General features: G+C 38.2%; 2 protein-coding genes across 15 annotated transcripts; both read right to left on the bottom strand.

The window, feature by feature from the left end:
* Positions 1–657: 657 nt before the first annotated feature.
* On the bottom strand, positions 658–13,660 carry SERTAD4 (SERTA domain containing 4). Of its 8 annotated transcripts, none has more exons than XM_083829434.1 (5): positions 13,528–13,660; positions 11,584–13,050; positions 7,188–7,389; positions 6,759–6,874; positions 658–3,678 (listed from the first exon to the last, which is right to left on the bottom strand). In XM_083829434.1, exons 3-5 carry the CDS (start codon positions 7,372–7,374, stop codon positions 2,938–2,940), a joined length of 1,044 nt encoding a protein of 347 aa, XP_083685560.1. In that variant the 5' UTR covers positions 7,375–7,389; positions 11,584–13,050; positions 13,528–13,660; the 3' UTR covers positions 658–2,937. The 8 variants fall into 8 exon arrangements, with proteins under 8 accessions (XP_083685560.1, XP_083685562.1, XP_083685565.1 ...); XM_083829436.1 differs by having other exon boundaries at positions 11,584–13,047; positions 13,528–13,599; XM_083829439.1 differs by lacking the exons at positions 11,584–13,050; positions 13,528–13,660 and adding exons at positions 4,992–5,145; positions 7,746–8,084.
* Positions 13,661–23,133: 9,473 nt separating this feature from the next.
* Positions 23,134–111,598, bottom strand: SYT14 (synaptotagmin 14). Of its 7 annotated transcripts, none has more exons than XM_083829410.1 (8): positions 111,443–111,598; positions 99,150–99,197; positions 85,602–85,766; positions 79,107–79,325; positions 53,208–53,476; positions 50,933–51,382; positions 36,484–36,673; positions 23,134–32,345 (listed from the first exon to the last, which is right to left on the bottom strand). In XM_083829410.1, exons 1-8 carry the CDS (start codon positions 111,453–111,455, stop codon positions 32,032–32,034), a joined length of 1,668 nt encoding a protein of 555 aa, XP_083685536.1. In that variant the 5' UTR covers positions 111,456–111,598; the 3' UTR covers positions 23,134–32,031. The 7 variants fall into 7 exon arrangements, with proteins under 7 accessions (XP_083685536.1, XP_083685537.1, XP_083685539.1 ...); XM_083829411.1 differs by lacking the exon at positions 111,443–111,598 and adding an exon at positions 110,658–111,255; XM_083829413.1 differs by lacking the exon at positions 79,107–79,325.
* Between the last annotated feature and the right edge of the window lie 1,603 nt (positions 111,599–113,201).

Raw genomic sequence — 113,201 nt, 5'->3', positions numbered from 1 at the left:
TATTTTCTGGTAGAAAGCAATCCTTGATAATAAAATGACATTTTGTCCATAGTGACTTTAAAATAGACCTGACAACAGAAACATCTTTTTTTGTTTGTTTGTTTTCCATATATTAGGGATGTACCATTATAAGCGGGGATTAGCCTGCTGAACAGCACAGTGCTCTGTAGTGTTACACTCTAGCAGCAAAGTGTCTCCTGCAGGGGGTAAAACATTCACCGTGGAGATAAGCTCTTCTGTCCAGTTCTTCAGGCAGATAGACCAGCAACATGCTCAGGAGCATTCATTTAGTAGTTACGCATGGGAGACGCGGATGAAAGGCATTAATACAATCTTGGAAAAGAACTGTTTCTTGTAAATTTGTGGTAGTAGCAAAATACTCCTAGGACTGGCGCGTGCAATGGGGAAAAGGCCTATCTATCTGGTTTGCGCTCTCTACATGCCACAGATCAAAATAAAACTGAACAAGGAAACCCACTAGACTGGCCTGAAGGTCCCTGAAACCCTGGTGAGGCTGAGCTCCATCCTGGCCTCAACCTGAGGTGCAGGAGTTGACCGCTGTGTAACCTCTTCAGCACCAGAGCAGCTGGATTGAATGGTATTTCCTTGGGTGAGGGAGGGAAACATGAGGAAAGGATCCAGTAGCCATTGGAGATGTAAAATTAAAATGAATTTTGGTCATTTTAATAAATATATATCAAGGAAATCTCACTTTACTACAACAACACATTAGTATACAAGCATCTAATATTTAAGCTTAAAACATCAAGTGTTTATCAAATATTGGAAAAGAGCAGACATTACTAGACTATCTGGGTATAACACAAGAAAAATCATTTTTTTTTTAATTGGTCCTTGTGGACAAATGTCTAAATGATGATCCTACTCATACACTGTATGAATGAGATCTATATTTAATATTATTATTATTAATAAAAAAGCTTCTGTCTTGGAGAAATCAGGTGGGATTTGCACTTTCTTTATCTGTCATTCTTCACAGCGATAACCCTTACACACCTGCCAGTTCCCACTCACACGACGGCGCAAAGGTTATCACTGAGTTACATCCTAGATGTTCTCCTGGGGTCACCTTGGCTGGGAGGGGGGACCACTTTCCTGCGACCACTGCACTTAACTCATAAAAGCTGCCTGGGCTGCAAACCTGACCGTGGGGTGTGCATGCTGCCCAACCTAACCATGGCCCACTAGGACCAAGGCTGAGCTGTGAAGCCCTGGTGCTCTGCGAGGCGCCCAGCTTGGCCACAACCCACAGACCTGCCAATGCTTTGGTGCCACTGGCTCCGGCACCACACCAGGGACAGCCTGGGGACAGGACCCCTGGGTGCCTACGTGGAAGTGAATGTCCCCACTGGACATGAACTGAGGTGGGAAGGTGTCACTTGGATCTGTGATTCTGTGGGAACAGGCAGCTATTATGAGTCCACTGTGGCTTGGATGTGGCTACTTTGCCGAGCACATCCTGCAGGTTGTTATGGGGACTGTGGGAACTAATTAATTTGGTAGATCTAAGACCCACAATACTCTCTGTCCAACCCCAACAAATGCCTTCTGGGCATTTTAAACAGCACACTTTTGGAATCAATCTACCTACGGATGACTAAACGTTGTCCTTAGCCACTGAAATCTCAGCTCATTTCTCCAAAATGTTCTTTTTTAAAATTAAAACCCTTACATTCATTCAGATAAAATCATGTTTATCGCCACATTATTGATTAACTAACATTGTGCTTTTTGTTTCCTGTTGTTGTCTTTTTTAAATCAACAGCAAAAGTAATATAAAAACTCCCGCATGCTTTTGCAATCTAAAAGAGAGGAATTATGCGAAACAGAATAAAGTATAAAACATGCCACTGGTTCATGAACTTCATTATACGAAGAAGGAAATAAAAGAGCCCCAGCAACAGACAGTTGCCATAGAAACACTCAAGCATCGAATGCTTGTTTACAAGAGACATCTCTCTATTGTTTCTTAAATCCCTTCCTAAGGATGGCAAATCAAAAAGCAATTGAGCATCAAAAAGGAAGAACAGAGATGTTTGAATAGGAAGTTGAACTCAGTACTTCAAAGGTTAAAGGTTTCTAATAATATTGATCCACCCTGTGTTGTTGTGTTGTTTGTTTTTTTTGTGGTTTTTTTTTTTTTCCTCTGCTTAGGTTAAATCCCTGCTGTATCACTGATTTATACTTAATTTTCACGCTGGCAAAAATTAAGACAAAAAGTAAGGCACCAAAAAAAAAACCTGCCCTGTATAACAACAAGCCTCATTAGTTACTACAGCCGAGGTGAAAACGTGCAAGTACTTGAGCTGCATGTTGTGTTTCTGATTAAGATCCCATAAACAGGTTATTTCCTTATGCTATGTCCCATTTTGTCAGTTGAACGAGACGCTGAATCCAGGAATTCAGAAGTATCAATACAAAATGTAAGGATGGTTTATTCCCAGTCCACATAGCCAGTCCTTTGTCAGAACAAACACCGAGTTACAAGGAGCACATCACCCTTGCTGGTAGCATCAATTTGTTTACCAGACTTCTAATTCCTTAGTAAACAGAATGGAGGTTCTTCTTAATTAATGGCAGACTTCTTGGGGGCGGGGATGTATAAAACGATATGTTTTCCCCATCTGGCTGATTGGTATTTTCAGTAACAAAAGCTGCACCATAGCCACACAGACTACAGTGCTAAGCGGTAACGCAACTGCGTTCTTTATGATAGTCTCCATACTTATAAATAGCCCGCTGATGCAGATCATAGCGACGCTCTCTGCAATCTGCTCTCCAGTCATTTAAAACTACGTGTAATGTTTGTGGCATGATTGTATCATTTGTAGAAAACTATAAAAAATCCATTCAAAATAAAAATCTGATAGACAAACGAACATGCTGCGCATGCTTCAATGGAGCAAGAAAGATGCCTCATATTTTACTTCCTTTGCTGCAGCACATTTTATTACTTGGTAAAGATTCCTTTTTCCTTAAGCATTTTTTCCAAGATTCACTTCCGTTGCTCTTGTCATTACATCCAGTCTCAAAATAGTCATAAAATTTGCCTTTACATTCGGGAGCATGGGTGCCTCTTACAGGTTCACAGTTTAGGGGGGCACTGTCTCGCTCAGGTTCGTTACTGCCTTTCTCGTCAGCAAATTTTGCCTTTTCCTGATTACCGTGAGGCCTGCCATTGGTGACGAATATTTCGTTAGCGGGTATCTGGTCGTCGCTCCTGTAAGAAGGGGCACTGCCAATGTCATAATCCACCTGCTGGGAACAGCTGGGCAAAGAAATGGGGGAAGAGGAGGAGGAAGAGGAGGAAGTATTTTCTGTACTGGCACTGACCGAGTAGGGTAGGTTTAAATAGTGACTGCCACACTCTTGATAGAAGCAGCACGTGTGGATCTTCTCGTACTCCTCCTTGGCCATGCGGAGACGTTTTCTGTACGGACAGTCCTGAGGCACGAACCACTCCTGTGGTGAGGTGCCACCAAAGGAGCAAGCAGAGAAGCACCAGTTGTTCTGCATGATGATTTCTCCGTGGATTCGCTTCATTAAGTTGTTGATGAGGACGGATCTCCGCAGGTAGACTTCAGGGTCGTCAATGAACTTCAGCTTTTCCAAAGACATGTAAAGAATATGGGCCCGCTCCTCAAACACTGAGATTGTCTGAAAATGCAAAAGACAGAAGATACAGAACTGAAGTCAACCAGTTTTGCTCCAGGCAAGAGAAAGAAAATGAAGCATAGTATTCACTCCATGTCACTGCTTTTCTCATCCTCTTTCTCAAGCACCTAGAAGTGGCTTCCCATTTTGCACACCCGCATGACTGGGGACCTGCTTTTTCTTGTCCACAGAACACCCCGGGCTGAGGTGTAACCCCGTTATACACCCAGAGGCACAAACCCAGGGTGGGAGAGTGAAATCCCAATCTGGCTCTTTACTTGCATCTGGGGCTTAATCATAAATTTGTAGTGCAGTTTTGCTCCAGTCATGGGGGGGCTCTTTGATGTAAGCGGACCCGATCCCATCCCCTGTGGGGCTTTACAGAGCCCTGAAGCCAGGTGAAGGTCCCTCCGTGTGGCCTCTCTGCAGCACGGACCGCCAGAGGTTTGTGAGACGTGGCCGGCAGCAAGTGCCGGAGCAGCTAATCCACCGCCAGCGGGAGAGGCCCTCCAACCAGGAGGCCTCCACATGCCATGCTCTCGACCACTGCTCTTGTGTACAAAAACGCAAGCAGGGAGGGAGGCAGGGAAAAACCCATCTCAAAGCATTGCAGCATCTGGAGAGCAGCTGCTGGCCCGCACACTACACCCTGCGCTCCATGGGACCGATGGGAATGCGGGTAGGCAGGGACAAGGTCAGGAAACGAAGAGGGGATGGGGATTTGCAGAAATCCTGGCCAGGAGCCTGCAGATTCGTTCCCCCTGCCACGGTCCTTCCAGGACTCCCTTTCTCGGCACTGGCAGCGGGAGCAGGTTACTGCCCCCGGGAGGCCCTGGGATCTGCACTGTAATCGCTACCCTGGGAATCAAAATAGAGAGGGGGTAATGCACGCTACTGTAAGCAGCATTAACTAATTTTCATTTTTAGTAAGAATTTGGTTTGCGTAGGAGGAGAGAAGCACATCACAAAGAGAGGCTGCTCTAAATCCCCCCCATCTGTGGCTTGATCATTCTTCCCTTTCCCACATGGTTACAGCATTTTTGCAGAGTGGAAGTCGTAGCTATGAGGACTGAAAGCGCTTAAAGCACAGCTGCTTTTCACATCCATTCAGCTCTCCTCAGCCCTCCAGCTCTTTCCACAGCCTGGGCCTGGCTGCAGGGCTCAGAAGCAGCACAGCGCCTCGTAAAAACAAAAATTGGCCATGTTTCCAAGCAAGTTCACAGCCGAAGCTCTTCTTTGTTAGAGAGAATAATTCTCTATAATAAAAGACCCATTTTGAATTATATTAACCCTACAGGTTAACCTGCGTCCTTTACATGTGCTGTAGTAACTGACAGGGAACCCTTAAAAGCCTTGAGCACGCGAGGATCATCCTGGAGATAGGTCCTGGAGAGCCACCAGCAGGAACCAGTCATCAGAGGCCTTCTACCACGAGTGGTCACCAGCAGCCCTGGAGATGGGCATTGGGGCCTACGGGACAAACCACCGGAGAGTGTAATGCTCTCCTTGCTGGGCAGAGGAGGCACAGAAAGCGTACAAAATTCAAAATAATCTGGGGGGAATCCTCCCTCCCCCACATCTCTGGGTTGCAAAGTAGGGGGGATATCTGTGCTGGACAGCAGGGCCTGGTGGCCCAGGGTTTCTGGCGTGATAGGTGTCTACAACAGCCCAGGAGTCTGAGACAGGCCTCTCTCGCCAACACCTCTACAATGCTTTTAGGTGCTATTAGAAAGGGACAGGCAATGACTCCTCTGCTTTGTGAGGAAAAAAATCACTAATGCAAAAAATCCACCAATCTATCCAAGGAAAAAACTGGCCGAAATCAGAGAAAGGTGTGACACGTGGGAGACACGCTTGCTAAACATAGGCCATTTTTTGCCACCCTCGTTGCTCTCTTCATTGCTCCGGGTGCAGACCGAGCACCTTCTGTAGTTAACGGTGGGGCAGTTTTCCACCTGCCGGTCAATCACTTATTCCCAGCTGAGGCTCTTCGTAGCTGAAAATTCCTTCGGCTGCTCTAAGGTCCAGCTCAACGTTATGGCCGGCTTCTCCTCCAGGACAGCAGTCGGGGCTGACCTCCCCACCCGGCACCATGGCAGGGGAGAGGCACTACACCCTCCACTCGTCCCGGGAGGTTGCCTCCACGGTGTAGGGAAAGGTCATGGAGGAGCCTCAGTGCTCTGCACCTAGTGTCCATCTCCGGGGCTCTGGCGGCACTGCCACCTTCTGCGAGCGGGGCTTCCAGCAGAGCGGGGCGCATCCTGTCCTCTCCACCTGCACCAGTGACGGGGCAGTGCTGGGACCCGGTGGGATGCTGCGAGGCAGGGGGGGTGTCCTGGGGGTGTCCCAGGGGTGTCCCAGGGCACAGGACATCCTCAAGCACGTCAGTCCCGGTGTTGGGCTCCTCACAGGGCTGCACCCCTGGCGAATAAGAGCACCATGTCTCCCAGAAAAAAAGTCAGATTTCAATTTACGTATTCACCGGCCTGGGAAACAGCTGCTCTAATCCCTCCCTTGACGGCTTTCGTTAAAAAAAAAGAAAAATTCTTTCACTTACTAATCTGTTCTTTCAGAGTTATTAGCTTTTTAATAAACAGGATTAAATACCGAAGGAGCTCGTACTCCCTTTTCGAGTCATTCTGCGTCTCCAGAGGCTCTCTAGCCCATCTGGGGCACAGGGAACCTGCTGGTATTTTCTCCCCTGCAAAAAGTTTGGAGTGAATGGGGAATTGTGGGCCCTTCTTATTTACTTTCGTTCTTCATTTCTGGTGTTCAAACCCTACAGAACTGCTTCTGTACGCATGGTATAAACTATCTAAGAACAAAAGAATCTGGAAAAAAAAAAGTTATTCTGAGCATTCACACTTAGAGTTGTTATAAATGCAGAAACGCCTTTGCTTCCTAGGCAGTTTGCTGACAACAAAACAATAAATGTGAGCAAGCGACAACTATTTGTTTCTGGGCAAACAGCTGGATCGCTCCCCTAATTTCAGCAGAGTATTTCAGCCTTCTGGAAACGGGTCAACGACTGGTGCTAAGCCTCTGAAACTCGGGGTGAAAATAACGGCTATGAGAAAACATACTTTATGCGCACAGCTGCCGAGCGGTGGATGGAAATCCTCTTCTTCCACATATTTCCTTTTAAAGTATGTGATCTTGGATGTCGCTACAGGATCTGAAATTCCCCTGTAATGCGATCCTGCGGGCAATAAATCAGACAGGACAAACGACACGCGGTTTGCCGGAGGTCCTCCAACCCAAATCCTTTTTTTCCCGATGAGGGGAGCCCGCTGCCGGGGCTGCGAGTGGGGAGAGGGGACAGGACGGGATGGGGGGCCGTGGGATGGGATGGGGGGCACACGGGACAGGATGGGGCAGGGTGAGGGGCCATAGGATGAGATAGGACAGGATGAGGGGCCACGGGATGGGACGGGGGGCACATGGGATGGGACGGGACGGGATGGGGGGCCACGGGACGGGACGGGATGGGCACGGGACGGGACGGGACCTACCTGAGGAGGGGGTCCCGGTGGCTGGCGGTGCCGGAGCGGTGCCGGGGGCTGCGGTGCCGGTGCCGGTGGCGGTGGCGGTGCGGCCGCAGGCGGGCGGCTCCCAGAGGGCTCGGTAGGCGGCGAGGTCGGCGGCTCCCTCGGCGGCGCTGGGGCGGCCCAGCCGCTGCATGGGCAGCACCAGGGTCATGGCGGGGGCCGGATCCTGCGAGCGAAGCGGCGCCGTGAGACCCCGGCCCCAGGACCCCCGGCACCCCCTCCGGACCCCCGACACTCCGGGCACCCCTCCTGCTGGCCGGCCGCCCTCCTGCCGGGCGCCTGTCTGCAATGTTACCATCGCCGTCATCATCATATTAATATTATCATTATTATTACTATTAGTACTATTATTACACTGTGATTATTTTGCCTTCCCGCGGCCGGAGACGGAGCCGAGCTCTCTGCCACAAAGGGCGCGGGGGCCCCGCTCCCTCCGCCGCCCCCGGCCCCGGCCCCGGCCCCGGCCCCATCCCGGACCCCATCCCCGTCCCGTCCCGTCCCGTCCCGTCCCGCCCCGCTCACTCGCTGCCCGGCTCGGCTCACTCGCTGCCCATTCTCCTCCTCCTCCGCAGCTGGCTCTGCCCGGCTCTGCCCCGCCGGGAGCCGCAGCCCGGCACCGGGAGGAGCGGAGGGGGGGGGTCGGGGCCGGCCGCCCCCCGGCGCCGGAGGGAGCAAAGTTTGAGCGAGGGGCAGGGGACGAGCCCGCAGCCACCCACTTCTTGGCAGAGAGCGCGGAACAATGCGCCCAGAGCCGGCCCCTCCCTCCCTCTCCTCCTCCTCCTCCTCCTCCTTCTCCTCCTCCTCCTCTCCCCGAGGAAGAGGGATGCGGTTCCCCTTCGCGCAGCCCCCCCGGAGGAAGGCCCGCAGGTGGGCAGGTGGGATCCCAGCGCTGGCTTGCGGTACCGGCTAGAGGCAAAAAAAAAATAAAATAAAATGAAAATAAAACAACAAACCGCAGCAGGAGAGGGAGGAAAATAAACCATCCGCATCTGCCGCTTGGCTCCCCAAGTCCGGGAGGGAGGCACGGGGCTGCTGCTGGGCTCGGGTTTTCGGCTCCCGCACCCGCGGGGCTGCCCCCCTGCGCCCCACCGAGGCAGAAAATGGGAGAGGAAGGGAAGCAGGCTGAAATCCCCCAGCCTTCTGCCCCAGTAAAGGCCACCCTGCAGATGTACTGGAAGACGCCCAAGCCCCTTCCTCCTCATCGATGTATTATTTTGTAGCTTAAAACATGCTTACGAGCAAGGAAACCTGCCCTATGTGAGACCCTCTGACATTTTCTCTCACGTTAATGCCCTCTTGCTTTCCCTGGGCAAAGAAAGAACGAGGCAGGGAATGACGAGCCACCAGGGAGGTAACCCGTGGCACAGCCGAGGTCCTGCATTTATTCCCCGCACCTTCTGTTTCCAGCTGAGTCCCGACGCACGGAAAGACTGCTCAAAACCACAAGTGGGTCAGGGCCAAAAGAAACAGCTGAGAAGCAGCTCAAAAGTCATGCATTTTGTGGCTGAAAAGGTTGGGCTGCTGTTAGAAAGCACCCATGGACTCTCCTCGTTAATCTGTGCCGAGGAATCGCTCCCAGGGAGACATCAATCTTCTGATGTTGGCCTGATGTCAACACTCAGTGCTCATCCTTGGAGAATAAGGGCTGGAAGAAACTCACCGCTGCGCTGGGAAAGTCAGGATTTCTTTGCTCCTAATGAGTTCAGCATCCCTTTGTGGAATTCTTTTATGAGAACAAAATTGGACTCGGAGCTGTCGACCATGCATTTTGTTACCATATTTCATCACAAGTAAGTCTTTCTGCGCTTAAGCAGAAACACACAGGAAGGAAGGAAGGAAGGAAGGAAGTGTTGGGATGCCTTCTGCACACTGCTGCTGATTTATCTCGAAAAAACTGACTTCTCTGGACAGCCTGTAAAGTAAATGAACTGCTTCTGCTATTTACAACATGCAAAATTAATAGAGGCAGGCCAGTTAACTTCCATAAACAGCTACTGTCCATGCACATTCGCCGTGTTTCCAAATGGAATAAAACCAAGGCATAAATAATAGAGCTTTCCGAGGAAGAAAAAAGAAAAGGAAAACCAAAACCCCAAACCAAGCTTGTGGGTCTGGGCGTGCTTTACAAAGCTGCAGAGGTGGCACTCAGCTACAAAATAAGCCCCATTTTGTAGCAGAGGAATTGTTTCAGTGCAGGGAAGCAGAGAACCAGCCTTTTTAAGAGGCTCCTGACGCTGGGCATGCTATTTGCTCTTGTTTGATTTTCAGAAGCGCTCACTGCCAGCTGCTGCAAATGAGTGGGAAGGGAGCTGCGGGTACGCAGCACGTCGGCAATCAGCCTCCTGCAAGGTGACGCTGGACACCGCAGAACCGAGAGCCTGAAGCACGAGGGGATGTTTCTGAGGCAGTGTGGCTGCACCCAGCCCAGAAACAGGACCTCTGGCTTTGCTGTGGGAGCTGCCGTGCCGTTTCTCCCCGTTACGGGCAGCAAAATCCCCTCCTGAGCGTTTTGCCAGAAGTCACACAGCAAATCAGTGTCAGAGCCAGAACCACATCATCCCCCAGCCGTAAGCCCAACCCATTTATAATACATTATCGTATGCAATGGAGGGATTTCATCAAAAATCCCATTCATTTCAATGAGACTTTGCAGAACAGCACACGCATTGTTGCATTTCCATTAACACCACTGGAAATAAAGGATGAAAGATGTACGTTTGAGCATACAATACATTTACTATACAAAATCACAGCGAAAGGTTGACACTCGGGGCTGGATTCAATTTTGAAAAAGCCATTTGGGAGCCTTGTGTGGGCTTCAGTGGCATGGAAGCCAGGCAGGGCTTTTTATTGAACCCAGCCCTCCATCCTTAGGCTACCACAATTTTTCCATTTTGCCAGCCAAATGCACGCAGTGCGAGGACACCCTGAGGCACATGCAGCAGCCCGAAGGTTAAAACGTCAAACTTTTTCCGTACGCAGCTTTACACAGCAAGACTACTACGCATTGCTGCTCTACTCCATTTGCTGGGTTTTCTCTCACTATTCCTCCAGAGCCATTATGATGTTAATGAGAGAACTGTAATGATGCCATTCACATTATAACAAGCCTGATGCTATGTCAGTGAAAAGGGCTTTTTATACACTTCCAGAATGCCTCGGAAAAAAAAACAAACTTAAATATAAAATGCTTGTTACCATAATGCTGCAGGTCTTACAAGATCAAGAAAGACAGGGGAATAGACTTAGGATGGCCATTCCTTTCCTAACTCCTGGGTTTGCACCCAAGCGCTGCGGAGTTAGCACATATTCTGGAGCATTCTCAGTGCACAGCAACGTGGCTTAAGGAGAGACTTATGTCTCCTAGCTGTACGATGCCACTCTTAACATCTGGACTGACGTGCTTAGAAAATATAATTGCCATCAGCTTGGTAGCTGTTCCCTTCCTGGCATTATCTGAAATTCACACCACAGAAGCAATGGGAGTCCCCCGTGGATGAGACCCAGGCCCTAACCAAGCAAGTGGCACCCAGAGAGGAGGAGGGAAAGCCACAATCCAGCACCCAGACCAGTGCAGGAGCACGAAAAGTGACAAAACCAGCCATGCCCTGCACGCACTGTTCCAGCCTAACCTTACTGCTAACTCCCTGCTCTCTGCCACGCAGTTTGGGGGCCCCAACTTCCCTGCCGGAGGGCGGGTGCCCCGTGGGCAGCCACGTTGTGGAGAAGGGCACAGAGGCTCCCAGAGGAAAGCAGTGGATGCATGAGGACACCAGCAGGGACAACGGTGGAATGGTGACAGCTTGGGCAGAGCTGTGACAACCTGGAGTGTGAAATTAAAACCCTGCTGCCGGAGAGGTGGGGGGTGGCTGGGGGCTGACCGCAGCGCTGGATGGAGAAGAGGATGTGGGAGCTCGTGGCTGAGCAGATCGAGCTGGCCGATAGGCCTGGAGCTCGAGGAGGAGGAAGTGAGAAACAGAGATGGGAGATTAGGAGGGCCTTGATTGAAACTGGGTGAAATCTTCTGGGTGGGTGAGCACGGAGCTGCGGTAATGTTATGGAGGAAGCAGTGGGCACACTGGGGACACCGACTCACCGTGCACTGGGGAAATCAAGCCACGGTAAACGAAAGTGAAGAGTCAAAGGTGATCCCTGCACCCAGGGCTCTGGTGGCAAGGAGAAGGGTGAGGCCGCAAGCACTGGGTAAAGAGGAACAGCCCCTAGAATTAGCATTCGGCACATCAGTTGTGCTGAAGTTAATCAGAAACTGAAGTCGGAGTTCCAAGGGGCAGCTGGCAGCAGGAGGCCGCGAGGCTGTGCGGCTCCGGGCTGCGATGGCTTTCTGCTGCCTCAGCCTCACCTGGCTTCAGGAGCACATGTAGCACCGCAGGCGCGATGTGAGGGTGCAGCAAGATGGTTACGGCTGGCCGGAGTCCCCGGGCTGGTCGGGCAGCAGGTCTGGGTGCCAACAGGGTCAGTTCCGCTCCTCAGCCTGCTGAGGTACAGATAAACCACAGGCCTGCCAAGCCCACTGCTTTTCCCTGTATTTCTTGGCCTTCACTTCAGGGAAATTCAAGGAATCCACTGTTTTTTTCTTTCTTTCTTTCTTTCTTTTTTTTCTTCTTTTTTCCTTCAAGAAACAGACTTACTGCTCAGTTGAAAGGGAATTGACTCATAGTCTGAAATTGTGTCAAGATATATCCTTTCCATGAAAGTGTTTCAAAGGTATCTTCAGTTCCTTAACTTCTTTCCTAATTTGAATGGTACAAATCCAGATGCTCCAGTGTCTCTTCCGCAGGATGGAATTTCAAGCAAATATTTCTCTGCCTTTCCCAACTCCCACATGCTAAATATTTTTCTTTTAATTATTTTCAACTGAATTCTTCCCATAAAAACCTTCTGGAATTTCTTTGTCCCGGTTTGTCAGAGTTCCCCGGTTTTCTTAGCAAGCACACTTTCAGATTAAAAAAAAAAAAAAATCTTTTGAATTCCTAGCAGTTGTGTTTTCTTCTGCTTCTGGTTTCTATAGGAGGTTTCTATGCTGATAGCAGAGGTTTCCTTTTTTATGTCTTTCTTTGGAGGTACGTCACCTCCCGGTGCTCTTGAGGGCCTGTATGCAATGAGCTCCTAAATGGTGGTTGTAACAGTTACAGTTTGCACCAGAACTTGTGCAAGTATAGAAAATGCAAATAAATGTGCAAATTGTCCCCCCCCCCCCCGCCCCGGGCAGATCTGAAAAAGGTGGCATTAAGTTTAGTGCAGCCACCTCCTGAAGCGTGCGTGTCCTGCCTGCTCCAGGAGAACAATAAAGCTCCGTCGGTATTTATTCCAATAAGCGTAAATATTTTTTTCCAGTGTTCTTCGCCAAAACGTCTCGTACGCTCTCCACCTCCGCCCCGCTGGTGGCTGCGTGGCTCTGCCAGACGAGCAGAGCTCCCCGCAGGATTCAGCTCAGTTTGCCAAGCCAGGTCAGTGTCCCGGTGGTAAGCAGTGCTTCTGTGGCAAGGTGCGAGGGGCCGTGCGCCTCCGGCGGGCTTCCCTCTGCAACAGGTCTCGGCACTGAATAGGGGCCAGGTGTTGTTGCAGTGACCGAAGTCAGAGAGAAGACGGGGTTACACCACTAGGGCTGGTCTGAGGCAGCAAAGCCCTTCTGCTACATACGGAGACTTCCCGAATCCCAAGGCAGTTCTTGTTCTTTAAGAGGTACCAAAGAAAACCGCTTCCCCAGCTCGCTTTCGCTCCCGTGCAGCAGCGTACGCATGTCACCGGCATCATAAATTAGATGTTTTATGGGGTTAATTATATCGCCTTCTTCACTTTCTGTCTGCTGAAGAAAGTAAACAAAGCAAACAGAGAAGTGTTTGGGAACAAAGAGCGAGCTGTCTGCCACTGTGCCCTGTGCTACTTTCCACGAAGAATGACTGCTATTATTATTCTTTTACAAGTTTCCTTCTAAGGGAAATAAACACCAAAGGTAGGATTCCAAGGAAATGACTCACAAATATTGGCAACAGGCTCCGAAAATTGGATCCAGTCTTCGCAAAAGCCTTAAGCAGAATGCTAACCCATCTTATTGCAAAATAAACTTCTCCCATACGAGCCGCGCACTGGCTCTGTGCGTGTGTGCGCGCATGCATGTCAGGAAGCAGGGACCGGAGCGGCACAAACCATTTCACATCCCCCCCCCCTGCCCCTTCCCTCTGGGGCACGGCTCCTGGTGCCATTTTTAGCTGGAAGCTGGAAATTTTTAATAACTGCCTGAGTCATCCCCGAGAGCGTGCGGGAGGAAGGGGCCGTGCCTCACCTTGCCATGCAGCGCCTGCCCTCCCCGCCTGCAGCACCCGGGGGGCCAGCGGCCGATTCACTGCAAGGTGATTTACAAGGGCTGGCAAGCACTTCCACCCTACAGCTGTAAAAACGAGGGGCAGAGCGGGGAACAGATTTTTTTAATTATTTATTTTCCCCAATCCCCTGTCATTGCATTGGATTCAGCGGGGCGGGATCAGCCTGTAATAATCTGTTCCCAGACAGCGAGCTACCCGTTCAGATGTGCAGAAGGTAACCGTGCCCCATGACTCATATTTTATTTCTTAACCGGGAACCCTGGGAACCAGGAATGCAGACATTGGAAAATCAGACAGCTGAGCAAAATCAGTGTGGCAGGATTACCATCTGCAAACAGAATAATCTGCTTTGCATATTTATTTCTCAGCTGTTAAAAATTTTGAGTCACAAATGTATTTTCTGTATCACTTGTAATGCAGACGTCCGAAAGCGCTACTGCTCGCTCATGTTACTTTTGGGGGTTTGTTTGTTTTGGTTTTGAAAATGTAAATTCGGTTAGACAAGAGCAACAAAAACTGCAAATCTTGCACCAAATTCCTTTGCAGCTCGGTTCTTCTTAAATAAGGCTTTCAACTTAGAGAATCTGGTCCCCCTCTTCGTTCCCTTTGCAAAATCCTATTTAACCACTCCAAACCAAGCTGAAGTAAACAGGGACCCCTGTCTGGAGTCAGATTTTTTTTTTAGAAAGTCCCTTTACAGCACGCCTAATACTGACTGGCAGCCAAGTACCTACTTAAGACACTAAAGGCTGCATTAGTGGAAGTTTTGTTCTGGTTCATGGTCTCTGGCACTGCCAGGTTGTTTCTCAAGCCTATAATTCATTGAGTGCCCACCAGACGCTTTTTCCAGCAGGACACTTCAGGTGGGAATGGATTAGCCACTCACTTCTGTGCTCTGGGGACATCTTCCCAAAGACAGGCTTGCTGGGCTAGCGCCACAAATTACAGTTTTAATAGGAAATACCATATTTTGATGTAGAACTTCTTATTGGACTGAATTTTTTTTTTTCATCCCAAGACTTACAGCATTCAGATCAACGCTTACTAACACGGCTTCATCCATTTGTCTCCCAGTCTCCTTGTCTGTGCTCCGGTCTTCAGACTTCAGCATTACTGATCTTTAAAAGCAAGCAAACAAAATCAGATCTATTTCATCAAAATGTACAGGGCTTTATTTATTTTTCAATTAGCAGTGCAGAGTCAAAGTATTATTTAAAAAATAAATAAATAAAACCCTTTTGGTTCAGTGACTCCAACCTATTATTTAACAGTTAAGTGAAAGGCCATCTCTTACAATCAGGGAAAAACAACATAAAATACTCATATGGTATAAGTTAACCTTGCAACCAAGAAAAGTGAGAAAAAAAGAAGTCTGGTGCAAATGAAATTGAGGTGAGAAAACCAATGGAAGTAATGAGAGGGTTAATGTAAGATCAGAGACATTTACAAGAAAAGCACTCCTCTGCACAATTTGTCATTGCAAAAGCAAATGTGGCAGATTTTGACTGTCCTTGGACAGATATTCTGTTAGCATCGACGTTCAATTATTTAGATGGTGCTACAGAAAGTGATTATTCTTTTTACTTGAAAAGTAGCATAAAAAACATGAAGTTATTCTGATTTTCATTTAGCAATCCGTTCTGCAACATGTGTCCTCGTCGGGGCTAGGAGCGGTAGCGCCACTACTCACAGCAGCGGTTCTTCCTCTAGGACTGAAAGGCGCCCTTCATTCATGCTGTGTTTTTTGGGAGCACTCATTACTGCGAGGGTGGTGCAGTCCCAGGTGGATGATGCATGGATGGTCCTGGAATACATCAGAGCCCCAGGGGCTGGGGGGATGCCTGAGCTAAGCCCCGCAGAGCCCAGGGCAGCAGTTTTCTAGCTTGGGTGAGTTGTGGCTGGGGACTTGCGATTGCTGTTGTTTAAACAAAATTGTGCAGCAACACCTGCGATTTCAATGGAGTACACAAGTCCTCAAATTAAAAAAAAAAAAATAGAAAAAGGAAGATATGGGGAAGTGCTTGTGTATTACTCTATATCTCCACTTTACCTACAGTGTTGATACAGTATGGTATTGATACTCAGTACAGTGCCTACATCCACACCTGCCGTCACCTTCAGAAGCAATAATAAAGACACCGTATATGCTGCCCTTCTCAAGCATGCACCCAGGAGCTGAACAGAGACTTTTTTTTTTTTGCTAAAAGGAGAGATTTTTAAACTTCACTATCAGTTCATCCATCAAACCACCAAGAAAAACTGAATAATGATCAGCTTCGGCTCAGTTATTCAGTTGATTTATTTTGTCATTGCAATCAAGCTATAACAGGAACTCTGTAATAAAATTTAGATATCATCTTAAACTTCCAAAGTTTTCTGCTTGTTTGTTTGCTTGTTTGTTTGTTTTTGAGCTCTAACTTGGCTACTGTTCCACGATAATGAGTTAAAGATTCGTTTCCTTCCTACATCTGCTTCTGCTCGACACATTCCCGTTCACCATCGCTCTCTGTCACCCAGGCTCTCTGCTTCTCACAAGGACTTTCCTCGCCCCGCTGCCACACCAGCCCCGTTCCCCAGGCGCACCTCCCTCTGTGAGCAGTGTCACTGAGCACAACGGGACCGCTCAGCCCAAATAAAGCTGGCAAAGCCCAGCCCCGTGAATAAAAACTCAACCAGTCCAGAGACAGAAACGGCCTCAGAGAAACGTAGCAGGGCACCACGCCGAGAGGGACCAGCCCAACTCGAACGCCGCCAGAAGCAGGGGGCCAAGTTTCTGCTGCAGGCCTGGGAGAAGTTTGTGCAAGGTTACCCAAGATCACCCCGAGCTGGATGGGCGGCTTGCTGTCGGTAACGGGCTCGAGCAAGTCATTAGTAAGGGCTAGCGAAATACGCCCTGCTTTTCTTTAACATAAGGACATCTCAGCCTCCGAAGGATATATCATCTTAAAAAATAAATCCCAACAGCTAAAAATCTGGATGCTGAGAAATATAACATTCAATTACAAAGAAAATTATACGAGCCTCCTGTGTGTGGTTCTGCTCTCAAAAAGCATTAGCAGCTTCTTACGACTCCGCAGCAATAAGAGAGCAATTTCTTCACTTAGGGAAGCACAGTAAATCAGAAATAAAAGGTCCTCAACAAAAACATCTAGGCAGCAATTTCTAATCTGAGAGGCAGAAAAGGAGTTAAAAAAAAACAAAAAAACATAAGAGCATAGCCAACGATTGAGAAATAAATTGGTAGGAGAAATTATTCTGGGAGCCAGAGTGGGTCACAGTACGTTAAACTGCAGACAGCGTTTGTTGGTTTGTTGTCTGAAATTATTCCAAAAACAAAATTATTCCAAGAGAGAAGGATAAATATCCTTGAATAATCCAAACCAAAAATCAAATATAAAAGCAAGAGTATTACTTAGTTGGATCTCAGGTCTGTGTCATCTTGAAAGAATTAACCACTTGCCCAGGTTTTGCTCTCTGTTTGCTTTTAAGTACACAGGGAAAGAATTAGGGAACGTAGGGAATCAGGCTGGGCACTACAATTAAGTTTCTTATTCAGTTTATATAGTGTATGTGTTTTTAAACACAGTTGACTTTTTTTCTCCCCAGATCTGATCCTGGTAATACAGAACATACACCATGTTTCAAAGTATACTTGTACAGAGGAAGTGATCACTTCAGTAAAAGCCCAAAGTTAAATATATAAATTTGAACGCAGATTTCGGAACTGGGATTCATTCCTGGGGCCACTACACGCTGCAGCACGGTACCAAGCAGCAGCAGTCGGATTTACCCGGTAGCACCTCAGCAATTCCACATGCAGGTGTCAGCATCAAGGCTTGTGACAGCTCCTGAGCGCTCGCTGATCCTCGGGGTGCCAGGCCCCTCTCGGTCTGTGTGCTAGGAACTACACATCCACCATGAGGTTAAGAACAGAAGTAAATGTGTAATTGAAGAAACAAACTACTATTTCTGCTAAGTGAGCAACAATATAGTTTTATCAGAGAGTTTCACAAAATCTAAATGAATGGATTCACTCTTTATGCATTTTCATCAACGAAAGCGACCAAGCCAGTTACCTGTGGCCTGTGTGTGCTGCTCTGGGGCCCTCCTGGTGCGAAGCAGCGTAACGCATCCGCGCTTTGAATTCCACATTGAAAGATTTAAGCACCCGTATAAAGCTGGACTTTCATAGTTTTTAAATCTGTGAAGTGAACACCTTCATATGCATTTTAGAGGCTGTTGCTTTTAAGGTGACTTCTGTTTCAGTTGATAAAGCATCACGCAGTAAAGGTGGTTTAAAATAACTGAACGTGACCCCCTCTGTACGTACAGTAACTTACATTTGGGGGGTTAGCAGGCTGACACCGTTCTTTTCACACAGAGAGTTTCAAGCTAAGCAATTCCAGTATCCGCAAAGCATTTTCCTTCATTTTTATGCTGCCAAGGACTCTTATGGTCATACTTCTTTTTCTCCAACAATTCGCTATATTTGGAAATAAATTTATTAAAAAATCCTAAAGAACTGATGGATATAGAAAATCCTGTCTATGGGAAGCTGCAGATCTACAGACCTTCATCTTGTCCATGATATCTGAAGAGCTTAAACTTATCAGAAATCTTTCTGCAAATCTGCAATATTTCTGAGATTTAAAAACAAAAACAAACAAAAAAAACCCCACAACGATGTACTTCAATTCAAATCAGTTAAGGATTTCTTCACTTGTTTAGAGGCTATTTCTCAGTATCTGTAGGAGCATTATGGCTAAAATACATGAGCCAGCTACTCCTCCTACAGGTCAACACATTGATATCGTGGCTGTTCAGAAAATGCTTCTGGTGGCAGATTTTTTCAATGCCCCAGCCTGATGATAGGCAGCATGGTATTTCTAGAGGGAAATGAGCATTTTCTGCTCTCTGCTGCAGAAGAGATGAAGCTGTGATCTCATTTGTTTGCTTTCATTAAAGATCCTGTAAAACATTTTATAAGGGTAGGCTCATTAAACTCAAGGCTTTGGCCATATTCCAGCTCCATTACTACCTACCTGAAAATTTTCCTATTAAATTAGGATCAATGTATCTGTCTCCTCCTTTAAACTGGTGTGCAGCAGTGTCCTGAACTGCCAAGCACTTTCTAGGCTTCATCTTCAAACTGGCTCATTTCAGGGTTAGGTTAAGACTATCAATCCACTCACTTGACAGAGGACCATAGGCTACAATAAGTATTTGTAAAATGTTTCAATATACACTTTGAAGTGAAAAGCATAACTCTACATCGTACCCAGAAAAGAAACCAGGTAAGATTATGTGCAGTAACTTGATGAGAAATCTAGTGGATACCAGTGAAGGCTGAAGATCTAAGTACATACCATTACGATGTTGTAACGTTTTTAAAATCCACTCCTCACATAAACGACACCGCTATTTTTTGTGCAAGGCAGAAGCGTTTATCTCACAGTGGTTATATGTGATAAAAATTCATTGAATCGTTTTACGGCTTTTGTTCTTTGGAGTGCAGCATTTACTGGGGATGTTTAATTTGGATTGCCCAGAATGACAATGAACAGGGTAAGTGTATTCTGGTCTTCAGGCTCTTGATATAATAGATGTTATGCGGCATGTCTACCTTTTGAGAAAGCTTTCAGTGAAATGTTATGCATAATTAGAGAGGGTGGGATATGCACTAAGAGAAGAACAATTCCGTGAAATATTTCTGGCAGCGAAACGCTTGCCTAAGGGTGAATCAATCCATTCCACAGAAAAGCCAAAAACGAAGTGGAGGAGCAAATCTGCGTGTGAGATGTGCGGTGGCTTGGGTACCAGCATCCTTTATAAACGGTCTGGAAATGTCTGCTTTTGAATTACCTGCAGCTATTACCATCTCTCAGCTTTCTGGTGCTCCCACATCGGTCATGCACCACCACCCTTTCTCTCAAAGGGCTCTCCCAGGGTCCAAGCGCAGCTATCAGCAATCCTTCTACAGCGACTCCTGTCAGAAAATGCCTCAGGGCCATCTATGTCCTTGAAGCGGGTTGGGACAAGTGGTCTGGGGGTGGAAGGAGGGGGGAAAAAAAACAGAAAAAAAGAGGGATTGTTGTTGGAGGTTTAGGAGAACCCCCAAAATAACATCAAATGTGTTAAATGTATGTCATTTTAGATGGTGACATTCCCATATATCTTCTAATTGATTTTTTGAAAGGCTGAATTATACCAGAACCAAGTAGCAATTTCTATCCCATCAAAAGGACTCTCTGCGGTATTTCAGTGATATTTAGAATCAGTTCTGCCTGCCCCTGTGGATCTCACTTCTCAAGTTTTACAGGATTTTTTTCGAAGATGAGAAATGGTTGGACAAATTCCTTGCAGGCAACAGTCATCAATGCAAAATGCCTCCATATTCATAACAGTTGTGTTTTCTTTTCTTTTTTTTAAGGTGGTAGCTACAGGATGACATTTAGCTAAGTGTGGATTACCAGGGGAAGGACAACTCTGCTCCAGCTGAGCACTTCCACTCCCCTCCTTATGCTGGCACCAGTATTCATTTAAGCTCATATCCAGTCATACTGGTGAAGTGTCCTCACTGAAAACTGTTTTAAAATCTTGTTTGGCTTATTCTGATCCTTCAGTGGTTTGTTGATATTGACAAAAAGACTGCATAGCTGAGGCATTCAGCATACACATTCAGTACGTTGAAGCATAAGCAGAAAAGCATTCTCGTGTCTGCATCAAATGGGGAATTAAAGAGGATCCCCACCTCCCAGTCCCACACTTAGACCAACAAATACAAGTTGCTGGTCTTGCTCTCATCCTGATTTATTAAAGGGTGTGCTCAAGGTGCTGGAAACAGCCTGACTGCTATTTCCCAAGCAATGCTACTACTCTACAATACGCACCAGCTCTGTCGATGACAGAAATACATAGAAGTACTCCATCCCAACTGTCAGCTTGGCTGCATGCGTAACAGATGGGAGAGACTGAACGGTTAATGCTGTTACTTAGCCTGTTGGCCTGGCTTGCGTGCTCCTAAGTGTTTGATATTGTCTCAGAAAATTGCAACAAGCTTGTGTGATGGTTTGCCACTGGGGCTTAGACCTACTTTTTCATGACCTTTAGCCTCGCTGATTGCTTTGGAGCTTTTGTTAAATGGCTGATTAAATACCTCCCCCTCACCCTCCTTTTTTTTTTTTTTTTTCTTTTAATAAATATGAATGATGCCTATGTTCTATATCTCCCTGATTTCCTAAGAACGCCAGACATTTTCTGGTAAAGGCATTAATTAGCAAAGGCTTGTGTGACTGACATTTTAGTCTACTGGCACTTTAGGTCCCGGCATCAGCAGCTGAGAATGCTGTGATGTCAGGGAAATGTGTTCTTGACTCCAAAAAACAAATGGGATACAAATCTTGTCTCCTTTGGCAGATTTGCCCTTTCTTAACTGTTACGCCACTGCAACAGAACTGATATGACAAGATATAATAATTTAAGCTTTGATTACTGACCAATTACAATCTTTTATACCCTTATTATTTGTTGAGATGAATTGGTCTGGTATTCTTAATCCCTCTGTAGAGCTAACATTTACTTGTAAACAGTGGGCTACAGAGGTTGAACCATCTTCATCGTGGTTCTTGAAATAAGGACTTTCGCTAACAGCAATGAAGACAGAGTTTTCTTATTTTGCACCAACAGAATTAAAGGAGAATGTCTTTTTTTTTTTTTTTTGCATAATGAAATGAAATAATACAAAAGGCTATGGGGGGAGATTTTATTCTGCCTCTAAAATATACATATTAGTTCAACATGATTTTACACAAATTGACAAGAGGATTTTCATTATTAATAAGATGAAATGTAAGGCTTCTAATTAAGTGGAAAACAAACCACTGTAAACTACACTCAGAACACACAAACCTATTAGGTTTTGAATTTAATACTAAATCATTTATCTAACCCCCAGATGATTTGTTGCATGATCTTCCTTGATGATAATTTATTTAATTTGAGCATTTTTAGGCTTATTTGCTTCCTTCTATCCTTACTATTCTTAAAGCTGATGCAACAGCCAAAATTTTTAGACCCCTATGCTGAAATGTAGCTACTCAAAACGATTAGCAGGTAACAAAATGCCTTAGTACTGCTCCCATGAATTTTGGGATAGTGGAGTAATTTACAAGTAAAATGAAATGTCTAATATGAAGCAAGCACTAAATTAGACTCACACTGCTGGACTGTAGAAACAAAAACACCAGAGAGAAAATGAAGATTACAAATTTTAGCAGGAAAAATGATAAATAGCCCTTACCCACAGGAGTTTTGGGAAACAAGTAACTAGTGACTTCTAAGTGATTTTAAAATACTATCTAATGTGGAATTTGCCACACGAAGACGACTATTCAGAGAAAACCTTTGACAGGTAAAGGTGCATCTGCATAGAAATGATGCAATTTGGCTCTGTCTGAAGCAATTACTGTTGCACGGAAAGCTATTTAGCAACGAGGAGCATTACACCTAATTCTGCTCAGCTACGTACATGAAACATAGCAGACTGAAAGGTGCCACACATACAGCTGAAAGCTGAATTTGATTCACAGGGTGTATTAACTCTTCTTCACTGCTATCTTTGAGTAGAAAATGGCTGTTCATAAACAGTGAACAAGTACTACCATACTGACTACACATTTCATTTACTCTACCATGTTTTCACAGCTTCATAAATCCTCAATTTTTAAACAAATATCTGATAGTTCATATATTCAAGTTTTAATAGATCTTGCATCATCTGGAGAAAAACATTTGTGTTGTTTTTTTTTTTTTCGTTACATACAAGGGTACCAAGTGTCTTATGACATCTTCTAAATAATATGGACACAAAACAAATGCTCTTCTTGAAGTTTCTTAAGTACCAAGTATGTACCAGTCTCCATATGGAATGACAAGTTATTTTTAAGTGTATAGTCTTTTGAAAATGCCAGCCTTAACACCAGCAAGTACCACATTATCTTGTTTGTAGAAATCCTAGGATTTGCACAGATGGGTCCAGATGATCAGGATCACACAGCAATAAACATACCACTCTCTCTAGTTTCATCTTGTAAAAGTCACTGGGCTATGCTCGTTTCATCTGCAGAAATGGGAAGAAATGCTAGAAGCTCTTTCTCTTATGCCTTCCTAGCTTTAGGGTAGGAAAATATGCTTTAATTTTGTAACAATTCTTTTTTTTTTTTTTTCTGTGTATGCTAATACCTATTAAAATGTACACATATCCAGGCACATCCTAAAGCAGACCTGCCATGAGGGCCCAGAAAGCTTTTTTCTAGCATGTACTACAAAAATCATTAGAGGACAGTATAGAAGATCTAAGCTGGGTCACAGTGAAATTAGAATTGTTACTTATTTCATGTTTAAATCAACCTTCAATTATTTCACCCTACCTGTTCCTTTGAAAGTGGAAGTTAGGCGCATTAGATGAGATCCCTTCTGAGAAAGGCACGTGGGACAAAGAAGCAGACACAATCAAAGATGACCCCAGAAGAAAACTGCATAAAGCCAATTTCCAAAGTCAATCAGAATTATCACCTGAGTGTGTCTTTATTTGCCAATATACACATCATATTTGTCAGAACATTATCACATTGGTTAATTTAAATTTCTCTAAGTAGAAGATTCATGACATCAACAAAGACTGTGAGAAATGGAGAGGGAATTGGGGAAACTTAGGAAATTTGGAAACAGAGCCAAGAAGTATGTTAGGGAGAGGATTAGTTAGCTTGCCAAAATTATTGGTTTTCTTTTAATGCTGACAGGAGTTCAAACAGTTGTCCAAGCGTTAGTATCTCCTAAACAGTGAAGTCTACTACATTTGTTTAAGATCTAATTAACTCCAAAGGAAAGTGACAACAACCAGTTTTAAAGGTAATTTTTCCTTTTTTTCAAATACTTTCCAACAATTAAGTTCACATGCAAAAAGCTGATTCCACATACAGAAAGTAGTTTGAATTAACCAAAGAATATCCATTCCAGTCCCAAAACTGACAAAAACACGTTTCACAGAGTAATCAATACAAATAGAGAGAGCAAACAAAATAGAAAAACACAGCTGCAAAGCTTCAGGTACGTAAAATGATTATTTTAATGTTGTGACAGATCCATACTTTGAAAATATACTATAGCATGTTTTCATCAAACTAATATGGAATTAAAGTTACCTGTGCTGTACAGGTAAATACAACTACAAATAGCTGGTGGCAGTTTGCCTCTCCCCAAAATAAGAATAGTAATGGAATGCATATGCTGAAAGACCAGCTTTTTATTATTATTTTTTTAAACAGAAAGACAGCTGACAACACTAACTAATCTGATACACTGGAAACCCTCAAGATTAATATATGTTAGCATAAAATGATAAAAGTAGGGTGTTGGGGTGGGTTTTTTTTGCTAGTTAATAACAAAGGAAACAAAACAAGATGTAACTGACATCACACAATTGGAGATGCTGTAGGTACAATGTGACACATAATTATAAATCCCTCTGGGGATTTACAATTTGACACCCAATATGCAGATCTGTACATTCATTGCCAGAACTCTGTCTTCACCTGCTGTGGACTGAAACGCCATGAAAGGTATGTCTTCATCTGGATTATAATGACAGTTTCAAATGAAGTCTTAAGAATTTAATAAGCCACGTAAACAGTTGAAAACAGTCATTCACTCTTTCTTACTGTCAAAACATAAAAATAAATAAATAAATAAATAAATAAATAAATAGAGAATTTTAATTACTGCTTATTCAAATTAAAAGCACAGCAAAACAGAAGAGAAGCTCAAGAAATTCTAAAAGAGGGAAAATTCAGTCACGGGCATTGCTTTATAGGCTCCAAGATTCTGTACAGAAATGAAAGCATGAAAACAAAATCAGCAAATTCAAGAAAGAAAATGAGCAGTGATGTTTCACGTCTAAAAAGTTCCGCCAAAATGCTTTTTATAAATGCATATAATTAGGAGCAGTGTTGGTAACATGACTTTAATATGCCCATTTTCGATGATCTTTGATTGACATATAAAAATAATTCTCTGATTTCTAAACAGGACTTGCAAATATAACCTATTCCCTTTAAAACTGTGCTTAGTGTCTTAAAATGTTTAAGGCTATACATGCACTGAATTTTAAGGAATTTCAAGTTGAAACATTAGTTGAAAACCATGTTATATTCCATAAATTATACAATGAAGAGGATACTAGTAGGAAATGTATGTATAATGCAGCATGAGTCTGTTTCCGTAAGACCAGCATATGCTAGACAGTTATCATATACTATCAGGGCTTCAGACACAAAAGCTGAATCTGTTCTCAAAGTTGCACACTTCAGATATATGTATAAAATGAGTAAAATAAGCTAATTTGACAGCACTGATTTATATTTTTGATGTGATTTTGATTAAAATACACAAAGAAATATAAATCAAACACATTGCTACCGACACAATAATGCACGACCAGTCAGAAAAGAGGTATCTTGAATTCTCAGCTGCGAGTCACATTTACAGAAGCCTATTTTATATTTGTTCAAAGAGATCCGTTATGTCATTTCTGTCTTTAAGTAACAGCAAGTCCAAACAATATTTGTCCGAAGAATTCGAAACAGACTTGGTTCTTTGGTTAACACCATGTGACTTAGATCAGACACACGAATCAGATAGGAATAAACAGTCGTGTGAGGAGGTTTCTTGGAGAGGCAGGATGAGGAAGGGAAGGGGAAAGCTAAAAACTCAAAGAAATGCATTGTGTCAAACCGAACTGCCATTTGAAACCTCCTGTACTAGGAATCACCGGGTTAAGACATCTTCTGATTTGCAGTGACATTGCTTACACGTGATAACATTAGTTTCTCTACATATTGGTCTTGTACAAAAGAAACAAGGCACCGAGTGCATCGGTGGCATACAGGCAGTATAAAAGTAAGCAAGAAAATGCTACATACCGTATATTTCATACACTTATTAAAAATGCGGTGAATGTGTGCTATCTCTATGCAATAAAATGCTTCACAAACCCAATTCCTTATATCCCAATGAGAGGATGAATTAAAATGTGAAACACATTTTAATAATCTTGCTGATAACAGCACAATTCAATATTCGTATTCACTACCATCAGTTATTAGCTTATAGTCACCAGAAAACAAGTTCAAAATTACTGAAGATCAAGGGAACTATAATCTATAACTACACTTTTGGGACAGAGCCAGCAGCCTTTACTCATGACAGATGTCCCACTAAGAATGGAGAGGAGGCTCAGTTTTACCACTCTTCTTCGCGTTAATTGTACCTTTCCCTGAGTCACTTCAGGGAAATGGATGGAACTGCTTATGGGGAAAGGTTCTGCCCAACACGAAGAAAGTGCAGTTAAACCAAGACCCGAGTAAAAGGCAGTAGGTTCAGGCCCTTAGTCATTATATTAGCACTTTAGATTGTGTAACAGTGATATAGCTTGCTCATAGAGCATTTAATTTTACAATGTTAAATCATCTTATAGAAAAATAGGTAAGAAAGCTCTGTAAGAAAGTATATATACTATATAAGGAGAAATCTCTCCTTAAAAAAAGCAAAGAAAGGGAAAATTGAATAAAAGGTTTCACTAATTACACTTTGTCATGAAAATCACATTAAAAACTGTTATCATAAACAAAACAGTACGGAGCACTAATGAACCTTGTGGTTTACTGGAAAGGACAGCAAACTAGCTGTATAGTAAAAAAGATCATTGCTCTATTTCCTTTTTTTTTTTTGTAAATATTCCCTAATACATTCAACCGCTTAGAAATTTTCTTAAAATGTCATAATAAGCCATTTGCAAAATTCACCATCAAAATTTGTTCAAAGCCCTGCTCCTTGCTTGCACTATGGCCTAGAAATTACCTTACATCTTAAAGCTATGATAATGCTTCTAGTTAATTCTGAAAATTCACTCAGAGTCATGCTTTGGAAATGAAACAAAAGTTATAAAGCAATCCACTTTAAACCCTAGGCATGCAGTGACTGTCCACAGGATTTGCAAAACACAGAAAAAGAATTAACTCGATAAAAAGGGCAAGACTCCTGTCCTCAGATATAAGACAAAAAGGATGACATTAATTACATCCCTGAATGTCCATGAGGTATTCCTTCAGTGGTATGGTAGTACTGCTTCTGCTCTCCTGAGTAGGCTCCTCAGAGACAGGCAGCTTTTGGAGGCTTTGTACCAGCTCAACCAGTAAATGCTTCCAAGGAAGTGAATGAACGCTTCTTGCTATTAGGCTAGCCTTGCCCATTTTCTGGACATAGTTGTTTCCTGGTCTTCATTCCTAAAGGAGCAATACTACCCACTTTCCTAACTCCTGGCACATTCCTCCCCATACAGATCTTATTCTCTATTATATCAGCAAAACCCTGTGCAGCAAAACCTGGCCCAGCACGTATCAGACCAATTTATTAATTCAGTCACACCACGTCAAATACAAACTAAGCTTGCTACCGTTAATCTAATCGTGCCTTATGCAGGTAGGCATAATATAAACAGATACATTGGGTGCATAAGATTTCTGCATAGTCTGCAGAAAGGAAGAAACCCTGCTTGCAATTAAGGAGGGGCAGTGGTAAGTTCTTAAGGCTAAACTAATCCACATCACTGTAGGCCAGTTTGTACTCACCTTGCACATAAACACTTATTTACCCTTCTTATGTCTATAAAATACGCTAGGTTAGCAGCTGAGGGGCTCCCACACAGAGCAGCACGTGCAGCATCAGATGTATGAGCTCCCACAAAGCACACACCACCATTTCTCTGAGTAGGGCCCTCCAAGGACCGCAAGGCTCCTCGAGTGGAAGTGGAGTCACTACAGCTACCTCAGTGTGAGGCCCTCTCTCGTTTTAGCGCCCTCACTCTCAGACGACGTCGCTTTGTCAGGAATTCTTTCACTGACAAGCGAATGCTCCTATGACTTCCCCTTCAAAAACTACCACCAGAACAAAGTAGTCTGAAACCCAGCTGTGAAGCACTACAAAATCCAGCAGCTGAGTTAAACAGAACAAAAATACAGAGCATTCTTGACAGCTTGTTCTAACAATAACTTTGCTGAATATTCCAGTTAAAGCAATCAAGATGTTTGACGATTGCTTTAACATTTTTAATGTTCAAGCATTTCCACAAGCTGAGGAACAGAAGAAACAAAAATAAGAGATAATGATTAAATAACTAAGTATCCTGATATTTTTATTTTTTTTTAAACGTCCATTCACAGTTGGAATCACATTTGATCATGTTGCAGGTGCCCCGCTGTACCACTGCCCTACTCTACTGATCCCATTACACATAAAACCTCCAGGGTCAGGTCCCCCACTCCTGTTGATGCCCATGGGTTCCTCTTATTAACGTTAATGGGAGGTATGCATGCACATCGGTGGGAGAGTTAAATAAATGGTGAACTTTTACTGAGAATTCAGCTCAAGGAGGAAGTCAGTCTGCCTTGCAGCTGGACAAGCCATAATATTAAAACCTGCTTTAGACAAGACAGCCATTTTTCCTCCAGAAAAGTGTGATGAATAAGAGCTTAATACAACTCTTGGTTAAATGAAAGGGCAATGTGTTGGCAGTTTCACATTGAAATGGTCAGGCCAAGAGGCTTCCCCTCAAACATCATTCTCTGATTTTACCACAGCCTTTTTGTTAGAATTTATACGTGTAAGAGCGATCTGTATTCAATTCATACATGAATTGAATTCATCACACCTTGCCTAACTTCTGCCTTTACACTCAGACTCGCTGCTTGGTCACTGCGTAGCTGTCCCCTAAGTCCTGAGCATGGGAAGCACCACAGGGACCAAGCTTTGAATCCTACCAGTGCCACCCTCCTGAGCAGGGAGCAGAAGCGTGGCTCTGCTTACTCCACGCTTCCACATATGTGGGAGACAGCAATGTCCTACACAGACTGCGGGCCCTCTCATAGTCCTGCACAGTGATTTCATACTTGTCTGTACAGATCGCAACCTTGCCCATACCACATACTGAAAGGAATTAACCACCTTTCCTCATAGCTATAATACCTTAAGATGACTTTACCTTTGAGAACACCTATGTGAAATATTCTAAACATTAAAGCAAATAGATTACATGCAGAAAGAATGAAATATTTTCCAGAATAGAATCTGTAAGAACTTCACTGTTCTACAATTATTTAAGGCTACACTGTCAGAAAACTAATTCAAGAATTGTAATCTCTACATGGTGTATTGGCACACAGAAAAGTAATTAGATAATTTGATAAACTCTTCCAAGTACTAATTGTACTTTTGAACAAAAATAAGCAACAAAAAACTATGAAGAATGCACCGACAAGTCTGAGGAAAATATAACTGTCTCTTTCTAATTTGCTTCAAACACTTTGTTCTTTAGAAATTCTGTTCCATGCTTGAGACTTCAGTTAATGCACCAAAATGCACTATATGCTTAAGCCCCTATGGGGGCTTCTGCATCTAAGGCAGATTTCAGATAGGAAAGTATCGGTTCGCATAAAGCAGTAAGAAGAATATAATGACAAACAATGCATAAGAATGGGATCTACAAAGAAAGAACAACATGACAGCTACTGATACTGTAACTAATTCATAAAAATCCCAGGGTGAATCCAATTATTGGTGTGACTGGTTTTGCATGGAAAATCCATATTCTACTGCCTGAAAATTAAACATTCATTTCCATTCTTTACACATTCAGTTTCCAGCCTTTGTACAGAATAAATCCAAATAAAGCAAACCCTCTTCTGCGAAGCACAAACTGGACCTTACTACTGTGGGAAAAGTCGCATAATCTAGAAAGACATTCTTCTTCCCAAATGTGCCCGACACAGATTATTTTAAATCTCTGCTATGACTAAATTAAGGTTTCAGTGTCTTCGAAATCTGAATAATTAGATGTAAAACTGAAGCAATGCAACCCACAAACATAAACCCAAATCATGACACTTAGTTTAGTTTGGATTCTGTAAGAGGTTACTTGCTGCACCTTCCAAACTCACTTCTTCAATGGCAATGTTAAATATACCCTCCACTGGAATTAACTTCCTCAGTTCCTACTGTTAAAAACTGTAAATTATTTTAAATCAAAATCTGTACAAAGAGACAACCATTAAGAGATAAGTTTCAGCTTTAGGAAAGAGCATTCAAACATCCACAAACAGAATGAGTAAAAACACTTCCACGTCCATTGAAAAGTTGCTTTTGATCAGCTTCTAAGACAGTTTCTATTATAGGAAAGCTATAAGGATTGGGAAAATCTGAGAATTTTCCTTATGCATATAAAATTAATGTTGATTATTATTATTATTATTATTAAATTCTACACTCAACATTACGTTTTACAAACCGAGCAACAAAAAGGATTAAAAGAGACAACTTGTAGCACTGCAAGATCATTCCTGGTTAAAGAGTTTTTGGATTATTTGTATTTAATAAATAAAGCTTCTGTAAATGAAGCAGCAATGTAATAACAGATTAAAAATCAGGCCTGTTAATCTTTAAATCTGAAAACCTGGCTCTGCAAATAAACCCTTCAGAAGGCACCAAATAAAATAAGAAGTGGAATTACAGTAGTCTTTAAAAAGGCCCTAGTGAACTTGTTAAGTACTATGAGAATTTGAGAACCACATGAAATTTCTTTAGTATAGTATAGTCACTGTCTCCAATCTCACTGTACTTGACCGTGTACCCTAAAGCCAGGATTGTTCAAAGGTATTATAAAGAAATCTGAGAGGAAAAAAAAAATGTCCTAATGAGAATGTTCTAGGCTACCACTAATTCTCTTAATAGTATCCAAAACTTCTGTCTTCTACCCACCAAGTGCTAAAAAACAGTAAGACATCACCATCATTTATAAGGAAAACAAATTTGCTTGCTTTCCATACAGCAATAATTAAAATTTTAAATGAAACATCACTACAGGCAAAGAGAGTATTTGAATTGGGAAGCGTTTAAAAAAATAACGTTTACTCAATAATCCACAGTTTCAGTAATCTGACTTGGATTCAGCAGTCGGACAGTTAGTGTGATTCCAGTTAAAATATTTGGGACAAATCGGAATCTCAGAAGCACAGATATTTCCCTAATTTCAGTGGAAGCCAGAAGTGTTCATTTGATAGTAAACTTTTCTTGTGATACTGTGGCTCCTTTTGTTGTTTGAAAGCTGCTGTTCCCAACCTGAATATAAGCAAAGAAAATTTCTATGTTGGGTGTGAATATTAATTCTTTTGCTGGCCAATCACTGAAAAAAAAAAACCAAAAACGAAAACAAAGAACTCACTAATGTTGTCTTCTCCAAGAAGAAAGTTAAAAAATTCTGGTCTGACCTGTACTTCCAACAAATGGCATACAGTAATCCCTAACACAGCTCAGAAAAGACTCAAACGAATGTCTATTCTAACAGAAGTCACAATATTTCTCATTCATTCTGAGCAGTTCAACTGCTTCCACTTCCTTCAGTCTTTCAACCTAACTTCCAACTGCTGACATTTTAAAGAAATACATATCAAATTTTTTTTAACGAAAAAATATTTTAGTAAAATCGTGCTCTATGAGCTTCCTACATTGGAATACACGAATACAGGAGGTGCTTTCAACAGAAAGTTACATAGTTTTACAGTACAACCTGTCTAAGGAGATTTGGAAGGGACCAAACTAATGATCTGGTCTCTTTGGATTAGGCAAAAGTACAGGCAAAGGGAAAACCCCAATTTATGCCATATAGAGAGCTCGTTCCTGTCACAGACTGAAGAAACATTTATTTTATGTCAAAGTTCACCTGATGCCCAAATGCTAGTATTTTTCAAACCAACTGGATATCAAAAATGAAAACTTAATTGTACTAAGCTCCTGGAAAGAAACTCAGTGTTAAACAACAGTATATTCATATATGCCATATTACTAAATGTTCTTCTCCACTGGTGGTCTTGGTTTTTATGGTGGTGTTTTTCATTGCTGTTGACTTTTTTTCTTCACAGATCATCAACTTTTTCTCATAGTGCAAATTATTGACCCTTAATCTGAATGCAGGCAGGTCAGAAGCTACAGTGTAAGAGCACTACAAAAAGTACACAAGAAGGAGCGTACGTCAATTTGGAGAACCTTACATAAAATATTACTGAATTGAAAAACACAAAATAAACTCAAACGAATACAGCATCAGGTGGCTGGGGGAGGGACTGCTAACATGTTTGCATATAGCAAGGCTCCTCTAACACCAAGGAAGTGCCTGATACTAAACGACGATTATATATTAAATCTCGCCATTTTGCATGTTGTGCACTCTTTAAGATGGAATGTTGATCTCAATTTTCATTTTCCATTTCCACAACAAATCTGTTGACTGTGACCAGAAATAGTGATCATCTTGAAAGACAAAACTCCCTTAGAACCACAACTGCACTTTGTACCGTCCATTAAGATTCTAGTAAAGTATGCCATCTACATACTTGCTGTCCTTTAGATTCTTTCATCTCAGTCCAGTGATTAAGTTCATCTTCTCCTGAGCTGTTAAGACCTAAGGAAATCCACCCTATCATCTCTTTTCGTTTCATGCTGCGCTTATTATATACAGACAATATGAGGGTCACATCTGAAAGCTGAAACAGTGCAACTTGGAAAACGAAGGTTTCTTTGTATACTGGATTTGGCTGTCCTCGGCGGATTGAAGTTTTGCATTTGGACATCTCTTGCCCCATGGAGTTCAGCAGTGTTAACTTAACGTATGTATCTAAAAAATAAACCATAGTTTAGAATATTAGAAGTCTTGGAACAAACGTTTTTGATAATGAGATATTTACAAGATTCTCAAGGATATGGTGTATACCAGGCTGATTGAACACAGATTAGATTAGACACATGAAAAAGATGACAATTAAGCAAAATAGTACAAACACAATAACAAAGTAATTAACTTCAGTACTATGTAAATGGGTTAAATTAAAGGTATACCTCATGATCCTTCTTCCCATCAAGCCCCTTATTTGTTCCAAACAAACTTAAATTAACACTTAGCAAGCTCCAACTAGCCACAACACTGTAAAGCATACCACTGAATTTTCAGAGAATAAGAATGAGGTAGAATAAAGACAATGAAGAGAAAAAAAAAAGTTGATATGCAGTGATGATATCAAAACAGCCAGGATGAAATGCTTAAGAATAATCTCTGCATGGATGTGGTTCTCATTTTGGGCTTTATTTTATTCGTTTTAAAGACCAAAACATAGCAAAGTGCATTCAAAAGTGAAAGTTTACAAAATAGAAAGAAAATTAATTTCTAGATTCATGAAGGAATACACCTATTATACCTTTAGAGAAATCATTTTTACACAATTCAATATGGTTGTTTAAAATGCTCTTAGCAAGTACGTTTAGGAAGCTGATGCAAGTAAACGTGGCTAGCCTACACAGAATGTTAGTATTTGGGTATAAATACTTATTTTTAAAGCTCTATTTTCATTTGACTAGAAGCATCAAACCATGCTCCTGCAGAAAGTTGTGCATTTATGAAGTCATAACTATAACTTATTTTAAGAAACATGCCACTATTAAATAATCTGTGTTGTTTTTTTGTTTTATTTTTTTCATTCTTTATTCCTGCCATGAATAATAGTGAATAATATTATTAAAAGATTCAAGTTTCTGTAAAAAGAAACACTGCGTAATTTCACTTTGCAGGTACACTGAAATCCCATCATCCATAATCAGAGATAAATGCAACTTGTGCATTAAAGAGTGCCACAAATAATAAACATATACTGTTATAAACCAATAAAGTAGGCAGCTGTGGATAGCTTTACTGCTGGCAAGTTTTCTTTTGCATGAAAAAGACAACACCCAATTAGTGTCTACAGGAACTCACCTCGGATTATATAAACCTGTCCACCTATCAAGTGTTTTAGACAACAGAACAGTCCATCTGACAACAGGGGGTGGAAAGCAGTAAAAGAAATAATGACCAGATGTCAATAGCTGGGTGAGAGAGGATCAAAGGTTAAAGTTTAAGAGGAAACACTATTCACTGGAGTGGAAGAACACAAAACCTTAGCAGCATAGATCAGGAAAAGGATTGAACAAAAGGATTGTTGGGTAAAATTTCATGAAATGACAATTTTGTGCAGTTTTTGTGTAATCTTTACAAATTACACTGCTTATATAATGGGTTATCTTAGCGCTTACAGCTACTGGGTTCTAAAGCACACTGAGCACAGAAAGAATCATGCAGACGATCAGGTTACAGAAGACTGGGTTAAAATCGCTGTATCCATTTTATCAACCCTTATGCTTTTTCATGCAAACTCCAGCATATTAAGAAAAACTGCACATGGTGGTTATACTTATACATTAAAAGCAATAAAATGAAAAATCACTGACCTGAAAACTAAGCTTCTTGTGCCCTTAGGTATTAGTTACAGCTACATGATTTTAACACTATTTCTTGCGTAGAAGGAGTTGGGCACAAGAATGACTAATCTGAAGTCTACCCAAAGGTGAGGGATGCTTACATCCAAAATTCATGTATGAGTCTCTCTATTTAAATGTAAAGATCTCAGTTGTTAAAATTCATATATTTATGGATCTTGTGTGTGTGCAAATACACATGCATGCATATAACGTGCAAAAACTTTTCAACAAAATGTTAAGAGATACTAAGAAGCATCCTTCTTTTCTCAGACAAAATATTAACTGTCACAAAAAGAAAACAAGACAGACTCTATCATCAACTTTGACTGCTTGCAGGATTTAGCTTATTTGCTTGTATAAGTTCCTAAATGAGTTACTAAATAAAATTTAAAATATGCAGCAGAGGAGCATAGACTACCAAGAAGCAGAAACGAAGAACTCAATTCTATTTGCTGCAGAAGCATTTCACAAAAATTGCATAGGTTCGTGATCCCTATGATACGGAAGGATCGCTTGTGAGAAATAAAAATTGCTACCCTTTCTATTGGAGTTTCTCAAGACCTGAACGAAAACTGACCTGTGCATGCACTTTGTAACACTAGTAAAGATTTTGGAGCACTGACTGTTCAAACAACAAATGTGGTCAGAGCATTTCACTATCAACCTCGTGGGCCTTAGTTTTCATTTTATGGAAGTGATGGCACAGAGAAAGGCTGTCATATGGTCACAATACACTTGGCAGGGAGTTAGAAAATGGCAATAGCATGCATCTGGGTCCAGGAATTTACAAGAAGTTCTTCTTGCTTGGTGGGGGTGCACAAAACAACCAACAGAAGAAATTTGGATTCCACAATATTGTGTGCACTGTCTTACCAGACCTAGAAGGTGCATTACTTTCCATCTTTCTAGAAAGAAAACTCTAAACCCACATATGTGTAAGCAGAAGTGGACTATTATTAGTATGAATATCAAAACTTTCTCCTGTCCTTCAGAAAGTATGACAGAAGGTAACACACAAGAGCAGTTATTTGGAAACTTTTGTCATCAGGAAACCTACTCTCCAAAAAGAAGACAGAACATGCTACTACAGAGTTGTGTGTCATGTTCTATGATGCTTTCTTGCATTCAAAGTAAAACTTTTGACCCCGGTGTTGTACGCAACTGTTAGCACAAGAGCACAGTTTGGGAATTAACTTACAGGGGAATAAACATACCTGTCATCAAACCAAGTATGGACTTCCTGTACCCAACTAATTCACATATTCTAAATGTTCAGAAAAACTTGACTTTCCCTAGAGATTCCAGTGTCCTTGGCTCTTCTTGGCTTTCCTCATCTATTTCTATGCTTTGTCTCCAAATAGGTGACTCCAGGGCAGCTACCTAATTATATAAAAGTATTTGAAATTCTTCTTTGGCCTTCCTTCTCCGGCCATATTAATGAATTCTGGCTCCATCAGTGCAAAAAGTATACAGAAAGCAGAGCAGAGTGTAGCTGAGCCAAACGTAATTAATGAATGGAATAAAACATGGGTCAAGAAAGAAAGAGAACATCAGTCTCAAGTTGTTTGGCTTACTTCCTAAAATCTGAAGGCAATGTGAGATGTGAAATCACTTACAAAACATCGGAAGCCTACTGGGTAATCTAGTAGTATCATACAAATCTGGGGATTAGAAACAGAAAGATAGACTAAAACCTGAGCCTCCAAGACTAAACCAAGAGGAACAGGTAGGTGTGTCTGGCTACAACAGATATAAATCAGACTCATCATTTAAAGAACAAGGAAAAAAAAGTTCATTACTAAAATTTCTCAATCTTTATCAAAGAATTAGAGACAGTAAAAATATTCTGTGTGTGACATTCCATCTGGCTGAAATTTAAAAGTTTATTTCAGACAAACGTATTTCTGAACAAATGCTTGAACACACAGTTCAAGTCCTCGATGATTATAAATCTTCCTTCTGCACAGTATATATGCCAAAGGTCTCCATTTGTTTCTATGCTGTCTTCACTGACATTCCTAAATTAAATATATTGCTACCACGTATACACAGGCACATAAGCAATTAAAGACTGCAGTAACAAACCCTCTAGGAACAGCGGTAACTGTTCACAGTGTTTAGATTAATATTTGCTGGCATGTACTTTCTCTTTAAACACTAACTTTTTATTCTTGGCCCATGATGTGACGCATTAGTAATTTAGCAATTAATCATTATGATAAAGGTAATTTATTACTCAGTCATCATGAAAAATTAAAGCAGTCTTGTCAACTTTCAATTAATATTTTGAATTTCAGATTTTTGCTATTTCCCAACTGACTAGAAATATAAAACATGAAACAGATTAGTTGATGATTGCTCTATTTCATTTTGATTGGGTAAGACTAAATGATAGGATTGAAGTCCTTACTACCAAGATCCCCACCAGTACAGAAGCATTAGAATGAAAAAAGATTTTCACTCACTGGGTGGTCTGTTTGCTGCCAAGTTTTTGAAGTGGCTGCCTTTTATCACTTCTGCTGATAATCTTCCAGTTGTAGCATTATAAAGGAGGCCAATGAGGATTTCTGGAGCTGAGCCATGCACCAGAGACTGACAAGAGGAGGTACTTTCACTGCAGGACACTTCTGTCATGCTCATTTGAGAGTCACAACCCTATAAAAGAAAAGAAAAAGTTCTATGCATTCTATTCAAGTATGTTATTGGGAAGTTAATTTTTAAATAACACACTGAAAACTAGAAAAGCAACTTAATGACAATAACAAATTCCATTCAGTCACCCAATAAGAAATGTAATTCCTAAATATATACTTGGTTCACACATGCTAGAGGTAACAAAGACTAAAGTAGCCCAGAATTAAAATAAGTCTTAATTTTGTGTTTCCGTTGCTTCATCATTCAGGAAAAATAATTAAAGAAGATGAAAAGCAGTCTTCACGGTCCCTATTTACTTCAATTGGTAAGATAAGACTTGTAACATAATTTGTTAGCATCCTGGAGAACATTAAACCTTGGATCCTTTACTTTCCAAGAATGGAAAGCACTAGCAGAACTTTGAAGATAATAAAATGCAGGAGATTCTTATTCATCTTTTGTAAAGGTTATTCTCTAGACTGAGAATTTGTGACTAGTAAAATAACAGAACACATGCAAATAGAAAAATGCACTCTCTCTAGAATAAATTAGCTTACAAGAAATTTAATTGATTCATGGTTACAGAATTCTTATAGAACCTTTATCTTGGGTGGGACAGGAAGAATGCCATCATAAAAGTTAGCAAGTGATGCATTAATTTCCACCATGCAAGCTTCCAAAAAATTCAGATCTCTCACACATTCTCTTGCCTTTGATTGGAGCTTCTAATACTCACTTTTATCCTTTTAATCCCCTCATTCCTGGCATTAAAAAAAAAGTAAAAAAAATACACTTTTGCTACACTGCCATGTTAATCATATCACAGCCATTTCTACTTTAATTTCCTGCTTTCATGCATAGGCATGTAGAGTTGTACCTATTAAAACAAGAAACTGGACAATATCTAGCCAATGGCATGGCAATTTGCTTGGCAGCCAAGAACTTTGAATCATTAGCACGTCCCTTTATGACTCTCTAAAAAATACGTAAATTGGATCCACAGATTTTTCAAATATGGCTTGACTCATTTGGGAATCTGACAGCACTCTTTCAAGGAGTCATGATGATTTTGTGAAGCTGATTATTCCTGATTCCAAATGTCTCTATCATTTCCAGCAACAGCTGACATGAGCATGAGATCAGTACTAAAACCTAAATTGCACAAATCCTCATCAAGATAAAAGTTAGCTTTAAAAGCAAGTAACTTAATTTGACATATAAAGCCCAAATGCATTACAGAATCTCAAATTATAGAAGAAATGGTACCTACAAAAAGAAGCGATCAGCCTACAAGATCCTTCATACTGACATTTGAACTACTTCTCAACAAAACGTTTCCAAGAAGTTTGACAGAACCTTCCAGTAGCAATCAATTTCCTCATTAGGAAACATTCACTGGTGCTAACAAATGTGTTCTTAAAACTAAAGAAGGACATCAAGAAAATTCTCTGACTTCATCCCCCAAACTGCGAACTCTGATTTTAAATCTTCGGTTCTTTCTCCAGAAGTTCTTTACTCAATTCCAAGAACAAATTTCAAGTGGGTTACAAATTGTAAATGAATTACTGAAAATGAATTACAAGTATGCATTGATTCCCTTGTTCTTGGCACTCTCAAAACAGGAATCTTTTGATTCTGAACTTCAACAGGAAAGTACAAAGTGGAAAGTTTAAAAGAAAAATGACTTGATTCAGCAGTCAGACTATGTACCGCACATACATTTGAAAACCTCAGCCTGTCACAACTGCAGATCTTACTTAAGTTTTCTAGCCTTTCAAAAATTTAACATGTTATCCCTATGGTGCTTAGTCATATTATTTTGTTGAGCCAGGAATTTAAACACAGCCAGCCTGATACTGTTCAAAGCATTGGTCTCTAATTTGATTGTGGTCATGCTGTAAGTCCACAAAAAAAAGTCTACAAGAGAAAGAAGGTGCGGCTATATTTTGTCAGTTTTCTTCTGAAAGAAAACAAAGATCCTACATGGAAATGAAAGAAGAAGAAACAGGAACTGGGGAAGGTAGATTCAGTAGAGACCATCAGGACTTAGATCAACAACTGTAGATTTTTAATTGCATGACAAAGTTAAAATCAGGGATACTGAGTATCATTAGATGTCTTCTCAAAAGTATTTTCTCCAGTACAGAGTTTGTTGTTCAGACTGTAGAATCTCTTCAGCATTTTAAGCAAGGCATTCTGAGATACTCACAGGTGTTGGTAAATAACCTGACTTCGTGACAAGTCCATAAGCCGCCCCAGGATTTAAAATACAACAGGCACTTCTCCAAGTTCAATCTAACTGTTTGTTTTTCCTGGTTACATGGTCAAAATTCGAGAAGAATGCTAACTCATCAAAAAAAGAGCAAGGAAAGAAATTGCATTTTTACCTGCTAAGAATATAAGCTTCATGATCACATGCCAAATTGTGAAACATTAACACTGAAGTTGCTAATTAGCACAACACGAATAGAAACTTAGCTACAACAAAGCTTTCATCTCGTGTCATTACAGTGCTACCAGAGTGCTTTTCATCTCCATATAGATCTGCATTCAATCCTTCTGTAAACGTATGTATAGGTCGCTTTGATAATGTAGTTTCACTGTGGGAAATGTAATATTTAGACCCAAGGTTTCCATTTATTTGAAATAATCTGTCTACATAAGTTTATTTTTATAACTCTTCACTTTCTTCCTCTATAAACACTGCATATAGTTTAATATACTGACTAAGTTTAATATAACGACTAAGATTTCATAACAGCAAAAAGCCTTTTAAGGTCAGTGACGTACCAGAATAGGCTAGGAAGGAATGTAATTTAACTGCAGATTTTGAAGAACCTAGATGAACTGTCAAGGTAAGATGGTCTTGCCACAGTACAAGAAGCTGAACTGGATGGTATTTTGAGGTTCTCTCCAGGACATAAATCTAAAACTCTAACCTATTTCTCTCAATTCAGCCATAGCAAAAATATTTTATTAAGAGCAAACATTAGAAACAAACAAATCAAAAAAACCAACCAAACAAACAAAAAAACCCACAACTTTAGATAAAGTCTCTTCCAAAAAATTAGTTCAAAGGTTTGTCTTACTATAGTGAATTAAAAATTTTCAGCTTTTCAATTTTATATCACGGAGCTTTGCCCAAAGGACTTAAACTTTCTGCATATACACCACAGGACAGTACTTTATCACAAAGCTAGGCTGATTTTATTTGACCAATTCGTACAAGAATCACTGTTTTTCACTGTATTATAGAAGTAATACGCATATTCTACAAAAACTTAATTACTCCAAAATACTGTCCCTGATGACTTTTTTTTTCATACCTAGAGAAGAAACATCACTCTTTAATAAATACATAATAAAAACATTTCCATTAAACAGTATTTGTATTTCACGTGCTGTACAAAAGTCAGCAATCAAAAAGAAGACACATTTTCCCTTGGTGCCAATAGAAGAGAACACATACAATGTATGATGTCAGACCTGAACCCCTAAGGTATATTTTCTAATAATCTTTTTGCTACTCACTGACAACATACAGAACCTTGTATTTGCAACGACAATATATGTAAATGGATTTGTCTTTCTTCACTATAATTCCATTTACTATTACTTTTGTATACTGCTAAATTTTGCTCTTCAGCCAAATGAAGTTAATCATGAGGAACAATGTGGCCATACTCAGACAACAGTGAAAAGTGAATTCCCCTCATTGCATAGGTTAAAATCATGCCTCTGTAGGCTTGCAAAACAAGAACATCTGATTCTCTTGGCTTTTCAAAATATACACAGGAAAGATGAAACCTTGCTGACAATCCTTCAGCAACAAAAATCTGATTCACAGCATGTTACTTGTCAAAATGTCTCTCTCAAATTTTAAATGTTAATGTTATACCACTAATCTCTTAAAGAACTTTGTTGCACGTTACTTTCTTCTACTTCTATGGCAATACAACTGAGAGGTTAGGGAAAGAAATTTGAATCCTGTTAAGCAAAAGGAAGAACTGAATCCAGGCCTCCAACATCAGCCCAGTGCTGAACCCCAAAGTTACTGTTCCATTTTGGGGTAAAAGCTCTCTGAGGAGGTGACAAGAATGCCCAAGCACCACACAGGCTGCAGACCAGCTCTCAGCCTGTAGCCCATCCACTACCTCTGCTTGGAGAGCCAGACAGAAGAAGAGAAAGCCAAACCCAGAGGCTCCACGTGCTCCATTAGCATCTTAAGCACTAGATACTTTATAAAAACATGTTTCAAAGCTAAAATACTTTTCAAAATGTACTGGGCTCATTCCTGGGAAAAAGAACAGAAACCACCTGAAGAGCTTAGCTCTGAAAACAGAGGTATGTAAAACAATCAGGTATGCCAAAGAAGTGAGCTTTATAATTTTGGATTCTGGTATCCAAAACCCACTCACATACTCTACTGGATGCTTCGTTGCCTCTGTGGCAATGTCAGCCTCGGTTCCTCATCACTTGCGTGGCAGTGATTCTATTTCCCCTAGCTCATGGAAGAACTGTGAGGACTGATGTATTTAAAAACACAAAATCCTTAAAAATATGAAAGATGTAACAAAACAGTTCCTTAGATGAAATGACTGGTACCCTTTCAGTATACCAAACTTGCAGGAAGTATCAAGTTTTTGCTTTTATGGGTAGAACTTAGAAGTTGCACGACAGTTATAACAATCTCATATATATTTGAAATAATAAGATTATTGATAGTAATATCAATAATAAGATTTAGAAAAAAAAGTCACTGCAAAAAAAGCAATTAAATGAATAAGGTTTCTTTTTTTTGTTGTTGTTTCTTTCTGTCCTATATTCCACTGTCATTTTGAAGCTTTGTCAATTTTAAAAACTACAATTTTAAATGCTTGTCAATCTCTGTAGGTTACAGTAAAAATATTTATTTATTTAAAGAAAACCAATACTTTTGAAATCAAAGTTACCTATCTTCACAATATATTAGGGAAGAAATTCCAATTTCTGTTGTAGCTGCCAGTCCTATTAGTCAAACTAAGAAAACACATAGGTTATTAGTCCTTTGCTTTAAACTAATAACCTGAACTTAGAAACATTGATACATGGTTTTATTCACCTCACCTAAGATTAAGTCTTAGGAAAGCATTGTTATTTAAGACACATAGGTGTTTTGCTGTTGTTGTTTTGTTTTATGTAATTTATTTATCTATTTATGATTTACTATTAAAACTTGAAGCGGATTCCACTTAGGTAGAATGTGCATTTTTTACTCATGTACTTACACTTTATAGTATTAATATCTTTCAATCTATATCATAAATGTGACAAAAAATATTCTGACAATATTCCCAGGAAAAAAAACACACCTTTTTGGGGGTAGAATGGTATTCTTTAAATGTTAGCAGCATATCCTATTCACAAATTCCAACTTAAAAAAAATCAGCAAATAAATTCATTCAACATTAATGGTATTCTTCACATTAAATGTGATTTTTTTAAATTATTAAAACTTATTAATGTAATTAAAAGGCAGATTATCTGAAGTGATAAAATTCACATTTCTTGTCAAAAGCTTCTGCTCTGCCTTGTTTTTGTAACTCTTGAGAAAACACTTAAGGATGCATAATTTTACAAAACAAGTTGTTTTGTCATAAATGAAGCACTCACAAACGTAGATCATATGAAAAATATAGTCCTTTCAATCACTACAGACGAGAGACTGAAACCTTACAAATTCCATGCACAGCTTTAATTTACCACATAAACTACAATGTTACAGAGTATAGATGCATGATGATAACATACTAATTTCACCTTTGTATATTTTCTACTAAGACAAATATAATTTTGAAATGTGGTTTGTTTTCAAACTTTAGGATACTATGAATAATAATGGTAAAATTAGGATGACAAAATAAAATTTATATCTTCTTTATAATGGCAAAACAGAATTCCACTTTCCTGTAATATTTTTAACAAGTTCACAGTGACATTTCTGGTGCTTTTTTATTTCATAAGAATTAGTGTTTTTTATCTGAAAGTCCTCTAAACGATCAACTCTGCAGAACAGAACATTAATTATCTACAGATAAGGAAGCATTTTAGGTTTTCTATAAATTCCACTTGTTTGCATTTTAAATTACACTTTTGGTTTCCTTGCCATACTGTGAAAGTGAACGTAGTTGCTACACAGACCGAATACGCCTGAAATTTGCACAGCAAACCCTAGCAGCAGCGGAAGGAATTTGAAATGAATGTACAATGGAATTTACTGCATTTACAGAAGTGTTTTGTCTTTACATTGCAGAAAAGTCTACTCGCTGCTTATATAGCCATATGTGAGGGAGAGAAACTGAACTCTGTTTTCTTAGGTAAAAGACACTCAACACAAAGAAACACTGAAGCACTAAAAGCTGCTGGATGTTTGTACTAGCAGTTCAGGTAAGAATACCTTACATAAAATGCAGACATTTCACCTGCACTCCTGATAAAGCTATGCTAACAGCTCCTGCCCAGACTCACTTCCACATCTCCTCTACTCCCTGCCAAACGTGACCACGGAGATGTTATTGTGGGACAGAGTCCAAGACCAGACTATGTAATTACCAGTACTCTATCCAGACAGAGATACATTTACAGATCCAAAGCTACTTTCAGAGCACCCAGGCTCATTACCCAGCTCTCAGATCTGCCTCCTTACTACCTGTTTCTCTGAAAATCCTCCAAGCACCTTAGTCTTGTAAGATATTCCATAGAATATGCTCAGTGGGGAAAGCAATGGCAAGTAGTTTGATTTTTCCCTTTTCTCTCTTGATCACACTCTTTCAAATTGGGAAGGGAGAAAAAGATTCAGTGATCAAACAGTACGCATAATTTATGAAAAGTCAATCTATGGACCGGTATTTGATTGAACAAAAAGTCATGCAATTATTTTTCACAATAAGCAAATCCATAACATAAAAGGCATGTTTATGATGCATTTGTCAATTAAATTATTTCCTTTTAATAGTTCACCTGGCTCTAATTAAGCCTGCTAGTGGTACCTCTTTTGATTTATTCAGGTCATGTTTAATCCCACGATGTGATGATCACTAGGTGTTTGCAGTTGGAATGGATCTGCTTTAGTTCTTAGAGCTCTCATACAGACTACAAAGAAGGGCAAGAAGTGGAAACAAGCTGGGTTCTCTGGGGGCCAGCTGACAGCTAACTGAGCACAAAAGACAGAGACTGTAAAGTGAAAGATGCAGCTCAAGGGCAGACAACGAGGGCCATCCTGACAAGAGGCTAACACGCTGGGACAAAAAGGATCCCTTGCAAAAGACACCCTATGAAGATAAATGTTTATCTGATGCTGAATACAGGCAGCTTCAATACACCAAAAAAGTGATTATCTAGAAATACTCAAGTCTGAAATGAAGGACGCTAATGTAGGACGCTTACGTTATACTGCAAAGCCCAGGAGAAGAAGAATCAATCAGTAAGTAAACTCAAAAGTAACATTAAAAGTCCCACAAACGTTTAAATTATACATTTGCAGACTAGGTAATTTCACCTGTTTGTGCAATATATCTGATGAGGGTTTCCCCCAGTGGAAACAAATTGGAGGAAAACAGTGTAGATGCTCTTGCTGAAGGGTGCTCAAAGCTGCAAATGGTAACTGTTTCTTTTTCCTTTTTTTTTTTTCCCTTGAAAGACAGTAACAAAAGTGAGTAGAGTGTATAGGCATACAGACAAACAAGAAAGAATTCAAATCATGAGAAAACAAAATAGTTAGGAAAGTTAGTATCTAAGGGAAAGGAAGTTCTGGATTCAAAGCTGGAAGAACTGCTCAAGGAGGACTTAAACAGCAGCTTGAAGTCTTCAGAAGTGAGAATTTCATGCCAGTGACAACCTTGTTAATGTTGACTTATAAACTCCTTCTCAAAAGCTACTTCTGTGAAATTTACAATACGTTTTTGCAGCCTGACTATTTTGCTTACCGCCCTTTGAAACTGTTCCCTGGGTTGGTAAATCATATTTATGCCACTGAGAATCTCACAGATACTTGGTCATATTCACATTTTTTTCTAGCTTTATGTATTGATTTATTCTAGATGTATTCTACCTTTATATAGATAAAAAAAGTGATCAAAACTAGACATACCATATCAGACAATGTTTGTCAATGGCAGACTGGCCTTCTGAGAAGATACGAATTTTGCGTAAGTGGTTTACTTTGATTTAATATAGAAGTTGTTCATGGCCTGCTGTCGTTTGCCTGGGACATTTTAGAAACTCAAAATCACCTTCATAACACTCAAAAATAGCAATGCCGTGTCTGAAATGTAGTTATTTGCTGATATACAGAAATATCAAAGATTGTGGGGATCAAACTGAGTAAAGTTTTTTTCAAGGAACTTGATAATTAAAAGCCAAAGTATACAAGTTTTTAATTGCTATTTTATTCAGGGCACATATATTAAGATAGAAACACAAGGAGCAATCTTATTTTTTTATTTTTTATTTTTTTTCCTCTGGCCACACGACCAATTTAGGATTTTGACATACAAATGAAATTCAAAGAATTCTCCAAGTATCCTTCTTATTTTCAGGGTCATGGTAACAAACGAAAGTTATTCTGTATGGGACTCAAATGGTCTCACAATCTCAATGCCTAATCAAGTGCTTCTTGGTTGAATAGACTAATTTATATGTCACAATTTGCCACAATACACCATTAGGTGTATTTACAGAAAAATCAGGAAAAGCAAACAGCACGGAGTTTAAAAGCTAATCAATTTTTAACCGTGACCACTGAACTCATTTAGTGGCAGGTCCTTGTAATCCGGTCAGATTCCATTTGAGTTCTTGAAACTTGCATCTGTTGGTGCACTGCAGACAATTGTTTCTCAGAGCACGGCTGCCAGTCTTTGGGTTTTCCCCTATACCCAGAAGACCTGAGGAGAGGAAGCCATGGGCTAATGCTTATGTTCTCAGCTGACAGGAGCAGTGCTGGGGAGCACCAGGTACACCGGCTGAGGCAACCATGGCACTGAGAAGGAAATGGCTGCTGCCTGCAGGGTCCTCCCATAGGATACTGCCTTGAAATGCTGAACAACCAGGCAAACGCAGGGAGGCCACTTCGTTTACCAAATCAAGTTCTCCTGTAGCCACAGCAACACGATCCCCACTTCCCAATCTCCTAATTTCCTTCAAAGAAAGTGCTAGAGCCATCTTTTTTGTTGTTAAAGGACTAATTCTGATCTTCCATGTTTTACTCCACTAACTCAAATGAATTCAGCCAGCTATTCCCCTGATAAGAATGTGTTTGGTATTTAAAGATAATTGCCCCTTACTTTGATAGACAGAATTTTTACAAGCTAAGTGAAAGCATTTATGCACCATCACATAGGAACCAAGTCATTTTGGTAGAATTCGAGTTAAATAAAATCCTATGAACAAAATTTTCTATTTGAATCCTTTTGCCTAGACAAGTCTAAACCATCTTTTTCTTAGCTGATTTAAAGTATCGTAATTGTAGCTACTGTTTCATAAAATACATGTATACATGCAAACTTCAGTATTTAGTCTTCCAAATAAAATCCTGAATAGATCATACTATAAGCATATAGCAGTAACGTCATCAGGAGGCCTAAAATGCTACGATTTGCACAAAACCTGACAGCTCAACTCTAGGGGGGCCAAGAATTTCCAAAAAATAAATGCTATTCTGAAAACCTTTTTCCTGAGTTTATGAACTGATAACAACCATGAGAAGGCATACTAAAGATATGCCACACAAAGGGTAACATGAAATGAATACTATAAGCACAACACATAAACAAGTGCATATTAGGTGATTGACACAAATAAGTACATACGAGATAACTAACCATTGTCCTCAAAACTGAGAGCACATTTCTATACATTGCACACAGAAATGTCTTACATTGCACACAGAAATGTCTTACATCACTCAAGAAATGTAATTAAAATATTTCTCTAGTAAGGATATACAAAATAATCCTTTATGCACATATGATTGCATATGCCATCCATGCTTTGCTGTAAGGGTCACATCTGGGAGTTCACTATGTTAGAAGTGGAGAATGCTTTAGAAAGTAAGAAAATTTAATTTAATTTTCCACAGCAAACATCTTGTTATTGGCAATGATGAAAGATTACTAGATTTGCTTAGCAGGAAGAAGTATGTTTGTATCTTCTAAACTCTACTTAGAAAACCAATCAAAAAATATAAAATAATTGTTTGTTTATATTCTACACCAGAAAAGCAAGATGGTGAAGGTGACTATGCTTTTTTCTTTGTTTTTGTTCTTTATATATATATATATATATGTATATATATACACATATATATATATATATAATTTCCAAACAAATTCTCTGAATAAAATGCTTATATGATTTTATTATCATGTACTGGAGGCTGTTGTTCACTGTCAGAAAAACATCTTTGTGTATGAAGAACGAAGAACAACTGAAGACAGGGCCATGGGGACTTCTTGAAGAAAAATAAACAACATTGCAATGGATTCTGAACTCCAAAAGAAGAGAATAAAAATTGTCAAACATTGTATTAGAACTCGAATATCTTTAAGAGCATCAGGTCCTCCTAAACAAATTATACACAGACAAAACAACAGTGTCCATCCCTGCTATTAACTTTTGATGCAATGGCCAATTCTATTGAAACCGAAAGGGACAGGGAGTCTCAGATAACAGTGACATAAACAGTCATATTAGTTCTGTTGCTTCTTGCTCAGTCAAGCATACATGGAAGGCAGCTAGAGGCATTTTACTCAAGATGTGATAAATATGGGGCCTGAGAATATTGTGTGAAGAGGAATTCCCTGGTTACATAGGAGAATTACAGCAACTCATAACAAAGTGGTCTTAGGGAATGTGATGGAAGAGTTGAAACTACAGGGGCAGACATGGGGTAGGATAAATCCAAAGGAAAACATGCCTCGACAATTTAACTGCTCGTGCAAAATTTGGTATGTTCTGAGGAAGAAAGGAGTCTGTTGAGGAGGAAGTAATATATGACAACATACCTAAAGACAAATGGTGGTAAGACTGTGGACAACAGGTACTATGCAAGCATTATTTGAAGCATGGAAAGGTGAGGAATAGGCTGAAATCTTCGTTGAGGAAGATGGTTTGTGAACATATGAATCTGAAGCCACTTGTAGCTTTGAAATCTATTTAAGGAACATACTAGTATTGTGTATTCACCATGTCAGGTACTTGTCCACACTTTAAAAATAAGCAGAGAAAGCTGCAGGAACAGCTCATGGAAGCATACCACTATGTTTCAAAGGCACTGAACTTGCTGGTCCACTTTTACGCAGATTCTGTTATGAACAGTTTTAGTATATAACTGAAAAAATACTAAACTTCACAGCATATGAACTGTTCTTATAAGATTATAAGGCAGATGATTAGCTAATAAAATACATTAATATGCTATCAGAGCAAATAAAACACATTTCTGCAGAAGAGATTAGCATAGATGTTACAATGAGTTAAGAATTCCAGTGACAGAAAGTATATTTAATATATAAAATCCATATAATGAGAATCAGTGGGGAAAAAAAGGGCAATTGTCATGTGTCCAAATATCTTCATAAAAAGCTGTCAAATACAAACATTTCTCAGCAACAAAACGTTCTACAACTGAGCAAAGTATATTTAATTCAGAATTTATGATGTACCCTCATCATGGATTTTATAGTTACAAATATTCCTGAACAGATGGATCTCTCCAAATTGAAACAACACTTACCTTCTCCTGTTCAGAAACTCCTAAATGGCTTATGATTAGAAGGGCATAAAGGTTGTTGTTGGCCTATTCTAGCAAAAGAACAGCTGAGAAGGAATACAACCAATGTGTATAAATGCACCCAGAGGCGAACACCTGAGAACTAATTAAGCTAAGAACAAATGGTTATAAATTGGCCACAAAGAAATTCAGGTTGGAAATGAAACAACCTGATGTTTTCAGATGAAAATTCAATTTATTATTTATTAAAAAAATAAAAAAATAAAAAAAAACAGGACCACTTGGCTGTCTATAATACCCAGGGCTTGAACTCAATGGTCCAGCACGTCCTCCCACTTCCAGTCAGATACTCTAAAAACATGACAAATTTTAACATTCTTGTAAAACAACTATGTTAAATCCTATAATAGAACTGCTCACTGAAAAAGCATGATATAGGTTATAAATAATATAAAAATAGATACTCAGATGTGAATGAATTTCTAAAGGTTTAAAAATTGATTTGCTTATTTGCATAGTTAAATAAAACAACAAACACAACCCATGGATGCTTATTCAAGCTATCAGGACTATGAGGGTTCCTTTCAAGCAATAGGTAAGGCTAACAGAAATCTGCCTAAGCACCATTACAGCAACAATCTCTAGACCATTTCACTTCCTACCAATATTACTTATTTGCATTCCCTTCCTCCCAAAAATAAGGACGAGAGAAGAATGCAGACATGGCAACTTTACAGAAAATGAATAACAATCTTATTATCTTTGACTCCTTTTGGAATTTGCTTCTACTTTCCCTGCCACAAAACCCCCCCAAAATAATAAAGAATAACAACCAAAGTGCATATGGGATGTACCAATCAAAAGCCTGGCCCAATGCACATATGGGATATACCAATCACAAACACTGGCCTCTTTCACTAACTTCGGTATTTTTTTTTCTATTTCCTTTTTTTTTTTTTTTTTTTTTAACCAGACCCTATTGAGAATACACACAAATTTAGCAGTACATTTAGAATATTCAGTGCTTTTTTTCATGGGGCATTTTTTTCCCTAGCTGCTAAACTAGCAGACTTGGCATTTTTAAAGTTCACAGTAGGTAAGTAGGTAACTTCATCCTTGGAACAGACTGATTCATACATCTTAAGGTATCAAAAAAAAAAAAAAAGAAAAGCTGTTTCATCATCAGCTGATGCTCCATCAGATCCACATTTTAGTCTCAGTTTTTACTGATTTTATGTAATTTATTTTTAATCATGAAATACAATTGCATTTTATTTTGAATGCCTTTGTAATACTCATGTTTGATAGAAATGCCATTTTAATTGATACATACACTTTTTTTTTGTAAAATGCAGAACAAATTAACTGCATTTTTCTTCTACCTGAAAAAAATCTTTTACTTTCTTTTCCTTCTCCTCCTCCTTTTTTTTTTTTTGTTAAAAAAAAGGGGGGGGGGTATGGGATTCCCTTGCTAAGTCACATTCTGTTTCTCCAAGAAGTCTATTATTTAAAAAATAGGCATATCTTAAGCAATCAACCCTCCTTGTCTAGGAAGCCCTGATTAGAACATTACAAACATTCTCTTTTTGGACAAAAGCATATTTAAATACTTACAAAAACAAAAAGGAGATACACTGCCCAGACAGTGATGCTATAATCATTAATATGAATCTGAAAACCAACCTCCTGAAAGACAGGAGATGCAAGCTAAAGATCCCATGGGAAAAAGGGAAGTTCATCTGGAATCTGCTGTACTATTGGTAGCCACCCTCACCACTGGACAGCTGGATAATACAGATACAGCTAACTCCAGTGTTTTTTGATAGTGATAACTAAGTTTATCTCTAATTACAGTTGCTTTGCTTTATTTAAAATAGTACAGATAAATTATTTTGGGGGGAAAAAAAATTGTCCATCAGACAGGTAAGCTTTTTTCCATCAAAAAATCCTTCGCTAGTAGTTTGCACTACTTTTCACACTATTTTTCACTTCAGACTGAATCAGAAATCAATTATTTACAAGATTCTAAACTGAAGTTATTAAAATGTCTTTGCACTCTCAGAATTCCTCTTTCCTATCTTTCCTTCCTGAAAAGAAAATAACTATTGCAACCAAGATTTAATTGCAACAGATGGAGGGCACTGGCTAGTATAGCTTTTTTTTTTCTTTCTTATTTTTTAATTGAAGTGCTGTGGGTGGCAGGGTAAAGATTATACAATTAAATACATACATATGTAGCATGCATGTATACATACATGCATATATTCACCACTATATACCTATTTATAAATCGGAAATTCTAAGTAATTAAAAGGAAAAATACAGGCAGCTCTTGCAGGTGGAAATTGAATGTATTTACAGAAGCTTTAAGGAAAACATCTTTGTGTTAATACAGTGCTATGACTGTCAAAAAAATCCAATGAATGCGATGACTATAAATATACACACCATTCTTACAAAATTCAGGACAATGTATATCACTGCATTGTTATTCTGCTTCATTTAATACTCACAGACAGACTGTAAGAAGGTTCCAATATCACTGGCACTGACATCTTCCCTTGAAGATTCAATTTTGTTAAGTAAAAAATCTTTTCTCCCACAATCCTCTCTTTTTTCATGCGACGTACGCTGTACAGTCTAAAGCGAACTGCATAATTCCCAATCATCTCAGACTCAACGTGATTAAATTTGAATGTCTCTGTGAAGACAGGGCATGGTCCCCGCTGGATGCTGGTTTTTGCTCTCTGTTTCTTTATAGGGAGAAGAACTAGGTGTACTTGCCATGAGCTTCCACCTGTCCTGCTGTATGTAGGAATATCTGTGACAGCTGTCACTGTCACCAAAAGCTTCTGTTCCTGTGAGTCATAGTCAAAAGTCACATCCAGTGTGCCATATTTAGCTACTGGCTCAGGATCAAAAGGTTTAGGAAGCTGTGAAGATGATCCTCGGGCTGACATATCCTGAAGAAGAAGAAAAAAGCTTTTATTTATTTATTTATTGTATTATATTATTAAGCCTAGCATGGAACTGTATAGCTTTCTCTAAGTAACATGAAGCGACTATGATCTTTTTGTTCATTTCATAAACAAAGTAATTAAACACTGAAAGCCTGAAGAGATGGCTGACTAGCAGCCAAGAAAAAAAATCAAAAGATTTTACCTGGCCAATACTGCCAAAAGCCAGGAGCCAATCAGACAGAGCTTGGATTAAATTAGGCTGTATTTATGATCTCTTCTTCTCTGCCCCACATGTTAAAATGCGTACACATATGTTACAAGATATAATTACCTTACTTTGGTGTGAGTATACACACATTTTAAGTTAACATTTTGTAGTGCTTTAAGACCTGGCTGGTGATTGAGAGCACAGTGAGATGCCAGCAAAGAATACAGGAATTACAATACCTATTTGCACATGCAGCTCTTGCTGCAGTGAACAAAGATTCTATAGATGTGCCAAAAATTATCATGGCTTTATTAATGCAATTTTACCAGAACTGTGTAAAGTGAGTCCTTTCTGAACTTTCCATAAACAGCATCATTCCTAAAACTACACTGTAAACTTAATTTTAAAACTGCTTATTGTCACTTCAATTTTTGAATAAAATATTCACCCACTATGTTTTTAAAACAGCTAGTTTGATAATGATACTGAAACAATATTTAAAAGGGGTCAACATAATATTTACATAAGTTATACCAAATAGGTAAAATAAACATATTCCCTGTGTGTTTTCATACTATCAAAGATATGCTTGCTTATATAAGTAGATACTACAATATAGCCTTTCCAATCTAAAAACGTTATGTTCTTATTTTAAACTGGATGCTACATAGCTATGGGAATTCCTTCCTCTGACAACTTCATTCTACAAGTTGAGAGGTTATAAAAATACGCTGACAATATTCTCCATTCTTATTGTATACACTTACACTATTGCCTGGTGTGACATGTAATGGGAAGAACCAGGGTTAGATCTCCTGTACTTTGTTATGGTTTGAGGATCATATGTACACACTACGCCTTTTTCAGCAATGAAATTGGTGCTGACTGTGGGCCTAGCTGAGGGCCAGACACATGCTAGGTACTGGAGGACCTTGCATTCATACAGCAGGTGGGCCTTCCAGATGTTGCACCAACACCTCAGAATGCACCAACTTACCACGGGGTTTACTAAGACAGAAACAGCTGTTGGCACATCAGGACTGCTCCCTAATATGTACTTCGAAACTTCAGTTAAAGACAAAAGACAAACTGTACCAAAAAAAGACTCTTCTGCACATTGTGTCAGTAGAACAGGCTTACCCATTACATACCAGTGCAGTAATTGGTTGTTAAAGATATCAAGGAAATGTCAATAAAAGATGAATTCTTTGTAGTAATACTAAATAGATATCATTATAGTTTGTAATGGAAAAAGGGAAAATTAAGTGGACCAAATCTCTATTATACTATTAACAATAATAAAAAAAACTTTATAATTTTTTTCCCCCACCATTAAAGATATATTATGAGATGTTCAACTTGTAAAGTGTTAACAGATTCATAGGAAAAATATGTGGAAGAAAAACAAAAAATAATTCACTCTTATTGGGAAGTTGTCTGAAAATTAAAACTTAACAATAAAGAACAATCTGAAATCCCATTGTAATATTTTCTCAATTTTTTTTTTTAATGATGAGCTGTAATATGTGTGTTCATATTTCTGTACACTGGTCTTTAGAAAAAAGCTCTTAAAAGGTTGCATTGCACGATACTTCAGAATATTCAACTATGTTCCTTTACCTCTGGACTAAGGACAGCTGTGCTATCACTTGGTACATCCTCTTCATATCCTTTGTTATGAAAACTTTCTATTTCGTGTCCTGTGCTTCCCTCACTCGGACACTTATATGAACATCTTGGACTGTTGCTACACTGGGAAAATTCACATTTACTGTCTCCAACTTCAGAAGGCGTACATGAAAGATGAGGAGAACCACTATCATCCTGGTATGGAGGTGGCTGCAGTTCATCTAGTGGAGGTGTCCTTCTCATCCTCTGAATGCAGTTAGCTGAGAATAATGAAAATTCTTTACTTACTTTCTGATTATTTACTGTTTAAAGTTCTGTAGAAAACAGTAAGTCCAATTCTGGACAGCATATTTAAAATTGTTCTTAACAAATACTACCAAAAAATATTCATTCAAAATGGAAACAAATGATCTCTCAGATGAAAGATGTGGAGAAAGGCAAAGGATTAAATATATAGTCAAAATGAACTGTGTAAACTATATATAAATAAATATAGCACAAATATGACATGACAATAAGTCTAGGTTTGAATTCTGGTAATGCTTACCTTGCAAAAACCTTTGGGTATCTTGAGTCACATTCTGCACAGGTGGAATGTAGACCAATTAAGGAAACAAAATACACTCCCTAAAGCCATGATATCAAACTTCTGATTACCTCACATGTAGTTGCTCAGTCAGGGAGATAGTAAATTAAACTCTGAGGACAAATAAGTAGTAATAAATGCTGACACAAGCCTTTTCACACAAGTGAACTCTGCTCACCTGTGAATTTAACAAAAGAAGCAGTATCTCAGACAGATTCCTTTCTACTTATTTAGAATGGCTACAGGTTACACACCCAGTGTCTAAGAACATAGACACTGGGTCCAGCCACCAAAAATAGCAGAAAAAGTACCACAAGCAATCGGGTGCCTGGGGGTGAATGCTTGATGCTTAACATCTTTGTTTCATACAGACAGATGAAACTAGATAGATGATAGATGGAACTGTGGTTATACATGTCCTCAGAAAATAAACCCAGGATGCATGGCTATGAATACAGAAAGTTAATTCCAAACAATTACATTTCAGTTTTGGTCTCATGTTTTACACCATGCAGTGTTACAGAGTTGGGAAAAGACAGTAAGGTATGCTGTAGCTGAAATGAAAGTAGTTCTAAGGACATGTAAAACCTGTTTCACATATCATTTCTGTCAGCTATAGAGGTTTTAATGAAGGTTTCAATGCCCCTCACATATAAGAATAACTTAAACACAAAAATTTCAGACATACCACTTTCACACAAAGGAAAAATCTATCAAAAAAAAAGGAAGTTAACAAAATATGAGCATTAGTATGACACAAGTTTTGATTTCAGATCCTGCTAAGAAAGAAAATTATTTTCCTTCCTACATGACAGAGGTGGTATATTTTAGTTTCACCATCAATTTTTTGCGTAAGGGATTGACCTGCCTATGTCCTAAATTCTCACCAAGTATATAAACCTTTTAATTACTTCAGAGGCCATAACCAGTTTTTCAATGTATCACTTGAACAAACAAACTATGCCTAAGAGTTACCCTTTATGGAACAAAGTTGAAAACAGTAATGCGGCACTCTCGGGCAACAAGAAGTCTCACCATTCCTGGGAAGCAAACCCAGACACATTGGCTAGACGACAGCCACAGTCCATTGCGATTGCCAAAGTTGGGCAATGGAGGGACAGAACAGCACAGCTCATTATGGAGCATATCTACAGCACCAATATTTACAGGCCTCAAAGTTCATCTCTTTTGGGGAATGCAGGGCTCTTCTCTATACCACGGGGCTCCTAATGGAACTTCTCTGAGTTTTAGCTAAAACAAAAGAGTGATTACAACAATGCAAAATGCTCCTAGCAAATGATCCTGGAGTCAGGAATCCTCTCTCCTCTGATAAACCCACCAGAGGCAGCCTACATTCAGAGTGATCCCAAGTAAAGTTCCTTTGCTATTAGCTAGCCTAGCGCCACTAACTCCCGAAATGCCCGTCCCACACAGCTGGAAAGGAAAAAAAGAGCAGGCAGGAAATCCTACACTCCACCTGCAGCCATTGGTCCTGCAGATGTACATAGAGCCTTACACGTGAAACCGAGTTCTCAGGTAGGACAGTCAGAACCTTGAAATCACCATGCAGGAACAATGGGAAAGATCTGAACTGCAGAAAACTGAGAGATGTGGGAAAGCACTTTTTTTTGGACATCAGATAACTCATGCCTGTGAAACTAGATAGGCACCATTTTAGATTCTAAACTGAGATTTTAATCATAATAAAATAATAAATATCCTTTGACTTTCTATACGATCAAAACAGGACTACCTTTTCACTACTTAAATAATTAACTATGCATTTAACTTAGAGCAACAAAATTTCTGTTCATAGTTGCTCAAAGGCAGTAACATCCTTAAAGATACAGTAAATATCATGCAACTATGACTAAATGTCATTCTTTTTTACTTGTAGTCTGCAAAGCCTTTTTAACCCCCAGCTTTTTCACAATCTAAAGAAACAAAAATGTGTCTGGGTAACTAACAACACCATTATTGTCTTACATTAGTAAATAAAAGGCTCTATGACTCACTTTTTTTCCACTTTGATGAACTCCATTATATTTCCCTATGGGAAAACTGCACAGGCTGCATGACAGAAAACGTACTTTTAATGTAGGTGGGGAAGAAGTGAAGAAAAGAAAATTCTTATTAACCAGCTGTGATTTAAAAATCTCAGAAAAGCAGAACACTGGGGCAGGTTTTACCCACTTATTTTTGAAAGTTTAGTTACCAAACAGAAATAATGTGTAAATGCTTAAAACAAATAACCCATATCAGGTTTAAAAGTCTAAGGACATCTTTATCAACAGGCATATACTGTTTTTGAAGAAAGGGTTTCTCTAAATAAAAAGACATTTTTAAATGACCTTTTTAAGTGAACAAATCTCATCTTAAATTAATTTCCCCTTCCCCACAGTAAATGACTTGCTAAAATGATGATTTCATGTTACAGTTCTCTGAAAATACTGTGATGTAATTTGAACTACATGATTACATAATTATTGATGATATCAAAAATAAACAGTATTACATACAGAAGTGAATACAAGAACACTGAATAATGTCTCATACTAGGTATTTTCCTTAAAAATTACATAGAAGTAGTAACTAAAATAATCAATCAATCAATCAACACTTTGCATATGTATCAAAGTTTAAAATAAGAAAACAGTGTTAATGCATGCTGGCCTACCCCTGGTTACATTAAAGAAAAATGTTTGGATCTGAAAAAAAAGGATGTTCCGAAATGTCTATTTACATATGGGATCTATAAATACACCTTGTACCTTTAAAGTGTAAACTTATATGCAGTTACATTTGTGCGTACTTGTATACTGTGACACAAAGAATGCCTTTCAAAGACCTCTGAATGTGGCTAATAAGATTTGCTGAAGAGTTATTCTTAAGCAAATGGTTACACTGATAATCCAAAATTAATTGGAGCATCCTTTCTATGCAAGTTTACCATGAATTTTTCTGCTCTTAAACAACATATAAAATAAATTTTACCAATTCCCCCAGTAAACTTCAGCATATTAAGTTATCATAACATTTTGGACCAGTCAGTGTGAAAAACAAACCAACATATATGCCAAATCCTGAAGACATGATTAATCACAGAGAAACCAAACATTGTATAGCCTGAGGTTCCTCCTATACAGGAAATTCAAGAACAGGGAGGAAAGAACAAAAAGGAAAAAATAAATTTACAGATAAAGATCCAACATCCAGTTTTCCACCCAAAATAAGTGGATATTGTCATAACGTGAATGAAACAAAGTTGTTTAGTAACAAATATTGAGTAAACTCTAACTTGAGAATATAGTGTATTGCTCTCGATAAACAGATTTGCATAATCAATCTTAGGTGTTAACAGCTTTAATTAAAAATTTCTTCCTTTAGTGGGCTGGAAAAATACTCAATTTTAACAGTATAATACTAGCTCAACAGCTGAAGAAAGCAGACATTACAAGCAAAATACCTGACAAAGTCAGATTAGCATTTTGCTGGTACGCTCAGAAATTAGAGCACATAAACTGTCATTAGCACATTTAAGTCAGAAGTAAATAAATGCTTTCTTTTTAGTACTGTTTGTCAAACAACCAAGGTTAATCTGTTTTCCTAAATCTCTTTACGTGGGATTGATTGAAAGCCGAGGGGACATGATGCATATCTTGCCATCAGCCTCAAGAGACTGTCAATAAATCTGACTCAGCAATTACATTTGTGATTAAGACTAGAGTATTCCTAGAACACACAATTTATAACTATGAGAAAATACATGGACTTTTTCAAAGTCATTTTTTCATGTGGAATTCCAATTTAAAGATATATGAACTTTCTATATGAAATGTTTTTCTTTTAGGTTTTCAGTTACTGTTTGATCTTTCTGCTCCCAACGTTCTTCATTTCTTCTCTCTGCCCTGGTCCCTTGTGGACCACACTAGGCTGTACAACATTTTACCATGAAGCTGGCAATGTTCCTTTCCACGTTTACAATGTTTAGACTTTGCTATCTTAATTAATTTTCCCAAAGGTTGTCAGAAACAGCATCAGAAACCAAGCTTTCTTTAGCCTGTATTTCCTAATTCCATGAATGTCCATCCCAAGATAAAGAAATTATCCCCATGGTTGTAATTCCCATGTCTCATAAGCAATAATTAACTACACTTTTGCAACTTTTAGTTTCTCATATATATTACTTTTTAAATATTCATGCTTTTGTGGGAGGCAGCATTAACAGAAAACCTATTTGGGAATCTGGTTTCCAGTTACTTCAAAACAAATAATCACTATATAAATTAATAATTTTGCAAGTTATATTTTGTAATTACCATGAATATCTTCATACTCAAACAGTATCTTTTCCTCCTATGTCTCCACATACACCATATTTCAAAAGTTTTTTTTAATCTAACATAAATTTCAAGTTTTCAAGCCTTCAAGGGGTTCTATGTAAATGTTAAGACAATTTAAATAAAACATAAAATGAAATACTTGTTTAAAAATTAAAGAAACCTTTCTTATTCTGAATGATTAAATACCCTTAGAGATTTCTGATATGCAGCACAGACAGTCCAAATGGAATTTTCATGTTTGAACTTTTCTACCATCTAAAATATTACGTTGACTGAATTACCCCACATTACGAGGAGTATAAAATATAAACATTAAATATTGAATGAAACCTCAGGGCTCTCCTTCCCTTAAAATGAAAATCTTACATGTATATTTGTGAGGGAAAAAAACCTTACTATTTCACAATAAAACAAATTATCTCAGCATTACGCTATTTCTGTTCCAAAAGAGTTATGGCATAAGTCTTGCTTAATGAAATAAGGGGAATATAGGATTGGTTCTGAGTGATTATGGGCAAGTGAAAAAATTCTTATCAGCTCTCTTCTTCCATTTGCCATATTTTAGACTTTTATTCATAGTAAAACTACTGTCTACATTAAGCAATTCACCTTTAAACAAGAAAGCAATCACACACAATTTTTTGGAAAAATAATCCTTTGCTTCCTAATATTTAGAAAATTTACATATACTACAAGCTTGATCCCAGACACATGGAAATTAAAACAGTGTTTAAGGACTTAAAAGTTCTTAAGATACTTTCAATTTTCTTCCTCAAGAAAGGTCTAAGACCTATTGACGCTACTGATACTTGCATAGTAAATTTATTATTATAATTTGCCTGTTTACATCATGAGCCTGCAGAACTACCAGCTTGGTTTTGGTTGCTGGAAAAAAAAAAAAAAAAAAAGCACTTTTTTGCATTTTCTAGACCACTTCTGATTTGTAAGACCTTTCTTCTTGTCTAGTGACAAGAAGAAATATTCATTCTGTTATAAAGAATATGGAACACTGCTACACTGCTGAAAAACTCCAAGCTTTCTCTTTCCAAAATTAGCCTAAATTAGAACATTTAAACTACAAATGCATTATTAAAACATTATAGTGAACTAACTGTCAAAGACATTCTTTTGTTTCCTTCCCAAATATTTTGGTCGTCTTTCAATGAAAATTATATATTAGCATCTCTTGAATTCATTTCCTTACAATTTAAGTATCATTCTCAGATTACTTATACAGTATTTTTATTAATTTGACTAGAAAATAGTTCAACCTAGTTCTTTTTGAACAGCTGTCCAAAATATATCTAAATACCGTATAAAACTATTGGTTAAAAATGTGACTTTTATTGATGCAAATATCAACAAAACTTCTCTCTGGAAGATTTTTTTGGGGATCTTTTAAAAGGAGGTTTTAAAAACTCCACTTTTGTGAGCTTAGGTCCAACTCTGCAAAACTTTTTTGAAGCAGAGACCTTTAAGAAGTGAAATTATAAAATTGTTTGCCTTTACTTCCACAATTATATTTCCTTAGGTAAAATATTTGTAACATGTTCATTCAGCATCCTAAAAAGAAAAGCTTATTTTCTGTTCAATTCAGATGTTGGTTTCACCTTTTAGCCAACTTTTTACACGACTTTTCAGACCAAACTGTTGACTAATGTCCTAAATTAATAGCTATTACTCTGCACATTTGATCACTGTTAACTTTTTCCAAATTAGCAAAACTGATGGAAAAAAACACCACTTATTAAGTGAATAAGTGAAATAAGTGAATAAGAGAAATTAAATCATAAAACTTTCCCTTTTTTTTCCCCTCCTTTTAAAATACACTGGAAGTCTTACTTGCTGAAGGAGATTGACAACCAGCTTTGAAATCTTAAGAGTGCCTTGGTGACAAGGAAATGCCTTTCATCATCTCTGAAAATGTATCCAAATCCATCTCTCTCCAGCATTTATGGATGCATGAGAGAAAATTTCAAGTTTAACAGCTAAAAAGCTCTGAAGAATCCACCCACTGTAAACAACCTCAAGACCCTGAAAAACCCCATTTCTGACCAATCTGTGGACTGTAGCAGCTGGATGGGGACTGCAGAAAAACTTTTCTTGTCATTGCTATACTTCAGTTGTGTACATTTACCACTTTTACCAAATTACAGCTCAAGTTCCAGTCCCATTTAATACTACTACACCTCCAATACAGGAGTCATGTAGGAGGATGAGGTGCTGGAAAGGTGAAAAAGACCCCAATGAGATACAAAATCAACTCCCAGTAAAATATTGTAACACACAGCTAATATTCCTGTACTGTTCTGTCTCTCATTGTATTTGGTCTCAAGTGAGGAAAAAAGTATGATTTGTAAACAAGATTAATGTGTTTTATATATATATAATGTTCTTGAACATTTTAATATTTTTGGTTTATTTCAGGCACATTCATTTTTGATTTGACAAAAAAAAATGCAAAGTTTTCCAAATATTACAGAAAAGACCTCCAAGTTGTAAGTTATTAATTTAATGACACAAATAAGATCCACGCAGCAGTATACACTGCACTTAAATGTGTTCCTGAATCACCAAAATTCCATTTATTCATACTTTGAATTTAAATAAGATGCAAGTACTACCTTTAATGAGAACTCTTCCTGCAGCTTAAAATACTCAAACTTCAGTTTCTTAAAAAAATAACTTCACCTCAGTAGCTGTATTTTGTAACTCTTTACGAAAAATTCTGTAAAGCTCCCGTGTATTTTAGCTCTCTATTTATTGCTACCTTGATTGGTTAAAATGAAACAGGAAAGATATTTTCCATCAAGAACTGCTTCCAGAATAGAAACACAAAGCTGGCTTTAATTCCTTTGCCTTGTTTTTATTGCAATTTTATGATATAACACTCTGCTGGAGTGAGTCACTACCACAGAGCTGCACTACAATGATTCTACATGAACCTTTTCAGAAGAGCATGTGTTAAATTTTCTGTCCATCCACTTAAGATATTTATGTGATGCTGATTTAGGCATCTCATAACTGCTGATACTTACAAATATTGTGGTGAAAGAGTAGAAGTTAATGTATTTGGCATTTTACAGACAGAAAACTTAAGTACAGATTTAAACGACAGGCAATAAAGATTGTTGTGAATCTAGCTCTGAAGTACTCATAATCATACAGAAAGCTTTCAGTGAAGTGTGGAATTGAAACCAAGGCTTTGAAGTCTAGTACCCTAGCCATCTCTACTGGGTTTTATTTGTTTATTTTTACTTCAAGCCTTCTAAATTATTACTAATCTAAGAATACACCTGAATAGTTTACCACTACCAGGTAAACCTCCAAGCCACTAGCTTAAGAGAGAGAACCCCACAGAACTTTCCATTATCAGCTTTGCATTGAAAAATAAGGAAAAGAAAATTAAAAAATTACAACATTAGTGTGGGAGAAAAGGGAAGAAGAAGAAAAAGGCAAAAAGAAAAGGTATGCATGATGATTCAGAAAAAAAGTGATGGCTTGTTGGTAAATCAACAAAGGAATGAGGAGAAATAAAGGGAGAGAAATTTAGTAGATCTGTAAAGAAAATGAGAAAAAGAGCAAACAGCAGAAAAAAAAAAGAACAGAAAAGATGCAAGCAAGAACAAAAAAAAAATTACAAACACCTAAAATAACAAAGCAAAAAATGACAGAGAAAGGAAGGTGAAGGAAAGGGGAAAATAAAACAACACATGACATGCAAAAAAAGTGGTTCAGATCTGAGAAAAAAGGAATATCAACAGAGCAAAGACATAAAAGAGAAATTAGAGATACCTGATGGGTGGAAATATTTGTATTTGTAGGTGAAAATCTACACAACCTAGAGAACACAGCCAGCTACATTCCAGCAGAGGTAATAGGCTTCTCAGAATAGGCATTTTTTTATATTTATATTTCATATCATATCTTTTTTTTTTTTAAACTTATGGGGAAGAGACAGTAGTAATTATTCAGATTTTGAGATTCAAAAGGACCTCAATTTCTCCTGTCTGTTCAGGCACTTTTTTCCCTTCTTTTTTTGACATTGGCTCAGTGACATCCTTTAGTAAAAATGGACGGTATTTCCTACAGTACATTAGAATATTCCTGTAAAACCAGTTCTAGAAAACTCAGTTGTTTGTTTATTTATTTATTTTAAAACAGATCCTATAGCTTTACCAAATAATAAACTGCTAGAAGCTATGTGCCAGAAAAATTAAGGACCATCTTAGTTTGCAAGAGACCCTAATAGTTTAACAACAGCAGAGAATTGTCTATATATGCTCATGAACTGTATATATGCTCACGCCTGTAGAAAGTATGCTTAGAAATAATGGCACAAATACCACTTCTGTGCACAACCGTCCAGAAAAATAAAGGAGAAATAGACATTATTAAGTCAGAGAACATGAGTATGCTTTCAAACTAAGGTATCTTTCCTTCACACATCCAGTAAAAGGACTAAGAATGCACAAAAAAAAAAGACATGGATTAAGCAGCAGGGAGCACATGAGTCTGCTCCATTCACTCCAGCAAAGCCTCAAACTAGTTTCTCAGGGTATACAGAAACATGACTACTGAAAACTGAGTTTTTACACTTCTTTGCGGTGATTCTGAGACCTCCCACTGTCACAGACAAGTTGCTTTACTAGGCTCGTATATACGATGCAGCTGTTGCTATGTTTCCATAGTCATATAATTCACAAAACAGGTAAATTGCTGAATTCTGACAGCACTAGATGAATATATGCCTGGCTGGTGAAGATATTTTCATTCAGCCATACCATGAAGTCACAAAATCTTTGGGTGAGCTTGTGAGAGTCAGAGAACAGTGGCCAAGCTGCATATTGCATACAGAGGGCTCATAAGGTCTCATCAAACAGTAGGAGACAAATTGTTCTTCCCCGTCATCCACCCAAAGAAACAATAATGCTAAACAAACAAGGATCAGAGTGCAGCATATTATTCTCAAACCTTTTAATTTCCCAAAACACTGAAAAACTGAAAAAAAAAAACTGAAAAAAAAACTGAAAAATTGTGTTGTTGTGAGCACAGTTCTATACTTAAAATATTAAGCTTATTACGGGCTGTGACACTGAGTAAAAACATGCATATCCAACAAAATTTTTTCTCATAAAACTTTCTTATATTACTTAAAAGAATAAAGTAAAATGTATATACCTAACCCGAAACTGCTGTTTGAAGCTGCTTGTTAAATAAGAGACTTAAAGGTGATACACAGCAGTTAATTAGCAATCAAAGTCTGACAGCTACAGCTGCAAAATGTTTGTATGATAATTTCAAAATTGAAAATTATTTATTTCACTCTACACGAAATTAGTGTACACTCATTAGAAAGCGAGTGATTATCTTGAAAAGTATTACTGGAAGATTTCAGTAGATTTGCTACAGCATCAGAAAGCATACAACATATTTCTCCAGACCTATTACCATCATACCCGTTCTCATGATTTGGTGTAAACATGGTCTTTAGATCTTGACATCACAACTGAAAACATACTCAACAGAATGATGTTTAACAGAGTTCATAACCAGAACACCTTTTTTTTTTCCCCCCTTTCTTTTCCTTTTTTAAATCTCAGCACTCATAGTTTGAACTACTTTACTAAACTATATATAAAGCCGGTATATGCAACTGATGTACATACACAATGCAACAAAGAAAATTCTCATTAAATGTAAGGAAAAAAAAAAAACACTTTGGAATGAGATCGTTTATAGACCGGATGAGTTTACCCACAGACTCTGTGTTATCCACTGCCTGGAAATCTTTAAAAGGTCTACCAGCTAAGACCCAGAGCAGCCTGTTCTAACTTTGAAGTTAGCTCTCTTCCAGATCAGACCAGATAACTTCCACAGGTTCTTTTCAACCTGTGATTTATTGATTCTACAATATATATTGGAAAAACATGATCCCCATCCCTGATTATCTAGCACGGGACTATCTCAAATATAGACATCTCAAATTCTATAAAGCCACTTCTATAATACAGTAATTTAATAATTTATAGTGACATATAGCTCCTTATAGCGCTATATATATATATAAAAATATAAGATATACTAATTACACTGCTGTATTCTGATTTAAATACAAATACCTTATCAGCATAACCTTTCATCATATAAAAAAATAAAACTACAGAAAGCAAAACGGGAAGTGAAAGAGATTTAGAATACTTTACTATCTGGTGCTGTTATACTGCAGTACACCTTGCAGCTGAGGAGCCTTAGACAATTCAGCATCACTGACATTTTTACCTTGATAAAATGAACATGTCAACATACTGGTTTTAGGTAAAAACCAACCAACCAACATTTAAATTCTGCAAGTAATATAAAACTGTTGTTAAACACATACTTGTAAATACAAATATATACATACACACATACCCCAAGGCCACATATAAGAAACAAGAAAAATTCAAGGTTTATGAAATATTAAATATAATTAAGATTACACTGAGGAAGTAATATCCATAACAAAATGCCAATGTCAGAAAGCAAATATTGACCTTTATAATTTATCAAGTGAAAAAGCCTCAATTTGCTCACTATTCAAACTTTAACAATAAGTATGATAGCTTAGATGGCAGAAAGAGGAAAAAAACCAGTATTTGCTATCACTTTGCATTAACATTTTGACCAGTCAACAATTCGGTAGTGATGAAATATGCAGTTTGATTCAAAGTAAGACAAGGCTATTTAAATAACTCAAAATAAGAAATTGGTATTGAAACATTAGAATTTTGATAAGCGATCACAGCTGCACTAGAATTAGTTTCTATAGCAACAGAGGAAATAATGTGGAGAATTGCACTGCAATACAAGATGGATTCCTTACAAACACTGCTGTTCAGATAGAAAACTTTAAAATTATTCAATGTATTAAAATATTTCTATTAAAATGGTTATTCAAATATCCTATACCTTGTACCCCGTACATCGTTCTATTTTGGTGCTCCACAATTCAATTCTACTGCATCTATTCAAGTTTTACATTACATTTTCACACTTTTCCCCCAGTGCTTACCTCCCTATTTTAAAACTAAAGTGACTTATTCTGGAATATACTGGAACTTCAATCTCAAACTAATCTGCATTTTCAATATTTATCTTTTATTACTCCCACATAGAAGCACTTGTGTTTATTTTTCCAGCAGTGCACTTGTAAAATATTACAGAATCCTTTTGCTTTGCATGTGCTATTTATAAGAAGCTGCATCACTGCCATGTGAATGAACATCACTATGGAACTTCTAAAACTTGTGGTCATAGGAGACCTACACGAGCTTTTTATCAGTGTGCACTCTCATGTCCTAAGCATGATTAAGAAACCATAGCAAATCCATTGGTATTCATGGTCTGAATGCCCATAAGATGGTAAGATAAAAGCCTTTCAGTTGAGCACATCTTTAGATTCCACATGTTGCCCATTTCTAGCACTAAGAACTATTGTTCCATTGCATCATCTCTGATTCTAGCTATTTTTGGCAACTAATTAAAAGCATATGCATGAACCTTTTATGTATTTTGCCCTTATAATGAGACCTATTACTCTGGCTTATTCGATCCCTTTGAGTTCCAAAGTATCTTTCGAGTTACCATGGATACAAGTGATACGCTTTCTCCCACAACTGCTTTGTGTGCCTTATCAAACACCAGAAAACTGACACAGTAGGAATCTGAGCCATCTATACAGGATGAATACCAAACCTCTTGGAAGTATCCCCCCCCCCCCCCCCCCCCCCCCCCAAAGAATTGAGGTATACCATAAACAGCACTTGTAACGAAAGAAACAAGCAGGTTCTTTTCTATCACAAGGAAAGCAAAATGAAAAGATGCAGACATCAAACAATTTAGTCTGATCAATTCTGAAACAGCAATAAAATGAAAACAGAAGTACACAGAATACTTCTGAGTTTGCTTTCTTGAGTTGACAGAGTTTAAGTGTTTCTAGATCAACAGATCCACTGAAGATGTAAAACGTAGCAAATCTCAGCAAGCATTTCATAAAAGAGTTGCAGAAACATTGTATTCAACTCCGAGATTATGCACAAACTTGAGTAAATAAAACTCCCTTAAATAGAAATTGTTAGGCCTCTTTAAACCAATTTATTATGGGCATTTTCAAATGTAAATTGCATTCCAACAAGCTGTGAATAATTTGTACTAATCAGCGAAGAAGAGGGCAGTTAGTAAACTGATTTTCCCATTTTATTTCCCTACTCTGACCTGTTCTTAAAAACAAAAGATCCTCTCCACTCAGACAGCAAAATTAACAATGGATTCAAAACCAAAGTGCTGACACTAACATAATCTGAATGAATATATGAGAAATAAAAGGGAATATCCAGAAGGGAAAAATATCGTAATATGAAATCAATATAAACACATTCAGAACCATCACTCAGCTCTGACTCCGTTTATGGTAAGACAATGGCTACATGTAAGTGCCAAAAAGGCAGATGAGTATTTGAGAGCCATAGAAGGGATAAGCACAATGCTCCTCTTGTCCTTTTTTTCTCAGTTATCTAAACTTCTCTAAGTATTAGAGCAAAATACTCCACAAAAACTTACCTGACTTGTTCATATCCATAAGCTCAGCCTTGCTTTAAAATCCACAGATTTCAAAGCATAGTATCTGAGCTAGAGACACTGAAGTATAAAAGACACAGACACTCGTTTCTACTAGCATTATGAATTAACTGTATCATTCTGATACATTTGTTTTCCACAAACAGATATATACTTAAGACATATTGCACATTTTCATTTTTTTTTAACAGTATCACTGTACGTTATCCTCATGTTTGGCTGGACGTCATAAGATTCATTTCTTTTAACTTTTAAATTTGACTTTGAACTTTCTCAGGTCATGTTACTTCCATTTGGGGATGAAAAACATTTCCACAATGCTTTTACTGTGAACACAACCATAATTAAGCCTCACTTTTTTTTTTTTTCCCCGAAAAAAATATTTTAAAAATAATTTAGAGCTAGTGTACAATGAAAAGGAACTTAAAGTTGACTGCTACTTTGGCATTGATGACAAGTCATCTGTATTATCAAAATATTATTAAATCGTTAGTTTAATGTTGGAACCTCTTCTAAAAACAAAACAAAAAAGCTTCTGGAACAGCAGTGGTATTTGCACAATGGCTCTGTTCTCCTGCCATCGCACTCACCTCTACTCCTGCTTATCATTTTGTCTGTTTATAATACTCTCCTGGGTTATATGCATTGTGCACAAAATCACAAAAAAGATCATCCGTTCCTCCTCAGGCAAATATAGTGCAAACTGCTACTTTTCTTTTAAGAAATAACGAGACTAACACAGTTACCATCCTTCGTAAAAAAAGGTTAAGCTCTTCCTTAAGTGAACCTCAAAGATTTCAAGAAGTAGCCACTGCTGTTTCCTGCATCTTTGAGGCCATGAGATTGCCCTTAACACTAAGGACAACTGAAGTTTTTATTAGCAAAGATGTTGTTCTTTTAAAGCCTTTTTTTTTTTTTTTTTTTTCTGGTCAACAGGTAGGAAACAGCACCAGATAAAAGCAGATGATTCAGAGCAGTGTCTCTCATTGCCAGGGAAAGGAATTTTGCTCTGATAACAGCCATCATGAAACACGATGATAAGTTTCTCTGATGGACAGCGTTAGACATTAGTCCCTTAACAGCTGAGTTATTTCTCCATTTCTCAGAAAATGACCACCAACTCAAACTGTCTTTTCAAACTTCACCAGATCTACTCAAGAGTCACCTACCTATTGACTGAATTTTGTGTGGACCAACAACACGTGATTCTAAATGTGACAGGAAGAGATCTCAGGGCAGAACAATCAACTTCATCTTCAAGAAGAGCTTTTCAGCAACACATTTACTTGACAATTTTCATGTGATTATTTCTATACTAGGAAGTAAGCAAATAAGCACTCTAAAGTTTGTGGAAAATACATCATTATTCTCTCTCATTATTCTCATTATGATCTAAAAATGGTTCCATTCTGGCATTACATGCAGAATTTAACATAACCATGTATGAAGTATTTCAAGCAAAATAATTTTGAAAATGTAGTTGTAAATTAATATAAAAAAATAGACTAGTTTTGTTTTGTATCCATCACTTTAAAATAAGTACAACATATTTGTAGATTTTTTTTATTTCTACTCAGATTGCCACAGATGCCACATTTACAACACAAATACAATACAAACACTTCAAAGTATAATAGATGTTAATAAAATATAACTTAGATGGCACTGTATTTTTCATTTCAGAGTTGTCTTTTGTTCTATTAAAACTCACAGGAACCTTGAAAAAAATCTGAAATATACTAGCTGTTTGAAAATTCATTAAAATAGTGTTTTTAGTGCTGAGGATTTCAAAATAAAGTTACAGAAGTCACTGCACGTACTACCAAACTACAGATTGCTGAAATACAAGGAAAACCAAGTAGATATAACAAAAACAGGAACTACAAAATACTGGAAGCCACACGAGTTTGAGCAAATTCAAGTAAAAGATTCCCTGAATATAAGAAGAAATGAGTCTAATTACTAGCATTAATCTTGAGCAATTTAAACAAGAACAGAGGCTGTCCCTCTTTTTTTGCCCAAAGATGTACGGTTAGCCCTGACCTTTCGGTTATCATCATGTTTTCTGGTACAAACATCAGCTCTTTGCAGTAAACAACAGCAACCATGTCACCTGTTCGAGTCACATATGTAAGCGATATTTGCCTGGGCTGAGCATTTTCAAAGGAAAGAAAACCACACCTGAAGTCATCTTCTGGAAGAGACGAACATTTTGTAGTTTTATTCTCCAAGATTTGGATTTTCCAAATACACATGCTCTTATCAGCTCTATTTTTAACCTGCCGCTCATATAGGATACTTAAAATTCTGAACATGTTTACATTATCCACCCAGCAGGCTAATGGAACTGCATACCAGACAGTCATGCATAATTCAAATCAATATCCTCAGGCTTGCAACTCTAAGTCAAAGCTGCTTTTAAATAAGCTGGGTGTGACTTTAACATGAATAAAATGTATCTAATTTTTAACCTTTATCTGACAAATTGATATATTTGCAGAGGGATGTCATAAATCCACTTTAAAAATTGAAACAAGTAGAAAATCAGGATAACACCTTTTAAGAAACATTTTTAAGGACAAAATTTAGAACTTTCAATAAGACAGCACGAAGGTTAAAAACAAAGAGGAGGGTAATTATTATATATATTTCTTTAAAAAAATGTACAAATGTATATGTAAAAACAAATGGTAGCAGAATACTAAATGGCACAGAAGGTGAACACAGCAGGATTTCCTATTTACAAATTTACAGATCAAGCTTTAATTGAATTGGGCATAGGCGATTCCACACTGGAAATCCTATACCCAGCTAAGCATGTCTGCTAGTTTCTCTCTAAGGACCAGAATCAGAATTTCAGTAATAAAATAATTTTGCCTTCGAGTATTCCCATGTGTTTCCATGAGACCGTGATTCATACCATCACAGCGGATAACCTTCAAACACGCTGAAATGACCAGAAGCATGGCTGTTATACTGGCTAAGGATCTATTTCCAGGTTACTCCCGAATAAACCAGATGAAAAGTAACTGGAGGAAAAAAAGAAGAAATGACAGGGGACACAAAACGGACAGTACAGGATGGGACTTTCACACTGCGTGATATAAAATCCTCATCCTTTTCCCCAAGGAGAATAACCCAACAAGTCCTAAAAGTTAGGGTAATTCTACATCACAAAAATGTTGTAAATAGCACTTACTTTAACAAGAGAGCTTATCTCAACAAGGGGAAAAATAAAAAAGAGGGCAGATTTTTGCCACCACATGCCATCTACTCAGATGCATTAAAGTCCCAGTAAACAATATATGCAATTAAAGTAGCTATGAAAAAAAGTCTTTCAGGGAAGTTAGAGTTAATAAAAACACCTTTAAATAAATTATATCCTAACAATAAAATACATATTACTAGACAAAAATGGTTCATCTTTTACATAGACAAAATAGTCATGGAATAATTCCAAGGGAATACTTATGATATAGTTAGAGCATACACCTATGAAATTAATACATATGTGCATAAGGAAAATGATCTACTCCGAACAGACGACAAAACAAAGAGTTCAATTACAAAATCAACATGTTCTTCTTTTGATAAGACTGGATTATTTAAAAACAAACAAACAAACAAACACACAGTCCTAATGATAACTACTCTTTAACTGAGGGGAAAAGAAACTGGTTCCCTCTATCACTAGATATTACCTTAATTTCAGGGAACAAAATGCCCATACCCAGAAGCTTAGTAAAAGAAATGCCAAATTTTCAATGTGAGCTCTCAGATTAGCAAAAGTGCAAGGTTCACTGCAGAAGTGATCTTTCTTGCTGATAGTACTACCTCTTGCGTCTATATGACCAATCATTCTACTAACGTGGAACACCTGTGTCAAATAAAATGCCACAAAGAATTATTTCAGCCACAACTATATATGTAATCTTTTCCCACTTAATGACTGATCTCAGTCCTTTCATGAATCCCAGATGCAAACAGATCAGCAACTTATTAAAATAGTAAGTTTAAAATAAAATAGAAACTTTCCTGTAATTATTAATGTATGATTTACATCACTTCAGAGACATCACATTGCTAAGGGTGACTTTCTTCAAAGCCTTCATATCACTGCAAAGGGTATTTCTTCAAAGACTTCAAAATGCTGGCAGGAGGAACCTATTTTGTGAGATTGCTTTTCTCACTTGCACACATCAGAAAAAAGTCCTTTTCCACTGGAGGGCAGTTGTTTTTCGTTGTTGTTATTGTGTTTTTGTTTGGTTGTTTGGTTGGTTTTTACCCCCTTTTAGAGTTGATCTAGGTGGAAAAGGAATTTTCATGTTGAAAATCTTATCATCATCATTGACTGATTTTTATTACTATTTTCTTCTCTCAGCAGTAGATGACATGCATGCTTTAATATCTTTTTCCAGCATCTCTACTGTTAATCACACAGTAAATCCATGATTTCAGAATTATTAAAATTAATTCTATTGAGCTATCCTTTGTGTTTCGTTTGGTTGACAAAATACTTAATGTGCACAACTTGGATGTCATCTATATGACTTTTCAACTTAAATTTCTCAGTGTAACTCTTTTCTCTTCCAAACTGTATGTAAATTCATCCCTGAATCTCCTTTGCACTTACCTCCCCTATTTACCTCAACAGCTCCATAATATTCCCCAAGAAAATTACAAGAAAAATATTGAATTACACATGTATTTCCTATCTCTATTTATGGACTCCATCCATTCTATATCTCTTGACTCTGTTTGTAAACAACATGCTTATCTGCCATTCATGTGGTTAAAGAACCATAACCACAACATGATCATATTCTAATAAGTGAATAATATTTCTTTACTATCGGGAACCTTTCAAAACACAAAGAGTAATATTTTCTTGGGAAACAAAAAGTATATAAATTCCATAAAACCGAAGAAAAAGCAGAGCAAAAGTTAATCTTTAAATAACTTTAGTCTTCGCAATGCTCAGTTCACTATATCTTTTCAGAAACAGGCATCATAATTTCAAACACTTAACAGAATTGACTGTCTTCCACTATTATAGAAGAATAATAGAGGACTGTCATAATGCACTAGGAAGCTACTTCAAAACTCTTAAAAAAAAAAACCACAATATAAGAGAAACGAAATAGAAAGCACGGCGAATGAAGTTTTCCTGGACAATTCTCTGTAGATCCTTGAATTTCAAAAGTATCATGCACTACACAAAACTGCCCCTAAAACATGGATACAGATTACTATAGCAAGCTCTATATAGCGCTTGTTACAGATATGGATTGAACTGCCACACTCCCCAAGGCTTAAAAACCACATGAAATTCTCTTGTAAGGGCATTGAAGCCAATGAAGACTCATTTTGATTTACCAATGCACAGGAGGCAGATACACAATAATCAGAGACCAGAATTTTCGTATCATTAGCATTGCAACATTGCCCTTTCGACTGTACTACATAACAATTTCAAATTATTCCTAAGATAAATATTTTCAAGAGTAGATATCCATGTAATAAAAACCAGAAGCACAAGTAAGCTAGATCAAATAAAGAAATGGTATAATAATAAAAAAACAAAACACCTTTTTGTTCCCAAAAATCTGTAAGAAGTGCATCAAGAATCATAAAAACTAATAGTATACAAGTATACTATCAGCTAAGGTACATGAGTATGAGTAGTAGAATTCCTCATAGCTGTAATGTGACTCAGTCCCCAAAACTCTGAAACATTTGGGAATTACTGCTCTGAAGATTACCCATGACTTTTTAAGTGTAGTTACATAAGACCCTTTCAAAAGTATCTTGATGAATGTACTGTTTGAAGCACTGTGTCTACCCAAAGCCACAGAGCAAAAAGAATATTTTCTTCCAACAGATACTACACAAAAGCAATTTCACAGATAATCTGATAAAGACACAGAGAAAAATGTGTGTTCATCTTTGTCCTAAATATTCTTTCCGTTATATTTATTCCTTTAAAGCACGTGGAGGAAAAAAAAAGAGGAGTGACCATTTAAGTTAACATCACAACATGACAAATTATTCAACTAAGTTTCACTCTTCTAGTCTCAATACTAGTTCAAAGTTCTTATTCCACCAAAAACATCTTCTTGGCCTGTAATTCTTTGCGTCTGAAACATACAGATAGGCCAATTTTGAGAGAACTTTATGGCTATATTTTACTTAACATGATACAACTATACTGTGGCACTCACTCCACAATTTTCCAACAGTAAGTCGTCATTCAGACTTGGCTTGAAAATAGATCTGCTTATATGTAAGGAACAATGACAGAAGCTAAACTGGAAACCATGTGATTATCAGGGGATTCACTGAGGGATCCATTCTTCCTCTCTCAGCCTGTACAGTGGCTTTCACCTTTGCTTGACAAGTCTGAGGAAGGGCTTTAACAAAATGGGGAGATTCATCTGTATACCAATTTTGAGGTGCTTGTGAAAGAGCTTTTGGTTATGTTGGGAAGATACTGACATAAAATCACTCTATACACTCAAGTTGTGCAGTGAAGACACTTTTCCCGATAAATGAAAACTAACAAGAGAGAAAGAAAAGGCAAAAAGCTGCAAAAAGAATCAGATCCAAGACATTCCAGAAGAACAGTCGCCTTCACGTGCAAAGATTGACACTGAGGAGCAAGGCAAACATATGTCCAACAGACATATCAACATAAAGTGCCGAAAGCCTAGAGAAGAATAAAAGTGGAGAAGATAAACTACAAAAATAACATCATATTCTACCTTCACAATATGGAAAAGATGGACAAAATCCAGTAGCATATGCCTGCTAGTGCAGCAGATTCTCATTTAAGAGAACTTATGTTTTCTCACTGCAGTCTTTTAGTGCTTCCATATGTTTCCAAAAAACCTTGTGAAATGTAAGACACTTGGGCCAATCTCAGAAATAGAGCCTCTGAACAAACATGTCTTCAGCCGCAGGGCTTTACCAATTGAGATGTTAGAAAAAGACTTTAAAACAGGTTGGAGACGGAACCTGTGGCCGTACCAAGCTAGTAATCATAAATAAAGCATATTTGAGTATGCTAAGTAAGTTTTCTACTTTTTCCAGTATGATGCCACTTACTCCAGAATTGGGATCAGTTTCCTTGATTTGCTTGCTAACGTCTGGAATTTTGCACAGCTGTTAAAGAGCAAGACATGCTTTAAGAACAGCATAAACTAACTACAAAAAAAACAGAATCTTTTCTCCCCCTCTTCTCCCTTTCATTTCTGATAAGAGATTCAGAGAATCCTGATTGCAAAAGCAAAGAAGAACCTACAGCTTTTGACATTTGCCTGCAAAACACTGATTTCAATACATTTACCCTAACACTTAAGCTTAAGAACCTCCACTTTCCAGAATTTAGACTGCTTCATTAAAGAAGATATATTGTATTTGCCTATGAAGCTTTCAGAGACAAAGACACAACAACTTGCCTGTATGAGGTTGAGCTTTTAAAGTTCATGAAGTAGCCACTGCTTTGGAGATGAAGAGGCTAAATTAATATACTGTAAATGTTTTGGAAATTGAAATTATTAAGAAAGTGGGGCCCATTTAAGATCACAACCAATACAGATACTTAAAAATACTTCACTTACCAAAATGCAAAAGAATAATGTCAGCTTTAAATGTAAAGTCTGTAAACAAATGCACTTTCTTATTTAGATCACCACTTCACAATAGTCTCCTGGTTAGCAGAAATATCTTACTGCGTTATTTAGGCTTTTTTTTCCTTCCTATTTTTGTTCACTTTCTGAAACTAATGTGTAATACCACAGCCTACACTAATCCTATACTACCTACTCAACATGATAATAACAGCATTTAAAAGGGCAGGGAATAAAAAATAGGATGCATGTTGCCAAAAATGAAAGGGAAGTTATATCAGGATATGTATCAAGAAAAAGGAGAAAAGGTCACTTCAAGTAAGTATCCATACTTTATTGGATAATAAGGCAAAGAACACAAAGAATATTTGAGAGAAATAAGGTTTCAGACTGAGCTGACCCTAGGAATCTGGGCCTAAGCACAAAGACTGGATTTAGTGTACATATAGTTACCAAGAAATATTGTAATTATACAGGTTTCTCTCTTTTCCATGATTAATAGTTTTGAGTCATTTGTACAATAGTCAAGCATCTTCTGAACCATTTACATTGCCATTTTGTACTATTTTACTTCTACTTCTCATCAACTTGATTTTCTAATGAAATAGATTTTCTTTTAGAGATACTCTAGAATCAAGTCTGTCTGCGAGGAGCTCACTGGGCGAAAAAAAAAAGTATTTTCAAAAGCTTGGAGCTTGCAGAAATGCTTGCATCTAAGCACTTTTTTTTTTCATTTAAAATATATATTAAAACTCATCAGAATCTAAATGCACCCAATGCACTATATAAATATATGAAGTAGGTCAGAATCTGTCCATGAGCCGGTATCTGTGAATCAAAATTTTAAAAACTAAATTTCATAGAACAAACAAAAGAGTAACTAGAACCTTCCATCGTCAAAATATACCCAAAAAAAACATAAAATATCTTGTTTTCCTCATTTAATGATTAAAAACATTATACAAAATTCTATGTCAGTTCTACATAAATATACTGAAAAGGAAGATTAATATGGCCATCTAGAGGAGAAAAGAATGTTGTGAAAACATGCCACACATTTTCAGACTTCAGAATAAGACATTTTTAGAGACAGGCCGACAGAAAATCTATGTAATTCAGTAATTGATAATAAGTGGTTTTTAAAATAATATGATCAGACATTTTGGTGATTGTGGTAAAGCAAACAATATATCACACATGTTTTTAGCAGCGCAAAGTTTACAAGATGTATTAATACAGACAAGACTATATTTTTGTCTCTTGCGGAATTTTTGTGCAATGTTAAGTGCAGACATGTCTAAACAAACAAATTTTAAAAGTGAAGATTAAAGTGTAGTGCAGACTAAATACTTATTAGGAAAACCATTTATTGACTCCTTTGAAAACACACAGCGCTCTGTCACAAGATACAACATGTGATAGAGATTAACTGCTCTAAGACAAAGTAACACAGGTTTTTCTGAAAATGAAACATCCCATTTTCATCACTCATTACTCTACCTCTGATGGAATTTTTAATGATATCATCAGAGGCTGATTTACCAGAAATGAGCAGGAGGAAAACAGAGATGAGACAAAAATGAGTTCTCTCTTCTCATCACTGCACTGCAATACTATCAATCCCTGGTCAACGTATGGATTGATTGGTGCCTTAGGCTGGAAGTGCTGCTGAAATGTTTACTTCTCAGAAGTAGAAACAATAACATACATATGAGGAAACAGAAGAATACAGACACCAAATATATTGACAATTGTTTCTCACGTTTAACAATGTACATAGGAAAACACTGCTTGCTCCCCTTCCATTACAGAGAATCAAGACACAGTTCTATCTTTTGCCTTTAAACTTCTTATAAAAATAAGTCAATATCATATAAACCAATTATTTTACAACAAGTTTCAGGGTTCCCATGGCATTAGGTCTCTTATATAAGTATGCCACAACCTTAAGGAACAGTAAAGCTTTGAAATTTTAAAAATTAAACTGAAACATCAAGAATGTTGATGCTATCCCACTTGCAACAGATGATTTTTAACCTCACCTGTTCAGTAAATCATTGCTCTGAAAACATATGAACTGTTTGGTAGTGTTGGCCAGTCTCTCTCTCTCAACTTTTGACTGCAGACTTTCATATGAGGTTTCCACCTTCTCTTTTTATCAAAGTTCTTGGTTGAGCATCTTTCCCTTTGTAATGAGCATAATATAATGAGGCATACTCTGGGTGCTTCTCTGGTCAAACACATTTTTTACATTGTGCAAAGATTCTTGTTCAATATGAAGAACAACAAAAAATTACTAACACTAACTACTCTAGTGTGCCACCTTCAGGACACAAAAAAGTGTAAAATACTAGGCTATTTTGTTGCCATGTCCAATTCCATAAAAAATATTTTTAATACAATTGAATATACTTGTTTGAGATCAATTGATTAAAAAAATAGTTAAAATCAGTCTAACTTGCAAGCATTTGAAAGCTACTTTGCATGACTTTTTGCAAGCATGGAATGATTGCAGGTTATCAAATAAACAACCATGCTGATTCTCCACTTGTAAAATGCTGGAATGCTCTCACAAGCAGCAGCAAAAGCAGAACACTGACAGCACTAAAGCTTTTTGCAAGTAGAAGTATGTGGTTAAAAACGTACAGTTTTCTAAGTTAGAATGTTTTGATAGCTTTTGCTTTTTTTCCCCTCCCAAACTCTGAGTGTTCTTTCATTATAATAAATTCAATTTACATACTAATTTTAGAGCATGTGTGTGTGTGTGCATATATAAAAACGAGTTTTACATCCAGCCAGCTTCCTGAATGGAAGAAGTGTTGAGAAAGGATAGCAGCTGGTGACAGCTATCTTTAGCAAGAGAATTAAGGAAAAAAAAAAAAAAGGAGGGGGGGACACAAGCATTACTTTCCTGCTGCAATGCTTAGACTTGCCAACAGGGTTCTTTTGTCTTGCATTTTAACCATGATAAAGATTTCAATACTGAAGTTCTCAATCCTCAGAAGAGCATTAAAGTCAGCTAGTATGAATTTTGACTATGTGATAGGATGACAAAAGACAATTATTAAAGAAACAAAAGGTAGATACAAGCTAAAATAATGACATTGAAGCTTAACACTTACAGGGCCAAAGTGAAATGCTCAGATGAACTGAGAACTCTTCACTGAAAAGATGAACTAAGATCAAAAATCTGAACAACTGTGAAATAGAAAAAGGAACGTCATGTGTTCCTTCCAATATGAATCATTCCATGACTATTTCAAAAAGTGGCCTCAACAGTTTGAAAAGAGACAAATACATTATTCTGGGTATCTAGAAGTAGTGTTCTTATAGAATTTTAGAAATACAATTCAGTTTTCCATTTCCTGTTAATATACATCAACATTCCATCCGAACAGTGTCATCAGTCGTAGTATCTTATCTTATTCCCCCCCAACAATGCTGTTGATAAAGTTCAGTGTGTATATGCATATATACATACATATATGTGTATAAATATATAAACACACACCCCACAGGATACTTTGGTTATGTTTACTATCCCCTCCTTGTTGTTGTCCACATGACCTTATTACCACCTGACCTCTTTTCGTGTCTCCTTCCCTGTTTGCTAGAACTCATCTCCCAGCCTTCCTTCTGATTAACAACAAAGGACAGAACTGAAAATTCTCATGATCAGAAAATACTCCTCTTACTCTGCAACTTACTTCCACGTCCTTTGTGTCTTACCACAGGACGCATGCACTAATTTCAAATTGTAGTGACAAGCAGACTTTCATATAATTGAATTACATCACATAACAGAAAGACTAAAATTTTCTAGCTCTTCTGGACCATATACAACATTTAAGTATAGACATATTTTAATTACAGGTGTCCAATGCTTATTAGAAAAATCCAGTATCAAAAAAAACCCTGCACTTCAATATATTAAAACGCATCCAACAAATATCTTACTGTAATACAGCATCTATATTAGAACCTGACTTTTACATAACTTCAATTGAGCTCATTTTTCATGTCGGAAAAATGACTACAGATACGGTTCTCACATGCAGCTATTTTCAAGCACAAAAAGCATATTGATGAAATATTGATTGCAGAATTCTTAGCCTCTACATCAGGCAGCTGCTGTCACCCTTAGTCAAAATCAAGATATATACCACAAAAGGAAATCATCCCATTGTTTACATCCAACTTTTACCTCCATGGAAAGTTCAGATTAATCTAATAATTTCTTTTTCTGATTCCAAAAGAGAAAGTGCAGAACATTCTAGTAACGCAAACTGCAACAACCATATGCACTGAGAACCAATAACTGATTCCATTTACTTTGCTGTTATGACAGGTTATCAATAAAGGCATAACGGGTTTTATTTGCATTTCCAATACCACTGAATTCATCAAACGTTGCCACATTTCCCTCCTAAATCAAAACAGTTTAAGGTAAATTCCACAAAGAATGAAATGAGTAATGATAAAACTGTATGGAATTTAATATAACAAGGTATTATATCATTTGCAGCATTTCTGGAAGAACACGCAAACAATTCCGTGCCAATTTTTTTGGAGCATGCACACATATAAAAGATATCTGGATATTTCTTGCTGACATTGATTATTTGCAAGTCAAGCTATTGCTGTCTACAACTTACTTATCCACAACATAACTCTGAAATTTGGAATAAAAGGAATGCTTTTAAATCAATCTTACCTTCATCTATTGAGGCTTCACTACTGTATCCATCATACTCTGCAGACAGGGGACTATATTTTTGTCTGGTTTCCCATACATAGTTTTTTTGCTGTCTGCCATCCACCACTGGCAGCCTGGAACTCTGGGTTCTAGACAAGGCCTCATGATATTTACCCAGTGCTTCATCTTCACTCTCAGATGATGAACCATGCTGATCTTTACTCATATAAGAGTTGTCTGTTTGAATAAAATAAAGCAAATCGACTACAGCTCAAAATAGAATACAAGAAAATAACCATAAGAGGTTATCACTGAAGATATTTAAACTACTTCAACTACAATTTCTGTAATATTTTTAAATACCATCTTTCTGTTATTGTGATTTTGTTATTTGAGAGCTAATTTTATTTTGGACAAAAACTGAAAGATGGTTAAGCCCCCAAAACATTCTAAAACTTATTCAATAGAGAATCGATCCATCTTTGTAAGCAGCACACACTGAAGTTCTTGAAACGCTTCATTAAGGAAGAAAATGCTCGAAGTATTTTATGTGAAGTAAAGTCAACGCTGCTTCACTATCACACTTGGATACCTAACATGTCACAAAAAGGCAACTCCTGATGCTCCACTTCCAACTGATTTTTGCTGCAAGCATGCAAAATAAAGAAATTAACCTGACTTATAAGAACAAGCCTACGACAAAATCATTTTAGGATATTTGTGTTAGTAGTGCTTAAGCTCACAGCAACAAATGGAAAAATGTCAGTAATGGATGTTTACATGCAGAATTTTGTTTAATTTAGAATAAACAGCCCCTTGTTCAATAACTCAAATTAATGCAGATTCTCATTACAGACACCTGGCAACAGCCAAAGGTGCACAGAACAACCTAACTAGTTAACTCTCTTATTCCAGTTCCTCTGCAATGCCCACTCCCGTGGCCAACTTGATCCAACTAATCTCTCAAGTATGACTTCCCCCACAAGTCAAAGAATCAGCTGCATTTTTACTTCTGTAAAAGGAAAGTTTCCCCCTCCCTTTTCCAAACATGGCTTCCATCCATATTTAATATGCTATGCAGATGTTTTGTAGATCTCATATTCTAACAGGCATTAAATGAGTTCACGTAAACTTAATAAAGGTCAGCATTACCACTACTCTCCGTGAGAAAGCCTACAGTATATAATTTGCCTACTGAAAGCAGAACTCCAAGATGCCCATAACGCTGTTGTTACGCTCTTTATTCTGCTAGTGAACATTGTCTAACACGTGACCCAGACTAGCTGAGCCTCTTCTCCCTTTCATGCCCTCATCCTAGTCCCTGGCCTAGCTCTAGTTCTGCATTTGGGCCTCTCAGTACAAGGAGGACATCGAGGTCCTGGAGCGTGTCCAGAGAAGGGCTACGAAGTTGGTGAAGGGCCTGGAGCACAAGTCCTGTGAGGAGCGGCTGAGGGAGCTGGGGTTGTTTGGTCTGGAGAAGAGAAGGCCCAGGGGAGACCTCATTGCTCTCTGCAGCTACCTGAAAGGAAGCTGTGGGGAGCTGGGGGTCGGCCTCTTCTCCCAGGTAACTAGTGACAGGACTAGAGGGAATGGCCTCAAGTTGTACCAGGGGAGGTTCGGGTTGGAAATGAGGAGACATTTCTTCTCAGAAAGAGCAGTCAGGCATTGGGACGGGTTGCCCAGGGAGGTGGTGGAGTCACCGTCCCTGGGGGTGTTCAAGGAGAGGTTGGACGTGGTGCTTAGGGACATCATTTAGTGGATGATAGTGGTGGTAGGGGAATGGTAGGGCCAGATGATCTTGGAGGGCTTTTCCAACGTGAATGATTCTGTGATTCCATGATTTCAGCTCCTATTAGTTCTCATTTCACACCCAGCCAGTCTCACTCCTCTGCTTGGGCATTCTGACTAAAGAAGGGATTCAGCTTACTCAGAAATCAGCCATAGGAAATTTGAGTAATTCAACCCATACTAACTATCTAAGTCTCTTTTACAGTCAAGTTTTTGTCTCTTCCTACTACAAAGGTCCTTTCTTCCCACTTTTAGGTAAGCTTCTAGGAGTATCTGACATTGAAGAAGTGCTTTCCTACGTTTAAAGTACATACTCCAATATACAGAAGTGCTAAAGTGTTTTTTCCCATACTGGTAACAGCTAAAATTTTAAACTTAAGGAAAAAAAAAAAAACTCAGACAGAAAGCATGTCAAATTTCATCCCAATTATTTCAAATTTGGCACCCTGTTAAAAGCAACTGAAAGTAAGGTCTTGCAATGGAAAATGTCAGGAAACCTTATCTGCAGATGGTGCTACCATTTCCACACGCGATGCATACATAATCTTAATTTAGTATTTGTAGGAAAACTGTTGCCTTAATAGACTGCTAATGAGCAACTAGATCTTCCAGCTCTAGGCTATCAATTTTAATTCACATCCAACAGACATAGTGCTTCCCACTGTATGGAAGGCTCTAAAGCAAATTCAATTCCACTGTTCACCTGTTAAGAATGTTACACTAAGCAGGATATATTCTGGTTAGCAGATTCACTACAAGAGACTGCTCAGAAGAAGCAGTCTCCTTCACTGCTACACATAGTAAAATTTTGCATCTTACATGGCCCTCAGCAGGTTGAAAATTGTCACCTGGGAAACTTCCATAAATAAAACAGGGCAAGCCAGGATTCAAAGACAATGCTAGACATCAGCACTAGATATGTCATTTACAATGAATGTATTTGCAAATATGAAATCAGGTTAATTAATCAGTCTGCATAAATTATCAAAAACAGAACAGCATAAATCATGGAAGCAGCATGTTTGAAACAAGTGCTGAAAGTTATGCCTCTAAGAATACACTGAAGTTTGTAAGCAGCCAGAAGTTCTCAGCGATACCACATATTTTTTGTCCAGTTCGTAGCATAAAAGAACAAGAAAGAGAGGATGTACACTACTAATGCAAGTCATGAAACGACCTCTTCAGAGGACCTGTTTAGAGTTAAAACACAAGCTGTCCATGGAAAGATTTTTTAAATGAACAATATAAATCTGTTTCAGTTTCTTTGAAAAACAACAACAACAAAAACACCTTCCTCCAATATTTAAAAAAAAATATATCCCTAAGGATTTTATGCCTTTCCTTGCCACTTCTCTTTTAATGTTTATATCTTAGTTGGAAGCCTACCTAAAGAGAATTCATTTTCTTCTTAAAGACTTCTGTTTATTTGGCTAATGCTGTTCATATAGCATTATTAATCTATCGAAACCTGTTTATTTACTTATTATAGCAGAGAAAATGCAACTTTTGATAAAGAATATACTTTACAAATATTGTATCACATGAGGAAATAACAGATAAGATCACATTTTGTGATACAAACATAGTAATCACCTACGAAATCAAATTTTAAAAAACTTAACTGAAATTTTCAGATAAGGAAACACACTGTAAAAAAAAAAACAAAACTAAACCTAATTTCCTTTATCAGATTATTCATTTCTCTACAGAAGCAGCATCTCCAGAAAAGCCTGTTGCTTTTTAAAAATTCACTACACAGCCTGCAACACAACTTTGTAAAAACACCGGATTTCACTTCTTGTTCACAAACTTTTATTGCAATACCTTTGTCATATTGTTTAAAACTGGATGTTGAAGACAGCACACACAGCACCCATATCAACAACACACAGATTTCCTCTGTAAGACTACAACTTTTTTTTAAGACAAACCTTGTTCTTTCTATACTTAAAAGACAGTTCTTTGTATACTTAAAAGCATTAATTGCCACTTGTCATTCATTCTGTCTTGAAATTACCTTACATATCCTGGAAATACATTCTGAAGATCCGCTATAATGGCAATGTAACAGAAGTTCATTTTTCCCCTCTGTCATCTTTTCACATTTTATGCAATGGTTTTAAAATATGCAAAATCAAAAAATAATTTAGTAGAACAAGTCTTAATTTCCAGTATTAATTAATCTCTAGTCTTCAACAGAAGCCACAAAAGACACTTGAGAAAAGGTAAGAAAAACTGTATATAGAAAAAGAAAAGTTTGAACATAGGAAAGACATTTATTAATCAGTTCCTTTAACTAATACTTTAAAAGTAATTAACTTCCAAGAAATATCAACGTAATTATAAAACGAAGCCCTGACAAAACAGACCTACTTTCATTGACAGGAAAAACTATTATTAAAGTGAAACGTGTAAATTATGTGAAAGAAGTAGGAAGTATCATAAGTTTCAGGAAAGGTTGCAGAATGCAGTTTGCTGACAGACTTCTCACCTTTTCCTGCTGTCTTCTTATTACATAGCTCTCCTGATTTATTTTCTGATTTCTCTGAGTATTTCTTTTTACCTATTTTTACAATGGTAGCTGATGCATCACCTTCACTCTTTGTTATAGATTTTCCTTTTCTGTCAAAAAAGGTTTCCGATTTCTTTTCTTTGATTTCATTAATGCAATTGGGATGTTCATTGTGCATCTTCCTCAAGCTGGAGTCTGATAATTTTTGCTTCTGTACATCAACACATTTTGTTTCTAAATCTTGTGGAACAGTCATACTGTGCACTTCTTCAGAATCATTACATTCAATTCCAGGAGATCGTTGTTTGTTTTTTTTATTCAATCGATTCTTAGAATTATCTGATACTGCATATAGGCAACTACCTTGTTTCTCAGTAGATTCCTCCATCGTAAGTTTATTACTTTTCAGACTACCATCCTTCAGTAACTTATCACTTGCAAAGTACTCATTTTCTCCTACTTCTTCCCTTTTGAAAGATCTTCCTACATTCTTCAAATCCCAAGGTACTTCTGTACCATCTAAATGACCATTACTATCTCTGCCTTTCAACTGGCACTGGTTTTTGCCCATGACATGGTCAGATACTCCATCTTCATTTGTACCTTTTTTTACAAGATCTAATGAATTGGAATAATGAGTCTCAGCAATACCATTCTTTGCTTTCATATAAATTTCCTTAGGCTGAGTTAACAATGGTGTATTTTCCTCTTTACCACCTTGCACAGGTTTATCATTCTGTATTTTGGAGCTTTCATCTTCTGCACGAAGGCCATTTATCATGCTTGTAACTTGTTCAGTTACTGTATCGGCTACGCTGTAGCTGACTTCTCCAACAACACTAGTCAGATCATCTACAGCATTGCTGAGAGTGTCCACCAGGGAAGACACAGAGGGAAGACTCAGATTTTGGTGGAAGTTTCTGAAAAATGCCATTTGTCCAATCTATTCAGCAGCAAAACAAAATTTTATACACAAAGATCTTCCATTTCACAAACAGGTCAACATCATTTCTTCAAGTTCTATTTCATAGCTATTCGCTTTTGCTACCTCAAACTCGATACATTTACAAGGGGAGGCTGCAGCTTTGCTCTTTCCATTCAACATTCATTGAAAATAATAAGTTAAGTATCAAAAATAAATATCTTGAAATGAAGCCACAAGCAACCAGCAAAATGACAGTCTTCTATCAACTGCAGCATCAACTAGCCATAATAAAATTCATTATTTTCAAAAATAAGATAACTGTGTGAGGAACGAATATGTATTTTTATTCTAACCTGCAAAGAAGAAGTTGTAAGACATTTAAATTATGACCTTTCATGAATGTCACTACAATAAGTTTTTAACATACTAACTGCACAAACACACACATAATGGAGAATTCCTGAGCCCCAAATATGTGTTGTATTTTACATAACGTAACATATTTCAAAACACGAAGACTTGTTCTGTAGCAAAAAGAATGTTAAGAAGGAAGACTTGATTTCCAGAAGCAATAATTTTTTCTGTCTCCAAAAAAACTGAAAATTTAGCCGCAGTTTTTGAAAAGGCAGAAGGAAAGAAAGTCTCAAATTGCCTATTCTGTCCTCTGGTGTTTGTCTCTTCTCTCAAGGCAGCTAACAAAGTGCATTCAATGCCTGCATCTCAGAAGTACTGAAAGTTTTGTTTTAACTAAGCCTCAATATCTTTTAGGAGGTCTGCTTTTTTGTTTGTAAATACCATCCTTAAAGAAATTATTAAAAAACTGTAGAGATAACTTGTTAGCCAATTACGAAGATCTACTTAGCTTCTGATGTTTTACTTCTTTAAGATTATTTTCCAAGTGAGTAAATATAATACCTGATCCAAAACGTCAGTAAAAAATTTTAAAAGGCTGAGTGAAAACTCAAAAATTCCACTCACAAATTTACTTGAGAAGATTTAATTGTACACAATTATAGGGTGATTAAAGTACGTTCAGGAGTATTCACACAGTGCAAGAGAAATATCTACATAAGTAAATGTCAACTCTTTAGTTGCACAGTGCTTGAATTTCTGCAGCTTGTGAATACAAAAGTTTCTTCCTTTCCACATAATGTAGAATCACAGTAAAGAGTCAACGCTGTATGTTTTCATCACTTGAGTAAAATGATTATCTGAGTATTTCCACACCTCCTCGTAAAAATACAGATTCTTGTAACTTGAAGTTTAATGTTATATTTTAGATACTTACAAAGTTTATCTCGTGAATTTGTTCTTGTAGTGTATCCAGAATCAAGATCTGGGAAGCCACCAACATTTTCAAAACACATCTTCTTATTAATATATAGGAAAAGTAGCAGCATGAGGATAATGAATACCCCGACAGCAGACAGGAATCCAATTGCTTCAGGAGATACTAAAAGAAACAGAGAAAGACACATACAAAAAAACAGTCTTGTAAAAATAAAACTTGTAAAAGTTTTTTACCTATCAGGATTGGTCATTAATAAACACTACTAAAGTTTCAAGTATAAGTAAGATATAATATACATCAGCTTCTTCATTAGAGTTAATGTTTAACAGCGTTGAATTTCATCAGTTTTTTCTCCTCCGATCATCTTTTCAAAGAACAGAAAGTATCTGGTTCTAGTAAGGGATGACTGACATTGTAAGTGAGAGGTTCTGCTGTAATACTGGACCCCATAATGAGAAGGACCTCTGCAGAAAATGGGGGGATTATCAGCATGCACTAAGACTGATGACTTCTGATGGAACGCCTCGGAGCATCTCCCCTTTCCAGAAGGGGCAGGAGGTTTGGCTACCTGGACTCAGGGCCAACTCAGAGACAGCACTGCTGGGGAGGGACTGGGCCCTTGCTGGCAAGGACGTTGCCTCTGCCAGCCTTGCTATGCTCAGCTTCTGGCTCCTCCTTCCTTAGGGACCAGCTGGCCCTTGCCACTCCTTAACAAACAGGATTCTGTGTGAGCAACAAAACTGAAATAAAAAGCACATGACTCTGTGTTCCTTACCCTGGTATTTGTACCACTTGCATATAAAACAAGAAAGCTATGTGAGATAAAGCATACGTAACTGAAACCTGGTAACGGAACCAAGGCTGAAGTAGACTAATTTGTCTCAGTGTGTAAAATAAAGAATATGTAATCACCACAAAGCAGATAACTGAAAGGGAGTTTTGGGCATCTTTTGTGGGAACAGAATCTTGCAAGTCCATCACAACTTAAGTATTCACAGCTGTAATACCATATAAGGCCAAGATTATTCAGGAAATTGTTTTAGAAATACAGAACCTGGGAATGGATATATGAAATGGGACCAATGAGGAAAAAGTAATTAGGGGCAGCTTTATTATTTGAAATGTGTGTTCTTCTATTTACAGAAGATTTATAAAGATTTATTGGATTCATTAATACCATTTGCAAAACCCTTGGCATTTTACATTAGGAGTGTAATATTGTGTGGCAACATCTCCCACTACATAAAACAGAGCAGGATAAAAGAAAAGTTGCCAGCAGACTCTGGCTTTGTGGAGATGCAATACAGAAAGACAAGAAGCAACAGCCAGAAGTAGCAGCAAGGAAAATCCCAGTTGGATATGGGGACAATGATGGGTGAAATTCAGAATAAGAGGGGTTAAGCACTGGAATATACTGCCTAGATTGTCCCCCTGCAGCCCATGGGTCCCACACGGAGCAGATCTCCACGCTGCAGCCCGTGGAGGAGCCCCCGGTGGAGCAGGTGGATGTGGCCTGGAGGAGGCTGCGGCCCATGGAGAGCCCCCGCAGGAGCAGGCCCCGGGCCGGAGCTGCAGCCCGTGGAGAGGAGCCCACGCAGGAGCAGGGGGTCTGGGGGGAGCTGCCGCCCGTGGGGGACCCGTGCTGGAGCAGTTTGCTCCTGGGGGATGGACCCCGTGGGACGGAGCCGTGTGGGAGCAGTGCTTGAAGAGCTGCTGCCTGTGGGAAGCCCACAGAGGATCAGTTCGGGAAGGACGGCATCCCATGGGAGGGACCCCACGGGGAGTAGGGGCAGGGAGTGACCATGAAAGAGTGGCAGAGAAAAAGTGTTAGAGACTGACCACAACTACCATCCCCCTGCGCTGCTTAGGGGGAGGAGGTAGAAGAGGGTGGATGGGGGAAAATGTGTTTTTAGTTTGCTTTTAGTTTATCCCTGCATTATTCTGTTAGTAATAGGCAATAAATTACATTCATATATTTTGTGTCCGTTTTGCTCATAATAATTGGTGAGTGATCTCCCAGTCCTCATCTCAAACCTTGAGTCCTTTTCATCATATTTTCTCCCCCTTTTCTTTTGAGGACTGGGAGTGAGAGAGCAGTTGTGGTGCAGTTTAGCTGCCCGGCAGGGTAAAATCAAGGTGCTCTTTCCTAAAAAAACTATACAGCAAAGAAATGCACCTTTCTAAAAGGAACTGCTCTGATTTGCACTTCCATCTTGAGCTGGACATCCAGACCTATCTGAAACAGTGCAAATAATTTTTACTCCACTTTTACCTCTGACCAAGAGATCATGTAATATTGTGCTTAAAACCCTCACCTCTCCCCCTACAACTTTCAGAAGAAAATGAACTTCCCAATGGCTTTGAACCATCCATCCTGACACAATTACTGAAGAAATACCAAAATGTCAACCAAAGACTCAAAAAAACGAAATAGAAACCATCATTAGATTAGAAGCTTGTATTTAGACAAGCTTCAGTATTTTTTTCATGTTTTATTAGATTATATCAGAAAAGTTGGGAAAAGCATGAGCAATTTTTAATTAACTCAGTTAAGCTAGAAACTCTGTCTTATGAAGAACCAAAGGCAAAGCTAGAAATGATTGAAAGCCTTCAAGAACTCACCTTCACCTTCCAAACCACTGAAGTCCAAGACAAAACAAGAAATATAAAAACGCAGTACAACTACTGAATAGAAACAGAATTTTAAAAAAATAGTCCAATGGGGTAGAGCAGGTGAGCCTAATTTTCAATTTCAGACAATGTACAGAGACCTATATAGTTAGAGCTCCCCATCAGTCCTTCAGGATGAGACAACCTGCTGTCATGTAGAGCAACAAGGTGAGAAAAGTGGGATTTCTGTCCATAGATGAAAGAAGGTTATAACATTATTATTATATATTTTGTTAATTGTTTTCATTAACATGAACGACTAGAAAGAAAAACGCCTTGGCTTATGCAAGTTCTTGGTTGCACATGCTACTCCGATTACCTGATATTCTCTTCAGAAGTCTGTTTGGGAATGCTTATGACTTTATTAAAATCACTTGCTATAGCTGAAGTTGATGGCAACTCTGCCTCACACTGAAGGTCTTTATATTTAATTTTCAAGAAAAGTAGTTAAGCCGTGACCAAGAATGTGCTGGAAAAAAGCACAAAAGCACAAAAATTCTGTCCCATGGGGACAGAATGCACAGAAAAAGTTGGAAAGTGAAAAGAAAACAGAAAAAGATGACAAATTAGGAGGAACAGACAGATAAAGCAAGTGAAACCACACAAATTTATCTGAGGACAATTGCTTTTTTTATGGGAGCAGGCTGTCCTAAGCAACTTTGCCCAAATTTAACATCAACGCTGCTTTGAGCAGGAGACTGAGTTGCAATCCAGTCATTCTACAACTCTATAGTTCACAATAAAGGAGGACACTGCATGTTTTCTTTAAACAGATTAACTGTACAATACTTTATGAGAAAAAATTTGAATTATTTCACATTTGATCTTTTAAAACTTTTTTTTTTTTTAACATATTGCAATGTAGTACATATAACTTTTTTTTTTATATTGTTCAGCATTCAAATTTGCTTTGATCCAACAAAATATGCACTTTAGGAACCTGCAACCTAAAAGTAGCTTGAAAACACTTGTGATTTTTCCAGTACTTCCTGGATACTAATTAGTTAAAAGAGACTTAGTACAGCTCTCTCTATGGAAACACAGTATCTGATGACATCTTTCTGGAATAAAAAACATTGGCTGATAACTTATAAAAGAATGAAACTTTAGCTGTAGCAAGACTAATTATTTATGTAATTCAGTGTGAACATCGGACTTGAAAATTATATTTTAGTATAAATTTGCATCCATGTAAAGAATTTTAGAATGCTTGTTCACAGATTAAATATGTTATCAAGTTCAAAGACTTTAATATAATATCATTATAAAGCCAGAAAAAAAAGTTGTATGTCAATTTTCCACACATAAATGCATACAGATTCCCATCTATGAATGAAGGTTTTATGTATCACATTAATGCTTCAATTAATTTTGTATAGCTAAAGTGTTAACCAGGTATATTTTGTAGACAGAAATAAAGTTATGTACTGTTTTCCATACAAAACCCATCTGTGCCACATTCAGCACAGGAATTACTTTCATCCAAAACATATTAACATAAATTCTAATTTGTTTTGGCATTATTTGTACCATGAAAAGCATTTTAAAAACTCTCAAAGATTCCCAATGCTTTTTTCTAGAACCACGAACTGGCAGAAGGGCAATACTTCAGTAGTCATATTTCAAATTCAAACGTCCTATTTTAATGAACTTCACAATTATCCTCAGCTCCTATGGAAAAGCAACACGGAATGTTTGAAATTTATAATAATATAACAGTTTTAGAAACACGAGAAGAACAAATGACTTACTACAAAGTTATTAGAACTAATTGAATTGCTGGCTATGGAAATGACATAGAAAGTTATATTCACTACAGAATTATTAAATTAACAAAAGTGAATTAGCCTTGTTATTATCACTAAAATTAGAATTATTAGAACACAGAAACTTACCATCCCTTCATCTTAAATATCAAATTAGCATCCTTCTCTAATACAGCTTTCTTGTTATTAAACATTTTTTTCTTTTCCAAAACAGATTTTAAACTCTTCAGAAAATATTTGCATCTTCAAATAAATATAACCAAACAAAAACCTTCAGATGTATTAAAAAGTACTTTTTAAAATATGTATCCACATACACAAACCTATACTGTATTTAATATCTGTATTGTCCAGTCAAGTATGCTTGGAGCTTTCACTGCACATCTTACGGCTTACTTAGCCAGTAAAGTATGAAGCCACACATCTACCTCAGTGATGTTTTAATTATTCATTTACAAATGCAATACTATCTCTTCCGTGCACAAATTAAGTAACTAGGGGAACAATCCGAAGTAATTCAATTGCCTTTACAACCCTAGCATAAAAGCATTTGAAATGAAAAAGGTAGCTCATTTTTCGTTTCAAAGCTTATTTTTATTTTTTTTTTATACAACTTGATCTAAAATATTTCAGTCTTTTTTAATTCTCTTAAATATAGAGGAGCATTGCTATTTGCATTTTGTCCTGCAGAAGCATTACATAGTTATTAGATCCACTAATTTGACATTACTCATTATTAGATCCATCGTTGACATTACGTGAAATTAACCTGTAATGTCCAGCTCAGAAATATTTTTAATTCAAACACTATTTATTGCCACATCGCTTCATACCAACTTTCTGACTTGAAGAGAAATTAACATATCTTCAGAAAACAGGTTACTGAACCACAAAATAACATTTATACCTTGAGTGCCTTTTGTCAATATTTAAATTATTTATCTTGACACAGCACATGTTTATTTCTCACAAACTAGTCATGTCATAATGGGGAAAAAAAACAACCAAACACAAACCCCCATGCCTCTGAGACAACTTTGAAGCAAAATACCCATCTGACTGTTTATTCAACAGGAGTAAGAACTGCACTTCCATGTGTGCTGGTTTACAAGTAAATATTTTTCCTATTATGAATAATTACATAATATGGTCTCTTCTGTAAGTGTAAGTAACTGAACCCGTTTCTAAACTTTTTTTTTAAAAAAGGTGATGTCAATACACAAAGTTCACAACTGAAAAGAATTTAGTTTACACTTTCAACACTTTAAATATCTATATCCAGTATATTAGCTTGAGACATGCAGTTTTAAGTGAATATAAACAGGAAATGACAATTGAATTTCAATGCAGTACTGAAAAGAGCATTCCCTAAATAAGAAAACTATTAACAATTTTTAGTAACATGAACCTTTCTGAAGTTTGAAAGACTGACAGAATGAAATCAGGATGAAAGTACTTATTTAACTTTCTATCTGGAATAGCAATGCCCTTCAAAAATTTCTATTTATATACCTTTCAAAGTAATACTGTGGAAAAGAGAAAACTGACATTATCTGAAGCGATACAAGATGCCATTTAAAGGGTAATTTATTAAAAAAAAAGTCATACACAACATTAAGTAAAAAAATAAATGTGCTTGCTTACATGAAAAAAATTACTGCATGACAACAGCTACCCTGCCATAATGCCAGTGTTGCCTTTATTCTAGTTGAAAGCTCTCTGGAATAACAGCAGGTTTTTTTCACCATTTGGGTTATGTCTCTTCATCCTGGCTGAAGGGTATCTGTACTGCTATAGAGATAAAGCCAGACACCACCATCACCCCTTTTTTGTTTTGTTTTTTCTTTTTACAAGTACTAGTTTATTTAATTTTATTATGAGCACTTAAATTACTTGACTAATTATTTACTTCAAACAGAGTTCAACATACTTTGTAATTTAGTGTTAAAAAGGCCTTGGTTCAGCACGTTAACTATTCACATACATAACTGCACAGAATACTTGTAGCAACTTTCATACTGCTGCTGCAGATCGTCATTTACAGGATTTCTTCCCTTTTCTTTTAAAATACCAAGCTAAAATTGTCTTTTAGAGATAAATGTAATTATATGAAAAGGAGGACCTTGGGCTCTGAATAATCACTGAACTAAGAAAGAATTTAGGAGTAACAGAAGCCATAGTCTGAAATGAAGATTTAAACTTTTGACAGAAATCTTTAAATTCGTAAATCCTTGTGAGCTGAGGGTGTTCTCAGCCTGCCACCCCTGCTGATTTACTAGTCCCTCGATGTCTTCTCTCTCTAATATGGAACACATCTACTTGTAAGTAGTAACTCACAACAGAAATCTCTGAAAGAAAACAGCAAAGGAAACACTGCATTTCTACTTAGAATAGACATAGATCAGGGGATACTCTTGATTACCTTCAAATCCCAATAATCTGTTGCAATCATATAGCATGTCACATGCCTGTATTCTCCACATGGTGGGTGACAGAACAGCAGTGATCATAGATATTTAATGGATATTTAACTCAGATAATCCTCCCAGTGCAAAAGCGTTAGAGACCTGCACAGACCTAGAGGCTTGTGCTGTCTAAATCCATAATTACTACAAAGTTGCCCTCTGATACCAGGGAAAAATCCACGTAATAAAAATCCTTTATAATCGCATTGCTATTAATTGTAATGGTTAATTGGAAAAAAGTGCTGGACAAGCCAGAATTGCTAAACAGCACCATGATTAACTAGCATATGTAGCAAAGTATTGTGCTGTAGAAATTTCAATACAAACATTTTAAGTGAAGAAATGCCAGGAAATCAAAGTTTGGATATTGCAAAGTTCTTAGCAAGCTTTGTGTTTAAGAAAGGGAATTGAGACAGCTGGAACTACAAGACCCCAGCAGATGCTGCTTTCCAAAGGACTACAAAACACAGGAGAGCAAACAGAGATGTACTTTGCTTCCTGAAGGGGTATAAATCACCAGAAGGAGAAGTACTTGTTTCATATTATACTTTCGCTAGTCCAAAACGTATCAACCCAGATTAGCTTTCTAACAGAGAGTAAGATTTAGTATTTACTCTAATGTTGTTAATCCTGCTTGATTACTTTTATTTTTCCAATGAAAGTATCACCCAAATCTATTAAGTTTAGTATTCTCAGAACAAAATACATAAAGTTTCATGTGTTTCTAAACTAAAACAAAATACATGTATTTCTCTATTTAAAGTTAATTACTGCACAACTATGAATAGATGAGTTACTATTTTCTGAGTATATTAAAGAAGTAGCTTGAATTGCATAAAGTTTTATTAAAAGTTATATTCCTATCTGTAAAAAGGGAAAATGCCGTTAACTTGGCGCTTTTCCTATCTGAACCTTAAAATGAGTAGAAACAACATATATTTATTTGTAATGTAAAACATTACTGTGAGCTTAAATAAATTAAAGAAATTTGCTACCATCTGTGGTCTCATATTTCTCATGACAAAGAACTATTAGCACAAGAAGCTCTACCAACTGGATGGTGACCAAGATGAAGGAAAAATGATTTTGTTTCTTTTTCAGTAGCATTTATTTAGTGTAAACTACCAAAAACTTCAATATAACTTGAATATCAGATGCAGTTAACTTTAAAATAAAAAAAAAAATGTTTGTAGTTGTAACAGGAAGCTCATGAATAAGTATTTATTACCATTTCAATGAAATGCAACTGGCAACTTAACATTCAGATACATGCAAATAGATGAGGATAGTTGACCACAAAGTTAAAAAGGACATAGTTCTACTTAGAATATACTTCTGACAAAACAAAAATTCATACCATCTTTTCAAAATTATTATTAGAAGTGACATTTTACATTATCAGCCAAAGACATTGTCTCCTTGCAACTTCTTTCTTTTGCATATTAAAGACCACTTCTGTTCCATTATTAGTCACAAAGACGGTTTGCTGAATAATTTCCTTTGTTTGTAAGACTGCTACAACAGAAAGAACATCTTGCAAAGAAAAAAGGTCTTATTAAAATAGTTATAAAAAATCTGAGCAACTCAGACCTCAGTCAGATACTCGATCTACATTTCCATGAATTAAATACAAAACACATTGCCGAGTTGGAAGTATCACTTTACATTACTTCAAAAATACACAAATGAACAATGAAAGGTGAAAGAGACCTGAAAATAAAGTATAAAATGCATGATCATGTTAATGAGACTTTCATATCATACAGTGAATATTATACATATCAGAATGCATTAAAGATAGGAGTTCTTCAGTTATAGTTCAATATGATAAACACTCATCACCTGTCCAGCTCATCTGTACAAACAGAACCTGAAAAACAGCCTTAATTAAGATATTAGTACATCTAACAACAGCTAACTCCAAGTTAGACTAGCAGCCTAGCTACAGTGCACTACACAGCCAAAGACGCATGTTTCTGGTCTGTTCTCAAGTCCCCTAAATTCTGTTATGCCCATAGCAAATAAGCAAAGGAACAGCTTACATAATTCTCATGATTCTCTCAAAAACAGGTGGGTGTTACCAGCCAGAAAAAAGGCAGACCTTTACCAGAGTAGAATAAGCAGCAGAAGTACATTTCAGAAAACCCCGTCCTGCTCTTTTGCTATGTTAAGAACCCAAAGGGACTGAACTAAACCAAGCAGGGCTACTCCTTCCTTAGACATGTCTTGAACTTGAATTGTCAGACAACAGGTATAAATTTGAAAATAAGCACATCTCCAAACTCGCAGTAAGTGAAAATAGAAGCAAGCAAGAAGTTCACCTGTAATACAAGGAAAAATCTTTTTCCATTTTCAATTTCCAGATTTCAACAATGTGTAAATACAACACCATATACACAGTTCAACCACTATGCTACATTACACACAGAAGTGACATATTTCAATGCTGTATTACCAAATTTCTTGAGTAATTGATTGTATTTCCCTAAAGTACTTTATTTTCTTTAGCTGGGAAGTGTCTTGTTCTATATTTTGCAACCACCAGATGTTACATAATTGCCTTAATATATGCACATTTTTCAAGACATGTGTAGTATATTTACGTAATTATAAGAAGCTTTTATTTAAATATATATAAATTAGTTTTTAAGGTTTTGCAAAAAAAGTTTATCAGTCTTCTTACCCCTAATCAACTTTTTAGACATGGTTCACAAACCTGTATGAATCTGCAAAAGGAAACCGTACAAGCAAGACACCACAGATATATGCAGTCCTTCATGTACAGATTAGAAGTAGACCCACCACAGTCTACCTTGCACTTCTGTGAAGCCACAACAACATTATGTGAAGTGGGAGCAGCCCCTACCTGGCATCACCTTTAGTTAGCAGATCTGAGTTCTGTATTGGTACTGTATCGATATCATTCACATGAATTCAGACTATCTCAGATATTCAGTAAGCATTACAACCAGTACTGGCACACCTTTGAGTCTTAGAAAGCTAAAAAATAAATCTACAACTCTAATTAGTTTTATTCGATTCAGCAGAAGCATTGATAACTTCAAAGAAACTTTAATGATGCTTTTAAATGAAAACTCAACTCTTCTGCATCGTTTGTAGTCCTGGCACTGCAGCATGGAGTACATAAGAAAATCACAGAAGGGTTTGGGTTGAAAGGGACCTTAAAGATCTCCTCGTTACACCCCCCCTGCCATGGGCAGGGACACCTCCCACTAGACCAGGCTGCCCAAAGCCACATCCAGCCTGGCCTTGAACACTTTCAGCAATGAGGCATCCACAACTTATGATAAAAAAAAACAATTATATAAATAAATAAATGAAAAATGAAATTTCATATGATTTTAACAGCTGAATATATTCCATAGCAGAAATTTCAGTTTTGCATTTTATTTTTACAGTTATGCCTTCATACAGGTATTTAATAATGTGAGCTCAATGGTGAGGCCACACAGAGCCTTGCAGACCTTTCTGGTCCTTTTCTCCATTTCGGCATCAGGGATCCCAAAGTTCTTACTTCCTTAGCAAAAATGAGTGAGCAGACAAGAAAGATAATTTACGAATTAATTTGTTTGCTAACCAGCAAGAAAAATTGATCACCAACAGATGTTCTTCAAGTTTTATAACCCTTGTATAAATTCTAGTTATATGCCATCCCTCAAAACCAGAAGTTTTCTGTTGCATTATCCATAGAAGACACACGCCTGCTTGCTTTACTCTTTTCCCTATTTAGCACAGGAGAAGGGAGAAGGAACATCCCTGTTTACCATATTAGCTGCTTCTCAGAGACAACATATTTGGAAGGACTATGAGAAAGATGGACAAGCAAAGCACAGACGTGCACTAGATATCTTGATGAACTCTGGTTACTTACTCTGGTTACTTACCACTAACTTTCTTTGAAAGATTCCACACGAGCACTCTAGCTACAGTCACCAGGCAGTCACCTACTGCCATCTGGCAGAAGGTATCGTAGGCTTTCAAGCGACTATCAAAAGCAGAGCCATTTTGTCAAACACCTTGATGAAAATGAATGAATAAATGCTAGGAGTGTGCAAGTGCATTCCCCTGGTACCCACAGCCACGCGGATGCCAGTGAAGAGCGAGAGGGGGACAGTGCACCTCACACCAAACAAGTCAAGAGTACAGGGAATTTTCCATGTGTTAATGTGAATACTTCATTTGTCCGCTGAACTTCCACAGTGACTTCACGAGCCAAAGAAGCCTTTGTTTTCATGGCACTGTCAAGAGATGGCAAAGGGGAAGGTCTCTATGCCACAAAACTTTTCAGCTTGCTCCTATGTAAGGTTGAAATGAGTATCCAGGGGCATTAGGGACAGGGCTGGGAGGTCCTGATGGGACCAGTTCCAGATTCCTGGTGGCCAGGAATTCTCAGATTGGAAAGGACTTCATATTCTGAGCAGGTAAATACGGATCCAGATCACGCACCCAGATCCTGGCAAACAAGCAAGCCTGGGCACCTGGCACAAAGTAATCCAGACTAAAAAAAAAAAAAAAAAAAAACACATCTTGAATGCACCAGAACGCATCAGATATTGTGAAGTCTTAGATAAAGTAATCAATATATTAAATGCAAGGAATCAGAGCACTACACAACTGGAAGACGTGTAGTACAATAGCAAGCACATTCTGCTTTATATGCACGTCAAGCAGAGAGAGGACAGACAAAAATGCACCCGTTCCACACACTACAAGCAGAAATGTATCAGTGACACGGCAGGGCATATGGAGCACACAAGGTTACAAGAATACACACGGAAACTCATCTAAAGGAAAAAGGAACCCAGCCAACTACAGGTATAAATGGCACTAAGAGGATACTTCCCTTTTAATCACACTTATCCCTAGGCTAATTTATAACTAATGCTAAAACACACTCCATGCAACCATTAAAAATTCATTTATAGTATCTGATCAATCACTAAAGCAGATTAGACTCCAATGTCCAAATATCACACAGAACCTTAAAAAGATACACCTCTCTTCATTTGGGCTTCCCAGCAATAACAAAAACAAAGTGCTGCCTCCAAGAATGCACGCTTTTTTCTTAAAATCAGTACAATACCCTGAAATAAAAAGGGGCTAGCAAGATTAATGGACTACGCAACATCATCAGTAGGCTTCCTGAACTTTCTAGTTCAATGAGTTTCATAATTCAGAAAGAAAACCAGAGCCTATTACGGAAAGAATACAGAGCACTGTGGGCACTGACTTATCCATCAAGGGGAAGACAGAGGCAGCAATAAAGAGCGTAAAAAAAAAAAAAAAGAAAGAAAGAAAGAAAGAAAGAACAAGCTCCCCCTCAAATGAGAAAGAAGTTACAGAAAGCAAGAATGGAATGATTTAGAGTTTTAAAAAAGCAGAGAAGTGTTTTTAATTACAATACTGTCAAATCACATACAAGTCTCAATTATTCTTTCAATAAGTTATTTGGAAAAGAACTTTTGGCCATAAAGCTATTTTTCACTTCAACTGGTAGACTAAATTTTGACACTAGCAGATAGTACATATATATTTTTAAAATATATTAAAACCTAAATTGTTGCAATGGGAACTAAGATTTATTCACAGGCCAAACAAAATTTCTTCCTACCATGAATGATGTAGTAGGAATTTAACAATACCAGGGAGCCTGTCTAACAGTTAGCTGTTGTCAAGTCTAGCAGCCCTCCTCATCCTCTTCTGCCACATTTTCTTACTCTTTACTTTTTGAAAGCACTGAATACTCTTCTGACCTAAGACGCGTAGATGTGGTGCTTAGGGATGTGCTTTTGTGGTAGACTTGACAGTGCTAGGTTAACAGTTGGACTTGGTGATCTTAAAGGTCTTTTCCAACCTAAATGATTCTCTGATTCTAATGGTGAGTCAATTCAAGGAACTAAGCCTTGAAGAAATTACACTTTTTTTGGTAAGATTAGCCATCAAATCAGAACACAGACACTCAGCAACACCACTGCAAGGGAAGAAGAAATGAGTGTAGGGCTGGCAAAAGGAGAGGGCAGAAGACAGAACTGTATCTTGTCACTGTATCACCTGAGCTGTACCATCAAACTGCAACTTCAGCCACTGTAACTCAGCTTTAAACCTATGAAAGCCCTCTCTTGAGCATAGTTCTGTTTCATATTCTACCCATTCCTGGCGTTATTTCTGACAGAGTCGTTTTCAAAGAAGTCTGTGTCATGAGGACCTCAAGAACACATAGGAAGAAATTGCCAGTCCACTATATCACTTATTTAAAATACCCTCACAACAATCAATCACTACTTGAAATCAAATCAACCTACAAAAATCTGAAAGTACAGGGCAAAGATCAAAGTTTATGTATTTTGTGGTTTCCTATCACAGATGAACAACATTAACAACTTCCATGTAACTCAGGGACTACTGGAAGAAAAGTTTATATTTTCATGAAAATTCATTTTATTTCGCAAATTTCAAGTTTTCATTTTATTTTTTTTAAGTGACAATGTCAGCATCAAAAGATTTTACAATGCAAACGTGCAACATTAAGATCCAGAAAATGTGAGACATTAACATTAGGTAGCAGATATCTCAGCAGTACTATTCACAAGCTAAGAAGTTAACTTTCACAAATCATTGCTTACCTTTTCTAATGCAGATTAACTCATGTACACCACAAGTTCGTTCACCACCTATTTGGAAATAAATCATTAGAAAATATTAGCAATTAAAATGTACTTGGCTTCTTAATAAGACTTACAAACAGCATGAAAGAAAAAGCTGCAAAACATAATATTTAATAAAAATGCAAAAGACAGTTTTCTCCAAAGGATATCCTGAATAAATTGAAAACTTGCTAAATTAATAAATGTATCTTTGGCTTAACATTGCTAGCAACAGTGCAATTTGAAGAGTTTTACAGAGAATTTATACTGACAAAAAAATGCAAGCAAATTAACTGAAACCATACTAAAACTATTTGCCAAATATAAAGCTTGATTTCCTGTTCTGAGGGAACTATCGTCTACAGAAGATTTCTCAAGACGTCAGAAATATTGGTAACACAACAGAACACCAAAATAATGTTTTGAGGCAGGACAAAAAAAAAAAAAAAAAAAAGAAAGCCTGTAACTAAAGGCTGGGTTTATCTGGAATTTATCTTCAAGAGTCTTGTTGGGGTTTTACTTAAGCTTTTAAACAGCTGTACAGAATTTGAGAAAATAAGGGAATAACAAAGTTGTTGGTAGAAATATTATACTTTAAATTTCAATAGAAAAACATTTTAATGTTATAACTACAGCTAGTGAAGAAAAGACTAACGGATAACATACCCAGTAAGGACACTGAAAGAACCACAATGGAAGAAGAATACAAGCAGTCAACTGAATTGAAATAGGAAAGTGTGATACTGGGGGACCTGTAGGGACCTACTACTGAGCGCCGCAGCCAGAGGAACAGGCAGTTACAAGCCATTGAAGAGATTCTTTTAATGGTATTGAGAAACTGTTGGAAGAGTTGATTTTTATTATCATGACTTTATATTGAATGAATTTACAGTATTCATCATCTTGTTCTCTATTAAGTAAAACATTTTGGAATGATATTCCCCACGGTCAAACCTTTAGCAACACCAAGCTGTGGCCTGCCTTAACTGAACCCTAATGCCCACTAAGCCTTTTGCCACTGACAAAAGGTTCTGTTTATCTGAACAGAACGCAGAACTGAAGGGCTCTGATCACACAGATCACCATACATGGTGCTCTTAAACTTCATGAAAATACAAAACTGTTCCAAAAAACCACAAGCCATATATGTCAATCTCTATAGGATTCCAAACACTTCACAACACTCTAAAACTCCAGATAATAAAATTCTTTCCATCTCAAAAAAAACACATGGAAATCTGTCATACATCACTTACTACTCTTCTTCATTCCATAATAAAGGAACTATGTCATATAATAAAGGATGTTATGATACAATATCAGCTGATATTTAAAACTCATAACTGATAACATTGCCAGCTGCTGTTAATATTGTTTTAAGAAGATGCATATATTTGTAGTGAAACCTACATTCTAAACAAATAATGGTAGGAAATGCATATATTAGAGAAAGACGGATAAAAAGGACCAAATAAGTGGAATAAAACAACTTCTACAACAAAATTAAATGCCTGTGAGATATGAAGTCAGAAAGCATCCTCATTTTGAGCATACAATGCAACTATTGTTTTTAATACTCAGCAATCTGAAATACAAGCCTCAAAGATACTCTTGAATGGGAAATCAAAAATCAATGACCCTGATTATCCCAGAACTTCTTTACAGCCACCATCATTACAGAACACAGCAACGTAAGAGTGCTCTTCTAGATAGCAAAGAGTGCTCTTCTAGGAACTGACCAGTATCATTCTTACGTTTTGCTTTCAACATCTTTTCTGAGTAAGAAAAAATGGGTTTAAAAGAAACTGTTTTTATGACAGAAATGCATTAAAAAAATCAGATTTGGGGAGAAGATTACAGTCTTCTTTCAAGTCAGTGCAGTCATCCTCAGGCTACAAAAGAGAAATTCAGAGCGACTGTAACACTTGTCTCTAGATTTTCTCCTCCCGATAGACTTAAATTCAGAAGTGAAAAAAAAGTTACTGAAAAAAAAACAAAACAAAACATTTTTTTATTCCACAAGTGCTAGGCAGTTAAAAATAAAGATTCACATAGAAATGACTGTGAGAAGACCAGTGAGCAGCATTAGACTTTACTTTGCACTCAGTGACTTCAACAAGCATGAAATCTCATTATAAATTAATGTTAGTTGTGCATTTTGCATTGGTACCTTCTGTTTTCAAGAATACGTGTAAATGATTGAAAAAGCTATTTAAGACATTGTAATGTTCTACTAAATAAAACCTTTACATTAAGCCTTCTACTGTTTTTTAATCCACTACAACACTATACAGCAAATGTACAAAACTTAACATGCATTCTTTCAGGATTTAAATTTTGTCTTTTTATTGTCCTGGAAGCTCCCAAATTATATGTCTTATTTAATGGGCGACTAATCTTTTACTCTTTCAAAACCACTTTTGAATGGAAACTGACTGTTGAATAAAAATACATCATGAACTACGTGTTCTGAAAGCAAAGTTGAAGAAAGCATCTTTGATATTTAACCAATTTATTAAACACAAAATATTATCCTCAAGTGACTCAGGCAGATTTTGTTTTCCCTAGTGCTCTCTTCAAAATCGTGGAACTAATACATTTTTCACACCTTGCTTTTACTCACAGTTTAACAAATGAACACAAGTTTTCCTGTCTTTCCAACTCGGAGAAGGCTCTCAGCTTTGAATAACCTTGTCATTGAAAGAAACTGAAGTGTAAATATGAAAACATTCTGCATGACAGCAAGGTGTCAACTGTTGACCCAGCACTCCTGCAGGCTGAAAAGGCTGGCTTTGTGTCTGTTAGCCCACAAATCCCAAAGGTTCACTGGTATGACCCTCTTAAATTTTACAGTCTTCAAATGTTAAAGTAATTAAGTTTAATATAGTGGTGGGTCACCATGCTTTTATAGTTAATAGTCTGATTTAGATACAAATTATTATTAATTCTACTTCATCATGACTGTGAACATCTTTTCTATTTAACAGTTTAAAGTTTTAAGTGGTTTTGCATGTAAGATGAAGTAATACTGTACCCAAAATGCTGAAGAATAAAAACTGAGGATATGAGAAAAACTGGGAATGAAGCTTTTCATATCTTTTCAGATAATGGAAGCAAAATGAGAAATAATGAAAGATGAATTAATTTTATAATTATACATTCAAACACTTTAGTTTTCTTGAGCTAGACTGACCATCTAGTGGCCCTAAGATCTACATCATTCAAACATTTAGCACAAACTGAACCAACAGAGGCTTTACTTAAAACAAAAGGCAGCTGCTGAAACATTTGACAAAGTTTAATTTTCTCAATTTAAATTCTCAATTTAAAATGAAGATTTTGTACCCCGAGTCTCTATCTGTGAGGAAGACTATCACAATTTATTGCACCAAAAACACACAAAGTTGTTCACCAAAGAAAAAAACTACACCTCAGTTTTGTATTGATTATATTGTAACATTTCATTTCCTTCTGAATTTTGAATTGTACTAGTTTCAAAGGTCTGCTATGTTTGGACTCGAGTTGAAACTCCATTACTAGGTGCTGAAAGTAATCAGCTAGAAAATTGGGAGCAACCTGTGGCTCCCTGAGAGACTCCAGAGCACGATCATCCTCGAAGGAGGTTTCTCAGGGCCTCAACCAACCAAGATCTGCAAGGACAGAAATTCTGAGAGCTGGTTCACAGTGGTGCCATTGTGAACATGTCTTCCTTATATCCAGTCAGGGTTTCCCATTTTAGCCCACGCCTGCTACCTCACGTGCATTCACTGTGCACTCAAAGAATCCACTTCCCTTTCCCAAGCCCCTCCTGATATGCCAAGTACTACAGCCCGCCACCAGCTTCGCAGCTCTCTTCTGGAATCCCTCGTGTGCCGATCTGTCTCACACCGGGTTAACAGCCCACACTGCTGCTGAGGCATGCGGCTGATCCACTTCCAACTTGCTGACCACCAGGACCTCGGGGCTCTTTTGTGCAGAATCCTAGAATCATTAAGGTTGGAAAAGCCTTCCAAGATCATCTGGTCCAACCATCCCTCTACTACCAATATCACCCACTAAACCATGTCCAACCTTTCCTTGAACACCCCCAGGGACGGTGACTCCACCACCTCCCTGGGCAACCCGTCCCAATGCCTGACTGCTCTTTCTGAGAAGAAATGTCTCCTCATTTCCAACCTGAGCCTCCCCTGGTACAACTTGAGGCCATTCCCTCTAGTCCTGTCACTAGTTACCTGTGAGAAGAGGCCGACCCCCAGCTCCCCACACCTTCCTTTCAGGCAGTTGCAGAGAGCAATGAGGTCTCCCCTGAGCCTCCTCTTCTCCAGACCAAACACCCCCAGTTCCCTCAGCCGCTCCTCACAGGACTTGTGCTCCTGCCAGCCTGTCCCAAGCCTGCAGTGCAGCATGGGCTTGCCACCCCTGGACTGGGACTTGACATTTGTTCTTGTCGAAGTTCACACGGTTCCCGTCAGCCCTGCCCTCCTGCATATGAACTGCTCCCCTCCCTGCTGTCACCCACAGCTCAGTGAGGGTGCGCTCCATCCCTCTGACGAACACATCCAAGTCTTGGTTCCAGAATTGAGACCATGGTACAGCTTAGGGCACTGTGTATACAACACATACTTCTTCAGTTTAGCAGCAAATCCACACATTACTACTTGCAACACAACATTACACTGTACCACTGAAGTCTTTGTCAGCAGGTGTAACTTCGGGGGCACACTTTTTATGTGATACATTACTTTCCTACTGAGTTTTGTATTTTAATTTGCATTTTGATAAGTTTGGACTACATTCAACAAACACGCACTTGATGTTGTATTCAGCATTAGCTCTCTTTTCCCTTGACTAACCCGCAAAGTCGCAGTGCAGAATGCCAACACCAAAGGCGCTATGTGGCTTGAAAAGAGCAAGTGGCAGCAGTACGACCCACAAGAGCCCGCCTTGCTGCGCCACAGAAATGGAGAATGGGACAAGCAAAAAAAGCCTAATCAGTTGTGTGATGGGCTAACTTGCCTGGTGCACATGGAAAATACCAGTGCTTTGGGTATGAAATGCAAGATACTTAGGAAATCCATTCTTAGAAGAATTATGCTGTCTCATAACATATACCAAATTTATTCTAAAATACAACTATAGGGAGAGTGTTCTGGCTTATGCATACCAACAAATCTACTCCTTGAAAAATTGTCTCAGATTGTGAACTGATCTTAAGAAAGAATCTGATTTTAGAAGAAAGGACAGCTAACTAAAAGAAAAACAACGCTGGAAACACTTCCACAGAACAGCAACTCTATAGCCGGTATCAGTATGGTATTTTTTCCTAAAAGGTTACATAAACTTATGAGCGCATCCTCATACTTGGTGTAAAATTAACTTTGTATTCCTGCAATAAACTTGTTACAGTTTTAGTCTGTAAACAACATTGCATATGTAAAAACTGAAATGTTTACAGTTGAATGCTCACTAGTGGTCGAAAAGCAAACAACGTTAGAATTTATTAGTAAATAGACAGCAAGTTAAAAAAAAATGCTACTTTATGTTCTTATTATGTATCCTGCACATTTTGTGTGGTTGGGACTCCTCTCTGTCCTTCCATCCCAAAGAATAAAACAGAACTACAGAAGGCACAAAGAAAGGGGGAGAAAAGTCCATAAAAATACACAGTGGTTTTCATAGGAGGAGTTATTTAATAGACTCTTGGACTCTGGAAAAAAGACTCAACAGATGGTGTACATAAGCAGGTAAATAAAGAAGAGTTATTCACTGTCTAACCCACTAATAAGAGAAATAAGTATCTGATTAAATTAGCAGCAGATGTGTTCAAGGCAAACAGTTTTCAAGAGTAAATTAGGGTTATAAAAACATAAGATTGATTTCCAACTTTCACTGTAAAGACCATCTCCTCTGCTTGCGCCATTTAATATGCTTCCACCATATAACTATCTAATAATTCCTTAGCCTATAAAATCATCTAATCTGTCCTGAATTAATTTAAGAATATTTTGTTTGTTATCTGACCATAAAAGTAGTGACAAACATTAGAACTTTTCTGACACGCAGAATACTTCATTTTTAATTATATTTATATTCAACAGCACTGATGCCACTGACTAATGAATTAGCAATCAGTGACAATTAACCAAGAATAGCATAGCCATTTCTGTTTCTCAAACAAATGTTGGGTCCAATCCTATCCACAATTAAATAAATGGAAGCATCTCCACTGAGTTTTAGAAGCCAAGAAAAAAGGAGGTTAGACAGATCGTATAAACAGATTATATCAAAAATTGAGAGGTTCTCAGGGACCATCTTCCCCCACCATGAAAATATCATCTCAGTTTCCTTTCTACCCAGAATCACAAGACACTTATCTTTCCTCACTCTTCTGACAACTGAAATACAATTTTACTTTGTTTTCAGTCAAGTACTTCTTCAAATAAGTCTTATTAATGGAAATGAAGAGGTACAGTATATATCAGTAGCAACAGAAACAGTATAAATGGTTTGAACCTGACCTAAGACCTGTGCAGTATTTTTCTTTAAATATGAGTAGAAAGAGAACCAGCAGCTACAGTAAGAATGGTTATCTCACTGCAAATGACAAGAAGATAGTAGTGCATATTGACTGGGGGTGTATACTCTATCAAATGCTCTGGAACTAAGAAAGAAGATGTCAACAACAAAAATTGATAGTAACAAAGAGATAAAAAAATCAGTACAACTCTTGACTAATTCCTACAGTTTTTAGCTAATACCACTGAATCAACACTCGAGAGCAAAATTTCACAACAGAAAGTAAGCCAAGAAACAGGATTTTTTTTTATGATGAATGATCTATGGACTTGTGTATAATTTATTTTAGAAGTATATGTTTTAAATATTTTAATCAAAGAAATTGCGAGAAGAAATAATTCATGGAAATAGTACACGTAAACAGCTCTCGTATTTCAGATAAAGCAGTAAGGTTATGATACAAAAAGAAATTACACCAAGAACTTGTATTTTGAAAGATCCCAGATAGTAGGAAGAATGCTCACTTTAGACTACAAAACAAAAATACGTGTAAAATGTGTCAATCACACTGAACCTATCATTTTTCACATTGAAGATTATGTTCCTCTGCAGCATGAGGTATATTTGACAACAGATTCAACTTTCATTTGCTGTCTTACAAATAACTTTCCAAACCATGCCAAAGTTTCTCCATCTCACTCCAGAGATGGTTTTACACAGAAAGCTCTCCCACCTCCAAGAGTTAAATACTCAAAGATTAGAAAGTGCAAGGATTAAAAGCTGACTTGAAATCCCCACTGCAATCCCCAGGTGTACATTTAGCTTGGCATATAAGAACCTTTGCCTTTTTCATTGTGAGACTTGACAATATTTAGAAAAAAGCCAGGACTGTCAACTGTGGGTCCCTCACATCAGTCCGTGCAGAAGCTGGAAGAAGCCTACAGGGTCAGCCTATGAATAAGGTGAAGAGAAAATATGACCCAACAGTCACAGCAGTTGAAAGTTTTCCAGAAAACAGCTAGACTTTCCTTTTATTCATAAATCTCCTGCATTTTGATGCGCAATATAAGCCAACATTTTTAATCAGGCAGCCACTGGGTGTTTGCTTTCTTGTGTGCCCATACTGAATGCCAAGAGTTCCCATTTGCAATAGTGCTAAGCGTTCAAAAATGAACCAGATTCCAGAATTTCGCTCTGAACAGATCACCTCTTCTTATATGAAGTATGATAACTTCAACTCAGCCCACGGGGAGCTTGTCAAATAGATGTCTGTAGAGCATCAGAGGTTAGATGTTTTTAAAAGGCACCCCACTCTATTACCATAAAGGAGGCAGAGAACTAATGGGTTTTTTATTTCAGTAGCGCCCTAACACTCCAGTGATGATGATGTAACGCAAATCCATCCAGCAAATTGTTACTTTTGCACACGGCAAGGCTTTACTGTCATCAGCAAGTAAAGCAGGGAATCATACTTACAATGACAACAACAACAAAAAATAATACCAGATAACACCCACTGAATAGTTTCCACTACAGACGGTGAACGAGCATAAAATAGTATTAAACAGATTCTGTGTGGCTGATCAAATCCAATACCCTGACACTTGATCCACCCCACATTTAACAAATGTGTTGAAAGTGGGCCTAGGTACAAAATAGGGTTTCTTATGTTTAGGCTTTATTCAACACTGTGGCTGCTCCTCAACATGCACCCTGGCTGCAGCAGCGCGGATCCAGAAGCACCACAGCTTATTCAGGTCAGCACCAACTGGACCTCCGTGTCACCTCCTGCCCGACAGCACAGAATATCCGGGGTAACCTGGAGTCAAGGTAAAACTGCTCCCTAGGCCAGATTCATCCCGCAGGCCACACATACAATACTCCCACCTAGGCACCGTATGTAGCTTGTTCCTTGGTTTCTCCTCCGGATTATGAAGTTTGCTCCTAGGAATGGTTTTCACATAACCCATATGAAGCAGTGTTCTAACTCCCCTCTCTTCTTATTTCCAGAAATAAAAAGTAGGTTCATTTAGCAATTTTGGCTTTGTTTCCCAATGAAGTGAAGGTTACATAACTTAACGATCTACTGCCAATGAATTCAGGGGCTAATTTACATTAAAATTGACACAAAGTTGTCAGAACTTAATACTTTTAGGATTCAAAGCTTCGTGAACATCAGCAGCCAAACCCAAGACAGCCACCAATCTCACCAAACCCAGGGACGTCCAGCCAGCCAATAAATCCATGCAAACAGCTGCACCTGCCTGCTGCCAAACAAACAGCTGGCAGACAAGGATTGGAAGGGAGAAACGAGCTTGTCAGAAACATCAGAGATCTGAGTACACGCCAGAGACACTCTGGAGACCCAGGGACAAAAAGAAAAGCACTCAAAAAAGCCTACACACATGAAGAGGACCTCAGAGTACAACAGGAGTGTAAGAGGAAACTGTAACGGGAAACGGTTACACTGGTGAGATCAGAAGGGGAAAATATGGGAAGCCAGGTTCATTAGTCTCACTACTCAATCAATAATTTAGTAAATGACAGCACTATGCTATAACTCCTTCTTCTCCGCTACATTCATTTTATCTGTACAACTCACTACTCTCTTTAATACTGCTTCTGAATTCTTAGCACTGAACTCCTCACAATGCAAGGTAACTCGGTCTGGAACAGCTCACCTCTGAACACACTCCCTTCCTTGAGAAATGCACAGCTTTGTATAGCCTGCACCACATTACAGCACGTTCAAGTGCAGCCCACAAACCTGGCACAAGCAGATCCACGAGGATACGCAGGTCTGCCTCAGGTTATAAAGCCTCCCACTGTGACCTTTACCTTTCTCTTCCCTCCTCCCTGCAATATGATTTCCATTGCTAGCTCCTCACCCAGACCTCAAATCCCAACTCGTAAGGCAGGTGCCTAAGTCTTGCGACTGCTCAGAAGAGCAAAAGCAGCATACAGAAACCAAATTAACGCTGCCATGAGGAACATTACCATGGTGATGCTGAAGGACTCTCAGAAACGGCTCCTCCACTCTCGCTCTTCCCATCCCCAGCAAATGGCCACCAGACCCCATGCCGAGGCAGCCACCATCGGGAAGATCCAAATCCCAGGCTGCCCACCGTGCTGGTCTTACCGCGCTCCTCAGTTTTGCCTGACTGTCCTCCGTATCTGCCATCCTCCCCATCCCAGTATTCTCTGTACTGAATGAATTTAGCATTCTTCTACATTATGTGGAAACATTACACAATTAATAACCTTGCATCTCAAAATAGAGCTGCTACTAAATACTAACACTCATTTTGCTTAGGAAGAGAAATATGACAGAAATAAGAACTGCAGATAAAATTCTTTAATCCTATTTAAGACAAAACTTTTTCCCAATAGGTTCCCTGCTGTTGTTTTCTAGCAAATCTGATTGCCCGCACTATGCAAACTGTATACCTGATGCCTGTATAAAACAAAACACCTAACAAACAAATAGAAACATCTTTTAAGATGACATTAACTTTTAAAGAGAAAGGTTTAACTGCTCCTGCAATCACTAAATTAGGGCTTTGAACTTGGTCACATGAAGAATATCGTTTGTTTGTTTTTTTTAAAAGGTCCAGCAGTAACCATGACGCAAAAAAAGTAACTAAGTGTTAGCACTGACCAAAACAGCAATGATCACTGCCCATGGCCACTGGCTCCTTGGTTCTCTATACCACTTCATACAAAAAGCTTTTTTTTGTTGTTTTTTAAACAAAAAATGGGTGTTAACAGTAGAACTGATGTAAACTTGTAAGCTGACAGAGTGATGCTAGAAACAGCACTTAGAAATTTTTAAAAGCAGTCAATAGACTAAATTTCTCACAGCCAGCAAATCCTACTTTAATTTTCTGCACTTTGCACATATAACTATATATAACCTGCTTCAAGGGAGTTTTGAACTATTTTACATTTATTCTTCAGTCAAAAGTTATTAGCCTTGCTTATTGCATATGACTTTACCACCCCTCAAAAATCTGTGCAACTGCGAAGTCTTTTAAACCAAAGTATTTTTTTTCTGTTAACTTAATTACAGACATTTACAAATTTGCTTGGACATGATGCAAATTCTGTGTTTTGCCCCTTTGGGCTGTAAGTCCTGGGGATTCATCCTGTCTTCAAGAGTCAGTGTTCACCCAAACAAAATCCATACTTTTAAACACTGCTGACCAGGAAATCATGTTGTTCAAAGCAGGATACTGCAACACAGACAGGAGGAAGAGGAGCTCACCAAGATGAGGAATAAAAATTGGAACACCTACTAACAAATCTACAGGAATCAGCTATTTGGTTGTGAACAAAGAGGATGCCACATTCCTGCTACAGACTACACCAGAAAAATGCATTTTGTTTTCTGTCTTCAGGCAGAGAACTAAGTGAAAAACCTAGTAGGTCAGTTTCATGATTGGATATTTTTACCCTGCCTCCCCTTTAATTGTAAACTACAGAGCAAATTCTAGATTCACAGAATGGTTTGGGCTGGAAGGGACCTTAAAGACCACTCAGTTCCAGCCGCCTGCCATGGGCAGGGACACCACACCACCCAGCAGATCAGGCTGCCCAAAGCCCCATCCAGCCTGGCCTTCAAAGACTTCCAGAGACTAAGTCCCCCGATAACAATTTCACATTCGTACAAGACAGGCTATTTCTACATCTGGCCTTGATGAGAGAGGTGTTGCATTCTTTTCACAGGCTAATTTGCTTAACTCATTCATGATCGTTTGCTTTAACTTTTAAGGAGTGATGCCCTAAATCATCTGAAAATATCAAACATGGATTTTATTTTTTTGGTGAATATTTTCCTTTTTTTTTTATATATATATTACAAATTCTCACAGCTTTCTGGCATAATGCAGCCTAAAATGGGAATAGGGACAGATTTTGAAGGACCGACAATTGTTTTTCTGAGCTCGAATTGCATAAAAAGTCCAGACCCACCTGAAAAAATTGCCGTCTTCCCGTTACTATGATGTGGGCTTTAAGAGGACCCGGCCAACTCGAGGCTGGCCAGCTCAGCTTCCAAGGCAGGGTGAGCCCGCGGCTTTGCCTGCAACTTCTCCTTACGGAGGCCTGAATTACTAATCCAAGGAAACCGACAGCACAGGAGCATCCCACACGAAAACAATCAAGAGCTGTTTGCGTGGTTTTTCCCCTCGCTGTTTTCCTACCCTGGAAGTTACGACAACCGCTTTCGGAAGCGAGCGCTGCAGCCAGGGGAGCAGCATACCTTACAGCCTTATTTCCCTGCCATTAAAGTTCGGGGATTTATTTATTATTTTTTTTTAACGGAATTCCCCACAAAAATTACTCTCAGAACGGAGAGGGGAGGCGTCGGGGCGCAGCCTCCATCCCCAGGCGAACCAACAAGTGCTGGCAGCACCCCTCTCCTTTTTTCTGCTGCTGTCTGAGCGGGGAGCCTCCCTGGAGCCCCGCCAGCCCCGGGGCCGGGAAGCGGTCGGTGCAGAGGAGGGCCCGTTCATCCCGGTTTTTTTTTGTTGTTGTTGTTTTGTTTTGTTTTTTATTTTTTTTTTTTTACCCGGGGCATCCTCTGCAGGAGGAGGAGGAGGAGGAGGAGGAGGAGGAGGGGATGAAGGGGGCGCCCCTCGCCCTCCCGCGCGCCCCCGCGCCGGGGGGGAGCCGTGCCCGGGGGAGGGGAACGGAGGAGGAGGAGGCGGCGGCGGCGGAGGGGGAGGAGGAGGGGAGCGCGTTATTGGCCTACTTACCGTCAATCGCCATGATCCCGGCGGTGGGCCGTGCCGTGCCGTGCCGTGCCGGGAGGGCGGGGGGCAGGCAGCGGAGGCGCTGCCGGCCGCGGCGCTGCCGGGCGGGAGCGCGGGGCGGGGCCGGGCCGGGCCGGGCCGGGGGCTCGTGGCTCCGCCCCGCTCCCGCCGCCACCGCCCAACGGCCGTGCGCGTGCCCGAGCGGCGGCCGTTTAACCGGCGCGGCGCGCGCCCCCCCCCCCCCCCGCCCCGGAGCCCAACCGCCCCGCCCCGCGCCCGTCCGTGAGGCGAAGCCCCGCCCAGCCGCCTCTGCGTGAGGGGCTGCGGCCATTGCCCCTCACAACTGCAGTTAGACGGGGGGTGAGGTTGGTTCCCTGTCACGATAAATAAGGCTTTTTTTGCCTTTTTTTTGTTTGTTTTCCAGCCCGTTAGGATAGGCGGGGTTTTGAAACGTTGTTGCCCCCAAGTTTGGGGAGAAAATGATGAAGGTCGCACCACTTTGCATATTTTTATGCTGCTGTTTTGGTTTTTTTTTTTATTATTATTATTTTTCCAGAGCTATTGGTCGAACCAGACAGCAAAACCATCGAAGTGTTAGTTTCAGTCAGACTGTGGTTCCACAAGCACCTCCCTAACTCCTCAGTCAGGTGTGCAGAGCTCGTCTGTGCAGCTGAAGAGTTGCACATCACAGTAAAAGCGCTGAAAAAAATAAAAAATAAAAACACCCTACTTTTGCCAAGTAAAGCCATTGAAAGACAGGAAATGTCAGAATTAAAATTACCCGAGTGGTCGTAACCCGCCGCACAATGCATCGCAATCCAGTGCCAGTGCACGATCGATCACAGACGCTGCTCCCTCCTGTCGTACCTCTGACTGACTCGGAGCACAAGACAGATGGCATCTGAGAGTGAATCAGAACACAGCAGTGAACAAAGTTACCAGAAATCTCGTTTTTGGTAGCTTTTGTTCCCAACGTTAATATTCTGTAACCATAATGTCCAATTTTGTGTCTAGTTTTGTGGGCATAGAGCTGAACCAACACTGTTATGTGGAGCCATGTTCACAAGCACGCTATGTATCTTCAGAAGAGCTTGACACCTTCACATTTATAATGATCTTCAACAAATGCTTGAAGCACATTTAATGCTAGAAGGGATTAGAAGAAATTAGAAGGGGTTAATGGATCTGCGGTACTTTACATAGTTGTTCTGGGGGGAGCAGGTTGTTGTCTGGTGGAAACCTGGCTTTGGAGACCCTTTGCTGCGTCTTGCATGCTGCCTTCACTCCTCCTCCCACCTTTGGCTCCTGCACCCCTGCTTGCTCCTTTCTCTGTCACACTCCCTCCTGAACTTTATCCTTCATCTCCCTCGTTGCTGCTTCTGAGCTCTGTTGCCTCCAGCACTCCCAGCCATCTCTAAAGGTCTGCAGAGGTTGTCCCCCACGGGATGCCTTGCTTCTGCGCCCTGCTCCTCATCCCCAGGGGCCCCCTACTAAAGAAGCAGCAAAGGGTATGCAGTCTTGCTGCTCCCTGGCCCTACAGCATTTAACACAGGACGCCTGAAGCCAGAAGGAAGTCCTGCCGGGCTGCGAAGAGCTCCTACAATTAACAGAGCAAACAGAAGGATTGTGTTATGGATATTATAAAAGACTGCAGCATGTATGTAAAACGCCTTTGCTGCGTAGGAAAGCTGCTTGTACAATTGGAGCTGTACGGGAAAAGAACACGTTTGTATACCTGAACAGTTTATTTGGACATGAACTG

The sequence above is a fragment of the Anser anser genome (genome assembly GCF_964211835.1).
Source record: "Anser anser genome assembly, chromosome: 3".
NCBI lineage: Eukaryota > Metazoa > Chordata > Aves > Anseriformes > Anatidae > Anser > Anser anser.
This window is presented reverse-complemented; position numbering and strand designations above follow the sequence as displayed.

Coding starts and splice junctions, on each gene's coding strand:
- SERTAD4 (XM_083829432.1), bottom strand. CDS start 8,425: ATGAGGAGGAAGGGGCTTGGGCGTCTTCCAGTACATCTGCAGGGTGGC. Junction 6,875..7,187: donor CACCGGGACCCCCTCCTCAG/GTAGGTCCCGTC, acceptor TATTGCCCGCAG/GATCGCATTACAGGGGAATT. Junction 3,679..6,758: donor TCGGCAGCTGTGCGCATAAA/GTATGTTTTCTC, acceptor TTGCATTTTCAG/ACAATCTCAGTGTTTGAGGA.
- SYT14 (XM_083829407.1), bottom strand. CDS start 84,322: ATGGCATTTTTCAGAAACTTCCACCAAAATCTGAGTCTTCCCTCTGTG. Junction 79,326..83,367: donor TAAGAAGACAGCAGGAAAAG/GTGAGAAGTCTG, acceptor TTATTCAAACAG/ACAACTCTTATATGAGTAAA. Junction 36,674..50,932: donor AACCTTCTTACAGTCTGTCT/GTGAGTATTAAA, acceptor TTTCTTTTATAG/GGTTGTGACTCTCAAATGAG.